This window comes from Mauremys mutica, chromosome 14 (genome assembly GCF_020497125.1).
Source record: "Mauremys mutica isolate MM-2020 ecotype Southern chromosome 14, ASM2049712v1, whole genome shotgun sequence".
NCBI classification, from domain to species: domain Eukaryota; kingdom Metazoa; phylum Chordata; order Testudines; family Geoemydidae; genus Mauremys; species Mauremys mutica.
This window is the reverse complement of record NC_059085.1, coordinates 3,410,337-3,525,479: the sequence shown is the minus strand read 5'-3', so window position 1 is coordinate 3,525,479 and position 115,143 is coordinate 3,410,337. Positions and strand designations below refer to the sequence as shown.

At 48.0% G+C, this 115,143-nt stretch overlaps 2 protein-coding genes across 9 annotated transcripts; both read right to left on the bottom strand.

Annotated features, from left to right (window-relative positions):
* Positions 1-3,219: 3,219 nt before the first annotated feature.
* On the bottom strand, positions 3,220-56,694 carry RFWD3 (ring finger and WD repeat domain 3). 8 transcript variants are annotated; one of them, XM_044987492.1, is made up of 16 exons: positions 56,468-56,692; positions 51,273-51,407; positions 50,952-51,098; positions 49,913-49,979; positions 48,990-49,380; positions 47,294-47,514; positions 44,732-44,829; positions 44,455-44,652; positions 41,240-41,331; positions 33,963-34,077; positions 27,004-27,232; positions 19,889-20,039; positions 17,348-17,524; positions 9,665-9,879; positions 8,955-9,172; positions 3,220-4,887 (listed from the first exon to the last, which is right to left on the bottom strand). In XM_044987492.1, exons 5-16 carry the CDS (start codon positions 49,376-49,378, stop codon positions 4,744-4,746), a joined length of 2,247 nt encoding a protein of 748 aa, XP_044843427.1. In that variant the 5' UTR covers positions 49,379-49,380; positions 49,913-49,979; positions 50,952-51,098; positions 51,273-51,407; positions 56,468-56,692; the 3' UTR covers positions 3,220-4,743. The 8 variants fall into 8 exon arrangements, with proteins under 8 accessions (XP_044843427.1, XP_044843430.1, XP_044843428.1 ...); XM_044987495.1 differs by lacking the exon at positions 50,952-51,098; XM_044987493.1 differs by lacking the exon at positions 51,273-51,407.
* A 4,635-nt stretch (positions 56,695-61,329) lies between these two features.
* Positions 61,330-97,117, bottom strand: MLKL (mixed lineage kinase domain like pseudokinase). The gene is made up of 11 exons (XM_044987773.1): positions 97,001-97,117; positions 94,516-94,974; positions 92,434-92,550; positions 89,106-89,298; positions 86,343-86,440; positions 73,726-73,861; positions 72,466-72,550; positions 66,083-66,231; positions 65,346-65,395; positions 64,617-64,757; positions 61,330-61,414 (listed from the first exon to the last, which is right to left on the bottom strand). The coding sequence occupies exons 2-11, from the start codon at positions 94,970-94,972 to the stop codon at positions 61,362-61,364; spliced, it is 1,479 nt and encodes a 492-aa protein (XP_044843708.1). The 5' UTR covers positions 94,973-94,974; positions 97,001-97,117; the 3' UTR covers positions 61,330-61,361.
* Positions 97,118-115,143: the final 18,026 nt, after the last annotated feature.

The window sequence follows — 115,143 nt, the reverse complement described above, 5'->3', positions numbered from 1 at the left end:
AATGTTGAGAGTGTATTTGGCTAATAGTGCAGAGTAGTTAGCGATGCATAACTGAAGAGTCGCTGAGGAATAGGCCTTTCTACCAAACAGGTCAAGGCATTTCCAGTCTTTGTCATAAGGGGTGGTATGAGCCAGGTGTTGTTTTCCCCTTTGATTAACAGCTTCCACAACCAGTGAATTTGGGCTAGGGTGAGTGAAGATGAACTCAGCCCCTTTTGCTAGCACGTAATACTTCGGTCTGAACAAGAAGGTGGGGCCGTGGCCGGTGTTTGCCAGGTCCATAATGGCAGAATGAATAGGCATGAATCTTTACCGTAGAAGAGGCATGGAGAATGTCAGTGAGCTTATGCTGTGTTTCTGGCAGCTCTTCTGAGAAGATGCCTAGGGAATCAGCCACACGCTTGAATAGATCTTGGAAAGATTTAAAGTTGTCCCGCAGTGGGGGGTGGGGGAGAGGCATGATTGTGTCCTCCAGGGACGATGAAGAAATATGGGTAGGAGGTAGGATGTCACCCTCTATTAAGTCCTTGTTGCCCTCTTTCTCCTCCCTGGTGACTTCAGGGAAGCTGGGGTAACCAGCGAAGTAGATCTACCTGATCTCGGTGTTTTGGACCTGGATTGGTTAGAGGGCTGAATATAGTGAGCCCTATACAGTGCCTGTGACGAAGTGGGAATGTTCATAATGTTTTCTCTGAATACTGTGTGGGTGCCTCAGTTTCCCCTATGCAATTCAAGTATCTAGGTGGTGGGATAAGGGTATGTGATTGTTGCAGAGCTCTAGAGGGCCAGGGTGATGCTGTCTGCACAGCGAATGGCCGAAACCCTGTCTCCTGGCAACTGATGGCCTGGGCCCCTCCCCGGCAAGGTGCCAACTGAATGTGTTGAAGAACAGAGAGATCAGGTGACCTCCTGGCCCAGGAAAGAGACAAAGGCCAGAGGAGGGGCTGGAGGGGGTTTCAGTTTGGAGCTGGCTGGGGAAAAAGAGGGAGGCCCAGACCCGGGGTCTGGCCTCCCTGGCCCCAAGATGGACCTGACTTAGGGGATCCAGTTTCTGTACCTACAAACTCTGTTTTGGACTGTGTTCCTGTCGTCTAATAAACCTTTTGTTTTACTGGCTGGCTGAGAGTCACATCTGACTGTGGAGTTGGGGTTCAGGGCCCTCTGGCTTCCCCAGGAACCCCACCTGTGTGGACTTGCTGTGGGAAGCGCACAACGTGAGAAGGGGATCCTGAATGCTCTGAGGTCAGACCCAGGAAGGTTGAAGCTGTGTAAGCTTCTTGCCCTGGAGACAGTATGCTCCCAGGGAGGAGGTATGCTCCCCCTGAGTCCTGACTGGCTTCATATGGAGTAGTTCCAGAGCATCGTCCGGTGACTCCGTGGCAGTGCACATAGGTCCCAGTATGGCCAGTTTTGTGGGAGGGCCATTGGGGGGCATCCGTTGAGGGGGTTACCATGCTGTGGGTTGTAGCCCTGAGGTTCCAGGTTTGGGTGATGAATGGCATGGGGTCCCCATCCCTACAGCCACTTCATCGCTTGAGAGAGGAGGGGCTGAGCCAGCAGGTGTAGCCATGAGACTCATGGCTGGTCTGGCTGGGGTGCCGTCTGTGCCGAAGAGGTGTGCCCAGGGCGGAGGCAGCGAAAAGGTCTGCCTGGCTAACGAAATGTTGCGGCACTGGGAAGTTAGGTGCAGGCATAGGAGGCACACAGAGATTAGTCAGCATCTGTGCTGCCGGTACTGTGGGCTTGCTGTAATATATAGGAACTGCTCGGTGCCGAGGGCTTCAGCTCTCTAGGCTCTGAGGGAACAGGTAAAGGCAAAACGAAGCCTGTCTTAGAGCTAGACTGCACCGCTAGGGTCTTTCGCTCCTCAGGTTGCCTCTGCACTGGACGAACCCGGTGCCACGTGGTCTGAGGCTCTGTGTGCCGACGGTACTGGGGCGGATTTAGCGGTCGGAGATCGCTTTTTATATGGCGATTCTCCCGGGGGAGGAGTGAGACCGCTTCTTTGTTTTCATGGGGGCTGAATCCCCCTTTAAGTCTGTTACTGAGTGACCAGGGAGTCACTCCCGTTGTGTAGTTTTGGGGGTAACCTGCTCTCTAAGAGGGGGCGGAGGTGCCTTTGGCAGGCTAGTGTGGAAAGAAGAAAGGGCTGTCCCATTACGCTACCACTACTACCCCGCCTCTGTCTGGGTGTGCAAAGTGACTAGCCTCTAGCCCCCCGCTGTGTCTCCAGGGGATGTTAGCTACAGATGAGCTCCCCGAAGCACACCCGCTGGAGGGATCAGGTGGGAGAACGCCCCTCAGTACTGCAGCGCGAGGGAGGAGTGACTGTCCTGAAGGTCTCACATACCTCGTCAATGCCCATGCCTTAGCACCTGTTCCTCTCCAGCTGAGCACTGCCACAAAGGCAATCGGCTAATGGAGACTAGGCAGCAGCACAGTGTAACAGGGCAAGTGGACTTCCTTCCCCAGCATTAACCGAGGGGGCCTCTTCCCTCCAGGAGCTGCACGGTGCAGCCTCTCCGCTGAGCTACCCTTAAGGTGGCAATTTTGCAACAGAAAAGCTTCAAAAAAAAAGACTCCAACGAGAAACTGCTGAACTTGAATTAATATACAAACTAGATACTATTAATTTGGGCTTGAATAGAGACTGGGAGTGGCTGGATCATTACACAAATTGAATCCATTTCCCCACGTTAAGGCTCCTCACACCTTTTTGTCAACTGTCTGAAATGGGCCATCTTGAGTCTCACTACAAAAGTTTTTCTTCTCCTGCTGAGAATAGCTCATCTTATTTAATTAGCCTCTTAGAATTGGTTGGGCAACTCTCACCTTTTCATGTTCTCTGTATGTATATATATCTTCTTACTCTATGTTCCATTCTATGCATCCGATGAAGTGGGCTGTAGCCCACGAAAGCTTATGCCCAAATAAATGTGTTAGTCTCTAAGGTGCCACAAGTACTCCTCTTGATATTGATATGGAAGCCACCACAGGGGATTCAATTTTCACATTACATTCACTAGAAGCCTCTATTAGTAAATATACCTGAAACTCCCACATCCAATCTAGAAGTCCTATCAAATGTAGGGATCCTTGCCAGAGTACACGGAGCCTTGTTTATATTCATCTAGATGGAAGCACATCTCTGAAGCACACATTTCACAGGGTCAGACAGTTACATCAGCAGAAGCAGGTTCTATAATGATAAATGCTTTATTTTTCACATCACAAAAATAGAGGAAAAAATATCACACAGAAAAATAGATACAATTAAATGGAGAGGTATATTTTTACATAATCTTACTTTTAAAGAGGAGACGCACAAAGGAAATTCATATCCTTGCAAGTTTTAGAAAGGAAAGTTGTTCTGTGGATTTAAATAGTGACACACTGGATCTGGTAACATGAAAGATGCCGTTTACACAGACTGCATGCAAGGAACAGTGCCTGGGGACAGGTTCCCCATACAGAGAAACTGTCTTGCAACTTGTGTAACATTCTTGATAGTTTGCCTTTGGCAAATACAAATACGAAATGTAAATCCTGTTCATCCCCAAGTCAGAAAATGAAATGTCCTTACTCACAGGAACTGAGAATCAGTCTGCACACTTGGCACTCAAACCCCTTGGCTCACCCCCCACCCCACCAACTCTTTATGGGGAATTCTGGTTCAGACTCACATCTAGGATGTGCAGAATTGTGCCACAGTCAAGGATGACTGGGACCATTCTGTGACCCTCTGGTGAAAATCAAACCTCAAGAAATCCAACAGTTTTTGTTAAATTTGGAACAAAGCAGCCAACATTTTCTCTTTCTTGTTTTTCAATTCAAATGCTGTTCAGCCACCTGAGCCGTAGGCAAGGTTAACATGAATTGCAACTACCATCAAAAGGCACAAAAGTCTCCCCACCTCACCCTATTGCCAACTTTCCCCAGACAAAAGACAGTTCTATGACGTTTGGACTGGGCTGCGCCTAAAGAGGCGGCAAGGTTCATACTATATGCATATGAAAATGCAGAAGAAAAGTGTTCTCACTCCAGTCCCACAGCTATCTTCTCCGTGGCAAAGACTAATGACACAGAGTTGGCTTTACTTGATTGATGGAAAAGCCCCACCAAGCTTGCTTTGCCCAGAAGCCTCAAAAAGAGCATAGGAACAGCTGAGTAAGTCCTTTACAGGACATGTCCACAACATTCCTGGGGAAATGCCCATCCAAGTACAAGGTAGCAGCCAAACTGCTACTTAAAGCCCCTTTCTTCATGCAGCAAGGGCGGTAGGACTGCAAAGTACAGGGGGAGTCTCAGATGTTCCTTTCCTTTGGGTCATTCTCTAAAGGGGTTTGCAAGTCCCAGCACTGTGTTAATGCTTGCGGGGGGGGGGGGGGAGGGGGGAAGGGGGAAGAAGGAGTTTTAACACTGTGCAGCTGGAGACAGGCCAAGAGTGAGCACTACATTGAGGCAGGCTGCCAGTTTGCCTGAGAATAGAGAAAACTGACCTTGGGATCAACTGAAGGAATGACAGATAAAAATTAGGGTAGGGGAGAAGGGCTCCAGGCACCAGTGTGTCCCAGTTCCTGAATGCACCAACATGAGAGGTGCCGTGGCAGTTCCTGTCCTGTGAGCAACACATGCAGGAAGGCCGAGCCTGGGGCCATACTGTTGTGGTGGGACAGCAGGGAATTTGTAGTTTAGCAGCACATTTTGGAAGCTCCTCTCTGTGGAAGATTTATAGAGCCTTTTTCACTCCCACTTGTAGAGCTTCACCATCTTCTCAGTGAGAGTGGCCAGGAAGTTATTGCGGTTCACTGTGAAGGGGCAGATGTCCAGCACAGGTAAGTCAGTTTGTAGCTTCTGCAGTAAGGAGCCACTTCCAGCATCCCACACCTGTGAAGTACAAAGGGTCAGTCACCACAGTTCTCACCTCCCACTCAGCCTTATTTCTAATGTTGCTGGTGGGAAGCAGCCCCCTCTTCAGAGAAACATCCCAGATAGCTTAGCCATTTCCAACACCTTCCCCAGCCTGCCGAGACTCACTTTTGAACCAATAAGCCTGCCGTGAGCCTCCCCTCTGGAAGGTCAGATAATCAGGGACATGAGTTTAGAGGTGCCACCTAAATGTGGCTGTGCAAGGTGCTGCTATTCAAAACAATTCTCATAAAAACCAATCCATCCAGAAGTGGTTTCAAGATGCCATGAACAGAAAGTGCAAGGTTTAGGAATACACGAACAACTTGATACAGGAAACACTTCATTGTAAAAATGGGCTGGTGCAGAAGCAGCAGGGCCAGCAATGCCAAGTGTGATCAAAGATGAGAAATAAAAATGAAAACAAGTTCCTTCACTGTCACACTGACAATGTTAAGACAACCCTAAGACAATTCATCTGTAAGGCAAGAGCTGGATGACTCAAGGAAGGGCAGGCTAGTGGAAGAAATTAACGCAAATTGCTGGAAGCAACATGTATCTCCTGCTTAGGTAAGCAACAAGAATGTGGGGGTAGGTTGAACTAAATTAATAACCCAAGTGAGGTAAGACTGTGCTGCTTGTGGGCTAAAGCTAGTCTCTGACATCCTAGAGCTGCTAGGGTAACTTCCAGGCCATAATCCTGTGTACTTTTTGTAAGGGGAAATTAATTTGTGCTGGAGACAAGTTAGAACTGTTAGCAGGACAGCTGAAGGCTGACTGCACCAGAGAAGGATGCTCTTTGAGCCAAAGGCACAACCAAGTACTGAAGTGGGAAATTTACGATGCCTGAGTGACAGCACATATATGGGAGAGCTGGTCTGATCAGGGTGCACTGGCTAAGCAACACGACTGATTGAAAGAGAAGGCAAACCCTGTCCTCCCACTCTCTGCTTCTCTAAGCACTCCACTTCAGTCTTCCCCTTGTATTCTTGGGAAACCACATGCATACAAAGCCACATGCACTCTCCCTGATGTGCTATCTAGGCAGCAAGTAGCTGGACAAAGACAGAAGAGAAACAGAGTAGCGGTCTGGGCTGACTAGACTATTTGAAAAAGCTTGCACGTTTTCTTCTCCAGTCTTAGGTTGGACGTGCAGGTCAGGCAGTGTAAGCAGGATGTAAAAGCAGGTCGGGAGTTAGTCTGGTGGGCATTAATGCCCTGATCCTGCAAGCTACTTTGCACTAGGGGCTATAGGTCTCAGACAGAGCCCCAGGGAAGTTAACATACAAAGCAGAAGGTAGACATAATCACTCACTTCTGTGTTCTTAGTAGCCGGTGCTAACTCAGGGAAAATGGAAAGTGGGCAAGGCTGGTCATTTGTGATGAGGCAGTCTGATTTCTGCTTTTTAAAGTTTTTCTTAAAATATGTCCCATGGCTCAGTAATCCTGTACAAAATTCCTTTAGCTTGCATTTCCCACAAAAATTATATAAATTCAACACTTACTTCTGCAAAAGTCATCTTCCAGACATGAACCAAATGTAGCCAGTACTGCCTAAATCAGGAGTGGGCAAACTTTTTGGCCCAAGGGCCACATCTGGGAGGGGAAATTGCAAGCAGGGTCACGAATGTAGGGCTGGGGCAAGGGGTTGGGGTGTGGGAGGGAGTGCAGGATGTGAGAGGGGGTGCGGTGTGCAGGAAGGGGCTCAGGGCAAGGGGTTGGGGCAGAGGAGGAGTGTGGGGTGTACAAAGGGGCTAAGGGAAGGGGGTTAGAGTCCAGGAGGGGGTGTGGAGTGCAGGAAAGGGGCTCAGGGCAGGAGTGCACAGTGCAGGAGGAGTTCGGGGTGCGGGCTCTGGCCTGGCGCCGCTTACATGGAGCAGCTCCAGGGTGGCAGTGGCGCTCAGTGGGGTTCAGGCAGGCTCCCTGCCTGCCCTCGCCCTGCACCGCTCCCAGAAGCGGCCAGCACCATGTCCCTATGGCCCCTGGGGGAGGAGAGGGGAGCAGAGGGCTCCGCATGCTGCCCTTGCCTGTGGGTACCTCACCTAGGGTGACCATATGTCCCGATTTTATAGGGACAGTCCTGATTTTTGGGTCTTTCTTACATAGGCTCCTATTACCTCCACCTCCTGTCCCGATTTTTACACTTGCTGTCTGGTCACCCTAACCTCACCCGAAGCTCCCATTGGCTGAGGTTTCCTGTTCAGGAAGGTGGGAGGTGGTACCTGCAGGCGAGAGCAGCACACAGAGCCCTCTGCCCCCACTCCTCCAGGGACCAAAGGAACATGGTGCTGACTGCTTCTGGGAGCAGTGCGGGGGCCGTGCCGCCACGGGGGTGGTAATCCCGCAGGCCAGATCCAAAGTCCTGATGGGCTGGACCTGGCCTGTCGTTTGCTCACCCTTGGCCTAAGTCCTACCCAAAAAATTGTGCTTCCGCAGAGTATTCCTGTTCCTTGATATGTGGTTATGTGTACCGTTAACAGAAGATCTATAAACCCACGTAATTTAGGAATATTACATGCTTCATAAGACCTCTATTTATCAATTGTGTGTGTGTGTGTTCTGATTACTCTTACTGGAAAGAATTTTAGTAATACTATTTAATGCATTAAAAAAAAATCTTGTGCACAGATTTTGCAAGGGGAGGGGATTTCAATTAAAACTGATTTTTTCCTAACCCCCCCCCCCGCCCGCTTTAATAATAGGATATGGAGCCTCTCACTTCTGTGACTAGTTCAATTCCAGCCTGGGATTACTGTGACTATGAGCTACCAACTAGCAGCTCTTCAGCCTATGGGAGATAATGGATTGAGACATAATTTCCCACCTGGTCAGGATCTACAAGAACCCTTGTTGTTTGTTTCAGAGAAGACATGGAGAATGAACCATCTTCACTCCTAGAGATGATCCCTGCAAGTCAGTGTTTAGTCACATTGACAGGGCAATGTGGATGAAGCAGTATAGCTTCTTGTGCTTTTCTCTAACCACAGAACAGTTACATTAGTCTCCAACAGCTGTTACACCTCTACCCTGTTATAATGCCACCCAATATAACACACATTCAGATATAACGCGGTAAAGCAGCGCTCCGGGGGGGGGGGGGGCACCTGCATCCTCAGGTGGATCAAATCAAGTTCGATATAACGCGGTAAGATTTTTTGGCTCCCGCGGACAGCATTATATCACGGTTGAGGTGTATTTTATTGCTCCCAAGGAAGGCTGGATGGACCAATTCTCTATCAGACCCCTTATGTAAGCAAGAGGTCTGCTCTGAGGCTGTAGCCATAGCATTTTAAACATATCTAAATGCCAAGGTACGCTCTTACCTTGGAGGCTGAAGTCCTCCTTCAACCTCAGAACAGACACCACACAGATGGCAGCAGTACAAGTCTTCCTCCCCATCCCCTGCCAACCTGTCTCAACCCTAACCTGATGGGACCATCTCTAGGAGGGATGTTCATCGCTGGGCTGCCATAGACCATATCGTAAGAAGTGATGTTGCAACTCAGCAGGCTTGAACTCTTCCCTGTGAGCTGGTACTGAGCTAGTGTGCCAGCATGCTGCTACTGTAAGTGGCACTGTACCGGCAGGGTACCATTTGTACAACATGACGTTCTCTTTGGAAGAAGGTGTTAATTCCTAGGCCATTGCCAGAGTCTATCATGGCTAATTACATTCGGCCTACCTACATTCCTTCAGTAGGAAGCAGGGACAAAAGTTTACTACAGGAGCAACCTGCCTATATTTAAATTAATTAATTAATTAATTATTATTATTATTATTATTTTTTAAGGACACAGCATTTAGTTTTGTGCATTGCTGGTTTTTGGTCTAAAGCAGTATCTCCAAATTGCCAGGGAGTTAGCCAGTCCCACAAGCAAAGTATGGAAAGTTAATGTACACACACACACACACACACACACCCCTCCCTGCCCACGCACCTGTTACCCACAATGCAAGTTCCATCACACTGGATTTAACAACATTGGGACAGATAAGGTTTCCTTCCTAAGCACTGCCTGGTGAAAATGAAAGGAAAAAGGAAATACCATGGCAGAGTTTGAGGCCTCATCGCCAGCGCACACCAGGATGCTGCCATCCTCCTCTGGACTCCGAAAGATGGCATTTTTGGTCAGCAGTTTGCAGGTGGGCCCAGCATTGAATGTCTGAACTGGGTGACAGGAGCAGATTACGTCCACAGATGCATCCATCAGTTGGCTACAGGACAGTTCCATCACCACACAATGCAGGCAATTGTTGCTCTTATCTGTGGGATGTAGACAAAGGGTAGCTCCACTGACAAGCTGAGTCACTTGCCAAATACAATTTTCCCCAATGTACAGTAGCCTCTCCAGGAAAGAGACAAAGAGACGAGAATCCTAATACAAACCCACTCAGGGTCACCACAGGGATGGAAGCCCTAGGCAAGAGGTGTTGTTGGGCAAAAGAAACAATCCATTTGCAGCCAGGCATACCAGGCTTCTCCTCCCAACCCCATTCTCAGCAGCCTCTCTTCTGTACATGTGCAGCCGCACAAAAAGCTTTACTGCGTCCAAGGGGAGACATGGTACTAGTGTGCTATCCAGGCCTTCGCCTTTGAAAAGTAAAAGCATCATTTCTGCTATGTTCTCAGCTCTCAGGCTTCCAAAGCTGCCACCAAATCCTGGCACCTCGCAGGGGCTTAGGTGGCAGGGCAGAATTACGGCAAACTGATAAAAGCGCTGCATAGAAGGTGCTGTACTTGCACACAATTACTTACTAGGCCTGTAAGTTGCAAGGCAGTGCCGAGTGCTGATTTCAGTCTGAATATCGATGCAGCCTCCAGGCTCTAGAGGTAGATGGTGAGGTCGGTAGGAGTTGCTGGCCTTCTGTTCCCAAAAGCAGCCTCCTTCTAAGCTCCCAGCTACTACTCCACCATATGGCAGTGTGGTGGAGGCCATTCGGGGCAGGTAGGACAGGGACACCACAGGACACCTGAAAGGAGAATTTTCGAGAGCCTGTAACATGAGCATTCAGCTTTAACACTTCCGAGCCCCTTCCCAGAGTCTTGATTTCTCCCAGTTTCACTTTTCAAGGGGGGTTCACAGTCAAGTTTCTGATAATTAGCTCTCTTCATCCTTGAGTAGTTAACATAAGTGATCAGAAGCTTTTGGACAAAAATTAAGCAACAACTATTGCTATAAAATGCTCCCTTGAAAGACACACCCAATTGGATTTAGAATCATAGAATTCAAGATCAGAAGGGACCATTATGATCATCTAGTCTGACCTCCTGCAAGATGCAGGCCACATAAGCCGATCCACCCACTCCTGAACTAATTCTCTCCCTTGACTCTGCTGTTGAATGCTCCAAATCATGACTTAAAGACTTCAAGTAGCAGATAATCCACCAGCAAGCGACCCCTGCCCCATGCTTCGGAGGAAGGCGAAAAACCTCCAGGGCCACTGCCAATCTACCCTGGAGGAAAATTCCTTCCCGACCCCAAATATGGCGATCAGCTGAACCCCGAGCATGCGGGCAAGACTCTCCAGCCAGACCCTCTGGAAAAAGGCTAACAATATCCCAACATTGACCCTTTGTACTAATTACCAGTGTGGCACGTTATTGACCTATTGACTAAACCCGTTATCCTATCATACCATCCCCTCCATAAACTTATCCAGCTTAATCTTAAAGTCATGGAGGTCCTTCGCCCCCACTGTTTCCCTCGGTAGGCTGTTCCAGAATTGCACTCCTCTGATGGTTAGAAACCTTCGTCTAATTTCAAGCCTAAATTTCCTGACTGACAATTTATATCCGTTTGTCCTCGTGTCCACATTAGCACTGAGCTGAAATAATTCCTCTCCTTCCCTGGTATTTATCCCTCTGATATATTTAAAGAGTGCAATCATATCTCCTCTTATCCTTCTTTTGGTTAAGGAAAACAAACCGAGCTCAAGTCTCCTTTCATACGACAGGCTTTCCATTCCTCGGATCATTCTAGTGGCCCTTCTTTGTACCCGTTCCAGTTTGAATTCATCCTTCTTAAACATGGGAGACCAAAACTGCACACAATACTCCAAATGAGGTCTCACCAACGCCTTATATAACGGGACTAGCACCTCCTTATCTCTACTAGAAATACCTCGCCTAATGCATCCCAAGACCGCATTAGCTTTTTTAACGGCCACATCACATTGCCTACTCATAGTCATCCTACGATCAACCAGGACTCCTAGGTCCTTCTCCTCCTCTGTTACTTCCAACTGGTGCGTCCCCAGCTTATAATTAAAGTTCTTGTTAGTCATCCCTAAAGGCATAACCTTACACTTCTCATTATTGAATTTCATCCTGTTACTAATACTCCAGTTTACAAGGTCATCCAAATCTCCCTGGAGGATATCCCGATCCTTTTCCGAATTGGCAATACCTCCCAACTTGGTGTCATCCGCAAACTTTATCAGCCCACTCCTACTTTTGGTTCCGAGGTCAGCGATAAATAGATTAAATAAAATCGGACCCAAAACCGAACCTTGAGGAACTCCACTGGTAACCCCCCTCCAACCCGACAGATCACCCTTCAATACGACCCTCTGCAGTCTCCCCTTTAACCAGCTCCTTATCCACCTCTGGATTTTCATTTTGATCCCCATCTTTTCCAATTTAACCAGTAATTCCTCATGCGGTACCGTATCAAACGCCTTACTGAAATCAAGATATATTAGATCCACCGCATTTCCCTTGTCTAAAAAATCTGTTACTTTCTCAAAGCAAGCATGTGAGGATGATAGCATGAAATTAAACACAGAATCATAGAATCGTAGGTCTGGAAGGGACCTCATGAGGTCATCTAGTCCACTCATGGCAGGACTAAGTATTATCTCGACCAGTGGTTTTCAAACTTTTTGTATTGGTGACTCCTTTCACACAGCAAGCCTCTGAGTGTGACCCCTCCCTTATAAATTAAACAGGGTGGAGGGGAGGAATTGTAATTTAATGGGGGCTTAGGGCTATCAGCCCCACAGACCTGACAGCTCACAACCCCCATGTAACCACCTTGTTATCCCCTGAGGAATCATGACCCCGTCTGAGAACCCCTGATCTAGACCATCCCTGACAGGTGTTTGTCTAATCTGCTCTTAAAAATCTCCAATAATGGAGATTCCACTACTTCCCTAGGCAATTTATTAGGGCGTCAATTAATCACAGTTAACTCACACAATTAATTCAAAACAATTAATCACGATTAATCGCACTTATAACAATAGAATACCAATTGAAATTTATTAAATATTTTTGGATGTGTTTCTACTTTTTCAATATTGATTTCAATTACAACACAAAATACAAAGTGCACAGTGCTCACTTTATATTATTTTTATTACAAATATAATATGCATGTAAAAATGATAAAAGAAATAGTATTTTTCAATTCACCTCATACAAGTACTGAATTGCAATCTCTTTATTGTGAAAGTGTAACTTACAAATGCAGATTTATTTTTGGTTACATACCTGCACTCAAAAACAAAACAGTGTAAAATGTTAGAGCCTACAAGTCCACTCAGTCCTACTTCTTATTCTGCCAATCGCCAAGACAAACAAGTTTGTTTACATTGACAGGAGATACTGCTGCCTGCTTCTTATTTACAGTGGCACCTGAAAGTGAAAACAGGCGTTTCCATGGCACTTTTGTAGCCGGCACTGCAAGGTATTTGCATGCCAGATATGCTAAATATTCATATGCCCCTTCATTCTTTGGCCATCATTCCAGAGGACCCGCTTCCATGCTGAGGATGCTCATTAAAAAAATAATGCATTCATTAAATGTGACTGTACTCCTTGGGGGCGAGAATTGTACATCTCCTGCTCTGTTTTACCTGCATTCTGCATATATTTCATATTATAGCAGTCTTGGATGATGACCCAGCACGTTTGTTTTAAGAACACTTTCACAGCAGATTTGACAAAACGCAAAGAAGGTACCGATGTGAGATTTCTAAAAATAGCTACAGCAGTCGACCCAAGGTTTAAGAATCAGAAGTGTGGTCCAAAATCTGAGAGGGATGAGGTGTGGAGCATGCTTTTAGAAATCTTAAAAGAGCAATACTCCAATGCGGAAAGCTACAGAACCCGAATCACCAAAAAAGAAAATCAATCTTCTGCTGGTGGCATCTGACTCAGATGATGAAAATGAACATGTGTCAGTCCGCTCTGCTTTGGATCATTATCAAGCAAAATCCATCATCAGCATGGAAGCATGGCCTCTGGAATGGTGGTTGAAGCATAAAGGGACATATGAATCTTTAGCGCATCTGGCACGTAAATATCTTGCAATGCCAGCTACAACAGTGCCATATGAACGCCTATTCTCACTTTCATGTGACATTGTAAACAAGAAACAGGCAGCATTATCTCCTGCAAATTGTAATCGACTTTGTCTGAGTGATTGGTGACCAACGAGGAGGACTGAGTGGACTTGTGGGCTCTAAAGTTTTACATTGTTTTATTTTTGAATGCAGTTTTTTTTTTTAAAACCACATAATTCTACATTTGTACGTTCAACTTTCATGGTAAAGAGATTGCACTACAGTACTTGTACGAGGTGAACTGAAAAATACAATTTTGTTTTTTACAGTGCAAATATTTGTAATAAAAAATAAATATAGAGTGAGTACTGTCCACTTTGTATTCTGTGTTGTAACTGAAATTAATATATTTGAAAATGTAGTAAACATCCAAAAATATTTAAAATAAATGGTATTCTATTGTTGTTTAACATCATGATTAATTTTTAATCGCTTGACAACCCTACAATTTATTTCAGGGATTAACTACCCTGACAGTTAAGAAAATTTTCCTAATGTCCAACCTGAACCTCGCCTGCTGCAATTTAAGCTTCTTGTCCTAACCTCAGAGATTGAGAACAATTTTTCTCCCTCCGCCTTGTAACATCCTTTGTACTTGAAAACTTACGTCCCCTCTCAGTTCTCTCTTTTCCAGAGTAAACAAACCCAATTTTTTCAATCTTCCCTCGTAGATTATGTTTTCTAGACCTATAACAATTTTTGTTGCTCTTCTCTGGATTTTCTCCAACTGGTCCACATCTTACCTGAAATGTGGTGCCCAGAACTGGACACAGTACTTCAGTTGAGGCCTAATCAGTGCAGAGTAGAGCAGAAGAATTACTTCTTGTGTCTTGCTCATAACAGTCAATACATCCCAGAATGATGTTTGCTTTTTTTGTAACAGAGTTATACTGATGACTCATATCTAGCTTGTGGTCCACTATGACCCCCAGATCTCTTTTTGCAGTACTCCTTCCTAGGCAGTAATTTCCTGTTTCGTTCATGTGCAACTGATTGTTCCTTCCTAAGTGGAGTACTTTGCATTTGTCCTTATTGAATTTCATCCTATTTACTTCAGACCATTTCTCCAGTTTGTCCAGATCATTTTGAATTTTTATCCTATCCTCCAAATCACTTGCAACCCTCACAGCTTGGTATCGTCCACTATCTTTAGAAGTGTACTGTCTGCAACATCTAAATCACCAATGCAGATATTGAACAGAACCAGACCCAGAACTGATCCCTGTGGGACCCCACTTGATATGCCCTACCAGCTTGACTGAACCACTGGTAACTACTCTCTGGGAACAGTTTTCAAACAAGTTATGCACCCACCTTATAGTAGCTCCATTTAAGTTGTATTTCCCTAGTTTATTTATGAGAAGGTTATGTGAGACAGTATCAAAATCCTTGCTAGAGGCAAGATATACCACACAGAATATCAGGGTTGGAAGGGACCTCAGGAGGTCATCTAGTCCAACCCCCTGCCCAAAGCAGGCCCAATCCCCAGATTTTTGCCCCAGATCCCTAAATGGTCCCCTCAAGGACTGAACAAATAACCCTGGGTTTAGCAGGCCAATGCTCAAACCACTGAGCTCCATTATCTTTCCAGGTACTGAAGTTAAGCTGAGTGGTTTGTAATTCCCTGAGTTGTCCTTATTCCCCTTTCTATAGATGGGTACTATTTTGCCCTTTTCCAGTCCTCTGGAATCTCTCCTGTCTTCACGACTTTTCAAAGATAAGATAATCACTAACGGCTCAGATATCTCCTCATGTACTTCCCCATATCTGAACTAGCAAGGGTGAAATAAAATCCAGAGAGGTAATGATCTTAGTGTTTCAGGGGCTTATGCCCCAACTTTCTTCTATCAAAACAAAAAAATGTAGTCCCATAATCAGGGCCCTACCAATTTTATAGCTGTGAAAAACATGTCACTGACCATGAAATAAGCCCTTCCCCGTGAAATCTGATCTCCCCAAAATCAGATGGATTGGGTAGGGACAGGACTTGTCCTTCCCCTGCAAATTATCAGAGGGAGATTAGACGCACCTCCATAGGCAGCGTAAAAGTGAAGGTGGGCTCCAGGCTTCTACCCCCCATGGCTCTGGTCAGGGCTAGGGACTGCTCAGGCTCCAGCAGGGACTCGGGGCTTCCACCCCTGTGGCTCCTGCCTGGGCTCAGAGACCTGGGCTGGGGGCTGCCACCCCCCACAGCTCCAGCCCCCACAGCTCCTGCCTGGGCTCTGGGTGCTTGAGCTCCAGGGCTTCTGCTCCCTCTCCCCCGTGTCTCCTGCCCAGGGTCAGGGACCTAGGCTGGGGGCTACCATCCCCTGCAGATCCAGTCAAGCTCGGGGCTCCCCCACACCCCGACTCCTGTCCGAGCTCCAGGGCTGCTGCTGCCGTCTGTCCCCATCCCCCTCTCCCACAGCTCCTGCTCAGGCTCTTGGTGCTCAAGCTCCGGGCTCCTGCCCAGGCTCAGGGCTGCCCACCCCTGCGTAGCTCCCCCCCGGGCTCAGGGACCTGAACTGGGGGCTGCCACCCAAGACTTGGGGCTTTTGCCCCCCACAGCTCCTGCCCTGACTCCGGGCCACCCAGGTTCAGGGCTTCTGTCCTCACTCCTGGCTCCTGCTCGGGCTTGGGGCTTCAGCACCTGCTGGGGTTCGGGGCTTCCATCCTGTGGCTCCTGCCAGGGCTGTGGCACCCATTTTTCAAACTGTCCGAGGCCCCAGTACTGGCCCCAACTAGCAGCTAGGAGCCCCTAGTTGGGGCGATCCCCAGTGCTGCTGGGAGATCTGACCTACCTCCACCTCTGGGAGCCTCTCCAGCTGCAGGAAACTCTGCAGCTACTGCCTTCAGAACTGAGCTCCGAAGGCAGTATAGAAATGAGTATAGCAATCCTGTAATCCCCCTACAACAGCTTTGGGACCCCCCACACAATCCCCTTTTAGATCAGGACCCCACAGTTATAACACCCTGAAATTTCAGATGTAAACATCTGAAATTGTGAAACTGACCAATTTTAAGACCCTGAGGCTGTGAAATTGACCAAACTGAACCGTGAATTTGGTAGGGCCCTATCCATAATGATGGACATGTAGACATGCCATGTTCCAGGACTGTGGGTAACAATTTACTAATCCTGTAAGAGGTGACCGTATGTCAAAAGGCTGCAATGCCCAAAGAAGCACTTGCAAACACTTTAAAGGACCTGCTCCACCTTGCAACATTACAGGAGCATCAGAGCCAAAACACTAAGGGAACCCTGAAGAAAACTATTTGTATCTTATAGCAGAGGGGTAGCCGTGTTAGTCTGGTTCTGTAAAAGCAGCAAAGAATCCTGTGGCACCTTATAGACTAACAGACGTTTTGCAGCATGAGCTTTCGTGGGTGAATACCCACTTGCATCCGAAGAACTGGGTATTCACCCACGAAAGCTCATGCTGCAAAATGTCTGTTAGTCTATAAGGTGCCACAGGATTCTTTGCTGCTTTATTTGTATCTTGGCACTATTCCTGTGTGCTGGGCACTGTCTCTCCCTGGGAAAACCTTTTGTACGCCACAACACATAGATACTCAGAACATGTCTCTTAACATGTTTAAAAACCAATCATCAAACAACTTGTCCCTGCTACCTATGAAAGAGGACAGTAGGGAGGCAGAACATAATTAGTCACATTAACCCTATGCCCTTCCCAGAGTCTAATACCGTATACCAATAGAAGTGCCAAGTTGTGAAGAGAATCCAATAGTACTCAGAGGCTCAAACTCAAGTTGACTGGTATAAGACTTCTCAGCATGCTCCAGACATTGGCAAGCATAACCCGTTTTAGTGTCCAAACTATACCACACAGCTCCCAGGGAATCCTGACCAGACTTTTGTACTAATGTTTAACTCTCAGGTGCAGAACTGCAGAGGTGACAGTATCTCAGATTGTTGCATCCCTGCTCCTGGTTCTGAATCTGCCCTGAGCTATGAGCCAATATTTTTACAGCTTACCGTCAACATGCACAAAAGATGCTGTTTAATCAGGCGATTATACTCACCTGTGTAAGATGCTACATTTAACTTGCAGTGCACTTGTGAAATTCTGGGATAGGGAGCGTGAAACCATACCTGGACTTCTGAGGGGCTAGTTCCTGGACATGAGAGCTTGTGTCTCTTAGGTCATACACCAGGATAGAGCCATTGACAAGCCCAGCATAGATATAATTGGTATCATCAAGGCACCAGCAGCAGCTCCACACAGGGCGGCCAGCATTGTATGACTGGACCACAGTATTTGTTGTCAAACTGTGGAGGCAAAGGAATATGTTGACAATGCAAACGTATACTGTGGGATGAGAAGACTCCGTGTAACACACCAAGCCAACAAATCTAGAATAAAACTCTGCTAAGGAACTGAATAGTAGGCTGTTCCCCACTACAGATTTTAATCCCCGTACTCCAGAAAAGAGTCTGAAGAATATAGATAGTATATCACCGTGAAACTGTCAAAAAGCATAAACATTTAGCATTCCACCAAAGCATACACAAAGCTGAAACAGGTAAAATACCTCCTTCTCTTTGACTTTTTGGGTTGATTCTAGGGAATAAAAATCACTTTATATTGGCTGCAGGGATAGAGGTTTCAGACTGAGATCTTAACTGCTTTGTTGGGAGAGCAGCGTTAAATTAACTTGTCTGGAAATAGGAGGAGAAGGCATTGCACTGTGGTCCCAGAATACTGTATATCCCAGAAACTGGGAGCCTCATTCTTTAGGATTCCTCACCCTGCTTAGTTATTCTCTTCTGCCTGTTCATTTGGAGAGGGCTCAAATTCTGAGAAACAGCATTTAACACATAAAGGAACTGTTTTAAGCAAGTGTTAGAGAGTGAATAGGGTAAACAAAACAATATAAGTACACACACACACGCAAATATGAATGTCAAAAAATTCTTAATAGTTTGCAGAACACTGCCAGTGGGGGAGTGTATGCTGTCTTTGGGAGAAGGCAGAGGAGCTGAAACAACAGCTGAGGCTGGCGTCACTGAAGAAACTGGAAATTAAAGTGGATTTTGCATGGAGGGATGTATCAGAGACATGTGGCAAATTGAGATCTAGTAGGGGTGAAATATAAAGATGATATCAAAAAAGGGAATCTGTAGAGTCATTCACCCAAGATACCCACAACAGATATTCTGCACAGAAGGAACCACCAGGGGCAGGGGGGAAGTCAGGTGACCCTGATGAAGATTCCAATAGTTGGGAACCAGACAGCAGTGACTTATGTAGAGAACAATGTGTTATGTTTTCTTCCACATACCAGAACAGGAGATGTAACAAAAAGGACAAAGTACATCCTGGAGATTTCTTATTAGGTGTATGCAAATGGCAACAAGTGATTAGAGAAGGGAGGTTGACATAGTCAAGCAACCTGAGGGACCAATGCAGGGAAGGCGAAGAGTAGGTTGACGCAGGCAATCTTCTGAGAGAACATTCTGGTATCAAGCAAAAGAGAAGACTGGATACAACTTGTTCGAGACCAACTGATGGACGTATCAGTAGTGTAAAGAGGAAGGTTTGGGTATCAAGCATTGGTATAAATTCTGTGATGAGTGGCAACTACTTGCATTAAACTGTCTCCAATTATGCAAGAGTACCACCTTACAGGCTCAGAACTTACACACTAGCTTTGAAGTAGGCAGGAAGGGGGAACTTGTTTAACTCAAAAGTATCTGACATATTCCACCATATAGACAACAGGAATCGGAAAATTAGAATTAAATTAATCTCTTATTGCAAAACAACCTTACTTTCTTAACTATGTATACATGTATGCCAAGAGCATGAAGAACTGGAAGAGACATCGACCTCACACCCTAGAGGGCATAACGGTAGCCTGTCCTAACTGAAAAGAGAAATGTTAAGTCAAGTAGCACTGGATCTCAAGAGGTTTAGTCAGCCAGTGAGAAATACTGATATAGGTAGTAAGGAGACAAAATACCCCAACATCACAACACCCAATGGGCATCTGCTACAGACCACCAGGACTGGAGGAATACATCCCACCTATCCTGTGGGATTCCTCTACCCCAACATGTTCTTTTAAGTCTCCCAGCCAAGCTGTAGAGATGTATTGTTCCTACATTACTGGGACAGAAGTTCTCAGAAGGGTTGTTTGGTGGTCTGTCCATGTGCTTCAGGTGTGTGCAGCTCAGCCTTGATTAGAAATTTCAAATCAGAGCAACCTTCGGAGGAATAAGGAACAGACCGAGGAAAATAGTAAAAACCCTGATCCTAGATCAAAGAGAATCAAGCAGGAAGTAAAAGTCACACTAGCAGATACTGTTACACCTGTACCACAAGATACAGCTGATCTGTGCTGGCTTACTTTCAAAGCTGTACCCAACAGAGATCCCACTGGGAGGAGGCACCAGGAAAAGGTAGGGCCATAGTCCCTTCCTCATTCAAGGGACTAGGAAGTGAGAACAAGTCATTAGGTTAATGCCCACATTCCAGAGGATGAAGCTCAAACTGAGATCTGTTCTCAACTCCCTGCAAGAAAGAAAAAAATAGATGCTCCAAAGCGCACACAGGTGAGCTAGAGATAAAGCCAAATCCTGGAAAATGTGAAGGGCAGATGGGGTGGACTGCCCCTGTTCAGCAGCACACACCTGGTAAGTTTGAGCGTGTGGTCCAAAGCAGCAGACAGCAGCAAGCCATCTGTTCGATTACTGAAGGCCAGTCCCCGGATCTGCTTACTGTGGATAGGAATGTACTGACTGCTCTTCAGGTTGGCAGCACTCATCATCTTAACGCCACAACCTGTCATGAAGAAAGAACAAAGCTCATCAGTCAGATACTGTGTATGCTGGTGACTACATCTAATTATTGGGGTGTCTGGCTTTAACCCATAGTCTCACTTCAGAGCTACAGTATCTATGCTGAACTTGTGGGGAGAAATGTGCACAGGAAGGGTAAGTATCTTGTTCTGGAGATCAGTCACTACAGAACTCCTTATTCTGCTCCTCCAGGCGTTCTGGTCAGTGTGACAGAACTCATGAGAATTTCAGCATTAGTATCATGATCTGTCAGTTGCTCTCGACCCAGGTCCTAGATATTCTAGCCAAATTAAACAAATCCCAATGTTCAGTGTGGCTGGAGCTCTATACAGGATGATAATGTACTTTCAAAGAATAATTACCAGTAAACTGTTCACCTGTACTCTAGAAATGTCACTATACAGAGCTGCATTCAGATATTACTGAGCCAGAGAGCTGTCACTATATTGAAGCTAAGATGACTAAGGTGAATTGAGAAGCTGTTCAGAAAGAAGAGGAAGTTACTCACTTCATGCAGTAACTGACGTTCTTCGAGATGAGTGTCCCTGTGGGTGCTCCACTCCAGGTCAAGGTGCATTCCTGTGCCTTCAATCAGAGATTTTTGCAGCAGTTCCCATATGGGCCTCGCGCGCTGTCAGTGCTTGAACAGCATGTGCACAGCCCTGACTCCTCAGTTCCTTCTCTACAACGGAGCCTGCTCCAAACTCCAAAGTAGAGGGGAAGAGGATGAGTAGTGGAGCACACACAGGGACACTCATCTCGAAGAGCATCAATTACTGCACAAGGTGAGCAACCACCTCTTCTCTTTCGAGAGATGTCCCTGTGGGTGCTCCACTCCAGGTGACTGAAAAGCAGTATCTCTTAGGATGGTCAGGATTTCGGATCTGGTAAGAAAGCTGTTGATAAGGCAGCTCGACCCAGTTGGGTGTCCAATGAAGGACCTTGCATGAGAGCGTAATGTTTAGAAAACACACGGTCCGATGCCCAAGTGGCCGCCTTGCATATGTCGGAAAGCGGGACGTTGTGAAGAAATGCTACGGAAGTGGACACGGATCTAGTAGAGCAGTAGTTTTCAAACTTTTTTTCTGGTGACCCAGTTGAAGAAAACTGTTGATGTCCATGACCCAATGGATTTGGGGATGAGGGGTTTGGGAGGGGCTCAGGGCTGGGGAAGAGGTGCAGGGGTGGGTCTGGGATTGAAGGGTTTGGGGGGGCTCAGGGCTGCAGGTTGGAGTGCAGGAGGGGGTCAGGGCTCTGGACTGGGGATGCAGGCTCTGGGGTGGGGCCGGGGATGAGGGGTTTGGGATGCAGGAAGGGGCTTTGGATTTAAGGGGGGCTCAGGGCTGGGGATTGGGGTGCAGGCATCTCCCGGTCAGCAGGGGTGCTAAGGCATAGCCTGTCCTGGCACCGTGCAGCACACTGTGCCCCGGAAGTGGCCAGCAACAGGTCCAGCTCCTAGGCAGAGGCACACAAGCAGCTCCACCCAGCTCTCGCCTCCAGGCACAGCCACCCCCCACCCAGCTCCCATTGGCCAGGAGCCAGTGCTTGGGGTGGGGGTAGCGCGTGGAGCCCTATGCCCGCCCCCCCAGGAGCCAGACCTGCTGCTGGCCACTTCCGGGGCGCAGTGCACTGTCAGAACAGTTAGGGACTAGCCTGCCTTAGCTGGGCAGCACTGCTAATGGGAATTTTAATGGCCCAGTTGGCAGTGCTGACTACAGCCGCTGTGACCCAGTGCCTTACATTCCGCGACCCAGTACTGGGTTGCAACCCACAGTTTGAAAACCACTGTAGTAAAGCGCGCCTTGATTGCCACGGGAGGTTGGACTTGTTTCAACTGGTAACAGACGTATGCAGTCTGATATCCATTTGGATAGTCTCTGGGTGGAGATCGCTTTGCCCTGAGATCATTGAGCGATAGATACTAAAGCTTAGGGGTCTGTCTAAATGGCTTCGTTCTATCACAATAGAAGGATAATGCTCTACAAACGTCAAGCATGTGCACTGCTACCTCAAATGCATTAGCATGTGGTTTTGGGAAGAATGTTGGTATGTGAATAGGTTCATATAGGTGAAAGGACGAATGCACCTTAGGAAGGAATTGATGATGTGTACAAAGTGTAACTTTGTCTCTGAAGAAGGTAGTATACGGAGGTTTGGCCATCAGCGCAGAGAGTTCCCCCACGCATCTGGCAGATGTAATTGCTACTAAGAAAGCAGTTTTCATGGATAGGTGTAGAAGGGAGCAGGTAGCCAAGGGTTCAAAGGGTTTGTACATCAAAGCTCTGAGGACCAGGTGTACATCCCATGGCTCAGCCGATAGTCTTATGTCCGGGTAGAGCGTTTGGATACCTTTGAGAAATCTTTTGGTGACAGGATGGGCAAAAACAGCAGCGTTATCTACCTTGTGGTGGAATGTTGCGATAGCTTGGTAAAGGTTCACCTGGTGGCAAAGAGAAAGCCCAGCTATTTTGAGTCCTAGAAGGTAGTCTAGTATCAGTGGAAGAGGGGCGGAACCCAGAGGGGTGTGTCTGGCAGAACACCAAGTGGTGAACCATTTCAATTTCTGCAGATAGGTAGTGAGTGTGGAGTGTGTCCTGCCATATATTAAAACTGCCTGGACTTGTTCTAAGCATGCTTGTTTCTCATTAGAGAACCATTGAGTAGCCATGCTTTGAGGTGATCCGCACCCAACACAAATCTGAGAAAGCATCTGTGGGCAGTGTGTATAGTGACATGAAAATACACATCCTGTAGGTTGAGGACTGAAAACCAATCTCCCTGCTCCAACGCCGGAATGACTGTTGACAGGGTAACCATCCTGAATTTTTGTTTCTTGACAAACCTGTTTAGTTGTCAAAAATCGAGAATAGGTCGCCATCCACCACTTTTCTTTTTGGTCAAGAAACAGTGGGAATAAAATCCCTTTCCTGGGTATGGAGTGGATACCTGCTCCACTGCTCCTGGTTGTAGAAAATGGTGCACCTCTTGACGGAGCTAGTGTTCGTGAAAGGGGTCCCTGAAGAGTGACAGGGAGGGAGTGGAGGGGTGAGAGGCATGGAGAGGAAGGGGATGGTATAACCCGATCAGATGATTTCCAGGACCCATTTGTCTATAATGATAGCTTCCCAGTTGGAAAGGAATGGGAGCAGACGGTGTCTAAAAGGTAGTTGCAGTAGGTGCTGGAGTGGGTGGGAGGTCTTCTATACCCTCGACCAAAGCTTCAAATCTGCTTGTTTGGTGGAGGGGGTTGAGGCGCTGCAGATGGTGGGAGGCGGCGTCATTGGGTTCTAGGTCTATGGTGTTGCTGTTGTTGTGGATTGTAATGTCTTTGCTGTTGTTGTTGGGTGTAGGAGGGATATTGTGGGTGTTGGTAAGGTTGATATCTGTCTTCTCTCATCCTTGTCCCTCGACATTCATACACCTGCCACCTTAGTGTGGCATGCGAATTCTTCATGGTATGGAAGACCTCATTTGTTTTTGCTGAAAATAGCTTCTCACCATCAAAAGGGAGATCTTCGACAGTGTTTTGCATCTCCTGTGGGAAGGAGGCTTGCTGCATGACGACGGCCGTGGCAGTGGATCTGGCGGCCGTGTCAGCAGCATCAAGGGCAGCCTGAAGAGCCGTACGGGATATCATCTGTCCTTCAGAGATCCCAGCTTTAAATTGTTGTCACTTGTCCTCAGGAATGTCATTAATAAATTCCATGAATTTAATGTAGTTCCTGTGCCCATACTTTGCTAATAGAGCCACATAGTTCGCCACCCTAAATTGTAAAGTAATACACTTTGTGGCTAAATAAGTCCATCCTCTTGCTATCCTTATCAGATGGGATAGACCGGAAATGTTGCTGTTTATTTTTCTGGTTGGCCACCTCAACCACCAATGAATTGGGTGACGGGTGTGTAAAGAGAAACTCAGAACCTTTGGACGGGACGTAATATTTGCAGTCTGCTCTCCAGCAGGTTGGGGGTATAGTGGCTGGGGTCTGCCATATGGTTTTAGCTGGTTCCACAACAGCTCCATTTTGGAAGAGGTGGCGGGTTATAAATGTCAGTAAGCTCATGCTGGTGTTCAGACACTTCCCCAAGAGTAATCTCAAGCAACTCTTTTAAACAAATCCTGGAAATGTGTGAAATCGTTAGCTGTTGGTGGTGGTGGTGGAGGCATAATAGCCTCTTTGGGCGAGACAGATGAGCGTTTATTAGCTGGAGAGGTGTCAGGTGCGACATCCTCTGCTGGCTGAGTTGTTGGTTCATCTTGTAGCTTCGCATCATTGTTTATGGTTGGGGGAGGAGATCTAAGATCCTCTCTGAATGAGATAGGATTAATGCTGTAATGTCTCTTATAAGATTCCCAGGGATTCCAGTATGGCCATTGGCCGGGGAAAGGTATGAGTGGTCCCATCCAAGGGTGCCCATACCAGGGTGGGAATTCCCTGGAATATGAGGAACGGCATCTAAGATGTCCCCCAGTCACAGGTGTCTTAACAGGGGAAGAATAGCATGGAGAAAGGTCAATGGCATCATCGTCCTCACTCGAGAGGTGTGAAAGAGCAGGGGATAGTTGTAAGTAAGGTGCTGACGGTCCCGGTGAGAGGTCAGTGCCTAGTAGAGGAGATTCTGGGGTGGGAGAGAGAGCCAGGTCTCTATGGTGGAGAAACTTAGACGGTGCGGCAGCTGACAGTGCTAAATGGTGAGGCACTATAGGCATGTGAGGCGCTGTGTATTGAGACAGTGCTGATGCAGGAGGCGCAGTCTGTACTGGTGGCGCTGTGTGCTGAGCTGATGTAGGTGCCTGAGGCAGCATCTGCACCATAGGCTGGTGCCGATGATGTAGGTGCTATAGACCAAGGGGGTGTCGTGCGCGAAGTCAGTGTCAAGAAGTATGACATGGGGAGCACGGGCAGCACAGCTTGTGGCGTTGGTGCCAAATTCAGATGCATTGGCATTGCAGCAGTAGTTTGTGACATTAGTGCTGTCTCACTAGTCGGTACCAGGTTCTTGTCGGTGACCGACTGTGCCACATTGGAGGCAGGCAACTCAAAGCCTTGAGCCTCGGCACCGAAGTGTGCGGCCGCTGACACGCAGACAGTTCCGGAGATGCCTGGAGAAGTGTATGTGCTGAGCCATGGAGTGGCCAGCACTGATGGAGCCGAAGTTATAAGCGATCGCTTGGAAGATGTGTGCCCCCTTGAGAAGGGAGGAAGCCAGTCATTTCTTTGCCATTTTTTATTCTGTGAGGATTTCAGTGGTGAATTCTGTCGGGAGAAGACTGCTGGCCCGGATCCAATGCGGGTCTGAGGGACTTTTCCAGGAGGATGAGCTTCAGTCTGAGGTCTCTGTCCTTGTGGGTCCAGACTTTAAGTTTACTACAGTGTATGCATTTTGGGGGGGTACATGGGATTCCCCCAAACATTGTATGCACTGAGAATAGCCATCAGAGATGGGGATGGAGTCTCTGCAGGTTATGCATCAGGAATCACTAACTTTGAGGTAAGGAATTTTTTTATTTGTTTTTATAGGGGTAATAACTAAAACTTATCTAAATAAGTAACAAAAACTAATTAAATACTAGAACTGTATCTAAATCATGGCTATGAAGAGTGAAACTATATATATAGATATACCTATCTCCTAGAACTGGAAGGGATCCTGAAAGGTCATCAAGTCCAGCCCCCTGCCTTCACTAGCAGGACAAAGTACTGATTTTGCCCCAGATCCCTAAGTGGCCCCCTCAAGGGTTGAACTCACAACCCTGGGTTTGGCAGGCCAATACTCAAACCACTGAGATATCCCTCTCCCCTGCTAAACTCTCTCTCTGGCTGGGGATGGTAGAGAAGGAACTGAGGCGCCTGGGCAATGCACACACTGTTTAAGCATTGACAGCGTGCAAGGCAGGCACCGCAGGTGTGCAGCCCGTACAGGAACTGCTGCGAACATCTCTGATCGAAGGTGCAGGGACGCACCTTGGCCTGGAGTGGAGCACCCACAAGGACATCTCTCGAAGGAGAAGTCTAAGATCCCAAATCATTAACCACATAAAATAATTTATCAGAGGGGTAGCCGTGTTAGTCTGGATCTGTAAAAAGCGACAAAGAGTCTTGTGGCACCTTACAGAGAAACAGACATATTGGAGCATAAGCTTTCGTGGGTGAATACCCACTTCGTCAGAGGAATATACATTCATCTATAAGGTGCCACAGGACACTCTGTCGCTTTATAAAATAATTTGTATTTCAAGTGTCATTCAGAGAATGTCAAAGCTCTTTGCAATGAAAGCCGGCATGACTGCGTACCTATTTTATAGACAGGAAATTGCTCACAGAAGACAAGCAACTTGCCCAAGGTCACACAGCAAGTCAGAAGCAGAGTTCTGCTTCAACGCAAAGGGGTTCCCAGTCCTCTTCACCCACAGGGTAATGCTGCCTCTGTACATATACGCACTTAGATACAAATGTATTCAAAAAACAATATTTGAACATCTGTTCCCACATTTACTGGCCAATCCACGCTTCTGAATCTGATGTTTTCTGGATGAGAGACTGCATTTAAAGCTTTTTCCTGATTCCCTTAGGTGCATGTCTCCAGCTCTTGCAAGGGAATCCTCTCTGTGAGGATCACACAGATCTTTCTGCACCCCCAAGGAGGTGGGGTTTCAGAACAAAAAGAGGCAGAGCTGTAAAGATCAATTACTGGGAGAGTACAGTTACCAGCTGCCAGCCGGGAGGTAAATTACACTACTGGGAAAAAGCTGAGTTGGGGTCAGGTGGAATGTGGCAGTTGTATTAGTGAGGGAATGTCCCCAATCCACAAGGTGGTTGTATGGGTGGGGTTGAGGAAGAGGAAGAAAGAGCAGAGAACATATTTAACTTTTGTAAGCCTGCAGATAAAAATTCTTTGATTCTATCTATAAAACCCAGAGAGTCTTTAGTTACTTTCTGACTTACCAGGAATAAGTGTAGTCTGTGGAGAGGGCTGTGAAACCACAAGACAGCTCAGTGAGTCACAGTAAGCCATAACCCGGCAGCTCCCTGACTGAGAAACCAGGAAGGCCTTCTCAAAGTGGTATTTGTGCTGACTCTGACTGGAGGAGAGACAGCCTGGGAAACAGGAACGGGAGCTGCCAGGTTGCTGAGAGGCGCTAGTGGTGTGCTGGGCCATCAGTGCTTTCAGCTCCTGAAAAGAAAGAGGACAGAGCTCTACTACTCCATTGCAGTTGTAACTCAGTGTGCTGTGTATTAGGGATAGTCTACACGAGAAGTGCTGCAGCTGTGCCGCTGTAGCGTGTCCAGTGAAGAAGCTCTATGCTGACAGGAGAGAGCTCTCTCATTGGCATAATAAATCCACCTCCACGAGAGGCAATAGCTATGTCAGTGGGAGAAGGTCTCCCACCGACATAGAGCTGTCCACACTGGTACCTAAGTTGGTGTAATTTACTTCACTCAAGGGGGTGGCTTATTCACACTCAAGCGACACAAGTTATTAGTAGCGTACACCTGGCCTTCGTTTCTGCTTGCACATACAGGAGTCTGATACGCCTCACAGGCAGGGATATGGGAACATAGGCTGTTCCATAACAATGAAAACTACTGTACTCCATTTCCGTGCTATTACTGGAGTGCTAGATTTCCAGTTTACTCTGACTGTAAGTACAATAGAAACCTGCAGACTACTCCAGCAAGCTCTGTTGAAATCTTTAGCCAAAATCTCTTAATATTATGTGTATTAGAACCCAATAAGAAAAGGAGACCCATGGGCAACACATAAAATCCAATCACCACCAGGTCAACAATGGTACTAAACTCAGAGCAGAATTACAATTAAAAACCACAACCAATTAGAACCATTTTAAAGAGTTTCTAGAACATCCCAAAAGGAATGAAAATCTTTGGTTTCAATGTTAGAAGTGTCCAGGAATTCCCCACCATGAAGATAGGTCAGTTCCTTTAATCTGCACTACACGCTGGTCTTTATGATCCTAGCCAGCAGAGATTCCAGGAATGACTGAATTTTGTAAGAACCCAAGACTTGTTCACTTTTTCCAAAACCAAAGAACTATGCTTCAAAATGTTCAGTACAGTAGCTCTCAAAAGAGTGACCTTTAATCCAACAAAGGAACAGCCACTTTCACACTACTGAAATGCAAAGCCTCAGACAGGGTGTTAATATAATAGACATTCACTGGATAATTTTCTGCCTCACAAAGATCATCCACAGGAAGTGTAAGGGTATGGCAATTTTGAACATTATAACTGTGACAAGAATTCTGCCCAAATGATTATAACCCAACCCAAGGTCATGACCACCAGCACTAATCCCATGATGCTATACTATTACACAGATATTTACAAATACCTAAAGCAATCAGATAAAGAGAGATGGGGCCTGTTTCCACAGCTTGGATAATTTAAGATATACTCCAAATACTGTCTGCAAAACAATTAAAGCACCATAGAAATGAAATTATAGATTTAAAATCTCTAAGATCCTAACGTATGCATAAACTAGCTTTAATAATTGCACCAAGTAATCTCGCTCAAACCAGAACTAGTCAACAGCAAACAATTCTAAAAAGACAAACATTAAAAGAAAAATAGGAGTTTCAAGGTCAAACTAATTTATAATTATCTCAATACAAAAAAAAACTTTCCTAGAAGTGTTTGAGAGCTTAAAAATAGCTTTCACTTCACATCTTCCAGGAGCCTTCTCTGATTTGCCTCAAAAACTTTCCAGATTCTACCCCAGCATAAGACCAAACGTGATGTTTCAGGGCTATTGGAGTAGCAACAGGCAAAGACAGGAGGATTTGGGGAGGGGAAGGAGGCCACAATGATGTTAATGGAAAGCTTAATTTCATCTTTAACTAGAGAGAGCAGTGTCTTTCAGAGAAAGATGCAGGTAATTAAAAAACAAAAAACAGAAGTGATAAGTTTTCACCACATTAAAGATTTTATTCAAAAGCCTCACCAGTTAAAGACAGGAAGATAAGGCAACTAGAGAAGAGAGGGGATTAACCAGATTTCCCACAACAACAAGACACCTAACCCTTCCTTCACCTGAGTTTAGCCATTCAGGAGAAGTGTGCTATCACAGAGAGAGAAACTTTAGTTGAGCGGAAACAATAAAGTGACTGGGAAATGTTCCATCAAATAGTTGATATGTTAAAGCAGTGGTCACCAACCAGCTGATCATGATCCACTGGTTGATCCTGGAGACTCTCCCAGTCAATTGCGATCTCCAGTGGTGTAATGGGGCTGCCCGCTGCCACTAAGGCAGGGTCCCTGCCTATCCCAGCCCAGGCTGCTCCCAGAAGCAGCCCAGGGGAGGGAGGGGTTTCCATGTGTTGCTCCTGGCTGCAAGCACTGCCCCCGCAGCTCCCATTGGCCGGGAATGGGGAACTGTGGCCAATGGGAGCTGTGGGGGTGGTGCCTGTGCCTGTAGAGGTGGGCAGCGCGCAGAGCCATGTGCCCCCGCAGGGGCATGTTGGCCCCTCCGGGAGCAGCATGGGGCCGGGGCTGCCCGAGGTAAGTGTCGCCCCCTTCAATGGGCAGGTTCTGAATGGCTCTGCAGCATTAAGACCAGGAGTAGCATGAATACAACAGGCCCAGCTGTGCTGGACCAGCATTTCTCTTCTACCACCCAACCTGCAGCCTCCCAGAGCCAGGCCCCATAACTTCTTCTGCACCCCAACCCCCTACCCCAGGTTCAGCCCGGAGCCCCCTTCCACACTGCAAACCTCTCGGCCCCAGCCCAGAGCCTGCACTTCCTCCCAAACTCCAACCCCCTGCCCAAGCCCGGTAAAAGCAAGTGAGGGTGGAGGACAGCGAGCGACGGGGGGGTGAGGGGGGATATGGAGTGAGTGAGGCAGGGCTTCAGGGAAGGGGCGGGGACTTGGGGAAAGGGTGGGGTACATCCTGAGTTGCCCTTAAATTCATAAAAAGGCTGGAGGCTACTGTGTTAAAGTGCTTAGCATTAACAGACCAATGTGATAAACAGGGGACAGAATTCACACCTCTTAAGAGCTATTGCTGCAGTCTCTGTTTTCAGACTCAGGAAGACAGCACTGCATCAGTTCATATTTGGTTCACTGCTGGAAAGTTCTTTCTCCTCCCCACCATCAGGATGTCTAGAAACTTTCAGCAGAATATTTAAAAAACTCAAATCTCAATCTGTCATGTGGGGCACAACATATATACCCAGAGGGTTGGCATTTGACACCACAGTTTTAGATGTACATAAGCAAGGTGCTGTATACTCTGTGTCTTGTGCATTGTTTGTAGGATCTACTCCTGGCTACAGAACTGTACTCCACAATTTAAAATTTTCATTAAAAACCTCCACACATTTTTAGCCCTTAAAGTTATGACAGTAACTGTAAATGAAGCAAGGTCATTGTTTTGAGTTTGAAACAATAGCTTGGGAAGTGTGAGCTGCCCCATTCATCTCAAAGGACTGAAAGCGCTGAAATCTTGTGATGACAATTTAAAGTGTTAACACTAATTATTTAAGTGCTCATATTTTAGCACAAATATCCAGATGGCATGCTTAATTCTACACTCCCACATACATATTTTCTCATTTACAAATGAAACTGCTGCACAATTTTCAGTCTGCCACAGAATCCAGGACCCTTGCTAAAGAATTAAGTTTCAGCTTACCACAGCAAACAATTTATCCTTATTTGCTGTGGCAAGCTGAAACTTAAGGTAGCCTTTTCTTACTGTAAATGCACAAGCAGCTAATTAATATGCTTTTAATGAGAACTTCACAAAATGTTATTATATACAGTGGTTAAACTACAATAAAAGCCAAGCTGAGTGCACATATGCACTAAGGAGCTCCATTTTAACACCAGAAGTATGAATTTATAAAAACTGAAATGCTTAAGAATTTCTATTTAAATAGTACTCTCACTTTAATCTTAGAAAATTCTAATACCAAATGTACATCTATTACTGTATAGGGTTTCAACACTGATTTTGATAATGCAGTTTAAAATTATGGATATTAGCAACAAAAAACTAGCTTACACAGTAACTTTAAAAAGGGGAAATTTACATTAGTTTCCACTAAGATTCCTATAAGTATATGACATTGTACTATATCTACTGGTTTTGTACCAACTATATTTCCCCAAGAAACTTCCATGCAGTTAGAGAATTTTCTATTATTGAATATATTTTTCATTTTTTTAATAGATTCATAATAAGAGCTTCTGTGTTTACATTATACTTAATTTTATAAGCTTAATTACATCATAGCTTTTTATGCCATTTAAATATGTCTAAGTGTTCAGTAACACTATTATTAAAATACAAATTGCATAGTTCACTACATAATCTCAATTTAAACATACAGCACTCTTCACAGAATCATAGAATATCAGGGTTGGAAGGGACCTCAGGAGGTCTAGTCCAACCCCCTGCTCAAAGCAGGGCCAATCCCCAGAAAGATTTTTGCCCGAAATCCCTAAGTGGCCACACAACCCTGGGTTTAGCAGGCCAATGCTCAAGCCACTGAGCTACCCCTACCCCCTCTTATTCCATATACTCATAGTATAAGGCTACACAAATTAAATAGGATTCCCATTCTGAACTTTCCGCCAAATGTTAATTGGTTAGTGATGTTATCCTTCACTTCATTCAGAATGTAAAGTTATTTACTGCACTTTAATGTTGGTGTGTAATTTTAGGCACTTTGATGCCACAGTGAGGAATGTAGTATAAATACTAAGATATGCTTGAGTATGTGTGGTAATTAATCTGTATAGTATTTCTGACATTTATCCTATTGGCACTGTTAGTCTGTATGCTTCATCAATGTAAAAACTCACAGAACTGCAGAAAGACATTGCACTGTGGAATCTAGAGATTTATTGCATCCATGATTTTCCTTGATCAATGTCCATGGTGAACCAGATCTTCTCATTAGCTCATATGTGACATGCAATCTGACATAGGAATTCAGCCAATTAATCTGTGAAGCCTTGTGTCATGGTCATGTTGGCAGATTGTAGCACAGCAGGTGCCACCTAACCCCACAGTCAAGGAGAGCAGAAAACAGGAGAAATTCAAAAAGCAAAGAACAAAAGCAAAAAGTGAAACTAAGTGGAAGGCTGAATAAAATATTTGTATCTTTTGATACAGCAAGAAATGGGTTGACAATGGAACAGGTTATAAGCAGGCTTAGAAGGATTCAATTTTTAAGATGATACGTGTTAGTAAATGTTGATTTCACTGTACACAATGACAAAATATTTCCATCGATAATCAAAATATACAGATAAGCAAACTAAGAAAAATGCTGCTTGAGAACTTATTGATTTAAGAATATTTACTATATATTATGACATGTGGTGTAGACAATCTGGATTTTAGAAGTTTTTGAATCTCAATGTCTGTCCCACAACTGTGAAAATTTAAACAGATAAAAATAAAAAACAATGCTTTATAATTTCAGCTGATATCAATGTTTATTTTAAACAAAATAAAAATGAAATTCTGCCAAGCCTAGTAACAAGGATACAGCACTGGTGAAAGGTGCCAGATAGTACAACAGCTGAAAGTCTCAATGAACCTTCGCATTCTCTACAGCAGAGGTGGGCAAACTTTTTGGCCTGAGGGCCACATCTGGGTATCAAAATTGTATGGTGGGCTATGAATGCTCACAAAATAGGGGGCTGGGGTACAGGAGGGCATGAGGGCTCTGGTTGGGGGTGCAGGCTCTGGGGTGAGGCTGGGGATGAGGAGTTGGGGGTGCAGGAAGGTGCTCCGGGCTGGGACCAAGGGGTTCGGAGGGTGGGAGGGGGATCAGGGCTCAGGCAGAGGGTTTGGGCATGGGAGGGGGCCGGGGGACAGGCTCCGGGTGGTGCTTATCTCAAGCAGCTCCCAGAAACAGCGGCATGTCCCGCCTCCAGCTCCTATGCAGAGGTGTGGCCAGGAAGCTCTGCACGCTGCCCTGTGTGTAGGCGCCACCCTAGCAGCTCCTATTGTCTGCGGTTCCCAGCCAATGGGATCTGCGAGGGCAGCGCTTGGGGTGGGGGCAGCGTGTGGCGCCCCCTGGCTGCCCCTACGTGTAGGAGCTGGAGTGGGGACATGTCACTGCTTCCGGGATCCATGCGGAGCGGGGCAAGCCCCAGACCCCGCTCCCCAGCTGGAGCGGGGCAAGCCCCAGACCCCGTTTCCTGGTGGGAGCTCAAGAGAGGGATTAAAATATCTGGAGGGCCGAATATGGCCCACCTCTGCTCTACAGGAAACCAGCACAGCCTTTTCTGCAGATGATAAGATATCAGAATGTTATATAACTTCAGACTAAACCTGGAAAGGAACAGATCACCAGGCATCTCTGCAGCCAAGAGTTTGTTCTCACTAATTCTGCAATCTGTAAGTACGAGGAGACAGTGATGTCTCTAAACAGCTCTTCCCACAGCAAGCAGCCTGCAGTTATAAACTGGTCATATTGTGATACCACCAGAAGAGACAGTGCTGACTCCTGACCTGGTTTCAGCAAAGATGGAAGAACCTATAGGATACAGTCCAAAAGAAATCTGATCTATTAAAATCCATTACCAAAAATCACACTAGAAAGTTATGTCAGAAAAGTAAAATGTTCACTATAAGCATTCACTTTAATGGTTATCTGAGTAATAGCATGCGAGTTCAGAATTAAATGCTCAACTATAATTAGTGAGAAATTATACTTGCAGAAAACCTTAAAACATTACTGAATTATGAACTGTGATGAAACTGGAAGCTGTGTTTGTGTTGACAAGATATTTTATCTTGCTTGGAAGAACACACACAAGCTCGCTCAGACTAAACATGGAAGGAAAGCACATCATGAGACAGCAGCTGAAGAGAAGGAGGCAATGAAGAGCCCATCATCAATGTGCAGGAGCTGAACTTACCTGAACTTGCTTGCGAAGTTTACTGCATTCATCTGTCAAGACCTGCAGCTGGAGACGGCTCTGTGCAGATTCCAATTCCGCCTGTCTCCGCAACATCTGCTCCTTTTCTAAAGAGCTAAGTAGAGAAGAAAAAAAGAAATGATCATGACTGGACACAACTTAGGATGTTCCTCTGGGCTGCAGCTCTATTACCAGTGTAGGTTAAAACACAGCCACGCTCAGGTAAGCTTAACAACACTTTCAGTAAATCCCACTGAATCTTGTACTCTATCTCCTTGCTCTGCCTCCCGGCCATTAGCAGTTAGCCAGTTATTGTGGGTTTTTTTTTTGTTTTTTTTTTTGCATAAACAACTTTCCCATCTGAGTTCCCCTCCTAATGATTTATTGGAGGTGAATAATGGAGGGGCCTTAGTTATGCATAACAGTAACTGTGACCTTTTATCTAGTGGCTCACAAGGACTATTCTATTACTTTTCTAAAGACAGACAAGCCCTTTCCATCAATCACAAAATAAAAAAGTGAATACGGAGGAAAAACACATTCTGTACATTTCCTATGTAAGAATTCGACAGGTACTGAATATTAACAAGCCTACAATACAGCCAGACACTGACCTGTAATAATACCATGAGCCTCAGGTCCTTTTTTTTTTTAAATTACAAGTGACCCTAATACGACACAGCAGGAAGATGTTACTAATACAGCTACATCAGAAAAAACAGATACTGTTGTGATGCCTAAGACATTCTCCAGAGAAGTCATAAACCAGCTCTCAGACTAATCTATGCCATGTTGTATATTGAGTGATAGAAATTTTGACAGTAACACATTTGTAACTTTTCTTTTAAGTGTCCTTTACATAAAGGGGGAGCAAGGACACAGCATATAGGAATAGAGTAAATAATTTGGGAGTTTTTAGTGCTGCTGTGTTCTGTTTCAGAAACTGCTACAAACCAGTCAGAGCAGCAGTATATGCATACATAGGCTTGCATGTTTGCATCTGTTTAGTAAACACAATTATGTGGGACCTAACTGCACCCTGTGGTTTTGTCATATGATTTTTGTTGTGTAAAAAGCAAAATACAACTGCGTTTGTTTTAGTATCAGGGGTTGATATTAAGGAAGTTTCCATTACAAACATCCGTAGCGAATATCTATATTGATGATATTATGAGTTACATATCACAGAAGATTTGGAAGAGACCTCAGGAGGTCATCTAGTCCCACCCCCTTCTCAAAGCAGGATCAACCCCAACTAATTAATCCCAGCCAGGGCTTTGTCAAGCTGGGCCTTAAAAATCTCTAAGGATGAAGATTCCACCACCTCCCTAGGTAACTCATTCCGGTGCTTCACCACCCTCCTAGTGAAATAGTGTTTCCTCATATCCAACCTAAACCTCCCCCACTGCAACTTGAGACCATTACTCCTTGTTCTGTCATCTGCTACCACTGAGAACAGTCTAGGTCCATCCTCTTTGGAGCCCCCTTTCAGGTAGTTGAAGGCGGCTATCAAATCCCCCTTCACTCTTCTCTTCTGCAGACTAAATAACCCGTTCCCTGAGCCTCTCCTCGTAAGTCATGTGCCCCAGTCCCCTAATCATTTTCTTTGCCCTCCGCTGGACTCTCTCCGATTTGTCCACATCCTTTCTCTAGTGGGGGGCCCAAATACTTCAGATGTGGCCTCACCAGTGCTGAATAGAAGGGAATAATCACTTGCCTTGATCTGCTGGCAACACTTCTAATAATGCAGCCCAATGTGCTACTATAGGCTTCTTGGCAACAAGGGCACACTGTTGACTCATATCCAGCTTATCGTCTACTGTAATCCCCAGGTCCTTTTCTGCAGAACTGCTGCCTAGCCACTCGGTCCCTAGTCTGTAGCAGTGCATGGGATTCTTCCGTCCTAAGTGCAGGACTCTGCACTTGTCTTTGTTCAACCCTCATTAGATTTCTTTTGGCCCAATCCTCCAATTTGTCTACGTCCCTCTGGACCCTATACTAGCCTCCAGCGTATCTACCACTCCCCACAGTTTAGTGTAATCTGCGAACTTGCTGAGGGTGTAATCCATCCCATCCTCCAGATCATTAATAAAGATGTTGAACAAAACTGGCCCCAGGACCGACCTCTGGGGCACTCCACTTGATACCGGCTGCCAACTAGACATCGAGCCGTTGATCGCTACCCATTGCGCCTGAAGATCTAGCCTGCTTTCTAGCCACTTTATAGTCCATTCATCCAATCCATATTTTTTTTAACTTGCTGGCAAGAATACTGTGGGAGACCGTATCAAAAGCTTTGCTAAAGTCAAGGTATATCATGTTCACCACTTTCCCCATATCCACAGAGCCAGTTAGCTCATCATAGAAGGCAATCAGGTTGGTCAGGCATGACTTGCCCTTGGTGAATCCATGTTGACCGTTCCTGATCACCTTCCTTTCCTTCAAGTGCTTCAAAATGGATTCTTTGAGGACCTGCTCCATTTTTCCAGGGACTGAGGTGAGGCTGACCTGTCTGTAGTTCCCTGGATTCTCCTTCTTCCCTTTTTTAAAGATAGGCACTATGTTTGCCTTTTCCAATCGTCTGGGACCTTCCCAGATCACCACGAGTTTTCAAAGATAATGGCCTTTGGAGACATGGATATGTATCTAGAGGTCCAAGAACAGCTTTACTGAATTTGAGAAATCAAATATGAACATAAACGTAAGACTAACAGCACATATCTGCAAGGGGGCAGAGTTAAGGATGTGTATTCTAGCTTAACTTCTATATTCCTATCCTGGCACTCTGAGCCTAACGAAAGAGAGGAATTCAGATATCTTGGATGGATTGCAATTACACTGGAGGGAAGGCAGCAGTGAAGTACAGGGGAAGAGGAGATGTGAATGGTCAGTGGGAGAGGGTGGCAGAAGCAGGAAAGGTACAGCCTGTAGGGAAGATTTTCAAAGACACAGTTAGTTTTTCAGTGGGAGTTAGAAGCCTGATAGTCATTTGTTTTATTTAACATCTCCCCACTACCGTGTTTTGCAACATCACATCCAGTGTTCGCAATGAATTATAACATTACAGAGATCAAAAACACAGCATCATGCAACGGCACGTGTGACACATGGCCAGAAAGGGATAAGTATCCTGCAGGATAAATGACCTAAATTCAACTTTTAGAGACATATTGGTAGATAATATTTGTGTTTTTACATACTATATTGTTAGAGGTTAACAAAGTAACCCAAGGGTTCCTGTCTATGCAATATCACTGTATTGATCTCTCTTTGAAATGTATAGCAAATCACCTGCAAATGGTGGAAAAAAGGCAATTGCTTTATGTTAATTCATGTAAGCTAATTACCAGTGATGCTTAGGAAATATGTCTACTTCAAAATCTCGATGATTGCTTATTGTTTGCCCAAGGACTCTGCGCTCTCAAGAGAAGGCCTGGAACTGTATAAAGGTCTCCTGGGTCCTGATTCTTTTTATCTCAGATTTGCTTGATGCTTTATGCAGGGGAAGCTTGAGTTATAAGACTAAGATCTCCAGTCCCACCTGGATCACCCTGAATATGAACACTGGACTATAATCTATTGACTAATTCTGAAAGAACTCATTGCAACTACAAAATTCACCATCTCCACTATGAAACTAATCTCAGAACTGTACTCATGTCTGTATGTATACTGATCTTGTAACCAATACTCATTTCTTTTTTAATAAATTTTAGTTTAGTTAATAAGAATTGGCTGTAGCGTGCATTTGGATAAGATTGAAATATTCATTAACTTGGGAAGTAATGTGTCCAATCCTTTGGGATTGGTAGAACTTTGAGCAGGGGGTTGGACTAGATGACCTCCTGAGGTCCCTTCCAACCCTGAGATTCTATGATTCTATGAACTTTCTTATATGATGAATAAGATTTTCAGTAATCCTCATCTTCATCGATTTGGGTGTCTGGGTGGAAGCCCAAGGCTGGTTGCTATAAGGGAACTGTGTTTTGGCTTCTGTGAAACAAGTCAGGTATTGTAGAAGCTGTTTTGTGTTGGCTTGGTAAACCTAAATATTGGAATATCTACCAGCTTTGGAGATTGGCTGCCCCATTCTTTGCCGTTTGCCCTAATTGATTAGCCTCAGTATGGCCCTCCCGGGACCCTGGTCACAGAATGCCAGTTAAAATATCTATTTTCACTGCTGAAAATTCCTTCCTCACCCATTTCTGATTAGCAGTTAGGGTAACACAGGACAGCTATATTAGGAGATGATGAGGTCACTTGGAAGTTTCACCATGGTAGCAGTATTTTAAATAAGTACTGATTTGAAAAGAGAGTTTGAAAGAGTTTCCTGAAAGTGGAAACGATCTAAGGAAGCTGAAATGATGTTTTTCTCAGCAATACTAAGATTTAGGAAGGACCTGGGATTCTGCAACCTTTAGCCTTTATTGGATTTTATTATACTATTTGTAATTGCGTATAACAGAAAATTTTCCACTGTACATGAAATTATACCATAGAAATTACAATGGCTAATTTCATCCTGGTTTTTGGTTTATAATGAATTCTAAATGTTCATCTTAGATGTAGTCAGACTGGCTACAAAATAGTTTCCATATCATATTACATTTTTGACAATAAGATGAGACCACTTTTTAACGCATATGTAAAGAGATAGCAAAGTTAAAGTCTACTGTTCACCCTCACTGCATTTCTGGACAAGGTGTTTCATTTCTCATGTAAAGATGAATTAGCAGTTAGTTTGTTTGGGATTTTTTTTGGAAGGACTTAGCACATTCTTCAGCTGTGGAGTTTTAACATATACCACCTAAGCTTTCTTTAGTCAGCTCTCAGTTCCATGTGCAAGGACACAAAACCCAAGAATCCAATTCTAATAGGGATCCTTTGTTCCAGAGAACACATGCTGAATACAGCATGATCTCCATATTTAAGGCAATCATAATACTGGCACTCGAAGTTAAGACAGTGCATAGCCAGTTTCAGGGAGCATAGCTAAAAAAAGGCCTAGGTAAGAGTCAGGCTGCATGAAATCAGTTTTCTTTCTTAGGGTACGTCTACACTACGGGATTATTCCGAATTTACATAAACTGGTTTAGTAAAACAGACTGTATAAAATCGAGTGCACGCGGCCACACTAAGCACATTAAATCAGTGGTGTGCGTCCACGGTCCGAGGCTAGCGTCGATTTCTGGAGCGTTGCACTGTGGGTAGCTATTCTGTAGCTATCCCATAGTTCCCGCAGTCTCCCCCGCCCCTTGGAATTCTGGGTTGAGATCCCAGTGCCTGACAGGGCAAAAATCATTGTCGCGGGTGGTTCTGGGTAAATGTTGTCAGTCATTTCTTCCTCCAGGGAAGCAACGGCAGACAATCATTTTGCGCCCTTTTTGCCTGGATTGCCCTGGCAGACGCCATATCATGGCAACCATGGAGCCTGTTTTGCCTCTTGTCACTATCACCGTATGTGTACTAGATGCCGCTGACAGAGGCGATTCAGCAGCGCTACACAGCAGCATTCATTTGCTTTTGCATGATAGCAGAGATGGTTATCAGCCGTACTGTACCATCTACCATGCCATTGTAAATTGGCAATGAGATGACGGTTACCAGTCCTTTTGTGCTGCACCATCTGCTGCTGTCATAGGTGCCCCTGGCTGAGATCGGCTGGGGGCGCAAAAGACAAAAATGGGAATGACTCCCCGAGTCAATCCCTCCTTTACGGTATCTAAAAATAGAATCAGTCCTGCCTAGAATATGGGGCAAGTGTACTAGAGAACCAGTGTATCAGAGAACCAGAGAGCACAGCCGCTCCGTGTCTGATCCCGCAGAAATGATGAGCTGTATGCCATTCACAGGGGGTGCCCCTGCAACAACCCCACCTGTTGATTCCCTCCTCCCCTAGCCTTCCTGGGCTACCGTTGCAGTGTCCCCCCATTTGTGTGATGAAGTAATAAAGAATGCAGGAATAAGAAACAGTGACCTGTTAGTGAGATATGAGGGGAAGGCAGCCTCCAGCTGCTATGATAGTCCAGACAGGACATTAAGCAGTGTGGGGGAGAGGAGCCCAGCATCCCGCTGCTATGATAGTCCAGGCAGAACAGAATCTTTTCTTTACACATGAAGGGCAGGGGCTGATGGAGCTCAGCCCCCTGTTGCTATGATGAAGACGGTTACCAGTTATACTGCACCATCTACCAGGAATGATCAGGAGTTTTTTACCCAGGCGCCCCCGGCTGACCTCACCGGAGGCCAGCCAGGAGCACTCACGGGCTGATGACAGATACCAGTCCTTTTGCACTGCACCATCTGCCACAAGGCTGATGATGAGGATGGATATCAGTCATATTGTACCATCAGCCACCCATGGGGGGGGGGCGGGGCGAGGATGCTGCCGTTGACTGCTGCAGCATCGCGTCTATCAGCAGCATTCAGTAAACATAGGGTGACATTTAAAAGAGTCAAGAGAGGATTTTTTTCCCCTTTTACTTCTGGGGGTGGGTGAGGGAGGTAAATTGACGAGCCTGAACCACCACGGACAATGTGTTTGACACTACAGCCATTTGGAGCTCAGCCAAGAATGCAAATGCTTTTCGGAGACTGCAGGAACTGTGGGATAGCTTGAGTCCTCAGTCCCCCCTCCCTCCCTCCATGAGTGTCCATTTGATTCTTTGGCTTTCCGTTACGCTTGTCACGCAGCAGTGTGCTGAGTCCCTGCTGTGGCCTCTGTCTGGAGATTTTTTAAAAATGCTTTGGAATTTCATCTTCTGTAACGGAGCGCTGATAAAACAGATTTGCCTGCCCATACAGCGATCACATCCGTACGGTCCATGCTGGAGCTCTTTTTGCATTTGGATTTCGGACTGCATCACCACCCGTGCTGATCGGAGCTCCACGCTGGACAAACAGGAAATGATATTCAAAAGTTCGCGGGGCTTTTCCTGTCTACCTGGCCACTGCATCCGAGTTCTGATTGCTGTCCAGAGCGGTCAGTGGTGCACTGTGGGATACCGCCCGGAGGCCAATACCGTCGATTTGCGGCCACACTAGCCCTAATCTGATATGGCAATACCGATATTAGCGCTACTCCTATCGTTGGGGAGGAGTACAGAAACCGGTTTAAAGAGCCCTTTATATCGATATAAAGGGCCTCTTAGTGTGGACGGGTGTGGCGTTGAATCGGTTTAACACTCCTAAAACCGGTTTAAACGCGTAGTGTAGACCAGGCCTTAGGCATGTACATGTGGGACAGAGATGGTACATCTGAGGTGTATGCTCCATACCTTTTCATGCGCTCCTGTTCACTGGTGTCCAGTGCTTTCAAAGTACGGGCATACAGGACCACTACGTCAGAACGCTTTGCCTTCTTATTGCACTAAAATAAAAAGTAGGTTCAGTTTATCCCTAGGAAATTAACATTCAATTCGAACCCAAATTAAATATTCCTACTCTGTTAAATATTTTGAAATTCCTCTTCAAACGTTGCTATCCATGTGGTCATTACAACCTTAATCAGGACTGCTATTTTGAAATTTTAGATCTGATTTTCTAGTGCTGCATTCACCTTTCAGAAAACATCCCTCTGCTGCCCCTGGTCTTGTGTTTCAAAACCACCAAGTACCCAGGACAGCCAGATAAATCCTGTGAGCAATTCAAATGCTCATGCAAACATACAGTCCCTACCTCTACTTTGAGAGCAGCAAGAATCAGGTACTACTTGAGTCTATTCATAACTCTATCATGTACGTGCTATGTGGTGTTAGCAAAGTCACTTAATCTCTCTGTACTTCAGTTTCCCCATCTGTAAAACTGGACTGGGGGGACTGCAAGGCTTAGTGTTCAGAAAATGCTTTGTAGGCATCAGATAAAAGAGACTACAGACGGACCATATCAAGCAGCCTTTGGGGAATCCCACATTACTTCATATCTTTTAAATGCAGGAATATCTACTGTTTAGTAGTATAAAGACATACATCATTGTCACCGTTTCCATGTCCGGCAAAAGATTGTGTGTGTAGAGTAGTAAATGCTTACGATTGCTTCCCTAGCACCCAACAGCAGTCACTAGTAGGATCTAGAATGTGAAACTATAATAGTAACTTGCACTCAAACCACCTTTTCTACAAAGCCACGTGCACAACAACAATGTGCAAATCAGTTCAAGAATAAGCAACTGTAAATGGAGAGAAAAAAACCTAGGGCTAGCTCGTCTTTTCTTTAGAGCGACAAGCCCATACGTCTGTTAGTCTATAAGATGCCACAGGACTCCTTGTCGCTTTCTATAAGCCCATCTCAGACACTTCTCAGGTTGCTATGTCATTAGAAGACACTCATCAACCAGCCATAGGCATCCTTAAGATCATCACACAAAAATACATAATGCACTACTAGAATGTTTAGCAGGAAGATGTAATAAGACACCAAAAGTCTAATCACTCAGGATATCAACTACTGTGTTTCCTGGAGCATCTCCCCTCCACCCTTTGAAAGAGAAGTAAATGATAGCAAGAATGAGAAATCACAGAAGTTTAAGAACAGAATTTCAAGTCTGAGGAATGCCCGCTGAGGATTTTGTTCTGAAAAAAGTTACACAGATATGACAAGGATGAGAAGCCAGAGGCAGATCTGAAAAATGAATTCTTTTGTTTAACTACAGCGTAAAACACCAGACTCTGTTTCAGCAGGAATCCCACTCAAAAGCAAGCAAAACTGGCAAAACTATACAATGGCTTTTTTGAGAGCTACTGAAACCTTGGGCCCTCAGGTAAGAAGGCTAGGAAGTGACGGTTGGCTCTTTGCGTTGTAAATTGAACACTATTCTTGATCTAAAAAAACAGTTTTATCAAAAAGTTAGGCGTGAAACTATGTTTCAGAAGAGTGCAGCTAACACTGAGGCAACATTACACTCTGCAAAAACATAAAAAGCTATAAAATTGGTTGGTTTTTTTTTGTTAAAACCTCAAAACATTAGGAGGACTAGAAATGAACAGTTAAATGACAAAGCCCGTTTCCCAATGCCACATACTCTAAGTGAGTGAAGTTATGTCTACAGTGCAACTAAAAACCTGCTGCTGGACCACGCTAGCCGACTCAGGCTAAGGGGCTGTTTAATTGTGGTGTAGATGTTGGTGCTTGGGCTGCAGCCTGGGCTCCAGGACCATGCGAGGCAGGAGGGTTCCAAAGCTCAGACTGCAATCCAACCCTGAATTTTTACACCACAATTAGACAGCCCCTCAGCCTGAACCCTACAAGCCCAAATCAGCTGGCATGGGCCAGCCGCAGGTTTTTTTTATTGCAGCACAGAAACACCCTTAGGTTATGCCTGCACTTAAAACACTATAGCAGTGCAGCTGCACTGAAGGGAGGGGTGGTGAAGATAATCCACCTCCCAAACAGGCAGTAGGTAGGTCGATGGAAAAATCTGTCTACTAATGTCTACACCGGGGATTAGGTCAGTATAGTTACATCTCACAGGGTGTACATTTTTCACACCCCTGAGATATAGCTATACCAATGTAAATTTCTAGTGTAGACCAGGTCTAAATCCCACCCTACTTATTCCTGCCCAAACTTAATACTGCCCTATTAAAATCTGGAAAAATATATGCTATGGTCAAAATAAATTAACAGATATTGGAAATGATCTCTCAAATAGGTGGGGAGACAGTATTAGGAATGAATGAGTGAAAGGCTATGTGAATAGTAGGGAACAGGCTGAATCCCTTAATTGTTAACATACAAGCATCCAGTCACAAGACATTAATGGTTTAAGAAGTTGATTATGTTTTAACCTCTCTCTGGTATCTGATAGCCTCATATATTTGATAACATTTGACACACTCCATTTCTAAGGAAACAAAAGCTGAAGTGGTTTGTTTTTTTACTTACAATTAGGTTGACTAAAGTACTTTTCACCCTTTGAAGCAGTGACAGATATTGGAGTGCAGCAACGGAAGACAAATGCAGCAGCAATCCTGAACTTAGTAGTGGTTCTCACACAGCCTTGAACCTTAGAACCTCCTTTAGATGCCTAACCAGGAAACCAGAGCTTTCAGCCATTAATTTAAAATACTGCCAGACACTTCCATTAAAGGTCATTAATCATCTTATCTGACAAACGGCACCAAACTGCAGTCCCCTCCAGTACTGCACTGGTCATGACACCAAGTCATGGAACACTTCCTTTTGCCCCACATGTGACGTTACTACCCACTGAGCAACACTAATACTCTAATTAATTTCAGCAAAACTGTGCTGAATTAGGTGAAGAATTTAAGTTCTTCTTCAGATGAACAGTGTGAGCTGATCCTGGTGAAAATCACTTCAAAACAGTGAGGATTTTGTTACTTTTGACAGGCTGAAATGGTGGACTTTTTGTACAGTATTTAAAACCCTGACTTCATTCCCTTCTGAATAATAACCCTCTTAATGATGGTCACATTTGGACCAGAGGCTGCCTGAGAGCAAATCTGTTCCAACACAAAAGGGTGCATTTTACCTGAGGGCATTTCCCTGCCTGTCCCTTGAGCCACCTTATGATGCAAGTGTATCCAAACAGGTGTCCACACCGCAATGCTGAGAGCCGGTGCTCCCCAGCATTAGTCCATTGCTCAAAGCAGATGGCACAGGTGTCCCCTTCTTCCTCATCCAACGGTACAGTGGGAACGGTCACATTGGGTTTCTTTAGTGGAGTTCTCTGAAACAACAACAAAGATCAGACAAACACAACATTTGCCATCTTTATTCTCTGTCCAAGGACTGTTTGTTCACTTTACCTGTTTGTGCTGGACTTCTGCTTCTTCAGCATCACGACCTTCATGCTCTGCAGAGGAAGGCAAAGGCTGAGGGGGCTCTGGTTGGACCTGATCAGAAACTTCAGAGCAGACAGGAAAAAAAGGAAGACTAATTTATTTGAACTGGCGCAAGGACTCTCTTCCTTGGGTTGTAGTCTGAATTTTCTTTTGTAACTTTAGTATTCTAGAACATCAGAACAAGCACTGGTGCAGTAACTAATGAGGATTGCAAACAAAAACTTTACTCAACATACTAGAATCCGGGCCGGCTTTAGGCCAATTCGCCCGATTCCCGAATCGAGCCCCGCGCCAGGCGCTTTTTTAATTTTTACTCACCCAGAGGCACTCTGGGGGGTCTTCGGCGGCATTTCAGCGGCAGGCCCTTCACTCACTCCGGGTCTTCGGCGACAGGTCCTTGAGTGAAGGACCCGCTGCTTAAGTGCCGCCGAAGACCCGGAGTGCCACCGGGTGAGTACAAATCAGGCCCCGCACTTGCTAAAGCCGGCCCTGACTAGAATAAATAATATTATGTACTGAAGCAAAAAGATAACTAATTAGCACAATTAACAAAGTGATTTTGTAACACCTTCATAAATCATTGAAATTTAAGGCTGGAAAGGACATTGAGAGGTCATCTAGTCCAGCCCTCTGTACTGAGGCAAGACCAAGTAAACCTAGAACATCCCTGAAAGGTGTTTTCCAACCTGTCTTTAAACTTCCAATGATGTGGATTCCATAACCAAACACTGGAAGCCTATTCCAGAATTTAACTACCCTTAGAATTAGAAAGTTTTTCTTGATATCTAACCTACCTCTCCCTTGCTACACATTAAGTCCATTACTTCTTGTCCTACCTTCAGTGGACATGGAGAGCAATTGATCACCATCCTCTTTATAACAGTTCTTAACATATCTGAGGAGGTATCAGTCCCCCGCACCCCCCCACCCCAATCAGTCTTCTCTCAAGTCTAAATGTGCCCAGATTTTTAAATCTTTTCCCACTGACCAGGTTTTCTAAACCTTTCATCATTTTTCTTGCCCTTTTCTGGACTTTCTCCAATTTATCCACATATTTCCTAAAGTGTGGCACCCACAACTGGAAACAGCACTCCAGCTGAGGCCTCATCAGACCTGCGTAGAGTGGAACAATTACATTCCTGTGTCTTATCTACCCTCCAGAATGATATTAACCTTTTTCACAATTGCAACACACTGTTGACTCGTTCAATTTGTGATCCACTGAAGCCCCCAGATCCTTTTCAGCAGTACTATCACCTCAGTTACTCCCCATTTTGTAGTTGTGGATTTTATTTTTACTTTTAAGAGTAGTACTTTGCACTTGGATTTATTGAATTTAATCTTGCTGATTTTAGACTTCTTTAATTCGTTGAGGTCATTTTGAATTCTAATCCTGTCCTCCAAAGGGCTTACAACTCCAGTGTAGTGTCACCCAAAAGTCTTATAAGCACACTCTCCACTCCACTATCCAAATCATTAGTGAAAATGTTGACTAGTACCAGACTCAAGACTGACTCCTGCAGGACCTCTCAACATTCCACACACACCCCCACCCCAGTTTGACAGCCAACCACTGATCTTATTTTTACTGATTCTAAGTGTTCATTCTGGAATTTGGAGGTATAGTAGGGACATTTTGTGGGTACCTGAAGATTAAATAAGAGGATAGCACACACAAAAAAAAGGGGGCTCAGGAAGGGAGAACAATAGGGAGCAAAAGAGGGGGGAGGGGCAAAATGATGCCGCTATCCCTTGATAATGAGATGGGTGGGTTAAGATTGATACCTTGCAATCAGCTGTCTCCTGGGAGATTTTACAGGGTGTTTGCTTTATAATGTAATGAAATTTAAGAATCTCATTCCCCTACTGCCCACATCCACTTCCCTTTCAAGATCAAGTATTTTTATTATAAAAAGTAAGAAAAAAAACCTAAGGGGTTCATGAACATTTTTTACTTTGAGTAAGGAACACCAGCCTGAAAAGGTTGAAAAACACTGAGTGATCCACTAAGTGAGCCACTATCCCCTAAGGAGCTAAGGGGAAGGAAGTTGCATTAAGCAAAGAATAACCCTTGAAGCAGATGAATTCCTCAGCAATAAAAAATCCTGGGCCAGATCCTCCACTGTAAATTGACCTAACTGGTTTACATTGATTTACAATAATTAATTGAGGCCCTCTGATTTGGAAATGATCCTTGATAATAATGATCAGGGGAGGAAGAAGAACTGCAGAAAGTAGAAAACAGAATAATCTCTGAATTACTTATTTTGAAGATTTCCAGGAGGCATCAGTGGGTATGTAAACAGCTAAAAAAAATTGCTCAGGATTATTTTAATATTCATCCACTGTTGCATTATGGCAGCAACCCATCCACGTCAGCTATGAGTATTGATGCCAGACCTTTGAAGCTCTGTTGTAAAGCTTGAAAAGATTCTCTATGAAGCGATGTCCTGTCTGACAGTGGAAATGAAGTGAGAGGAATTACTGGCATTTCAGAACTCACAGTGATGTGAAACCAGCACAAACCTCCCAAACTGGCAGTTATGGGTGCCTCCTCTTGGGGTACTGCCACATCCTCCTCCTCAGTGGAGCTGCTGCTGTCAGAGTCACTCAGCTCCAAGGTTTCATCTGAGCTGTGACCACTGTTGCCAACTGGAAGATGCAAAGTCTCCAGTGGTGGAAATGCTGCTGTTGTTGACCCTTGAGTCCTGCTGACCATGAAATAACTATCCAGTGGTGTCCTGGGCCTGAAAAGCAAGGAGTAAAAGCTGCAGTATTTCTTCATATTAATTATTGCAGGTAAAACGTACAAGAGAAAATTAGATCCTCATTTGTTTGCCACAACACCGAGCCTCTGTTTGCGGACATAAGGGATACAACCAAACTGACCACAAAATGTCTCACCCAGAACAGCACCAATCCCCAGGCAAGGCAGTGAATTAACAACTCTAAGAAGCATACTCAACATGCAGCTGTGATAGCGCTTCACTGCTTAGGTCTAGAAAATGCAGATGCCTGATCTGCCTCTGCGTAGAAGGAAGATTGTTTTTCCAGGGATGGAAAGGGGAAAACAAGATGTGGTGCACTTGACCCTGCTTGTGTCATCATCTAGCTCTTATTAGCAGATCTTAGAGTGATTTACAAAGGAGGTCAGTATCATTTCCCCCATTTTACAAATGGGGAAAACAAGGCACCGAGGGATGAAGTGATGCTAAAGGTGGGAAGTATGGTACACAAGTTATTACCCAGCAGAGCCACCGCATCTGATTTCTCACCACTAGACTTCGCTTTTTTTGATTTATCAAATGAACTCATCATCTGGTCCCCAGATGCAGTCACAGTATTTAGAAACAAATTGGTTGCTTATATCAGACTCCTATCCCTTAAATTAATTTATGCTCCTCACAAAAACCCGTTTTTTCTTTAATCAGCTTTGCAAGATTGTGCCATGGCACAAATATGTACCAAACTACTTTACAATAATGATTAGACTGAAGAAAGCTTGTGCTATTTTACTTGCCAATCCAACAACAACATTGTTCTTCAGTTGCAAGTAGAATTTTACAAGACTGCTTAATGGCCCAATGGCCTGTGTATGTGGAAGTGAATTACACCTACAGGAGATCCCAGGGCAGACTGTCCAGCTGTATTTAGTTACTTGGGGTGAGATCAATGGCCCAACTTCCACTGACTTGAATAGAGCCAGGATTTAACCCACAGTGTTTAGAGTGGATCTGCACAGCCAAAATGTGAAGAGAGTTAAACATGAAGGTCTCTGCTGATGGGTCCCCCCTGAAGCTAAGGCACAGGTGGCACTCAGCATAGAATTAAGCTTTAAACTTTTTCAAATTTGTTTTTTTGCTCACAAATCTTCCTGTTTGCTGAAGGGGACACTGAATACTGTGGAAAACTGTGCTTTACAAGCATGAAGTTATGTCTGTAAGCATTTCTGGAACACTTATCACAGTATCTAAGCAATGAGTGACGAGTCTTGCCAAAAAGCATGATTCCCAGAAGAGATTCTAAAGAGCAGATGAGAAGAATCATACTACTACCTACTAGGGTTACTGAAAACTTGGGACGCACAGAATTTGGCCTAGCTCATGCAGGTGGGCTGGGCTGGGCTTTCTAGAGTTCAGCATAACATAGGAAGTACGACAGATTATAAAGTGAAATCATTAGGTTGGGGGAAAGTTCCGACTTGACTCCTTTTCAGTTTTACCTGGTACTGATTGTCCTCTGGGATCCACCACCTCTTTGTCGCCGGCGAGTTCTCCTCGTTGGTGGCTGTCGTGTAATCTGTTGTGCAGCCTGTAATCGAAACAGCTCCAATACCCCATGCAGCCTTTGCAGCCCATCCAGGCTAGGGGCAGCATGCAACTGGGAGTCAGACTCAGCAACTGTCACTGCTTCATCAGCACCAGAGACCACAATGACTTCTTCGTCAGCAAGAGGAACCACAATGCCTTCTGCCTCTTCACTAGGCACTGGAGAGTTGGATGGCAGTGACAGTAGAGCATGACCAGAGGCCTCTGAGGTAAATGCCTCATGGTGCTCCACAGAATAAGTAACTGCTGGCTGGAGATCCACTTCCATTTCTTCCTGTGCCATTTCTGAGAAAGGAATGGGATGGAGCAAACAAAGATGTGGGATTAGTGCAAACACTTGTACACAAGTCCACACTTCAAGTAAATTACAGACACGTCAGCATAAAGACACCTGCTGACTGCAATATCCTTTAGGATTAAGATCCAGTGCTTCTTAGAGACCATTTCTCTGGCAGCTGAGATGATTTGAGAATTCCAGTTTAACAGTCCTTGGATTTATATATCAGTTGGCTGAGGGCTTGATAAAAGCATTTTCAAAGTCCCCAACTCTGGAAGTCTCTAACCCACCCGAGCCTGAGTTTTCTAGCCTCACGGACACATTGTAAGACCTGTCTATTCAAGTTAGCCTTTTGATGGGAGTAGGTGAGTTGGGGAGTTCTTCTTTGATAGTTAATATGTATTCACAGATTATTTTTGTATTTTGGGGTAGAGATTTTGGCAGATGCTATGTATTTAAATTCATCCTCCACCCCCAAAAAAGAGAGAGCTACATCAGTCTACAGTGCTTAACTAACAAATAATATATGGCACTTCATACCTTTAATCTATGATCTCAAAGGATCTTGTATCTGAGCATCTCAAAGTGAACATCATCACAGAAATGCCTGTAAATAAATATTAATAGAGCACTACACACGTGGCAGAGGACTCAATGGTTTATTTAAAAACAAAAAAACCCAAACCTATCCCAAAAATGGAGTTTCCTAGAAAATGAATGAAATTCAGTTAAGACAACAAGTTCACCATTAATCTTACCTGGCTGCGCCATCTATTGTGCATACACCTCCTCATGTTCACTAGTATTGTATAAGCCTAAGTAGTATACTCTAACAATACCCCCAGACATGACACTGTTGATATGATCAGCCCTTTATATGTCATATGTAGGTACATACTCAGACTGAGAGTGAATTTCATTGCAAAATTTCATATAAATCAATGTAGGGTTTTTGGAAGACAGGAATGTTAGTTAAAAACAATCATATATTAGAAACTCAAGAAATGCAGATTTCTGACTGCCTCTCAAGAACGAGCACACAGACTACTTTAACTCTGTTCCCATAGCTATGGTTTAAAAAAAAATAATAATAAAGGAACTCAAGATGGGTGAGGGAATATCTTTCATTAGACCAACTTCCGATGGTGAGAGAGACAAGTTTTTGAGCTTACACAGAGGGTTAGGGTTTTGATTTAGTTGGGCTTGGTCCTGCTTTGAGCAGGGGGTTGGACTAGATGACCTCCTGAGGTCCTTTCCAACCCTAATCTTCATGCCCACAAAAACTAGAATGCCTTAGTCACAATGTGGTAATGTTAATTATGGATTTCTTCATGATCAGAGAGAGCACAAACAAAAATTTTACAAATTCCTGGTTAGACAAATAACATACTTTAGACAATTTATTAAGGGCCTCAATTCTGCAGGATACTGAGGGCACTCTGCACCTTTCTGGAGGTACTCAGAACCTCTCTGATCATGCTCAGTGATCCCAGATGTCAGCCAATTACCCAAATATCATTAGACAGCTCTTTACACACTACATACATGCTACCCAGGATCATGAAATTAAAGTACTTACAGGGAGAAAGCAAAGATTAGCACCGGGACAGCATAGCATGCTTTGTTTTACACAAACATCTCTCATATGAACTAGAAGATCAATGCTCTATGTTGCACATTTGAGATACTCTCCATGCAAAGAAGAGAAGATGGGAGGCTGGTATTTCTACAAAGGATAGAAAGATATGGCAGTCTGGGTCTTTGTTTGAGAAATGCAACATTGCATGTCCTGTGTTTCTTATGGCTTGTTTGTTTTAATACTAAGGTTCTTGAAAGGTAATATGCATTAAATCTACATATACATGCCTGCAACCTTAACTTATCCAACAAAAAACGTTACCTTTAAAGTTAATTCAACTGAATTAAACAGTCTCAATTCATAAAAGTGTATGTAGATGAATAGGCTGGAATCCTCTTCTCTATGATATAATTTCATCTATATAATACCGATGATCCCATTTTAGAATAAAGGAATCTATAGTGAAATTCAAACAATATTTTAAACAAGTTGTCTTAATTACAGGGAAAATATAAAACTTTTTGTTAGATCAGGCATATCCTTTATGATGTTTATTATTTTCTTTAAAGCTATCCAAACACTGCCTCAATAGAATTTTGAAACACTCAGTGTTGTAAATATTTTAAAGTCCTCTTCAATAAGAGGAAGTTACCATCTTGACCAATGGAGAAGAGTTACTGTGTTAAAATACAAATTCCGTGGCCTTTGCTGTATCCTACAAAACATGACTAGATTAGACCACCAACCTAGAAATGAATTTCATCTCAAAGTTAAGACTACCAACCTGTTGTGAAGAGCCTGTACAATGTAAACACAGAAGGCCTGGCAGAGCTAATGCCGTGTCACTTCAAAAGTCATTACTATCACAGAAGCTGATGGTAGCTAAGTAACTGCATGTAAGAACAGGCAGATGGAATACAAAATAGGGAAAATTCCCTGTATCTTCCACTGACCATGATATGTAATTTTAGCTACCTTTAGAAAGGGATAATGGAGCACCACACATCAGTTGTTTATCATCTGTCCAATGGATATTTCAGTGCAACCAGCTAGCATTGAAATAGTTCAAAGTTACTTTGGCACTGTGACCTTGCACTCCAAGTTTTACGGAAATATGCTAATGAGCATGAATATAATGTAACTGGAATAGGCTTCATGCAAAAGGTCTCTTGTAATGTATCATTACAAAGCTTATAATCTACTGAGTGCGTTCATCCTATTTGTATGTATGTATCATTCTTGTATCTAAAGCTAGAAATATGAAGTATTACTCTAAAGTCCTATTGTAACTATGCAAAGTGTAAGCCATTAATAATGGTTTGGAATCTTGATGGCTCCCATTAACCAGGACGGTCAAACCTTCCTGACAGGCTAACCCTGAAAGAATGGAGAATGAGGTCTTACAGTGACATGTGACCATGTCACCTGGTACTGAAATCCATCTTAAACCTGGTGCTTTTCCATTTAGAAGGAGGGGTGGGAACCCAGAGAGGGACAAAGGATTCCTGTCTTGTGGAAAAGATATATAAGGAGGTGGAACAGGACAAAGGGGGCTGCAGTCATGAGAAATCCCCTAGTTACCACCTGAGCTGGAACTAACAAGAACTGAACCAGGGGAAAGGATTGGGCCCAGACTAAGGAGGAGTCTAGTCCATGAAAAAAGCATATTGGAACATCTCTGAGAGTGAGATTTACCTGTATTCAGTTTCTTAATGTATTAGGCTTAGACTTGCATGTTTTTGCTTTATTTTACACGGTGACTTACTTTATTCTGTCTGTTATTACTTGAAACCACTTAAATCCTACTTTTTATTCTTAATAAAATCACTTTTATTATTGAACCCAGAGTAAGTGATTAATACCTGGGGGAGCAAAGAAGCTGTGCATCTTTATCAGTGTTATAGAGGGTAGACAATTTATGAGTTTACTCTGTATAAGCTTTATACAGAGTAAAATGGATTTATTTGGGGTTTGGATCCTGTTGGGAGCTGGGTGTCTAGGTGCTGGAGACATGAATACTTGCTGAATGGTTTTCAGTTAAAGACTGCAGCTTTGGGGATGTGGTTCAGACCCTGGGTCTGTGTTGCAGCAGGCTAGTGTGTCTGGCTCAACAAGACAGGGAAAATGGGCTCAAAGGTAGTTTCAGCACATCAGGTTACAGTCCCAAGCGGGGGGTCTCTGTGACCAACCCCATCACAGGCACCTCAACAATTACCTTAAAAATCTGATTTGATGCAATAGCAAAACTAGTTTCTACACTCACTTTCAGCTCTAGAGTGAATACAGTCTTATCTACACAATTTTGTACGGCTTTACCTATACCCTTCTTTAAACCGCAATAATTAAAGCAGTACAAACACTGTCTGTAGACAAGCCCCAAGTTCCACATCATATAGGCATACCAATAGTTGCGACAGGGTGTTCCCTCAAAGTGGGAAATTAGCCAACAGTGGCTACTTAAATGAGTAACCGATGGGTTCTAAACAACCCTAAGGGGGATAGATAAACTGAATGCTTTCTTACAAGTTAGGTTTTTATTATTTATTCACACATAATTAAAAGGCAGTCCCTGCCCCAAAGAGTTTATAGTCTGAACATATTACAAGGGACAAGTAGAGAAAAAGGGTTGAGTTCAATCCTTGAGGGGGCCATTTAGGGATGTGGGGCAAAAATCTGTCTGGGTATTGGTCCTGCTTTGAGCAGGGGGTTGGACTAGATGACCTCCTAAGGTCCCTTCCAACCCTGATATTCTATGATTCTAAGATATGGGAATGGATAAGGCAGGCCTGCACAACTCGTAAAGCGGCAAGGGCCACATTCCTCCAAAGAAAACAGCTGAGGGCCGAAACCTCCCGGCCCTGCGGAAACACCCCGCCCCAGAGCCGCCCAGCCCTGCGGAAACAAACCCTCCTTCCCCAGCGCCGCCCCACCAAAACAGCTGTGGGCCAAAAAGGAAGGTTGGGGGTGGGGAGGTGATACTTTATTTTAAATCAACCAGGGGCTCCCAGCTAAAGAGGTGGCTGGGAGCCCTCAGGGTCAAATTAAAGGGCCCGGGGCTCCGGCAGCTGGGGAAACCCAGCAGGGCCGGCTCTAGGTTTTTTGCTGCCCCAAGCAAAAAAAAAAAAAATGGCTGTTTCCCTTCCCAGCCCTGGGCTCCCCCCTGTACCCTCCTGCTGCCCCAGTCCTGGGCTCTCCCCCCACCCACCCACCCACCTTGCCGCCCCAGCGCTGGGCTTCCCCCTTTCCTCCCCACCAGTGCCCTCCCTCCACCCTGCTGCTGCCCCAGCCCTGGGCTCCCCCCCATCAGTGCCCCCCCCTCACCTCCTGCCGCCCCAGCCCTGGGTCACTGGTAACTCGCTCCCAGGGCGGGTCATTCAGCAGGAATTTTGGATGTGCACAAAACACAGACAGGATTGGTTCCCATATGGTTACAGAGCTGCAGTAAAGTGGAACAATTTTCAGCTTGTGTGATTGGAGGATATCTGGATGCATATTATAAGACTGTCCTCCATAAATGAGGAAAAGTTGAGGTGCCTTTATTATTCTTTTGTTCCACTCTTTCTTTCTATGGGGAATTTGCCAATGCAATATCACTGTCTTCCTTTCAAACAAACAAAAAGGCAATGGCTGTTGAAAATAGCAATTCCAGTCCTAATAAGCATTTCTTGCTCAATTTTATCCTACTCTTTCTACAGCAAATTACAGTGGATCAGTATATTTGATTTGGGAGAAATGAAGTAAAAGCTGCCCAAACTGAGCTTGAGCACTCCTGAATTTTGGTGTTTTCAAATCTGGAAGGCAGGTGCTGGGGGGGGGGGGGAGGGCTGGGGGCTCCACGGGGGAGCATGGCAGCAACTGTCTGGAGCTGCACGGAGCCAGACACGGTGGTCTGAGTGGCATGGTAAGGGGGCTGGGGGTTGGAGAAGGGGTAGGGGGTTCCGGGGGGCAGTCAAGGGACAGGGAGGGTTGGATGGGGCAGAGGTTCGGAGGGGCACTCAGGGGACAGGCAGCAGTAGGATAGGCATGGGAGTCCCAGAGGTTTATCAGGGGACAGGTAGGGGGTGGGGTCCTGGGGGGAAGTTGGGAGGGTCTCAGGAGGGGGCAGTTGGGGACAAGGAGAAGAGAGGCTTAGATAGGGGCTGGGATCCCAAGGGGCAGTTAGGGGCAGGGGTCTTGGGAGGGGGCAATCGGGGGACAAGGAGCAGCGGCATTTAGATAGGGGTTGGGGTCCTGCGGGGGGCAGTTGGGGCAGGGGTCCAGGGAGGGGGCAATCAGCGGCCGCGGGCTGGGATTCAAAGGGCTCTGGGCTGCCGGCAGTCAGGGGAGCCCTGAGCCCTTTAAATCCCAGCCGCGGCTGGGAATCTCTGCGGGCAGCCCAGAGCCCTCTGATTCCCGGCCGCGGCTGAGATTTAAAGGGCTCTGGGCTGCCTGCAGAGCGCCGTGTGCGGGGGATTTAGAACCCCCCCGCGGGCCGCACACAGACCGTATGTTGTGCAGGCCTGGGATAAGGTATAATAAGCATCAGTATCAGCCTAACTGCTGTCCAGCCATTGTTAATGGTTTTGCAGGCATCTCAGCAGAGATGAAGTTTAAGGAGGGATCTGAAGGAAGATAACATTATGGTTATTTATACTGCAGTAGTGTTTAGAGGCCGCTGCTGAGATTACAGCTCCATTGTGCAAGACACAATAGAGACACATTACAGCAGTCTCACCTCAAGAGCCTGATGTCTAAACAGGCAAGAGAGACAAATGGTGGGAGAGTTGATCATCATTATATTAACCTTTCTACAGAAGGGAACTGAGACTTGCCCAAGATCATAAAGGGAGCCTGCAGAAGAAGGATTTGAACCACCTGAGTCCCAGTCCAACACTACAGTCAAACCAGCACCCTTGGCTTCGGAGGGAGCTCCTCCCCCCACACAAAGGGTAGCATGGGAGAAAGCACCAGGCAATGAAGGCTGGCAAGGGTGGCAGAGCAGGAGGCAGGGGCGGCGCTAGGCATTTTGCTGCCCCAAGCAGGCGCTTGGCGTGCTGGGGCCTGGAGCCGCCCCTGGCAGGAGGAGAGGGCTATCGCATTGGGGTCAGCAGGAAGGGTGGTGCCACACTGGAGGGCTTTGCTCCAGCCCACAGAGCAGGATTGCTGGTTATAGTGATTTGTGCTGCAGCAGCGCCTCGGAGCCCCCGCCAGGCCGGGACCCCAGGGCGCAGGACAGACACCGGCAGCTCCTGCTAAAACCCCAGCGGCCAGCAGAGGGGAGCAGCCGCGGCACCGCCGGGTCACACCCGGGATCTGGGGGCCGGCTCCAGTGCAAGCCGCAGGGCCCCCAGGGCCCGCTGTCCGAGGCGCCCGTTCCGCCCGCAGGTGCCTCGCACAGCCCACTGCTCGGCGACGGGCCGGCCCGCGGGCGTTACGGGCCGGCCCGGAGTCCAGGAAAGAACCCAGGTGTCCGGGGAACCCACGGGACATACTGCTTCGGCTCAGGGCCGGGCCCCGGGGAGGGGGGGCGCACTCACCTCCGGCCGCGGGAGGGGGAGGGGTCGAGTTACCAACCGCCCCTAGAGAGGCGCCATGGCCTCCCGCTCTGCTCAATCTCCCCGCCGGCGCCGGATACCCAGCCCCGGGGCCTCATTGGGTGGCCACCTTCCTCACTGAGGAAAACCCTACTTCTATTGGGCGGTGCGATGTTACGTTGCCGGCTGTTACTGGACACGTTGGCTGCCAGTTTAGCCAGAGGGGGACGAGAAGACTCAGGCGCTCCATTTTTATTGGCCGGTTGTCTGTCAATCAGCTGGAGGGGGAGAACTCCGCCTGTGCCCCTTTGTGACTAGATGATCGGCCTGTCGATCAGAGGAAAAGCATCACGAAGCACCTTTTGACTGGAGGAACGAACTGCCTGTCAATCAAAAAGGGCGGGGAACGGAGCACGTTCGAATGTTGTTGGAGGTAGAAAAGGCGCCGGGGAGGAGAAGCTAAACCCCTACCCTAGTCCCGCCCCCAGGCCAAGAGGAGGTAGCGATTGGCTGCTAGCCACGAACGTACGACGTTACACTGCCTAGAGAGAGCGTCTCCCAGCATGCAGCGCGCCGCCCCGCCCCGCCCCCCAACGGCCCGGAGGGGGGCGGTAACTCCCAGCATGCACTGCTCGGGCGCGGCCGGTGGCTTGTCCGCAGAAAGCGGCCGAGGACCGAGTTGCCACCGTCTAGCAGCGCTGCCCCGCCCGAGCAGCCCCTGGGACAGCGGGGTGCTGGGCCCGTGGCTTGAGGCGGCCGTAACCCGTCCGCACCAGCCGCTCCTGGCGGTTCGGGGGGTGGGACAGTGAATCCGGCCGCCGCCCCCTCACGGCCCTGGGGCGGGGGGCAGTGAATCCGGCCGCCGCCCCCTCACGGCCCTGGGGGGGGACAGTGAATCCGGCCGCCGCCCCCTCACGGCCCCGGGGGAGGGGGGGGGCCGTGGTGGTGGTGGTAGGAAAGGGTTAAACGCGTTTGTGCGCGGGGCTCAGTGGCGCGGAGCTGCTCGCGCGTGGCCTAACGGCCGGGCCCGGTCTCTGCGCCTGAGCAGCGGGAGCCGGGTCCCGCGCTAGCTGGGTCATACGCTGATCGCCTCTGTTTCGCGCCGATGAGCTGCAGCGGTCAGATTCCCGGCGGGGGCCGCGGTGCTGATGACGATGGTGAAGGGGGTTTGCTGTGTTTGTTTCGATCAGACGTTAAACATGTCACGTGTTCTAAACTCACCTCAATTGTTACAACTTGGGGATGACCCCTTACTTTCTAAAGCGGTTTGAGCCCTATGGATATAAAGCTGTATGTAGAAGCTAATTATTTTTGTTATTTATTGAGAGCCCTGGAACACACTATTGTGGCTTTTCCAAATATAAAAAAGTGCCAACTTTTCTTACTTAAAATTGAGGCACAACTCTTTCTTTGTTGGAGCCATCCTATTGCAAGGTCAGCCTCATCAGGGAGAGTCGGTAAGGTGGTATTTGGCAAGGGACTCCCAAGTTGAGAGAAACAACCAGGAGTCCAGTGGCACCTTAAAGACTAACAGATTTATTTGGGCATAAGCTTTCATGGGTAAAAAAAAATCTCACCTCTTCAGCTGCATGTTAGTCTTTAAGGTGCCACCGGACTCCTTGTTTTTGTGGCTACAGACTAACATGTGTTGTGGAAAAATTCACCCACCCATCATTTTGATCAGAGACTCAGCCTGAGGCCCGTTTATTGACAAACACACCAGTGCGTGGGGGGGGGGGGGTAGCAGTTGTCAGAACTGCTCCCCTGATATTAAGCACACAACAGCTTTTAAAGCTTCAAACCACAAACAAATTACACACCGTTAAGTAATAAGTGACCACATTAGGAATCAAATTACACACACTTGAGTAATGGTGACCTTATTAGGAAAAATAGAGTTAGGGTCTTTTGGTACTTTCCAGCCATCTGTTGCAACCTTGCCTAGGATGGGTGCAATGTGAGTAGAGGGCTTTTTGGTGGTTTTCAATGCTGTTACAATCTTGCCTTTTATAAGGAGCTTATTACACAACTGTCCTTTTACTGGGTCCATTTACACAATGGGGTAGTTACACAAATGGGGTAAGGGGAGGTATGGTCTATGATTGATTCACACTTATAGGTTACCTCATTGCTTCACGCAAGCAGCTAGGCACATATCTTAGCAGTAGGCACATATTGCAAATTGTTCCTGTTTTGGGGGCTTTCCATTGCCTGCCCTCTGGCCCTGCCTTCCTGACCGCCTTTGTCAGGGAGCATAATACTTAGCTTAGCTCACGTTTTGGGCCTGCTAGCTGCAAGGCAGGCCCAGACTAAGTAAGCAAAAGCCTAGATCATCAGGGCTACCCCCTGATATTTGACAAGTTGAGAGAATTTGTTTGGGAGGGCCCACAAATATATTTGATGCCAAGCTTTGAGGAAAACATTTTCGGGACTCTACAGGAGCTGAATTTAGATTCCCAAATGATGGGCACCTTATAAATAAATACTGTCAGTCCCCACCAAGTGCTTGTGACATCAACTCCTTTGCACAGTCAGCCAGAGCCAGAATCATTTTTTTTCCCCATGGGTCACAGCAGGAGTAATTATTGGTTTTAGCTTGGAACTATTTTTAGTTGGGCTGAAACAACACTAACTGAGGAAGAACAGAGGGGAGAGCAAAAGTAATTTAAAATAGATTTATTTGCTAATTACTAAACCTCCTCAAGGCTTCCTGTACTGTGGATAACCCTGCACAGGAAATTAAATTTGCGTATTCCTTAAATGACTAGTGTTACTGACATGCTGCCTCCACCAAGTGGTTGCTGCTCTGGCCTGCGTGTCCATGCTGCACTACGCTGAGTTACCAGAAAACTGTTGGCACTGTTTGGGGATGGCCAGAGAAGGAAATAATACTATAAAGAGCTGGCTGGCTGTGTGAAGTTAGAACGTCTCTGTGTCCTAGGCCGTATAATGTTAACAGAGATTCTCCTATAGCTCAGTTGTTATGAGATGGTGCTTTTGGATCAAGTCCATCAGAGTTTTAACCCTGTTGCCACCATGAAGTTCTGGGTGATCATGACTAGCAGTATAAGTGACAACAAAAGAGTCCCAGGAGTGCCACCAATGTGTAAAAACCTCTTTTTTATGCTCTGTTCTGTTTCAAATTCTACAGACAGTCTTGGCTAGCACTGACAGTTAGTGTTGCCAGACAAGTGTCTCAGATAAAGAACATTTATTATTTAAAACCCACATTTCAATAGCAGTGTTAACATACACAGTGCTTTGCAAATGCCTAGATCACCTCCTGCATTTGGAATAGAGTAACTGGACAGCCTGTGTCTTGATTTTTCAAGAATGACCTGATTTCTCAGCTCATATTCACATGGGTATTTTGTCCCAAACTCTACTGCCACTAACCTTCCTACCATCCAGGGGTTATAATTCCCAAAGGCAGATTGACCTAGGCTACCTGGTGTGCTGACAGTATAACTATTAAATGTTTTGTTTTCTTGCCTGGGCTCAAATATTTAGTTGTGTCTAACCAGGCAAAGAGAGAGATAATTAGCTAAACACTCCTCCACCCCTTTGGAGCAGAGGTGTCTGTTGCAGTGGATCTAGCAAAGGCCAACTTTTAACATGGGGCAATGAGGGTCTCATCTCTCTGCAGGGGGGAGAGGAAGATGATTGCCTGCCTGCACTAGGGAGATAGATAGTTGAGTTTGGGGTGGGGGAATACTACTAGAGAAGGGATCATTATAGAATCTTCCTCAGATCTACACTAGTAGTAAGGATGCCTAGTCTGACGTGTGATCCACTGTGCCTCTGGTCATGCAGGTTTCTGCTGTATTCCTCTTTCTCTTGTAGTGCTGCCCCTCTTTGGCTCAGAGGTGGACTTGGGTCCCAGATACCCACTTTGCCATTGAACTGTGCATGCTTCGAGTGACGGCGGAATATGGGGCATGCCAAGATCTGATGCTGGAGTCACCTTACAAGTCTATAATTTGGAATGTTCCAGGCTCTACGGCGTGCCAGGCCTCACAAGGGGGAAGCATTATGCTGGAGCTTAGCACAGAAGTAGCTGGGCCCCACGTTAATTTTCACCACTTAGGAAACTAGCTGGGGCTGACAACTGCCTAAGCTTTGGGGAAGGTTGCTGGGATACTGTGCCTCACTTTGTTTGGGGGAGGAGAGGTACTGCAGGACACTGAGGATGAGTATACTAAAGGTTAATGTAGGGAGGGGGCAGTGCAGGGGAAGGGAGGGAGGTCAGGAGTCCTTGTAGGGAGAGAGGCTAGAAAGTCATGTGGGTGTCAGGGGAAGGGTATGAGAAGATCACATGTGATAACTCCTTCCAGTAACAAATGCCTTTAAACTGACTCCCCTACCTAGCCTGCTCCCTACCCCAGCTACAAAGCCCCCCTGCAGTGCTAGGGACAAGCGCCCGCACCTTGATGCCTACCACCATTTGCCAAACTCAAATTTCCACATAAATATTAGCTCCCCACCTAAAGCCAGCACCCAAGCTGTCACAGCCTCACCTTGACCCTCTCCCCCCCCTGTTGACAGTACTAAGGGAGCTTCCCTTCAGGATGCTAGGCTGGTCCCCCTACATGAAATAGAAATGGCTTTCTACTCTTGGCAACATGCTCAGGAAGGGAGATGTCTAAGTGCCATAAACCACGTCCACAGTAAATTGCAGGTACAAAATTGCAGGCACGACTTTAAAGGCTCAGAGTTGCACCGTTGAAGTTGGAGGGCAGGTCAAGATGTTGTTTTAAAAAAGAGTCTACAGAGCTGGAAAAGTGTAACAAACTTCATGCTAGAGAGTCGTGGTAGACAGGGATGGAGTAGCGCATGCTTTACTCTAACCACACTTGGCTGTTTTCCTCAAGGGGCTCCTTGTGTGTGTGTCTTGCAGCTAGCTTGCTGTATTTATCTTGCCATAGATGGCTATCAGTGAGTCCACAATCTCTGCAGAAGGCAAACAGAATTTGTTTTCAGATTAGAATACTCAGATTTTTTTTTCCTAGCAAGATGACTGATACGTAAACAGTAATAGTATATAGGACACAATCATTTCATTACAGGCTCAACAGAACAGAAGGTTATTGGAGAAAATTAAAACTGACTGCTTTATAGTGTGCAGAAGCAGCAAAAGAGGAACAAGCATTTACAGCAGAGACAGATCCACATGAACAAGTGATTGGGAGAGGCTGCAGAAAGTTGTTTTTTTTTTTTTTTTAAATGTAAGCCAGCATGGGGATGGGTAATGTAGAATACTAAGTACCTAGGGCAAAATGCCAGAAGGGGCTGACAAATTTGATCTTTGAGTGCCCTCTAGTGGCAGCTCGTTATAGTTCTCAGCACAGGAAATTCCCTGGTCGATTATGCTACCGAAAATCTTTGTGCCTTTGGAGAGCATGATGGATTGCTAATGGCAAACCTCAAGATCTCACTCTTTCCTTACAAAAAAGACTATTGAAATTGCTAGTGTCTATGCCCCATATGGTGGGATGGGAGTGATTTAAAGAAAGTTGCCTCCTGCCTGATACACCAAGCGGGAAGAGGGGACAACCTCTCCATCACACAAGCCCCTTCATGGACAACAGCAGGTCTCCACTCCCTTTTGTGCTGCTGCTGTCAAGTATAAGAAGGATCAGTCATTTATTTTTGTATGTGCTAAAAGCAACAGCAGTAAGACATTCCCAAAGACAGAACAGCTCCTGATAGTAGGTACCACCACATGAAATTAGTAGGCAGCAGGTTTAAAACAAAAGAAAGTATTTCTTCACATACTGTACAGTCAACCTGTGGACCTCTTTACCAGAGGATGTTGTGAAGACAAAGACTAACAAGGTTCAAACAAGAACTAGATAAGTTCATGGAGGCTATTAGCCAGGATGGGCAGGGATGGTGTCCCTAGCTTCTGTTTGCCAGAAGCTGTGAATGGGTGATGGGATGGATCACTTGATGATTACCTGTTCTGTTCATTCCTTCTGGGGCACCTGGCATTGGCCACTGTCGGTAGACAGGATACGGGGCTAGATGGACCTTTGGTCTGGCCCAATATGGCTGTTCTGATGTTCTCATATACAGCAATTTATTGCTCAGAGTGAAAGGCCAAGCCCCAGATTCCACAGCACCCAGGAGCTACTCTAATCAGAGCACAGTATTTTTGATGCTGTTGATCTCAGAAAGCCAGTGTGTTAAGCTGTGGTTTTCCCCCAGCTCTGAGTATGGCAGTGACTATGCAAATGAACAGATTTAATGGGAGGGTAGATGTGACTGTGCTAACACTCATGTTAAGACTTTGAGCAAGCCCTGTGTGATCTTGATGTGAGCTGAGGCTTGTGTAGTTAACAGAAGTGCTGTGTCCTCTCTCCTGAAAAGCAAGCTTGCTTCCTGGCTGATTATTACACATTGCGAAAACTGCAGGAGAAGGGAAAGGCAGGTGCATTGTCTAGTCCTTCCAAGGCTGTGGCCCCCTCTCCACTTCACCTGGGGCAGCGGGACTCCGGCTGCGCCTCCCTCCCAGGATCATGTAACAATTTTGTTTTCAGAAGGAGCTCACAATGCATTGAAGTTTGAGGACCCCTGTTCTAGCTCCTTTTCTCTCCCTGTACCTTCTGTGGCAAGGCACCTTCTTGGTCTCCCCAGCCTCTGCTGCTTTTAGCCCTGGTGAGACAGGCTTGGGTAATATGGTCCCCCTTGGGACACAGGGGAAGTCTGTTCCTTCTCTCTACCAGTCCTTTTTAGTGTATTTTACTGCCTCTCCTCCTGGTGAGGCTCGCTGTCTTGCTGCTCCTGGCAGTAGGGCTCCTTCTCTCTCGCCTCTTCCCCCCCCCCAGGGGAGGGTTTAAAAAGGTCTCAGGCAGCCCTTAGTTGGAATCAGCTGATCCTAATTAACCTCCCTCTCAGCTGATTCTAACTGATACTTTGGTAACCCTTCTCACCTGAAGGTGATTGACCTGTAGTTACCCCCCAGTTGCTAGGGAGGAGGGCCTTTTAACCCTCTGAGACTGATTTCTACCCCTCCCTTGCAGCTGTCTGTCCTGAGTTATCACACTTCACTCTCCCAGAGGATGAAGCTTGACAGTTTCAAACTGGAAACAAGGTGCACATTTGTAACAGTGGGGGTCATTACTAAGGCTGTGAGTTTGTCACTGAGGCTATGGGTTCCATAACTTTCTGTGACCTCCATGACATCTGCAGTGGCTGGTGCACCTGGCTCAGGGGCAACTCAGGCAGCTCCTGCACCAGTTGCACAGGCCACTGCTTCAGAGGCATAGCCAGGCAGCTCTGCGTACTGCCTCCATCCAGAGCGCTGGCTTCACACAGTCAATGGGAGCTGCAGGGGCAGAGCTGCCTGGCTGTGCTTCTGCCTAGCAACTGAGTGAGGGGGATGTCGCTGCTTCTGGAGAATCCACCAGGAAAGCACCACCCATAGTCTGTCTCACCCCATCCCATGCCTCAACCCCATGCTACCTCTCACACCCAAACTCTGCTGCTGCTGGGGGAGGGGCAACATGGAGCCAGGTAGGGATCCTGCTGGCCCCACCAACACCCACTGCCCCAGCACCAGTGGGGGTCCTGGTCTGCATACCACCTCCTGTCCCCCCAGTACCTGGGCTGCCCTCCCAAATTTTCATCAGGGGTATAAAGTGAAAGTCATGGACAGGTCACAGGCTGTGAATTTTTCTTTACTGCCTGTGACTTTTACTAAAACATAGCCCTAGTCATTACCCACTGGAACAATTTACCAGGGGTGTGAGGGATTTGCCATTACTTGAAATCCATCAAGCAAAACTGTCTTGCAAAAAGATCAACCACTAGTAGTTATGCCTGATGCAGGAATTACTGGGTGAAGTTCTCTGGCCTTTGTTATGCAGGAGGTCAGATTGGATCATCACTGGCAGTTTCAGGGTTAAACTGCACTTGACCCCCCCTCCTGGTTTTTCTCAAGGGCACCAGCTTAAAGGTTTCAGTTTTCCTAGCCATCTCCTCTCTCAGATAGAGACCCCCCATCCCTCTCCTTCCAGACTGGGGGTTTGGGCTTGCAGTCCCTCGGCTCCTCGGGATTTCCCCAGCAGGTATAACCGGGGTTCAGCAGCCACCACCTGGTAGCTAGTATTACTGTAGAGTAAAGGGAAGCAAACATGGGACTCCATCCTACCTTCTGCAGAAGGACGTTGTGAAGGTTCAAAGGCCCGGCACTGATTGATGACATCCCGCAGGTGGGAGGGGCAATCTTCCCCAACAGGAGCCTGGTAACGTTGCTCATAAACTTTCTGATAGATCTCTTGGGAACTGCAGCCTAACACAACACACACAAATTGGGACATCAGGAGGCACTGACTTGTTTCAGCTTCCACAAGAAGGTACGGGAGAGGGAACCTAATGCAAGCATTTAAATAGAGCCTCATGCAGCCTGCCAAGCCACAGCGGGGAAGAGCCAGGATTGAAATCCTCATTACACTGCATCCTTGAAAAACTCATCTGCTATGAACCCTGCCTCAAGGCCCCAATTCAGCAGAGCACTTAATTTCAATAGTAGCGAAGCACATGCCTAAGAGGTTTGTTGAATACAGATGGGATTACTTATGTGCTTACAATTAAATATGTGTCTAAGTGCTTAGTTGGAGCCTAAATTCCAGGAAAGATTTTAGAGTTAAAGCTACTTTTCTGCCTGATCGAAGTGGATACAGGCATGTTGGACAGTCAGTTGTTTCATAGCCCCTCTGGATCTGAAGCTCCTGAGCACTAGGTAGCAATAGGGAACATTTGCCAAGTGGTGCATTTGATCCCAAATATCACCCTGCATCAGCAGAACACATCTGGATTGGCCCCCAGGCCTTTACCCAGGTGCTTGCAGTACAACAGAAAACAAGCCCTTGTTGCCCACCTTCAAATGGAATTTTGCTGGTCGCAATCTCCCACAGGACGATCCCGAAGCTGAAAGGACACAAATAGGCCTGCTGAGCATCAATAAAGCCTCCTCAGCCTCCCTCTGATCCCTCCTCCTATGCTCATCAGCTGTGCTGCTTGCTGGATAAACTGTTGGAGAGAAGGAGGGTGAACCACACCCTCACCCACCTAACAAGCATGTCGTCTGAGCACTCCCTCCTTCCTGGTTTAGAAATACCAGGCTGATTCGTGAGCTGCTCTCCCACACAGCAGACTCATCTTCCACTCCATCCCCACCAGGCTGGCTCCTATGATTATTCTGTAGAGTCCATCTATGTTAATATTGACTTCTCCCTTCCCATGTGCCCAATCCCTTGGGGAGGGGAACTTAGCAAGTGAAATGTCAAAAGCTCTTCCATTTCCTATGTGGTATTAATTTGTACTTTGGTAGCAGCCTCCATCTTCAAAGCCCTATAGAAACGTTAATCAAGCTCTGCCCTCCATGTAGGGTGTCTGAGTAACACTGTTCCCTTTTAACAGAAAGGAAAGCTAATGGAGAGAGAGGTTAAGTTAGCAGTAGAGTCAGGAATAGAACTCAAGACTCTTGGCTCCCATCATCTCATGCCAAGCACGTCACCTACAGAACCTGCCTAATAATCTGGCTTCTGTAGGAAACTCTGCAGTAGAGCATCCATCCCTTATGTATTATAGTCCAGCATCCCCATGGAGATGTACCTGTATATTTCACTGGGCACGTCATACTTATGGCACAGGGAAGCTAGGCCCATGGGAGAGATGTACGCCGAAGCAGGGACATCCGTCAATTTCTTCTTGCAGCTCCTCTTAATGGATGACTCAGTTTTACTTAGTTCAAATCCTGACAGCTGATTGAGGGAAGGAGAGAAAGACAAAGGGAGGAGGAGCAGCATGAGCTCCATGCAATCAGGGACATGCAGCAATGATTGCATAACTGGTCCCTAGCTCAAGGTTAATGAGCTGATTTCCTTTGGGTTATATGGTGGCCTTTTCAGTGCCATGAGATCAAGCAGACCACTGCAAGAACATGTTGCAGGGTCTGCCTGGTCTGCTGAGTGCTCTTGCTTTGCCATGCAGGAGGTCATGGGTTTGATTCACACTCCTGGGTCTTATAAATGTAAGGATGATGTGCTTGGCCCCATACTGAGAAGGGAAGAAACAAGGGAGAGGGTGTGTTTCTTGGTGCACCACCATGATCCCCTCTGGCCAACTGATGGAAAGAAGTGGTCTCATCTAAGCCTTGTATGGAGATATAATGGCCACAATAGGGGTAAGATTAAAAAGGGGCTAGAAGCAGAGATCCTCAAGGATGCAGATAAATCATAGAAATGTAAGACTGGAAGAGACCTTGACAGATCATCTAGTCCAGTGGTTTTCAAAGTGGGTTACTCATACTCTTGTCAGGGGCTACATGAGAAAAATCCTGTAATGGCAGACAGCTCACTTTATTTAGAAAGAATTGGCAATCTCAGTTGGGGGTATGCAGCAGATTACATTATTTGGAAAGCAGTTTGCAGCCTAAGAAGTTTGAAAACCACTGATCTCATCCAATCCCCTGCACTGAGGTAGGACTATCTAGACCATCCCTGACAGGTCTCTGTCCAACCTGTTATGAAGGAGATTCTGTGATTTCCGTAGGTAATTTATTCCCATGCTTAGCTACCCTGACAGGACATTTTTACTAATGTTTATCTTAAATCTCCCTTACTGCAGTTTAACTTCTCCTGTCCTCAGTGGTTGAGGTGAACAATTTATCACCCTCCTTTTTATAACAGCCTTTTATGTACTTGAAGACTATTGTAATCCCACCTCAGTCCTCTCTCTTCTCCAGACTAAACAAACCCATTTCTCCCCCATCTTTCCTCATAGATCATGTTTTCATAGAATATCAGGGTTGGAAGGGACCTCAAGAGTTCATCTAGTCCAACCCCCTGCTCAAAGCAGGACCAGTCCCAAGACAGATTTTTGCCCCAGATCCCTAAATGGCCCCCTCAAGGGTTGAACTCACAACCCTGGGTTTAGCAGGCCAATGCTCAAACCACTGAACTATCCGTCCTCCCTTTCTAGACCTTTAATCATTTTTGTTGCTCTCCTCTGGACCATCTCCACATTTTTCCCAAAGTGTGATACCGAAAACTGGACACAATACTCCAGTTGAAGCCTTATCACTGCTGAGTACAGTGGAAGAATTACTTCTTGTGTCATGCTTACATGTCCTACTGATATATTCCAGAATGAGGTTTGCTTTGTTTGCAACAGTATCTCATTAGTTTGTGATCAACTATAACCCCCAGATCCTTTTCTGTAGCACTCCTTCCTAGGCGGTCATTTCCCACTTTGTATTAGTCGGACTGATTATTCCTTCCTTACTGTAGTACTTTGCATTTGTCCTTATTTTAAATCATAATATTTATTTCAGACCTATTCTTTAGTTTGTTGAGATCATTTTGAATTCAAATCCTGCCCTTCACAGCACTTACAACCCCTCCCAGCTTGATATCAGCCGCAAACTTTGTACTTTCTATGCTATTGTCCAAATTGTTTCTGAAGATACTGAATAGAACCAGACCCAGGATAGATCCCGACAACACCCCACTTGATATGTCCTTCCCGAACCACGAAGAGGGTACATGCTGCTAACAGGGATGGGGCTCTTGGGGTACTTCTGCATTGAAAAAACAAAAACATCCCATGGCAGCAAGTCCCAGAGCAAGGCCTACAGATTCAGGCTCTTGCTACAGCGCTAATGATAGCCATGTAAACAGTCAGGTTCAGGCTGGAGCTTAGACTCTGAAGCTCATCTCCCTCCCGAAGCTTCTGAGCCTGAGCTCCAGCTGGATCCGGAATGACTACACACCTATGTGTTGTGCCATAGTGCAAGCCCGAGTCTGCAGACCTGGGCTCAGAAACTCACTGCTGGGGGGGGGGGGGTTTGAAGTGAAGATGTACCCTGAGGTGGGTATTGTGTGTTTTAAGATCTAATTTTGTTATTACAATCAGGGCCGGCTCTAGGTTTTTTGCCGCCCCAAGCAAAAAAAAAAATTTTTGGCTGACCCCAACCCAGCCCTGGGCGCTCTCCCATCCCCAACCCGCACCCCCCTGCCACCACAGTCCTGGGTTCTCCCCCCCAACCCGCACCCCCCTGCCGCCACAGCCCTGGGCTCTCCCCCCCCAACCCGCACCCCCCTGCCGCCACAGCCCTGGGCTCTCCCCCCCAACCCGCACCCCCCTGCCACCACAGCCCTGGGCTCTCCCCCCCAACCCGCACCCCCCTGCCGCCCCAGCCCTGGGCTCTCCCTCCCCAACCCGCACCCCCTGCCGCCACAGCCCTGGGCTCTCCCTCCCCCACCCGCCCCCCCCTGCCGCCCCAGCCCTGGGCGCTCTCCCCACCCCAACCCGCACCCCCCTGCCGCCCCAGCCCTGGGCGCTCTCCCCACCCCAACCCGCACCCCCCTGCCGCCCCAGCCCTGGGGGCTCTCCCCACCCCAACCCGCACCCCCCTGCCGCCCCAGCCCTGGGCGCTCTCCCCCCCAACCCGCACCGCCCTGCCGCCCCAGCCCTGGGCGCTCTCCCCCCCCCAACCCGCACCCCCCTGCCGCCCCAGCCCTGGGCGCTCTCCCCCCCCCAACCCGCACCCCCCTGCCGCCCAGCCCTGGGCGCTCTCCCCCCACCAACCCGCACCCCCCTGCCACCACAGCCCTGGGCGCTCTCCCCCCCCCAACCCGCACCCCCCTGCCGCCCCAGCCCTGGGCGCTCTCCCCACCCCAACCCGCACCCCCCTGCCGCCCCAGCCCTGGGCGCCCTCGCCCCCCAACCCGCACCCCCCTGCCCCCCCAGCCCTTGGCTCTCCACCCCCCATCCGCACCCCCCTTCCGCACCAGCCCGGGGCTCTCCAAAACAACCCGCACCCCCCTGCCGCCCCAGCCCTGGGCTCTCCCCCCCAACCCGCACCCCCCTGGCCCCCCCGCCCTGGGCTCTCCCCCCCCAACCCGCACCCCCCTGCCGCCCCAGCCCTGGGCTCTCCCCCCCCATCCCGCTCCCCCCTGCCGCCCCAGCCCTGGGCTCTCCCCCCCCAACCCGCACCCCCCTGCCGCCCCAGCCCTGGGCTCTCCCCCCCAACCCACACCCCCCTGCCGCCCCAGCCCTGGGCTCTCCCCCACACACACCTGCACCCTCCTTCCGCCCCAGCCCTGGGTCACTGGTAACTTGTTCCCAGGGTGGGTCATTCAGCAGGAATTTTGGATGTGCACAGAACACAGACAGGATTGGTTCCCATATGGTTACAGAACTGCAGTAAAGTGGAACAATTTTCAGCTTGTGTGATTGGAGGATATCTGGATGCATATTATAAGACTGTCCTCCATAAATGAGGAAAAGTTGAGGTGCCTTTATTATTATTTTGTTCCACTCTTTCTTTCTATGGGGAATTTACCAATGCAATACCAGTGTCTTCCTTTTAAACAAATAAAACTTAAAAAAAAAAAAGGCAATGGCTGTTGAAAATAGCAATTCCAGTCCTAAAAATCACTGGGAAGCATTTCTTGCTCAATTTTATCCTATGTTTTCTACCGCAAGTTACAGGGGATCAGTTTATTTGATTTGGGAGAAATGAAGTAAGAGCTGCCCAAATTGAGCTTGAGCACTCCTGAATTTTGAGGTGATCAAATCTGGAAGGCAGGTGCTAGATTCCCTTTCTGAATATTAGCTAAATCTGGAAAGGAAAAGTCAATTTCTGCTTCCATGGCTCAGAAGTGGAAATCCTCCTATGTGCCTGGTACTGTATCTAAAGCTGCCCAGGTCCAGAGCCTCCCGTCCCTTACTTTTCATTTTAAATTCTAGTGGGATCCACGTACCTCCCTTGCTAGGCTTCAGATAGAGAGGGGCACTGTCCATTTAGTCCACCCAATTCCTTCTTTGGGGGTTGCAAAGTGAGGTCACACCAATATCCCTAAGCCAGTCTGGGGATGTCTTCTGAGGGGGATATCTGGGGCAAAGCCTTCTACTCCTTGGGCACACTTGTTCCCCATTCACAGTGCCACCCCGCTCTACCAGTGAGCTCTCCATTCACAGCAAGCTGCAGCATGAGGTTTCAGCTACCATACTTCCTCCCCCTCCCTTTCCTGTTGATAATGGCCAAGGGAATGCTGGGAAATGTAGTTCTTTCCCTGCTCCAGGGCTGGCTCTATAGGCAAGGAGCTAACCAAGGAACTACAGCTCCCAGGGCCCGCTGTTGGTTCTCAGCTCCCAGGCTGGATCCCTGTGGGCTGCAGCCCCTGCAAATGGGCTGCCCCAAGCAGCTGCTTGCTTTGCTGGTGCCTAGAGTCACCCCTGATTACAATACTCTGTCATTCCTCAATTCTGCTTCTCCTCTACCTCATGCCATGCCTCCTCACCTTGCTTGTGGCAGCTTGTCTTTAATCAGCCGCTATCCCTGCATGAAGAGCTGATGGAAATGTTTTCACTGAGGCTTATATTTGCAAACCTGGGGGCTTAAAGCTAGGCACCCGCATCCAGTGGTGAGCTCCAGCCGGTTCGCAGCAGTTCGCGCGAACCGGTTGTTAAATTTAGAAGCCTTTTTAGAACTGGTTGTTCCAGGACAACCGATTCTAAAAAGCTTTTAAATTTAACAAAGGCTCGGGCAGCTGTCTGCCCGGCCCCGGCCCCAGCTCACCTCCCCCTCTGAACGCTCCACCCTCCTTCTCCTCCCCTTGTCCTGCTTCCCGCGAATCAAATGTTCACAGGAAGCCTGAAAAAAGGAGCAGGCAGGTAAGCCAGGCGTGTGGGGGAGGGGGCGGGACGGCTCCTCCTGGCCCTGGCCGAGCGCCCCAGCCCAGTCCCAGCCAAGCACCCCTGGCTCGGGCTGGTCCCGCCTGCGCGGCTCGGACCCGGCCCAGCTCGGGCACCGCGGCTGCGGCTCCGGCCCGGGGAGTCGGGCCCCACGGCTCCGGCTCCGGTCCCGGTGCCGGCCTGGGGCCGGAGAGTCGGGCCCTGCGGCTGCGGCTCCGGTCCCGGTGTCGGCCAGCCCGGGGAGTCGGGCCACGCGGCTGCGGCTCCGACCCTGGCCCCGACCCCGGCAGGGGTAAGAGGCCAGGGCCAGGGATGGGACTGGGGCGGGGGAGGAGGGGTTGGATCGGGCAGAGGTTCTGGGGGGGCAGACAGGGGATGGGGAAGGGGGGGTTGGGTAGGCGCCGCGTGGGAGTTCCTGGGGTCTGTTGGGATGGTGGTGGATGGAGTCGGGGCAGTCAGGGGACAGGGAGCGGGGCAAGTTTGGCGGGGGGGCGTCCTGGGGGGGAGTTAGGGTTGGGGGTCTTGGGAAGGAGTGGTCAGGGGACAAGGAGCAGGGCAGGGGGTTTATGGGTTGTGGTTTCTGAGGGAGGGCAGGATGTGGGTGGGGGGTGTACTCACTGGGTGGTTCCCTACCGGGTCTTCGGTGGTGGGTCCTTCAGCCGCCGGAGCCGTGCCGCCGAAGACCCAGTAGGGAACCGGTTCCTAAGATTTTGGCAGCTCATCACTGCCCGCATCCATATTAGGTAGCTAAATAAGCATGGAGATGAGGCCATCCTTTTGTTCTGTGTTTGTACAGCACTTGGCACAAGGGGTCCTGATCCACAAGGAGGGCTCCTGTGCACTACAGTAATACCAATAATAAATAAATAACAACATTGCCTGCTTTTCAGAGATGATGTTCATCCAATATTCGCATTAAAGTCAAGAGGGAATTCCCCATCAGGGTCTGCAGTGCAGCAGTGCATTTCAATATAAAAACCAGCCGCATGTTAAAAATCTGGGGACTGTGTAGAACAGCCTGAAGTTAACATCTAAATAAACAAACTCCTGTGCTGCTCATACTGTCTTGGGAGGAGAGCTGGAAAGGGGAAGAGGGTTTTGGGGAGGGAGGGGGAGAGAAGACTGCATAATGGTAGGGGGTTTGGCCATATAATTCAGGTGTCCTATCTGCATAGTAAATTAGCACTGAAACTATAGATGCTTGAGGAGTTGGGAGGGAGGGAAGGAGAGATGGAATAGATAGCCACAAAAACTTTCAAACCTCTCAAAAAGTCTTCTCACAAGACAGCTCTTACCTTCACACAGTAACCTTTAGCAACCAGGAACTTGGTACTATTGATGCATCCATGCAATTTAGACTTCTCCCCCGTCTGGTGCAACCTACGGTCAGTCAGAACCAAGAGCAGAAAGCATTAGCAATGGATCCATTGCCACCTTCCCTCCCTCTGCTCCCACCCAGAACAGCCACAAGGATGGACCTTTGAACACTACTGAGCATTTAGAAGCCACCCCTAGTTATTCTGGGACAACAGCCACAAATCCAACCTTTCCAATGGCTACAAGACAATAATTTTTTGCCTGTAAAGTGGCAAGCCAGCGAATGCCATTGTCAGAGCAGCCTAGGACCAGTGGGTAGTAACCAGTCTGTTACTGGGCAGTAGTCCTAATGATGCTCTATAAGGTACTTCTGGAAGCAGCAGCACCAGGTATCTCAGGAGAAAGGCTTTTCCTACCAGGCTTCAGGGCAGATTCACAAGCCAAGGGCATCTGAGAATCTGGGCACTTTCTTATCTAAACCCAGCCTCCCATCACTTCTCCCACTGCCTGTTTCGAAGTAATGGGCTATGTGGATGGTGAGGGTGAATTTAACCACAGTACCCATACCCCATCCACCTTTGCTCTCCTATAGATGAAACCAATTCAGGCATATAGCGAGACATCAGAAAATGAATTCACTTGTCTTCAGTCATGCTTGGTACTTTGTCACAGACCCAGATGCCATCCCATGCCTCAGTTTCCACTTTTTATCATATAAATATATCTTGACTCAGTCTTTGCCTCTCCCTTATTCAGGGGAATCTTCATTTACCCACAACCACTAAGCCAACATCAGAGAATAGTCCAAAGCTTTGTTTCTTCCTTACCAGAGTCTCCTGATTCTTCTGACCAGTCATTTGCCAAAAAGCCCCTCTTGTCTCTCAGACTCCATTGCTCTGGTCCTGCCCCTGCTGGGGTTTAGTCTCTGGTTTAGCTACCATTCCTCAGAGCACTAACTTCTCAGTGACTAGCTTCACTTCATTTCCTTTTACAGGATCCCTTTCAGCCTTCCCACTCCCTTCCCAGAGCCAGGCACAGCCTGTCAGGGATAGCTTCCTTTCCCGCAGGCAACTTCCTTTTTATACTCTCATAGCCCCCTGCTAATTCAGCTGCTTCCATTCTAATTAACTAAAGGGCACTCCCAGGAGCACCTGATTGCTCCCAGGTGCAGCCCACAGGGTCATCATGGGCCAGTTGGGCTCTAATTCTCCTGAAGGGCCACTGGCCCCATGACATACCTGTATAGGCCTCTGGCCGCATCTAGCGCCATCCGAATGCGTGTCTCCCAGGGGAGCTGGGGTTTCCTTGTCAGCACGTCCCGCAGGGTTCCCTTTTCACAGTACTCCATGACAATGGAGAAACAAGGGCTAGAACCTGATCAGAACAGAAACCGAGTGAATGGTGCCCTGAGCTGAGACAACTCATGTGTTTACTTCATTCTGCATTAGAAATGCAGAATCCTGGGTTAATGCAACTTTAACTCTGCACAGTTCAAATCAAGCATTGTCAGGAAATTCAAGAGTGACAGTTCTTATGGCCTTTTGACATGCCCATATTGTGGGAAATAAATATAAGAATGGCCATGCTGTCTTCCAACAGTCGCCAACACCAGATGCTTCAGAGGGAATGAGCAGAAAAGGCAATCACCAGTACTACTACTACTAATAATTAATAATCAATACTAGTGGGGGATTTCAATTATCCCCATATTGACTGGGAATATGTCACCTAATGAGGAAATGCAGAGATAAAATTTCTCGATACTTTGAATGACTGCTTCTTGGGGCAACTGGTACAGGAACCCACAAGGGGAGAGGCAACTCTAGATTTAGTCCTGAGTGGAGCGCAGGAGCTGGTCCAAGAGGTAATAACAGGACGGCTTGGAAATAGTGACCATAATATAATAACATTTACCATCCCTGTGGTGGGAAGAACATCTCAACAGCCCAACACTGTGGCATTTAATTTAAAAAAGGGGAACTATGCAAAAATGATGGGGTTAGTTAAACAGAAATTAAAAGGTACAATGACTAAAGTGAAATCCCTGCAAGCTGCACGGGTGCTTTTTAAAGACACCATAATAGAGGCCCAACTTAAATGTATACCCCAAATTAAGAAACACAGTAAAAGAACTAAAAAAGAAGCAGTGAGAGATAAAAAGACTTCCTTTAAAAAGTGGAAGTCAAATCCTAGTGAGGCAAATAGAAAGGAGCATAAACACTGCCAAATTAATTGTAAAAATGTAATAAGAAAAGCCAAAGAGGAGTTTGAAGAATGGCTAGCCAAAAACTCCAAAGGTAATAACAAAATGTTTTTTAAGTACATCAGAAGCAGAAAGCCTGCTAAACAACCAGTGGGGCCCCTCGATGATCGAGATACAAAAGGAGCGCTTAAAGACTATAAAGCCATTGCAGAGAAACTAAATGGATTCTTTGCTTCAGTCTTCATGGCTGAGGATGTTAGGGAGATTCCCAAACCTGAGCCGGCTTTTGTAGGTGACAAATCTGAGGAACTGTCACAGACTGAAGTGTCACTAGATGAGGTTTTGGAATTAATTGATAAACTCAACATTAACAAGTCACCGGGACCAGATGGCATTCACCCAAGAGTTCTGAAAGAACTCAAATGTGAAGTTGCAGAACTATTAACTAGGGTTTGTAACCTGTCCTTTAAATCAGCTTCGGTACCCAATGACTGGAAGTTAGCTAATGTAACGCCAACATTTAAAAAGGGCTCTAGAGGTGATCCCGGCAATTACAGACAGGTAAATCTAACGTCGGTACCGGGCAAATTAGTGGAAACAATAGTTAAGAATAAAATTGTCAGACACATAGAAAAACATAAACTGTTGAGCAATAGTCAATATGGTTTCTGTAAAGGGAAATCGTGTCTTACTAATCTATTAGAGTTCTTTGAAGGGGTCAACAAACATGTGGACAAGGGGGATCCAGTGGACATAGTGTACTTAGATTTCCAGAAAGCCTTTGACAAGGTCCCTCACCAAAGGCTCTTATGTAAATTAAGTTGTCATGGGATAAGAGAGAAGATCCTTTCATGGATTGAGAACTGGTTAAAAGACAGGGAACAAAGGGTAGGAATGAACGGTAAATTTTCAGAATGGAGAGAGGTAACTAGTGGTGTTCCCCAAGGGTCAGTCCTATGACCAATCCTATTCAACTTATTCATAAATGATCTGGAGAAAGGGGTAAAAAGTGAGGTGGCAAAGTTTGCAGATGATACTAAACTGCTCAAGATAGTTAAGACCAAAGCAGACTGTGAAGAACTTCAAAAAGATCTCTCAAAACTTAGTGACTGGGCAACAAAATGGCAAATGAAATTTAATGTGGATAAATGTAAAGTAATGCACATTGGAAAAAATAACCCCAACTATACAACAAATCAGGAAAAAGATCTTGGAGTAATCGTGGATAGTTCTCTGAAGATGTCCACGCAGTGTGCAGAGGCGGTCAAAAAAGCAAACAGGATGTTAGGAATCATTAAAAAGGGATAGAGAATAAGACTGAGAATATATTATTGCCCTTATATAAATCGATGGGACACCCACATCTTGAATACTGTGTACAGATGCAGTCTCCTCATCTCAAAAAAGATATACTGGCACTAGAAAAGGTTCAGAGAAGGGCAACTAAAATGATTAGGGGTTTGGAACGGGTCCCATATGGGGAGAGATTAAAGAAGCTAGGACTCTTCAGCTTGGAAAAGAGGAGACTAAGGGGGGATATGATAGAGGTATATAAAATCATGAGTGATGTGGAGAAAGTGGATAAGGAAAAGTTATTTACTTATTCCCATAATACAAGAACTAGGGGTCACCAAATTAAATCAATGGGCAGCAGGTTTAAAACAAATAAAAGAAAGTTATTATTCACATAGCACACTGTCAACTTGTGGAACTTCTTGCCTGAGGAGGTTGTGAAGGCTAGGACTATAACAGCTAGAACTGGATAAATTCATGGTGGTTAAGTCCATAAATGGCTATTAGCCAGGATGGGTAAGGAATGGTGTCCCTAGCCTTTGTTTGTCAGAGGATGGGGATGGATGGCAGGAAGAGAGATCACTTGATCATTACCATTGTATAAGTAGGGGCATTTCCAGCAGATCGAGGGAAGTGATCATTCCCCTCTATTCAGCACTGGTGAGGCCTCATCTGGAGTACTGTGTCCAGTTTTGGGCCCCACACTACAGAAAGGATGTGAACAAATTGGAGAGTGTCCAGCGGAGGGCAACAAAAATGATTAGGGGGCTGGAACACATGACTTATGAGGAGAGGCTGAGGGAACTGGGATTGTTTAGCCTGCAGAAGAGAAGAATGAGGGGGGATTTGATAGCTGCTTTCAACTACCTGAAAGGGGGTTCCAAAGAGGATGGATCTAGACTGTTCTCAGTGGTAGAAGATGACAGAACAAGGAGTAATGGTCTCAAGTTGCAGAGGGGGAGGTTTAGGTTGGACATTAGGAAAAACTTTTTCACTAGGAGGGTGGTGAAGAACTGGAATGGGTTACCTAGGGAGGTGGTGGAATCTCCTTCCTTAGAGGTTTTTAAGGTCAGGCTTGACAAAGCCCTGGCTGGGATGATTTAGTTGGGTTTGGTCCTGCTTTGAGCAGGGGGTTGGACTATATGGCCTCCTGAGGTCCCTTCCAACCCTGAGATTCTATGATTCTATGATTCTACCTGTTAGGTTCACTCCCTCTGGGGCACCTGGCATTGGCCACTGTCGGTAGACAGATACTGGGCTAGATGGACCTTTGGTCTGACCCAGTACAACCGTTCTTATGTTCTTATGTTCACCAAGTGATCCATCCCCTGTTGTCTACTCCCAAGAGACCAGACCTGACCTCTGTACCCATGCAACCCCAGTCACTTCCCTGGAGTTGCTCAGATGTAACTGGGGAGAATTTTTTGTAAGGTTTACACATGACCACCTGACAAGCAGTCAGAAGTGCCCCAGGCAGTCAGTGAAGGGAGTCAATATTGCTATCACTAAAAAGCCTCCACAAATTATTGATTGCACAGGCCGGGCTGACAGGACGGGGGGAAAGGGGGCACAAGTGTATTGGAAACCCGAGCTTGTGGGGCTCCCAAAACATTTGTAACATCTGTGTAAAAATAAAGTGAAATGGGAGAGGGTGGGACCCCAGTAAACATGATGTGCCAGGGCCTCGGGACTGAGCACAGGTGTAAAAACCAGAAAACACACCTTTTTAATCTCTTCTGCTGCCATTTAATTCCCTGTCCCCAACTTAAGAAGGGCCTGATTCTGCCACCTCCATTCACACTGCACAGTCCACACGGGCTGAGCTGTCCACTTAATTTATCTATTTACCTGGGGCTAGACTGTGCCTTATAGCTGTGAGTAGGGGCGGTAGGGTGCTGCACTGCCCCAGTGGGAGCACAAGGAGGCAGTGTGCTCAGGGAAGCAGTGCCTCCTGAACTTTCCACCAGGCAGGGCAAGGATACCCATTGTGCCACTCCTTGGGAGGGTACAGCACACGATCCCGTCCATGGCTAGCCAGCTTCATGGGCTGGGGCAGGGGGCTAAGAGTGAAACTATTGCGCTACCTCCTCCCTGCCCCTTGTGGGGTGGCTTGAGCCCCAGAGGGAGCTGTCAGGGAGCAGCCTCTCTGCTCAGTAGAGCTCAGAGACTGCAGCTGTGGCTGGCCTGAGAGGAGAGAGCACTGGGGTGAAGGAGCGTAGTGACCATGGACCAGAACTGAGTTCACTACTTGGCTATTGGAGTAAGCGTCACCGCCATGGCTGCCACTCCCACTGGGCCCTGGAGCCTTTGTCATCCTGATCCTAAGCGATGTCCTGCCCAGATGGGCCAGAGAGAGGGGCCCAGACAAAATCGCCAACCCACAGCTCCAGCTGAATCCCAGCCACTAGCCAGGATGACACAGATCAGACTGTAACAACAACAGCTCCAGCCCATCACAGCTAACTGCTTCTCTTCTCCCCAGCTGGACAGTTATTACCACCTTTGATACCTTCTAAGAGATAGTCAGACACGGGGCTTTTCCTTCTCTCTCCAGCTAAAGGGAAAGGGAACAAGGGATGTTGTTAAAACAACCCTTATTTAATGCTTTTCAAAGGCTTTAACTGTTCCTCCTTCTTTTCATTTAATGAAAGGCTCAGGTCCCTGTATTCCAAACCTTGTCTAACCCTGTTTAATGCTGGACAATGACTGGGTTATGTTTGGCCCATATATTCCATCTATATTCATACAACTTTATTGGGTCAAATGCTAAATGACGTTTAGTCTAAAGAATGCTAAAGCAGCTTTTATTTAAGGTGAAAGGGCACTGCTATGGGTCATGCACTCACTCTGAACTTGGTCCCCAGCGTCCCTTTTCCCTTGGCTTCCTTATGGTCACAAGGAATGAGTGGAGATGCATGAAAGAGTACTTGATGATGAACCTTTAATTGTATTTAGCAAAGTGCTGTATTATATATAATTTTACGTAGCCTTATTCCGTTAAATGGAGTCTGTTTCCAACTCCTCCTCACATTGGCCTCTCACATGTCCTGCTTACAAAGGGGACATCTGCTTGTGAACACCAACAGGTTTTGCCAGAAAATGTCCATCTCAGACTGGAATCTTCTACTATGACCTCAGATCAAGATACTGAATTATTGGTCCATGATGAGCTACAGCTGACATACTAGAATCTCTGACTGGACACAAGTGTCCCCTGCAGCAGAGTAGGCGATTCAGTGATCCCCACAAAACCTAATGCTAACCATGCAGAGAGAAGTGTGTGTGGGGGCGGGGTGGTATGTCTCTTGTACCACTAATGACATTTGGAGTTGTATCCTGCTCTCTTCCTGGCATTGGCCATCTAGAGAAGGGGAAGTGAAAGATTCCAAGCCTGAAGTACAACTCAGAGGGAGAAGACCAAACTTGCTCCACTGCATGTGAAAAAGCTCCAAGTTACATTTTATCATCGATAAAGCCACTGGTAAAAATCAGCTTTGTTCCAAACGAAGACCAATCACATGAGCTAAAGAGATTGATAAGTAGAAGATGCGAAAATCATTGTGGAGCAATTCAGGGAGCCTTGAATCACTTCAACACTTAGTGCCTATCTCTTTGCAGATCACTTAAATTCCTAAGGCTGTTATTTAAACAGTAAGAGATCTCCAATCCCGGGATGTTCTAAAGCCGCTACAAGTGTGGGACTCTATCAATCATCCTGTGTCTGTGCCAGGGTGACAGAAAGATGCAGGCAATCGTGTTAAAAGGGGGAGGGGAAATAGACTAGATCAGGGGTTCATTGCACCGCAATCCCATTCTGACAACAAAGTTACTACATGACCCTGGGGGGCAGAGGGGAGTGGAGCCCGAGCCCCACCTCCCTGGGTTGGTGGGGAGATGGTGTGACGCAGTAGGGAGCGGGGTGGATTGACCTGGGAATGTCGTCTAGTTTTACTGGGGCTGTCAGCATGGGAGATGGGAGAGCAGAGGATGACTTTAGGTGAGGGACAGGACCTGAGCCTGTAACCTGAGCCAGGAGGGGAGTGGGGCAAGTGGACTCCTTTGCCCTGGAAACTGGACAAAGGGAGAGAGCCTGCTAGAGGGGTTTTTGGTTTCAGTTTTGGGCTGGCTGGGAAGAGACAAGGAACCCCAAGTCTGGGGTCTAAGATCCTGGCCCCCCAGAGGGACCTGGCTGAGGGGTCCTGGTTGTACCTACAAGCCCTGCTTGGGACTGTGTTCCTGTCGTCTAATAAACCTTCTGTGTTACTGGCTGGCTGAGAGACATGGTGAATCACAGGAAGTGGGGGGTGCAGGGCCTGACTCCCCCACACTCCCTGACAGATGGGCCCACAGCCCGAGCCTCACGCCCAGGTCAGGGTGGAGTCTGGGCTTCAGCTTCTGTCCTGGGTCCCAGCAAGTCTAACGAAGCCCTGGTGACCCCATTAAAATGGGGTCACAACCCACTTTGGGGTCCTGACCCACAGTTTGAGAACCGCTGGACTAGGTAAACCAAAGTTTGATGTGATTTCTGTGAAGAGTGAAGTTAAGGGAAGAAAGCAGCTCGAGAAGGAAGTGACCAGCAAATCTGTGTAAGAGCAGCACTTCCTTACAAGGCAAGTAACAGGCTCTGAGCTAACTGGCTGAAATAAAAGGGAACGGCTCCTCCCCATAACTTTCCTCGAAAACCCTAAGAATCGTTTTCTAAACTTGTTCACTAGGAATTCGTTACTAATCGTAGTAACTGGCGAGCCAGATAAATTGAACCAGTGCGTTATTTCAATTACAACCTTAATTTGACCATAGTAAATTAGGTTAGGACAATTATAAGTTAAATTAACCAGTGACATATGTTGCTTAAACTGATATTTGTTCACCAACTACTTGCTTAATCTCTTAGTGCATTCATAAGAGATACACTGAACTGGTTTGTGTCTCGACACTTCAATGCAGACAAAGTAACCTACATAGGGAGAAAAGGTAAAATCATTAAAGATAATTCATTAGCCCATTCTATAGTTTAGTTACTTAAAATAACATTGCATTGTTCCTGCAGGAGAGAGCTCCCAGTGCCTTCCTTCTTGTGGAATCTGAGCAAAGTTCAACCACAGGCTGGCCCCATGTCACTTAGGGAAATGAAAAGCAGACACAGCTCAGCTCCAAGTAGCCCACTTTGCTGGATATGTACTATTGGAGTCATGAATTCCTGCAGAGTGGAGAGGGGTGGCCTATTCCTTCAGGTATTTTCTTGGCCATGCCAGCTGTGGTATTACATCATGGGTCTTCCATCCCTGTTGGCTGGCTTTGGCCATATCTCATCACACCCATCCGGACCATGGCTGTGTCACGTTTGATGTGACAAGTGTGGCCTGATGTCTGGACTCATAAATTCAGGCTGTCATGGAGTCACCGGGCAATGCTCTTGAACTACTCCATACGAAGCCAGTCAGTACTCGGGGAGCCTAAGTCAGGTCCATCTTGGAGGCAGGGATACCCAGACCCTGGGGGTCTGGCCTCCTTCTTTTTCCCCGGCCAGCTCCAAACTGAAACTCTCCAGCCCCTCCTCTGGCCTTTGTCTCTTTCCCAGGCCAGGAGGCCACCTGATCTCTTTGTTCTCCAACACCTTCAGTTGGCTCGTTTGCAGGGATGGGGCCCAGGCCAACAGTTGCCAGGAGACAGGGTTTCGGCCATTCTCTGTGCAGACAGCATCACACTGGCCCTCTAGGGCTCTGCAACAATCACACCCCCTTATCCCACCACCTAGATACTTAAGACACGCATAGGGGAAACTGAAGCACCCACACAGTATTCAGAGAAAACATTAAGAACATTCTCACGTTGTCACTTCTCTCCCCCTTCGAGACTGAACTGAGCAGGGTCACTTTACCCAGTGACCTGGGGCAGTTCAAACCACCAACGTTCCCATGGATGCCCCAGCACCTCTCACATTCCTTGGTGGGAGTTACACCAGGCCCTTCCAGTTTCACACCCTCCCTGAGGTCAAGTGTGCTTGATGGAACTCACAGGCTGTATTTGGGAAGGTTTATGTGGCCTGGGCCCTTTTGTCACCCCAATACCCCTGGAGTTCAAACTGAGACCGGGTCTTCTCCCAGCACTCAGGTCTGGAGGGCTGTGATTCGGGCTCTCTTGGTTAAGAGCCCCCATCTTGACCTTGGCCACCCTCTGACCAGGTGTCTCTGTCCCCAGCAGCTCGGCATCAGCCCCTTTCATTTGATGCAGCCACGTCAGAGGAGAGTGGTCAGTATACACAGTAAAGCGCCGCTCAAATAGGTACAGCTGCAGCTTGCTCTGGTACCCAGAGGGGTGTCTCCCCTCCTCAGCACTGGCTTGTGTCAGCACCGTGCCCAGCCCTGCGTCTGAGGCGTCGGTGAACACTGTAAAGGGCTTGGCAAAGTCTGGGTTTACCAAATTTACCGGGCCTTGGATTAGAGCCTCCTTCAGTGCACAGAGAGCCCTCTGGCCCTGCTCGGTCCAGACCACCTCATCTGGCTTCCCCCTCTCACACAGCTCAGTGATGGGGGCAGCTAGGGAGCTCAAGTGGAGTACAAACCCCCGGTAGGACCCTGCCATCCCGATAAAGGCCTGGACTTGTTTCTTGGTCTGGGGAATGGGCCAATATCTGATCGCCTCCACCTTGGCTGGCTCTGGGCTTGGGCAGCCGCTCCCCACCTTGTGGCCCAGGTACGATGCCTCTGCCAAAGGGGAGGTGCAGGCAGATTTCAATCTGGCATCTGGGTCCAAAGGCACCTGCCAGTCACCTTTGGGGCGATACACAGTAGAGAGGTAATGAGCCCCTCCAGCTTGTCTAGAATCTCACCAGGCCTAGGCATGGGGTAGGCATCGGACACGGTGATGGCATTAAGCTTCCAATAGTCCACATGGAATTGGATTGACCCATCTTTCTTGGGAACCAGCCCCACAGGTGAGGCCCATGGACTGTTGAACGGCGGGATCACCTCCAAAGCCAGGATGTCCTTGACGTCTCGCTCCAGGTCCTGGGCTGTTTTCCCAGTGACTCTGAATGGGGGACACCTGATGGGAGGATTGGCTCCCCTTTCTCCCAACCATCCCTTACCAGGTCCAGGGGTCCCCTCACTCTCCTCCCATACAGCAGCTCGAAAGGGAAGAACCCTGTGGATTCCTGGGGCACTTCCCTGTACTGCAGGTGGGGCAGGTACTTGTCCCAGCCCGCCGGATGCTGATTCATAAAAGTCCTCAGCATCATCCCCAGGGTCCCATAAAATCTCTCCACCAGCCCGTTGGACTGAGAGTGATATCCAGAGGCACAGGTGGGCTGGACCCCACATTTCTCCCACAAGCCCCAGAGCAGGGCTGACATGACATTGGCCCTTGGTCTGTAAGGACCTCACTAGGGACCCCCACTCTGCTGAAGATGGTCAGCAGCATGTCTGCCATGGTGTCTGCCTCAGTGGAGGACAAAGCCACCACCTCTGGGCAGTGGGTGGCAAAATCCGTCCCACCAGAATGTATTTCTTCCCTGACCGGGTCGCCTTGCTGAGGGGCCCCACTATGTCCATAGCCACCTTCTGGAAAGGCTCCTCTAGGATGGGCAGGGGTCTCAAGGGGGCTTTACCCTTATCCTGGGCCTTCCCCACCCTCTGGCAGGGGTCGCAGGACCTGCAGTACTGCTGGACACATCACAGACTCTGGGCCAGTAAAAGTTCTGCAGTAGCTGCTGCCTGGGGGGCTGGATCCCTTGGTGTCCCGAGAGAGACATTGTGGGCCAGGTACAGTAGCCTGCGGCGATACTTCTGGGGCACCAGCAGTTGTCTCCTGATTCCCCCAGTTCTACTTCCCCTTGGGGAGCCCATTCCCGGCACAGGAATCCCTTCTCCCACAGGACTCTGTCCCTGCAGCCTTCCCCAAGGGGGTTTGCAGCACTGTGGCCAGCAAGTTCCCTCAGCTTCTCCAAGGAGGGATCCTTGCGCAGCTCGGTCTGGGATTCAGTGGCTGGGGAAGGGAGTGGGACCTGCTCCCTCTCGCTGGCTGGGTCTGGGGTCACAGCCCCCCTGAGCCCTGTCCCTGGTAGCTCCCTCCCTGCTGTGTAATCACTTCCCAGGAGCACGTCTGGACCAGGCAAACCTGGTTGGCAGCCGACCTGCCCTGCCTGGGTGTCCCCCCACTCAGCTGGGGTCTCAGCTCCCCACCGTGCTCAGCGCTGCCCTGGCTGTCCCCGTGGGGGCAGGTAGCGAGCTCTCTGCTCTGGTTACAGCATCAGAGCCAGCCTGAGCCCCCTCTCCAGTGTGCAGGGGGGCAGGGAGCATCTCTCCCTCCCACTCAGCCCCAGGGGACTGGTTACAGGTAGGCAGGTATCCTGAGCCCAGCAGCCCCTCCCCCCTGCCAGCCAGGTCATTCACATTTTCACTGACCATTTCCATCCTAGCCAATTGGTTCCCTGGATTCAAATTCAAATCCTCAGCCATTACAGGAGCAGGGCCTGGATCCTGTCCCAAAGAGATACAGTCACCCCCCAACAGGACCGCACAGCTGATATCCTGGAGATCCCCAACTACCAGCCAGCCCAACCAGTCCTGTGTCTGTACAGGGATCTGGGCCATAGGCAGGGTGAGGGGCTTCATCCCTGGGACCTTCACCCATATCACACAACCCTTCAGCATCTGGTGGGGCTGCACCACCTGGGGCCTGACAACAATTCTCTCTGTCCCAGGATCTCGTCACCCCAGGCAGGTCTCCCCATTGACCATCACCTTCCGCTCCCACTGGGGGTCTGAGGGGCCTGAGCCCAGGAGACTCCATGGAGACATATAGTCCCAGGCCAGGAGTGGGAGCCTGTCCACCACCCCACCCATCTGGCTGACAGCGTCTATGGCCTTGGGACCCAGCAAGGGAGCTAGATACCAGGGCTTTTCTGCAGGGTCCCCCTGGTTCAAATCGCCCGCCTGCTCGAAGGCAGCACGAGGAGCATCCACATCCCACCCCTCCTTAACCAGGGGCAGCAATTTAGTATCGAGGTTCCCTGCAGAACTAGCAGCCCAGGGTCTATCCCCACTCACCCTTGGGAAGTCCCCATGCCTATCGGCCCCACCATCGCCAGTCCATGCTGCGGCTGCTTCTCCTGCAGCTCTTTCTCGGGCTCTCACTGTCTCATGGTCCTCTCACTCTCTCGGACTCAGCTCCAGTCCCATCTGTCTCCGAGCCCCTGAGGGGGAACCTGATCGTAAAGATCCCCGTCTGGTCAGGGACAACAGTCTTGGGGATGCCTGGCTATCCCTCCAGCTGCCCCCAGATCCTCTTGTAGTCCCATTTGGGTCAGGAATCTGCTCCTCAGAGTGGTCCTCCTCCTCCAGCTGCACGATTAACTGTGCCTTGGTGAACTTCCCCATGCGTAACCTCTCTTTGTGCACAGGATCACAATGTCCATCTTAAGGAGATGATGATAGGCCACCACTTCGCTCTTCCCAAGTTGTTATGGACTCGCAGGCCTGTGTGCTCTCAGCTCCCCACAGTTTCCAGGAAGAATCCCTAGTGTGCCAGCCCTTCTCGTGGTGACCACCTCTCTCTCAGGGTTGAGTCGCAGACTCCGCCCCTGAGACTGCTCGCTGCAGTTCCCAGGGGGACCCCGTTACTGCAACGGTCCTTCTCGCTGGTCACACACTCATAGAGGTTAATCACCCCCTGAAACCGTCCTTCTCTGAGCCTTCAGCACACCTGGTCCTCGTTAATCCCTCTTCGTTTTACTGCTCCCCAGTCACTTACTGCAAGAAGCGTCATTCACGGAGTGCACTCCATCCCACCACTGCCGCCAGTTGTCACGGAGTAACCGGGCGATGCTCTGGAACTACTCCATACAAAGCCAGTCAGGACTCTGGGGGAGCCGCCTCTCTCTGAGCAGAGGGTCTGGCCTCCCTGTCTTTCCCCAGCCAGCTCCAAACTGAAACTCTCCAGCCCCTCCTTTGGCCTTTGTCTCTTTCCCAGGCCAGGAGGCCACCTGATCTCTTTATTCTCCAACACCTTCAGTTGGCACCTTTACAGGGGAGGGGCCCCGGCCATCAGTTGCCAGGAGACAGGGTTTCGGCCATTCTCTGTGCAGACAGCATCACGCTGGTCCTCTAAGACTCTGCAACAATCACACCCCCTTATTCCACCACCTAGATACTTGAGAAATGCATAGGGGAAACTGAGGCACCCACACAGTATTCAGAGAAAACATTAAGAACATTCCCACTTCGTCACACAAGCCCCTCCACTTGTGCAGCAGCAGGGGTGACAAACGCTGTGCTAGGAGATGGGTGCAAAGAGGTGAAATGGGAGCATGCTGTGGAGAGTCAGTGACTGAGATCCCACCACCCCGGGGTCCCTTACCTCTCTCGTCGATGCAGATCCCGTACATGCGAAGGATGTTCGGAGACTCAAATTTCTTCATGGTTTCAATCTCCTTCCTGAAAATCTCCCTCACCTTCCTGCAACAGGCAGTAGAGCAATCAGGTCCCTGGGCAGAGCAGGTCTGTGGGAGCTGGTGAGGCAGGAACAACCCCCTCCTCCAATACAGTCCGACGGTGGAGCTAATCCCAGTGACATGGCCTCCAACCCCACACCAGGCTTCCTCCCCAAGCCTGAAGTATAGCAGAGAGCAAGCACACATATCCCACTTTAACTGCATTTTGCTATCTTTCTAGTTCTCTAAAGAGTAGCCACCTAAGGAGATTACTGGTTTCCTGCTCAGTGAGACTTCCCAGCATGCACCTTGCTAGCGATGTGGCAGCCATCACTCATTGACACTGGAGCCCAGTGTCCGTGCTTGTGAGGAGTAATGCACGTCCATTCCCCTGGCATTTTCTTTTCAATACCCTTCACCCACCAGGGTTCCTTGAAAACTGCAGAGAACCTCTGAATATTGGGAGGAAGAAAGCAAACAACTCTCTCCCACAGCCCCCACCATAGCAAGACGCCATGTCCGAAGATGAATGGCAGATGTGATGGCACCAGCAGAAGGAATGCTGGGATGTGTCAGCTGGTGAGTACTTGGGGGCCTGATCTTTGGGGAAGGAAAACTAAGTTAAAAGGAGTAATGGGCTTAAATTCTCCCACAGCCTATCAACTTGTGCCTTCTGCATCCAACAAGGATGTCCTGTTTGTGTGTAAACTCCAATTAAGTCCCTTGTGTCCATCTCCTGGAGCTGCACTTTTGGAAATCAGATCCCATTGCATTTTCCAGGCAGACTAGGAGACAACCTCAGGATTCTGCCCGACATGGAGGGTAGGGATAGGGTACAGAGGGACCTAGACAAATTAGAGGACAGGGCCAAAAGAAACCTGATGAGGTTCAACAAGGATAAGTGCAGAGTCCTGCACTTAGGACGGAAGAATCCCCTGCACTGCTACAGACTAGGGACCGAGTGGCTAGGCAGCAGTTCTGCAGAAAAGGATTTAGGGGTTACAATGGACGAGAAGCTGGATATGAGTCAACAGTGTGCCCTTGTTGCCAACAAGGCTAATGGCATTTTGGGCTATATAAGTAGGGGCATTGCCAGCAGATCAAGGAACGTGATCATTCCCCTCTGTACGACATTGGTGAGGCCTCATCTGGAGTACTGTGTCCAGTTTCGAGCCCCACACTACAAGAAGGATGTGGAAAAATTGGAAAGAGTCCAGCGGAGGGCAACAAAAATGATTAGGGGGCTGGAGCACATGACTTCTGAGAAGGGGCTGAGGGAACTGGGATTGTTTAGCCTGCAGAAGAGAAGAATGAGGGGGGATTTGATAGCTGCTTTCAACTATCTGAAGGAGGGTTCCAAAGAGGATGGATCTAGACTGTTCTCAGTGGTAGCAGATGACAGAACAAGGAGTAATGGTCTCAAGTTGCAGTGGGGGAGGTTTAGGTTGGATATGAGGAAAAACTTTTTCACTAGGAGGGCGGTGAAGCACTGGAATGAGTTACCTAGGGAGGTGGTGGAATCTCCTTCCTTAGAGCTTTTTAAGGTCAGGCTTGACAAAGCCCTGGCTGGGATGATTTAGTTGGGTTTGGTCCTGCTTTGAGCAGGGGGTTGGACTAGATGACTTCCTGAGGTCCCTTCCAACCCTGATATTCTATGAGTCTATGATTCTATGCCCTCTCCCCACAGGACAAGTTCTAGTGTTTGAGTCAGGGGTGGACAAACTTTTTGGCCCAAAGGCCACATCTGGGTATGGAAATTGTATGGCAGGCCATGAATGCTCATGGAATTGGGGGTTGGGGTGCAGGAGAGGGTCAGAACTCCAGCTAGGGGTGTGGGCTCTGGGGAGGGGCTGGGATGAGGGGTTGTGGGTGCAGAAGGGGGAATCAGGGCTGGGGCAGGGGGTTGGGGCATGGAAAGGGGTTGGGGTGCAGGCACTGGGCAGTGCTTACCTCAATCAGCTCCTGGAAGCAGCGGCATGTCCCCTCTCTGGCTCCTATGCAGAGGCACAGCCAGGCAGCTCTGCACCCTGCCGCGTCCACAAGCGCCACCCCTGCAGTTCCCATTGACCATGGTTCCCAGCCAATGGGAGCTGTGGGGGTGGTGCTTGGGGTGGGGGCAGCATGTGGAGTGAAACCCCCTGGCTGCCCCTATGCATAGGAGCCAGAGACAGGACATGCTGCTGCTTCCAGGAGCTGTGCGGATCCACAGAATGCACGGAGCGGGGCAAGCCCCCAACCCTGCTCCCTGGCTGGAGCACCAGAGCAGAGCAAGTCCCGGACCCCGCCCCCCGGTGGGAGCTGGAGGGCTAGATTAAAACATCTGAAGGGCCAGATGCGGCCCCTGGGCCGTAGTTTGCCCTCCCCTGGTTTGAGTTATTATAGTTAGATTGCTGCTTTTGGCTTCCCTCATCTTTGTGGTTCTTACTCTGCCCTCCCTGCTATATAAAGGGCTCTGGGATATGTGCAGTGCTGCATAACACCAGACAGGCCCACACAGAGAGCAGCAGTGTTTTGCTATCAACTTTAGCAGGGAGAAAGCAAAGCTACTTTGTCAGTGGCCAGGTTGTCTCCCAGCTGAAGAACCCCCTTTCTTCAGAGTCAAGGCATTTCTCAATGATTGAGGGAGAGGATGACAGCAGCCCCCTCCTCAGTAGTTACATTCTTGTTGGGACCTTCACTGAATAACTCACTCGGTGGAGGTGATCACAGGGCTTTTGAAGACTTTGATGGCAACAGGGTACTTGTAGAATTCTCCTTTGTAGAGTGTGTGGCTTTTGGATTCCATCAGGAAGGTCCATGAGGTCTTAGTGAGATCCTCCATCCTAATCTCAGTGATTTCCTCTCTTGGAACAGCATTGTCCTTTTTCATGACTGCATCCTGCACTGGGACAAAGGGAAACAAAGAGAGGGGGTGTTAGATGATGTTCTTGATAAGAAATCTCTTCCTCTGTCTGTCTACGGCTACACTATGGAGTCCATGCCAGCACAGTGCCCTTTTGCTGGTACAGTGTATGATGACAGAAGGAGTTTTTCTGCTGGTGTAGAAATACCATCTCCCCAAATGACATTAACTCTGTCAACAGCTTTCATCAGCATAGCTGTGTCTATACTGGGGTTTGTGTCAGCATAGCTGTGTCAGTCAGGCTGAGGTTCCCCCCGCACACCCCTGACTGATGGAGCTACACTGATAGAACTCCTAAGTGCAGACCAAACCCCTCTCTGCCTTCCCAGCCTGCAGGAGAAATAACTTGCTTAGTTCATAACACGTTGTATGGATGAAGGTACTTGACCTAATCTAGCCAACAAGGTTTTTGTACCATGCTCATCACCACAACACCCAGACGTAATGATTCAATGGCCTCTTCCCACATATCTTCCTAGTGTGGAGACACACTGGCCTGTCATGATTTGTCTCTGGATAAACAAATGTGGGGTGGAGAGAGCTCCACTTGTCCTATACAGCTGCTATATGCAGTTGCAACTGTGCCATAATGGAGAACAAGGCCTACACAGTGAAATTTCAGGGCTTTTTCTCATAGACTGAGACTTTAAGGCCAGAAAGGACCATCATGAGTCATTATGAGTCAGCAGTGTGCCCTTGTTGCCAAGAAGGCTAACGGCATATTAGGCTGTATTAGTAGGAGCATTGCCAGCAGATCAAGGGAAGTGATTATTCCCCTCTATTCGGCACTGGTGAGGCCACATCTGGAGTATTGCATCCAGTTTTGGGCCCCACACTACAGAAAGGATGTGAACAAACTGGAGAGTGTCCAGCGGAGGGCAACAAAAATGATTAGGGGGCTGGAGCACATGACTTATGAGGAGAGGCTGAGGGAACTGGGCTTGTTTAGTCTGCAGAAGAGAAGAATGAGGGGGGATTTGATAGCTTTCAACTACCTGAAGGGGGGTTCCAAAAAGGATGGAGCTTGGCTGTTCTCAGTGGTGGCAGATGACAGAACAAGGAGTAATGGTCTCAAGTTGGAGTGGGGGAGGTCTAGTTTGGCTATTAGGAAACACTATTTCACTAGGAGGGTGATGAAGCACTGGAATGGGTTGCCTAGGGAGGTGGTGGAATCTCCATCCTTAGAGGTTTTTAAGGCCCCGCTTGACAAAGCCCTGTCTGGGATGATTTAGTTGGGGTTGGTCCTGCTTTGAGCAGGGGGTTGGACTAGATGACCTCCTGAGGTCTCTTCCAATCCTAATCTTCCATGATTCTGTGATCATCTAGCCTGACCTCCTGCACATCGCAGGCCCATAACCTCTGGCTGAGTGACTGAAGTCCACAAATCTTGTTTTAAAGACTTCATGTTACAGAGAATCCACCATTTATTCTAGTTCAAACCAGCAAGTCAACCGTGCCCCATGCTGCAGAGGAAAGTGAAAACACTCCAGGGTCCCTGCCAATCTGACCACAGGGAAAATACCTTCTCAACCTCACTTATAGCAATCAGTTAGATCCTGAGCATGTTGACGAGACCCACCAGCCAGACACCTGGGAAAAAATTCGCTGTAGTAACTCAGAGCCCTCCCCATCTAGTGTCCCATCTCCTACCATTGGAGATATTTGCTAACATCAGTAGTGAATGGGCCATATGCCACATTGTAGGCAATCTCATCATACTATCCTCTCTATAAACTTATCACACTCAGTCTTTAAACAAGCTACGTTCTTTGCCCCCACTGTTCCCTTGGGAGGCTGTTCCAGAACCTCACTCCTCTGATGGTAACAAATCTTTGTCTAATTTCAAGCCTAAACTCGTTGATGTCCAGTTTATATCCATTTGTTCTTGTGCCAACATTGACCCGTAAGTTAAATAACTCCTCTCCCTCCCTGGTATTTATCAATCTGATGTATTTATAGACAGCAATTATATTTCCTCTCTGCATTTGTTTTGTTAGGCTAAAGAAGCCAAGCTCCTTGAGTCTCCTTCCTTAAGGTAGGTTTTCCATTCCTCAGATCATCCTAGTAGCCCTTCTCTGCTCCTCTTCCAGTTTGAATTCATCTTTCTGAAGCCTGGGAGCCCAGAACTGCACACAGTATTCCAGGTGAGGTCTCACCAGTGCCTTGTATAATGGCAATAACACTTCCCTGTCTCTACTGGAAATATCTTGCCTGCTGCATCCTAGGATTGACTTAGCCTTTTTCACGGTGCATCACATTGGCAGCTTATAGTCACCCTGTGATCAACCCATACACCCAGGTCTTTCTCCTCCTCTGTCACTTCCAACTGATATGTCCCCAGCTTATAGCAATAATTCAAGTAGTTAGTCCGTAAGTGCACGAGCTTGCACTTTGGACTATCAAATTTTATCCCATTTCTATTACTCCTGCTATCATTAAAAGCACATCTATTTCCACTTTCTCTCCTATCATGAGTCACTAATGCCCAATATCAAGAAGAAGGTACCAGAACTATAGTGCAGGAGCTGGGTCTCAGGAGCTAGCCTAGTAGCCTGGGGGTGATGCTTTGCCCTGCCAGGTGGGAACTGCTGAGTCTGCTTGTGTCTGGCTCTTAGCGCTGACAAGACATAAAGGAGCAGACTGAAGCCACATCACTGACGACTCAGAGTGGCCAGCACGGAGCAGTACTGAAACTCCTTGAATGTGGTTCAGCCCTGCCCTCCTGGAAGGGGTGGGGGGAGGGATGCAAAGGCAGCACAGAGATGCTTTGTCGCAGTGGAGAGATCTAGCCTTTAATGATATGGTAACCACACTGGGGAAGGCTTCTGCTGTGGGGAGGATGAGGACCTTGGATGGATGTTGTGTGGGGTTTTGCAGGCTTGACAAGGTAAATAAGGAGCCATCCAGCATGGGGAGCAGAGCTGAGGTTGGAAGGTGTCCACGGAGGCACCAAGTACTCCACCTATTCTTAAGCCGATCCACCAGGACTGCAAATCCCTCCAGTGAACTTGCTGCCCCTGAGCCTGGAGGATGAATATTCATTGTCAGCAGTTCACAGCCCACCCTTTCCCTGGGAGGGGTATGCCCAAGGGGAGAGAGGCCTGATGGTAACTCACACTTTTGTATCATTTGGCGAACTTCTTCCACCCTGCTTCCCACATCCTCCACCTTTGTTCCCACATGTCTGACATCATTATGGACGTTATCCACTGCATCTTTGGTCTCCGTACTTCCTAGGGGAAAGGAAGAAGCAGAAAGTCAAGGTCATTAAAGGAACTTGTGGGACAGATGCTTGTTGAGCACGTTGGGGTTTGTTGCCTGGCATATGACCCTTCCACATGGTCTGGGCACCAGGGCACTGACTAGGTGTGCCCTGAGACTGGGCTGTGTGGGCTGCCAGAGAGGCTTAGTGGGACTGGCCTTTCACGCTGTTACATTTTCACCTGGCTTAAAGTGCAGTTCTGCTCTGAAAAGTGACTCCATGAGAATGGCCCGGCTGGGCTCCTTGTTTATTTTCTCTTAGCAACTCCAGAGCCAGTGTGAAATATCTGCCCTGCAACCTTGGATCTGAGAATCACGCTAGGCTCTTCCCTTCCTCCGTGTCAACACTGAGACTGAGTCCTGCCAGCCAAATTAGGATCTCAGCAACACCTGTCCCAGCCCAATTGTCTTCAGTGTAACTGACTGGAACACAGTAAATAATGCCGCAGATCTATCCATTTTCTCAGACACCTATCACCATGGTACCTAAGCACTGATGCAGAAGAAGGAATCAACTCCAGCTCCCTCCCCCATAGATGTGTTGATTCAACAGGGCCAACGCAGGAGTAAAAAGCAGAAGAACGTTCATTGTCAGCATAATAATCTGGCTGCGGTACACAGAGGCAGCAGATCTGCTGAGCGTGAAGGGGCCATTTTTTCATCATTGCTTTTCAGAGTAGAACTGTGCTATACAAGGCAGCTATCGCCCCCTCCATCACTGTGCCAGGTTTTAGAAAGCTACTAGCCCCCAATATCTTTTGGAAGGTTTGAGAGTGGCATTTTTAGTAGCACTTTTGTAACTTTGGAGCCCACTGAAAGTCAATGGGACTTGGATCTCCTAGGTTACATAGACATTTGTGAAAATCCTCCCTCCAGCACCAGTCATTTCCTGGCTCACATCTGACAAACACCTCCTCCTTGTGGGCCATTATTTTGCTACTTTAAAACAGGAATCTGCAGCTGCAAGGTTACAGCTCTAGCGCAGTGCTTCCCACCACCCCCGTCCAACCACAGCCCCTTCTGGACCTGGAGTGTATCACTTCAGAGAAGCCAGAGTCCTGAGGTTTCTCTTAGATTCAGAGATTCCAAAGCCAGGAGGGACCATTGTGATCATCTAGTCTGATCCCCTGTAGAGCACAGGCCAGAGACCTGCCCCACAATAATCCCTAGGGCAGATCTTTTAAGGAAATATGCCATCTTGGGTTTAAAATGGTCTGATGGAGAATCCACCACGACCCCAGGTAAATTGTTCCAGTGGTTAATTAGTCTTGCTTAATTAACTCCTTATTTCCAGTTTGAATTTGTCTGGCTTCAACTCCCAAGGGATCGTGTTAGAGCTTTCTCTGCTAGACTGAAGAGCCCGTTATTAAAGATTTGTTCCCCGTATAGGTACTTATAGATGGTAATCAAGTCATCCCTTAACTTTCTCTTTGATAAAGTACACAGATTGAGCTCCCTGAGTCTATCACTATCAGGCAGGTTTTCTAATCCTTTAATTTTTCTTGTGGCTCTTCTCTGACCCCTCTGCAATTTATCAACATCCTTCTTCAGTTGTTTGGCACTAGAACTGGACACAGGATTCCAGCAGTGGTCACACCAGTGCCCTATGTAGTAGGTGCCGGTGGCCTCTAGCCTGCCAATAGATCTGCTGGTACAGTTGGATCAAGGATAGAGGAATAGCTCTGGGTCCTGTGCTCTTGAAGGGCTCACAGAAGTGGTAGAACTGCATTAAAACATCACAACATTGTGACACAAATGGCACATCATTGATCTGGGTCCCTTATAGACTTAGTCTGTTCCTGTTTGAATGTGCAACCCTCAGGCCAAAGCTGAAACTTGCAGCAGCCAGGGGACGTGGAGCCGGACATGCTGGCTCCAGCCATCCCAGCTAATTCCCAACTGTAAGGTATGAGAGAGTCTTAAAAATGCCTATTCACTTGTGAGCAGCTCCTCCCAGAGGGCTTTGTCATCCTTGGTGTCCTGGCTGTCCTCCCTACTGCAGGTGTCTCGCTGAAAGGTCTCGAGGAAGGACTGTTTATGCTCAGCCTGCAGCAGGAGCGAGAGCCCTTGAGCAGCATCCCCAAGGCGCTCGTTCACCCGTGCAAACCCTTCCGTGACATCGCTGGCTTTCAGGAACTTCTGCAGCCAGTTCGTCTGGCTGTACTTCTTCACCAGCTCCTGGGCCTTCTCCAAGGTCTCTAGCAGCTGCTGCAGCGTCTCTTCTACCTGGGAGGAGATTTGTTTTGGAGGCTGTGCCCTGAGGACCTCCACAGGCCTCAGCAGGATGTGAACGCGGTACACAAGACGGCGGCACTGGTGCTTACAGCACTTCACTTGTTCGCACTGGGCGTAGATGATGCGGGCCACACTCAGGACCTTCTCCACTACCTCCATATCTGAAAGGAATGGGATTCATCCATCAGTAACATGGCACTCCCTGGCCTGGGGGATTCCTAGCTCCCAAAACCAGAAGGGACCATTATGACCACCCCCTAATAACTGCTGTTTGAGCTAGAGCATCCATCCAACTTTCATTTTAAAATGGCCAGTGATGGCGAATCCCCCACCCCTTTGGCATGGGAAGAGGATGTTACTTTCCTTAATGCTTTTATTTTGAAGTGATAGGATTTATATTAGATGAATCCCCTCTCAGTCCCTTCCTACCTTTAGGTGCAAGAGCCTTCTTCTCTGCAATCCCTGCCATGTGAGACAGCCTCCCTGTATCTGTGCCTCACTGACTAGTGACAGATGAACCTCTCAGGGAGCTGAAATTCAGGCCTATGCAGAGGACTAGCATGAGCCCCAGTGTTCTGCTTAAGTCCAACTTAAGTCCTAAGGGTGCCATGGGCTTGCGCAGGCTTTCACCCCAGGTTTGCAGTTGGGGTTCATTTTGGATGAGCACTTAAGCAGTCAGCTTCTTCTGCCGATTTAGTCTGAGCCACCCAACCCTTCTGAAGCTGGTAGTGGAAGCCCTGTGCACCAACCAAGGCAGGAACTGCAAGGGCCAAAGATGTGTCCAAATATTTTAAAACCTTAGCTGAAGAACTGGACAAGGGCCAAGATTGGGCATACTGTTCAGTTACCACATTAGCACATCTACATTTCTCTCTCTCACACACTTTTTGCCAGCAATTCTAAAAATCAGGCCCCAGAGATAAGATGAGGTAAAAGGGATTCTGATATTTATGTTTTCCCAGACCAATCTGCCCATCCCTCATAGACTTTTCCAGACAGACTCTGAAAAACCTTTGCCTAGCATATGTGTTTTATATCTCTCTCTCCCTCCCTTATTCTTATAACAGAGCACTTTACTCTATTTACCATACGTCTTCACACAGTTGCGTTTTAGATATCATGTGCTATATTCTATCATGTCTCACCATGGTTTGCGCTGCTGCTAGGAAATATGCTCTGCAGAGGAAGGCTATTAATTGACACATGAATTTATTGTACTCTGTAGCTGACGCTATGCTACACCAATGCAGTGTCAAGGTTACTGAGTTACAGTCTCAAGACAAACACGTTTGCTGTGCCTTGGACATTCCCTCCATGAGGCTGCACACCCTGCTTACGGTGTGACTTGCTACAGGATGACTTTATCTTTCATTGTTCAAAGCAGTAATAGTCTCCAGGGGCCAGATCCTCAGCTGGTGTAAATCATCATTGTTTTCAATGAAATTACACTGATTTACACTAGCTGAAAGTCTGGTCTGATTTGCCCCACTCTAAGCTCCCCACTCATTTTTGTAATTCAGCCCTTACTCAGGTGAAACTCACCGTGGAGTCAGTGGGTGTTTAGCCCGAGTCAGTAGAGAATAAGGACCTCAGGGACTGGCCCATCATCAAAACGAATAGACCACATGTGTCCTTTTATCGGAGCCTGCTTTGCTGCCACCTGGCCCACCCTTCCTCCCAGACACTGGGTGAGGAGAATTCCCTGTGAAGCCTGTCACGAGCAGGCCATACGGTCACAACTGAGTAATGCCTTGCTCCCCGCTGGCCCTCTGAGGGCACAGTATGCCTCTGCTTAGCCACGCCTTTTCTGAGCCAGTATTTGCATGTTAGGAGCCCACCCACAGGGACTGGCTCACCAGAATCCCAGGCAGCCTTTCTGGCTGCTTTCCCTTCTGTTGCCCATCTGCCTTCTCTTTCACTTTTGATGTTAGCAAAGGGGTTACAGCCAGAAGACGACTCCTCCAAAGCAGTGCAGGAAAGAGAGAGCTGGCTGGAAGCAGCCGTAGCCCATCCCAGGAGCCAGCCTGGCTCTCATAACTCCATGCTTTGTGTCTCAGTCAGGGCAGAGGTTCAACAGAAGCATTTTAAAATTGTAACCAGTTTCTCTTCCCCTCAGAAATCAGCCTGGCACTTCCCAGCTCAAAGCTCCTTCCTCTCTTTAGCAAGCAAACAACCAGCCAAACTTACCTGATCTCCTGCCAAGCTATTTCTGTCCTTGATCCCTTCTCTTGTCCGAGAGACCTACCGAGTATCATAGTAAACTTTCGAGAAAGTCCCTCTGCTTGTCTCTCTCCCAGTTTGGCCCCTCCTCCCTGACGAAAGTTTAGGCTTATGCAATTCTGCAAATCTATTTCCTCTTTTACAGCCATCTATGCATTGGGCGGAATCTAGTGGCTTTTCTTTTCATGCAGGAAACTGTCTGTGGCTCTTCTCGCTCTGGCCCTCAAGAGAAAAGGGACAGGGCAGATCACATCACTCATTTGTTGTTGTTTTTTTTAAATAAAAGAGTGTGGTAAGAAATAATGCAGGAGGAAAAGCTAATTTAACAAACTCTCTAGAGAGATCAGCCCCTCTCTATGAGCTATAGCACCTTCTGATGTAGCTTAATGTCATTTTAAACTTCTTTAAACACTATGGGGCAGGATTCATCAGATGAGTCAAGGAGCAGCAGGTGCAAGTCCTGGGGGGTTGGGCAAAGATTGGTTTTAAGTCACGTCAGTGCCGCTCCAGTTTCGGAGCTTCTGGACACTGGGTCAGTTTCCAGTATAAATTGGAGCAGACTTTGGGCTGCTCTGTTGTATGCCAGTTCATGGGCGGCAAGTTCTATGGGCCTGTGGTGCCTGGGCACCAGGAATATTACTGGCTCGGGGCCCAGCTCCAGCACTGTTTGAGGCCTGGTCTCTCCCTCGGCCCCACCTTCTGCTCCCAGGCACTCCCCCCACGCATCCTCCAGGTGATTTAAAACGGCCCGGGGCCCCCACCCACCACTGGCAGTGCAGCTTCCTGCCTGCTCGCTCCACGTGGCTGCCAGCCCCTCCCTGCAGCCTCTGGGCGGGGTGGGTCTGTGTCCTGCTGCAAGCGCCCCTGCAGCCAATAGGAAGCTGCGGGGGCAGTGCCTGGGGGTAGAAGCAGACGGAGCCCCCCCAGCCCGCCCTGCCTAGGAGCCCTAGGTAAGCGCTGCACCTGCCCACCCCCTCCCAGAGCCTGCACCCCCACCCCTTTCCCACGCACCCACCCCCAAACTCCCTCCTAGAGCCTGCACCCCTCACCCTCTCCTGCACCCCCGCCCCTTGCTCCAGCTCAGACCCTGCACCCAAACTCTGTCCCAGAGCCTGCACCCCTCACCCCCTCCTACACCCCCACCCCAGCCCCAGAGCCTGCACCCCAGACCCTCCCCATCCAAACTCCCTCCCAGATCCCAACCTCTCACCCCTTCTGCACCCAAACTCCCTCTCAGATCCTGCACCCTGCACCCATCCTGCACCCCAATCTCCTGTCCCCTTGCAGGGCCTGCACCCCAGACCTCCTCCCCCCATCCAAACTCCCTCTCAGAGTCTTAGGCAGGTGGGGGGTGAAGTTTGGGGGGCACAGGCTCTGGGTGTTCTGGGCACCACCAAAATTTCTACAAACCTGCCACCCCTGCGCCAGTTACCAATGGCCCCTGAGGACAGATCCAGTAGCAGCAGATAATCAACGAGACACACGGATGCCCTGTGCCAGGAGAGAGGGTGGCAGAGGGCGGCTGCTGCAAAGATTCTCCTGCACCGCTGAACAGACCCTTGCTAGTGGGTAGTGAGGGGTGAAAGACGTGGGCAAGGCTTGAAGTGGGCTGGTTCAAATGCGCTCTCAGGCCAGGCCAAAAACATAGGGCCAGATTCTGATCCCTTTACTCATGTTGGGTAGCACCTTAATGCACAGGTAACACCGCTGACTTCAGTAGCCTATTTGTGGGTGAAGAGACAACACTATACAAGCACAGGTATCAACTTCTGACCTCCAGAGCGCACTGGATCTGGAGTGGCTTGGCAGCTGTCAAAGGGCATTGAAGAAGTTGTCCCAGTCCTGCAGGTTTGTTCTTAACAAATGAAATTTCAGCCTGTCAATAGCGGTCCCTGCACATCTCTAGATCCACACTGAGCACTGGCCAGCTGGTAGCATGTCTGGACTGACTGCTTGGAAAGCAAGTGAGCGAACAGCCCAAAAGGACCCCACTCCTGACATGAGAGATGGTAATGGGAAAGTTCCATCCACAAACAGTGGATGAGATTTTCCAAAGCTCCCACCTCACTTAGGAGCACGGACAGGCAACCTCAAATTAATCATTTCCAAAAATCTCAGGGGTTTGTAAACCAATCCTGTTAGTTTGGGGGTGGGACTCGTGATTTTGAACACTTGGCACTGGCAACACTGTAATCCCAGGCCCAAGGGGTCGAACTTGGAAGCCTTAGAGTTCACGCAACTACGTCCATGTTTGGGCGCCCAGCTACAAGCATCTTTCGGAAGTGCCGCGTTGCCCACAGCTCTGTTGCTTAGCCCTGCTGAGAAGTAGGCTGAATACCAGGCAGCTCTCCAGTCAGTGAAAATACAGCAGAAAGGAAACTTGCTAGACCCGGCTCTTGTGCTTGTTGTAGCTAGTGCATAAGAAAGAGATTGCTCCTACAGACCCAATAAACGTGCCTTACTGGTTGCACCAGGAACCTAGTTCCCAGCAGGGAGCAATGCTGCCTTCCTGACCCGAGCTCATCCCTTTTAAAGGGACCACGGCTGAGAGTGCAGAAGTTCATGTTCAGTGGTCAAAGCACATAGCCAGGAACCGGAGCCAAGGGTCAGAGCCAAAGCTGGAAGTGAGGAATCAAAGCTGAGGCTCAGGCCTGGGTTACCTGGAGTGAGGCGAGGCAGGGCTAAGGCTGAGGCAGAAGCAAGGCCGGGAACACGCAAGCTCAGGCACCCTCACAGCCATGAGTAAATGCTTGGAACAGCCACTGAATTGCTGCTGCTGCCGGCATAAGAGCCAGTCTGCTGACTCACCCAGAGGCCCCAGTTGCTACAGGTGAGTGCAAAAGTGAATCCCAGCTACAGTAGCAGCTTCCATAGGTGACCGAGCACTGAGCTGCCTCGGCCTTGTTTGCATGTGCCGTACGATACAGCCACACAAAGATGTAATGAGCAAATTATTACAAACAAAGAAACAAAACCCAGTCATTCTCTGTGCAACACACACACTGCTGCTGTCTGCTGAGATCCTGTCCATTACCCAGCCTGGGGAACTGTGGTTCCCAGCTGAGGGAACCACCCCTTTTCAGGACACTCTTTAAGCACTTATGGGCTATGAGCTTGTGCTTAGTTGCTGTCCTGAAAAGGGGTGGACTTGAGCACGTTTCAGGGCTTTCCAGGAGCAGGCCTATATACGGGCTGGCAGAGCCCAGGACAAGTCTGAGATAGGTAGTTAATCATTCCCGGTAGGAGGCCAGATGTTGGATTCTGAGGCCCTGCTAGGTTATAAATGTTGTGTATTTGGTTGTCATGGGTTTTGTTACTATGGCAACTGAGTTAGACTATTAAGGGATAGCTCAGCCGGTTTCAACCGGCTGAGTGAGCTCTCTGTATATCTGTAAATAAAATGGAGGTTTTGGTTAGCTGCCTGCTCTCTGGCCTCAAGTGATTGCTTCCTACACCGGCTGCCCCAAGGATATAACACTGGCGACGAGGGTGAGACTCCGGTGCTGCTCCAGTAACAGAAGGAAGTAGAAGTTAAGGTAAAGAACAAACAAACAAAAAAAGCTGCTTGTTTGCACTGACTGTGAAAGTGAAACTAAAAATCATGGCTACTCTGACCAGGCCCCTGGAGCCTTTTGATGAGAATACAGAGCAGTGGCATGTGTATACTGAGCGTTTTGAGCTTTTTGGTATTGCAAATGACATTACAGAAGCGAAGAAGGTGCCAATATTCTTAACTGTTGTAGGGGCTAAAACCTACTCTCTGCTACGCAGCTTACTACACCCTGTTAAGCCTGAGACTAAATCTTACAGTGACATTGTGGAAATCCTGGGGTCTCATTTCTCCCCAAAACCACTGGTAATTGCTGAAAGATATAGGTTCCACAAAAGAGACCAAAAGGAAGATGAAACAGTTGTACAATTTGTAGCCATTTTAAAAAAGCTAGCAGAACACTGTGAATTTAAAGAGATGTTAAATGATGCCCTGCGTGACAGGTTAGTGTGTGGCCTCTGCAGTGAAGCTATACGGAAGCGCCTACTGACAGAGGCTCAGCTTACATTACAGAAGGCTGTTGATATTGCTGTCTCCATGGAACTGGCTACAAGGGAGGCACAATACATCGGTGTATCCCCTAGGGTGCAAAAAGTGTCACAAGAACTGACCCACAAAACGGTGCAGAGTCAAGAATGTTACCGCTGTGGTAAGCTGGGTCACCAGGCATCAGAATGCTGGTGTAAGGACCTGGTGTGTCGACACTGTGGCAAAAAGGGACACATTGAGTATGCCTGTAAACAAAAGAAAAAGAGGCCTGTGGTCTGGCCGACAAAAAGAGGAACCTTGCATACCCTAGAGCAGACCCAGGATGATCAAGGTGACACCTCCTCACAAGAGGAAGTGCCACTGCATGTTTTGTCTTTGGCAGCGGGCTCACATGAATACTGGGTAACCCCCTTATTGGAGGGCAAACCTATACGCATGGAACTAGACACCGGTGCAGCTGTCTCGCTGGTTCCTGAGACTGTGTATAAGGAAAAGCTACAGCATCTTCCGCTTAAGGCAACAAAAACTGTTCTGAAGACGTATACAGGTGAAGCTGTGCCCATGTTGGGCACTATTGATGTTAAGGTGGAGCTCAATGGACAGGCGGCTAAATTGCCACTGTTTGTGGTGAGAGGTGACTACCCAGCCTTAATGGGTAGGTCTTGGCTTGGGAAGATTCAGCTGAACTGGGCAGAAGTGCACCGGATGACTAAAGAAGAAACCAGTCTAACCACTATACTAAGGAAACATGCTGCTGTTTTTGGAGATGATTTGGGAAGTATGAAGGGAATCACTGTGACATTGAACATTAAACCTGGCAGTCCACCAAAATATCTGAAATCCCGAACTGTGCCATATGCCATCAGGCCAAAAGTTGAAGCAGACCTGGAGCGCCTGGTCACCAATGGAGTCCTAATACCAGTTACCCATAGCTCATGGGCCACTCCTATCGTTCCAATAGTGAAGAAAGATGGCTCTCTCCGGATTTGCGGTGATTTTAAAGTCACTGTCAACCCAGTGTTGTGTGCAGAGCAATACCCGCTTCCCCGCATCGATGACCTCTTCGCAGGCCTGGCTGGGGGACAAAAGTTCAGTAAGATTGATCTGAGTCAAGCATATTTACAGATGCACGTCGATGAAAAGTCCCAAGAGCTGTTGACTATTGTGACTCATAAGGGGCTTTATCGATACTGTCGCCTACCCTTCGGAATCACATCGGCTCCCGCCCTGTTCCAGAGGGCTATGGACCAGATCTTGTGTGGCTTGTCAGGAGTTCAGTGCTATCTGGATGATATCCTGGTCACTGGAAGAAATGAAGAGGATCACTTAAAGAATTTAGAGGCTACCCTACAAAGACTGGAAGAGTATAGCCTACGAGTTCGCAAAGACAAGTGTGAATTCTTCAAGCCCTCTGTTGAATATTTGGGACACATCATCGATTCTGCAGGTCTTCATAAGGCCCATGCAAAAGTTAAAGCTATTGTGGAGGCTCCCCCACCTCGAAATGTAAGCCAGCTGCGCTCATTTCTAGGACTACTGAACTATTACGGGAAGTTCATCTCACAGTTAGCCACACTGCTAAAACCACTTCATGAGCTCCTTGGGCAGAACAAGGCCTGGAAGTGGACTGAAGCCTGTGATGTTGCATTTAACAAAGCTAAGGATGCATTGTTAAATTCTGAAGTTCTAATGCACTTTGATCCATCCTTACCCCTGCAATTGGCCTGCGATGCTTCCCCTTATGGAGTGGGAGCGGTCGTGTCACACATTATGCCTTCGGGAGAAGAAAGACCTATTGCTTTTGCTTCACGCACTCTAAGCAAAGCAGAAACTAACTACGCCCAAATCGAACGTGAGGCATTAGGAATTGTTTTTGGAATTAGGAAGTTTCATCAGTACCTGTTTGGGCGAAAGTTTACTCTTCTTACAGACCATCGACCTCTGACATCAATTTTTGGACCCTACACAGGCATTCCCCCATTAGCTGCTAGTCGTATGCAACCTTGGGCATTGATACTTTCTGCACACACATATGAAATCAAATATCGGAAATCCACTCTGCACGGCAATGCAGATGGCCTCTCAAGGTTGCCTTTACCGGTCAAACATCAAGATAGTGCCCAAAAGGAAATCTTCTACTTTGAACAGGTAGAGAATATACCCATCACTGCTACTCAGATAAAGAAGGCAACCCGCGTTGACCCAGTATTATCCCAAGTTATGGACCTGGTGATGCATGGAAAATCTCGACAAACCTCTCCGGTCTCACCCGACCTTGTTCCCTACATGTCCAGGCGGACGGAGTTATCGGTCCAATCTGGTTGTTTGTTGTGGGGGAGGCGTGTCATTATTCCACCACCCCGAGATCACAGATGTTAGAACAGCTACATTCCGGTCACTGTGGAATAGTGCGCATGAAGGAAATTGCACAAAGCTATTTTTGGTGGCCTAGATTGGACAGTGCTATTGAAGAGAAGGCAAAAGCTTGTATGTCATGTCAGGGTGTAAGAAATGCACCCCAGTGGGCACCCCTACACCCATGGGACTGGCCTGAAAACCCGTGGCAACGTATTCACGTTGACTTTGCTGGCCCCCTTGAAGGAAGCATGTTCTTGGTGGCAGTAGATGCCCATTCTAAATGGCCAGAAGTCTCTATAATGCAGTCCACTACTGCAGAGAGTACTATCCAAAAACTACGAGGACTCTTTAGTCGTTTTGGTCTGCCAGAACAACTTGTGAGCGACAACGGACCGCAGTTCGTCTCTCAGGAGTTTCAAAATTTTATGAAGGCAAATGGGATACACCACATCACGTCAGCACCATATCATCCGTCCACCAACGGATTAGCTGAAAGATTTGTGCAGACAATGAAAAACGCTTTGAAATCAGCAAAGGGACAACACTCCATTCAAAAGCGTCTGGATACCTTCTTACTTTCCTATAGAAACACACCTCATGCTACGACCCAGGCTTCCCCAGCCTTTCTAATAATGGGACGACAGCTGCGCACTTGCTTTGATCTGCTGAAACCTTCTGAACCCAGACAAACTGTGCAACGTCAGCAGCAATATCAAGTCATCAGACGGGCACCCAGAGCAAAAGACCGAACCTTTAGCCCAGGACAGCCAGTTTTGGCTCGGAATTATACTTCCAGAGCTAAATGGGTCCCGGCCACAGTCATCACTCAAACAGGACCTGTTTCCTACACAGTGCGGACTGCAGAGAATCTTACCTGGCGGCGACATGTAGATCAGCTGTTGCCAGGTCATGCCAGTCTTCAGGACCCATCTGCAGTTGAGGGGTCTGACTTCACCCCTCCTGGTGAGACACCGAATCATGAGTCACCTGTTCCTGACTGTTCTCCTCCATTACTGCCGGCAGCTGAGATACCCCTTTGCCCAGCACGAGCTGATACCACCTCCTCACCTATTTGTGCTGCGGACCTTGAGCCCCTAGTACTTTCGGGTGCAACAACACCAGAAGTTCGCCGTAATCCACCTAGAGACAGAAGGCCTCCTCATCGGCTGGATCTTTAGTTAGGGCGAACCCACGGTTATGGGGCAAAATAATCCCCAGGGTTTAGCCGGAAATGGAGGCAGTCTACCCTCCTTCTCTAGTTTAGTGTGTGTTTTATTTAGGGGATGTTCTTATTAGGGGGGGAGGAATATGTTGTGTATTTGGTTGTCATGGGTTTTGTTACTATGGCAACTGAGTTAGACTATTAAGGGATAGCTCAGCCGGTTTCAACCGGCTGAGTGAGCTCTCTGTATATCTGTAAATAAAATGGAGGTTTTGGTTAGCTGCCTGCTCTCTGGCCTCAAGTGATTGCTTCCTACACCGGCTGCCCCAAGGATATAACAATAAACAGTATGGCTATTGGAGTGTATTGGAGAACAGCCTGAAAGTCAATACTCCTGTGGGCTAACTGGCCAGGTTCGGTGCAGTGGGGAGGGGGGGGCAGCTGTTGGAAGGCCATGCGGATAAGCATCATTAGGAGACAGACTCCACTAGCACTCAGGGATGGATCGAAGGGGTCCGACCTCATTACTGATATGTACTCCTGGAGATCCATTGCTCCATGGGACCGGCTGATTATTATTTAAAATGCTGATGTATGTACCCAGATATAGTATCAATAAGGCCGATTAATCCTCTGCAAGCCCAGCCTTCACCAGTGAAGTTGCTTCTTGTGTTAAAGGCAATGGCTGCACTACAACATTCAGTCAATCCATGTCATGTCACTTGGGTGCCTGCACACTTGGCTCCTTGCATCGATGCTGTGCATCCTCACCACGAGTCTTTGCATCAGCGTAAAACGCATTTCATCACAGATAGGCATCCCAGTGTAGCACAGGCTTCAGTCTGGCTCAGGGCCTTGTGGGATATTTTTGCAGTGCTTTGTGGGACACCACTCATTCACTCAGAGAGTTTTGTGAGGTAGGAGGTCAAGTTCTCACCAGGCCACTCTCTCCGTCCAATAATGCCTATTCTATCCCATAATTTTTGCACCATTTTTTAAAAACTCCCACCATCCTGCACACAGCTTTTCAGTCTCTGCCATCGCTCTGGCAAAAGCATGGACCCTATACAGCTCAGCGCAATTCACATGAGTAATGCTAACATAGGATTTACGATTCTATTGTATTTGTAGATCCTAAATGACTACTACACAACAGAGGAGGAAGATACAGTGATGTTAAAGCAAAATAACTGAAAGCTGATGGACATAGCAACAAAAAAATGCCAGGTTGTTGCAAGCATTCACAGAGCAGCTCCACACCGTGGATTGCTGCTTCTGACAAATGAGCACTGCTTGGTGCCATTGCATTATAATGCAGGTTAGAGATGCCTGTGGCTGCAGAACTTTTGGACGCAAAAGGGCATATTCCTGGATCTGCCAGCTCTCTGGCGCAGGGACACCAAAATCAGAGCTGCGTTGCCAGCAGAGAAGTGAGTAGCAATGACACTCTGGAAGCTTGGGATTCCGGATTGTTGCTGGTCAGTGGGCCATCAGTTTTGAATTGGAAAATCCGCAGTGAGGGATGTTGGAACAATTGGTCTGTAACGTTTGCCTGTTAAGGAATTTACCATGGAAAGTAGGTCAAGTTATTTTCAGTAAAGAATGTTATAAAGAGGTGCAAGAAAACCAGCCAGAGAAATGGGATTAGCCTAAACCAAACCGGACACGATGATATAATTCAAGGACTGTTGAAATGATGCATGTTAAAAACATGATGTGGAGCCATAAGTTCACAAGCCAAAATTGGTGTGTCAGATATTAGGTCTCATTGGTGGACAAAATAATGAGGGAATGGGCTATTCCAGCTGCAATTCCCTTTGTGGATCTTTAAAGACAGCCCTGGGGGGTGGGGGTGGGGCTGGAACAGAAAGAACAGATAGAGGCTATTGGAGTGAGTTTCGCCATTATGGCTGCCACCCCCCACTGTTTCTGGGACCCCAGACTCTCTTTGTCCTAATCTTGAGGGATGTCTTGACCAGATCAAGCCAGAGAGAGGAATCCAGATGACATTGACACCCCTACTGGCTCCCGCTGCATCCTAACCACCACCTGGGATGAAATGGGATGGCACTTTAACAGCAGCTCCAACTCATCGCAACTGACTTCTTTTCCCCAAGGAGACCATTATATACCATCTCAGAGCCTGTCAAACCGGGGGCAGGAGGTTCCTTCTAAAAACTCTACTCCTGGGGAGTTCTGCACTACTGCGCAATGCAGAATTGTGCAGAAATTAACATGCACGCAGAATTTCCTTTCCCCGCACAGAAGTGGGCTACAGGGCTGCTAGGGCGGCTGAGGTCTCTGTTTACTAAACCTCCTTTAATGTTGGACAGTGACTGGGTTGGACAGTGACTGCTGTGGCCCATATATTCCACCTAAATTAATACAACAGGGCCATCGTCAGCCAAATGTGTAAACCAACTAATTGCCTCTTGCTGCGCAGGTTTGTGACTCTCAGTAATGTGCAGGAAATAGTGGCTGGCTTTGCAGCAGTAGATTACTGAATTGCAGTGGGACAATAGATGGTACATATCTCCTTATTCTGGCACCATCCCACCTTGCCCCAGAGTACATCAACAGAAAGGGAGCCTTTTCCATGGTAGTCTAAGCGCTGGTGCTCACCAGGGATGCTTCATGGATATGGCTTGTGGCAGGTACATGATCCTTGCACCTTTTAGGGTGCGAGATTGTTCAGAAAGCTGCAAGCAGCAACATTCTTCCCCAGCTGGCACATTCAGACTAGCAATGATGAAATGCCATTGGTGGGGACCCAGACTAGCCCTTGTTCATGAAGCCCTGCACTGGCCCACTCAACAGTGCCAAGGAAAGATTCGCCTGTGGTCTCCTCAGGTACAGGCTGAATATGCTTGTGGTAGCTTGAAGGGTCACTGGTGATATTTGCTCAGTTAATAGGATCTCAGAAAGGCCTCTGTGTCGTGTCCTGCACAGTAGTTGTGAGGCAAAGGGGAGGGGCGGGGAGCTACCACCACAGTGGAGGAACAAGGTGGCCTGGCTGTCTGCTGGGTTATTGGAAGAGCTCACTGTGGAGCCAGGCACATTAGTTTATTTAACGCTTTGTGAAACAGTGTTCCAGGGTGTGTTACTGCCTCCTGCTTCAAAATGGGCAATGCTTGAGTTAGCTTTTGCAAGAGGTTGATTATTACCTCCTGTTATACAGTCTGTAATGTTTGCTGTACAGTCAAAAAGATTCTCAGTTTCCAACAATAAAACTTTATTATGTGCAAAGAAATAGCACAAGGGCAAAACACAAGGGTAAAGACAGTCTAGCGACAGTGTTAAAGGAGGACCATACTTTAAAATCCCCACCCACAGATGACTCGTGCCTCCCCCCACTGGGGTGGGAGAGGGGTTACAATCGAAAGGGAAGGACACATGAATGCCCTATGTGTCTCCTCTGCCCAGTGACCCCCCCCACTCTGGCCCTGCACCCGGCCTTGCACCCTGCCTGGGGCCACCGTACTCTCCCCGCCCTGTTACCTGGGGGCGGGGGGAGGGGAGGGTTGTCCTTCTCCCACTGTGCCTCCCATTCTCCCTGGCAGCTGGGCCCGGGCAGGGAGCCGACTGAAGCTGGCCACTCTGGGTTGATGCTCTGTGCAGCACAGCAGCTGCCTGGGAGATCCTGGCTGGAGGTGGTGGTGATGGGCCTGAGGACAGGGGCCGAGTGAGCCAGAAACATGTGTGTGTGTGCGGGGGGGCACTCTGGCTCACGTGGCCCCTGTCCCCAGCAGCCAGGCCCAGGCCGGGTGTGGGCTGTCATCGCCACCTCCCCAGCCAGGCTCCCCCAGGCAACCACTGCCCTGCACAGAGCAGCGATCTGGAGCAGCTGGCGTGAGAAGTGGCTGGCCCTGCCTGGGTGCCAGGAACAGGGGCCAAATGTGCCAGATGGCAGGTGAAGTGGGAGAAGGCCAGAGACCCTCTCCCTCCCCACTACCAGGCCAAGCAGAAATCTGGGGGTGGGGGGTGGGGGCACTTGACACCACATGCCCCCCCTACATCTCCAGCTACAAAATGGAATGAAACAAGTATTGGCTGATCTTGTGGTTTTCACGTCTATGTAGCTGTGGGTCTTATTTTCCCTCCGTCGTGGAGTGCTCTGGCGTACAGCTGTGCCTGTGATACCACCTGACGTGTTGGGGGTGTATGGAGGAGTGACCATGGAGTCTCTAAGACCTGGAAAGACTGTTGTGGCAGTGCTCTTTGGGCATGTAGGTCAATGCTCTGCAACGTTCATGTTTGATGGCTTGGTGCATTTCCCAATGAGCCTTTCAGTCCTTTTCCCTCTCCTGCAACAGCTGATTCCTCCATTCTCAGTCCTTCTCCATGGTCTCAGTCCTGTGGCCTCTCCAAGCCCTGTGTTCCCAGTCTGAAGCTGTAGAGGACTGGAGGAGTTGGCTGACCATATCCCTTCTGGTCTTCTTTCTCCATTCTGCAGGTAGGGAGGGATGCCTATCAGGGCCACCACACCAAAGGCTACTGATTGAGACAGATACAGCATTCATTTTACAGTCCCAGAGAGGGAAGTCAGGTCTCAAAGGCCTTTGCATGAGTCCTATAGACACCTTTTACTAGGCTAGGCTCACGGTCACTTTAGTTGGGAGTGCTTTGATACAGCACCACTCGCAGCTCAAGCCATAGCAATATGGCCTCCTCTACTGGGGGGGAGGAGGGGGTGTTCTCTTGCATGGAACCTTCAGAAGCTGGGTATAGGGCAAGTGCAGTGAATACTGACAATTGTCACACGTAGTGGTGATCTTGGCTGAGGGTGACAAAGGCAGAGAGAACCCAGCTGCCACTGGGGTCCTGAAGCTGCCCTAGCCCCTATGCTGCTAGCCCATTGCAGTGGTGCCAGCTGAATGCATTGCAGAATGGTGTGGGAAAGTCTATCGGGGGGGGGGGGACATTTCAGAGGGAGAGAATTTCAGAGTATTTCCATAAAAATTCCAGCAGTCTCCCTCAAAAAGACAAAAGGGATGTCCCTCTTCACGTGATCTGTGGACTCTACATGGCCTGTCAGTGCCCAGCCCAACAAGCCAAAGAACTGAGACGCGGACACTGACCATCTGTTTTTTCTATCTGTCCAAGCACAAGACACTAACCAATGTGGGTGTATAACTGGACTGCCTGCTATCTTTTGGAATGGATTCTAGGTTTCCTAGGGAAGTTCTGGAATCTCCATCACTGGAGATTTTTAAGAGCAGTGTAATCGATCGCGCCGGGGCTCAACCCTCCTCAGGGCAGGAGGGGAGCCACACCGACTCACTTCACGTCGTCTGTTGAGCAACAGTAAACCGCTTGAGCAACAGTAAACAGTGTTAGGGAGCTCAGGCCCTCTGTTGCTGGGGCTGAGCGGCAATACAGCACACGGGGCTCAGGCCCTTTGGGACAGGGCTGAGTAACAACACACAGTACAAAAGGCTTGGGCCCTTGATGGCAAGGGCTGAGCAGCAAACAATATACAAGGAGCTCAGGCCCTTTGGTGCAGAGGCTGAGCAGCAGACAAAGTCAGAGAGCTCAGGCCCTTTGTGGCAGGGGCTGAGCAGTAAACAGTACAGGAAGCTCAGGCCCTTGGTTGCAGGGGCTGAGCAGCAAACAATATATATAAGGAGCTCAGGCCCTTTGGTGCAGGGGCTGAGCAGCAGACAGAGTCAGAGAGCTCAGGCCCTTGGTGGCAGGGGCTGAGCAGCAGACAACACAATAAACTCAGGCCCCTTGGAGCAGGGGCTGAGCGAGGGGGAAAACTGCCACCCGTGAGTGGGGTGGCAGGGGGGACACAGGCCCACCGCTCCACTGTGTCCCAGCCCGGGGCCCTAGCAGCGGCTATCACCGCCGCTGGTCAGTGGGGTCCTGACCGCAACACACTGACATCGGGACCTCTGCGTCTGTAGCCTGACAGGGGTCGGCTACCCCCGGGCTACTTCCATTTTCCCCCTCAGGGCTTACCTCGTCCGGGGCACCAGCTCCAGGCCAGTCAACCTGCATAGGCTCCTCCAGACCAGGGCTTGGTGGCAGGTCTGGCAACTCCTCGGGGAAGTCCGGCCAGGCGTGCTCAGGCAGCTCCTCCAGGTAACAGCAGGGGCGGGGAAGCTCCGGCGGCTCCTCTTCATAGGGGGTGCGGGGGAGTTCCAGCGGCGGCCCCCAGTACCTGTCACGGGGATGCTCCGGCGGCTCCTCATCGTAGTGGGCGCGGGGAAGCTCCGGCCAGTCAGGACAGCTGCCTCGGGTCCTGGAGGGTTCCCAGTCAGGAGCTCCCGCCGGCACGTCTGCTCCCGGCGGTGGCTGGGCTCTGACTGAGCTCTGGCGGCTGGCTTTTCTACTTCCTGTCCCGCCCCTTGACTTCTGGGGGGCGGGGACTGGTGGTGGTGGCTCCGCCCACTTGGGTGTCTGTAAGGGAGCTCCCTCCTCAGGGCAGGAGGGGAGCCACACCGACTCACTACAAGCAGGTTAGACAAACACCTGTCAGGGATGGTTTAGATAAAACTTAGTCCTGCCAGGAGTGCAGGCGACTGGACTAGAGATCTCTCGAGGTCCCTTCTAGTCCTACAATTCTATGGTTGTCTAAAAATTTTAATTTCTAACACACTAGTAAGTGAGTCAGTCAAAAAGTGAGTGCCTTTGTTCTCTAAAGCTGCGGATAGGATGGTGAAGGGCAGTGCGGGGAGGCGGGGAGGAGTAGGGAAGTGAAATTTCAGGCAAACAAAAATGAGGGGAAGTATTATAAGGATTAATTCAGGCACAAGCTTACCCCAAGCTCCCTTTCCCTTCATCAGCTGGCTCATTTGCTTTCACCTGGTGGAGCAGGCTTGACTTCAGAGGAATTTCAAACAGCTCCCGGCTTGCATCATGGTTTGAATCTCCTGCCACATGCCTCCCTGCCCCCCCCGCCCCCATTCTAAGCCCAGTTGTACACGGGGTGCTAATGGAATCCCTGCCAAGTCTGGCATGCAGTTAGTCATAAAAGGACCAGCTCCGTAGGGATGATGGATGTTACAAGAGGACTAGCACACACAGCCAGGTTACAAAAAAGGGAACTTTACTGAACCCAATCTACTTGGAATGGCTGGGGAGTTTGCTACTATTTACAAGTTATACAGCAAACAAAATGCTGCAGCAGAAGACTTTTAATAATGGAGCTTCTGAAGAGCCTTAGATCTCCCAGCGATCTCAAAGGATCAAGCCTTGGCTTTGTTACAGTGAAGGAACTTGGTGAAGTAATTCATTCCCAGGAGGAGGATGACAGAGTACCAGGCCCAGGTCTCGAGATTGTTTGGCAAATTTTACTCCTGGGTGAATTCTGCATCACTGCACATGTGCAGAATTCATGTCCCCTGCAGATTTCTTTGTTTCCCTGCAGAAAAATGACACCTGATAGAAAAGCAAAGGGAAGCTGCAAGAGTGGTTATGCGCCCCTCCCCGGAAGCACAAGCAGGTTGGCTCGGGTGCCTGGAGCAGCCAGTAGAGACATAAATCACCGCCAGTGGTGGGCAGTCGTGCAAGTGAGAATGAGAGAGAGAGAGAGAGAGACTTCAGGGTGTTTCTGAGGAGGTAGGCATGGGCCAGGCTCTGTCCCCTCAGGCAGAGCAGAATGTAGCAGCCTGACTGCTTAGTGAATTGTTCCCATTGCCTTTGTGAAAGTTTTAACATTGCCAGAGGGGTATTAAGGACAGTATGGCCTTATAAATGCTTATGGAGTTTTCATTATTAGAACTGGTCTAAATTTTTGTACTGAAAAAAATTCCTATCAAAATGTACTCCATGTACTCCATGTTTGCTACTTACCTTTCTGGAGATGGTCAGTAGCCAATATAAATTGTTAGTTTGTGTCTCCAGCCCTCACTTGCTCTTTGGTTGCCTATGATGTAACACTGAGCGTATGGCTGCATATATTTGTTGACTAATAACTAGAAATAAAGGGTCAAAACTAGCTACATTACTATTAGGCAAAGGGGGTGGGGGAATTTCCTCCAATGCTCCCCCCTCCTATTCTACATCCACTGAATTATAGTTTAAATAAAATTACTAAAATAATTTAAACCAGAGTGATTATATTGCATTATTTTGACAAATAAAATATACAGAATTTTGCAGAATTTTAAAATGTGTGCAGAATTTTTAATTTTTGACACAGAATTCTCCCAGGAAGGGGAATTGGGGGCTGGGATAGCTCAGTGGTTTGAGCATTGGCCTGCTAAACCCAGGGTTGTGAATTCAGTCCTTGAGGGGACCATTTGGGGAACTGAGGTAAAAGTCTGGGGATTGGTCCTGCTTTGATCAGAGGGTTGGACTAGATACCTCCTGAGGTCCCTTCCAACCTTATGATTCTAGGAGTAAGTTTTACACCTTGCTGAGCACATACTGGAAAAAAACTGAGCTATCTGAATCTTGGCTTGTTAGCTCACTAAAGCCTTTCCCCCGTGTGGCTTGTGTTGCTCTTTTTGTGATATAAAGGATCATTCATCAGAATTGCTTGTAGCAATTTTGATCTCCTGGGATCAGCAGGATTTATTGTGGGCCGACAAGGCTCTGGTGCTATGAAAAGGAGGCTAAAGGTCTCTCTCCGCTTTCACAATGACAGCCTAGCTGACTGTCCAGTGCTGGCAGAAATCCATGATAAGGCAGCATTTGATGGAATTAACTGGGGCTATACATATTTAAGATAATGTCCTGCATCTCAGTGAGACGTTATGGCCCAGTCACAGTGGATACGGCACTGGATTGGGAGATAGGCAGCCTATATTCTATTTCAGGCTACCTGTGTGACCCTGAGCACGTCCCTTCCTCCCCTCTGTTCCTGCCCTTTTTTTTGGCATGTCTTGCAGTGGTTCTCAAACTTTTGTATTGGCCATCCCTTATCCACCCTGCCAGTAGCCAGCGCAGAACTGCTTTCAGAGCCTCACAGCTCTGACAGCAGCGCCGCTGCCGCCAGCCGCAGCGCAGAAGTAAGGTTAGCAATGGGATGCTAAGTCTGCTGTGAAAGGTGATATTGACAAAGTTTCTTCATACCCTGCACCCCCGGAGAACCTCTGGCATGCCTCCCAGTTTGCACACCACTGGCCCCACTTCAGCTCCCACACTGGGAAGAGTCTGGTGCTGTCCCAGACTCACAACCCCCCCGTGTAATAACCTCACAACCCCCTGAAGGGTCATGACCCCCAGTTTGAGAACCCCTGCTCTAGATGGGGAGCCAATTGAGGGCAGTCCTTTGACTACGCATTCGTGCCTAACAATCTCAGTACAGGCCTCTAGGTGCGGCTGTAACACTGCTAAGAAGAATAAGGCCTAACTAGGTTTCCCTACCTTATTTGTAAATCACATGATGAACTCAGCTTCACTGGCACTGCTTACAAAACTCTGCTTACTTCCTTTTCCCCTCAAGCCATAGCCAAAGCTGCGCCCTCCCACTGAGATGATTTGCTTTGAGCCACTTGCTGCTGCTGCTTTACAGCTGACATTTTGAATTATTCACTATTGTGCGGCAGACCAACACCATTTACTTGTGCTATGAGGATGTGCTGCTTGATCCTAGTGTGATGCTGGGGAGGGGAGGGAAGCACTGACTCTGCCAGGTCCTACCCACTTCAGTTGCTATGACGTCACTCCTAGTAGATAGTTAATGATTAATGTCCATGTGTCTTACGTATTCTGCCCAACAAGGAAATGATTAATGATTATATTGTCTTCATTAAACTTCAGAGTCAACATCTCATGGAGATGGGGGCAGTCGACCGCTCTCAGAGCTATTGTTTCGGGTCTGCTGGCTCAGGCAGATCTCTACATTGGTTTATGTTTGGTTCAACATTTTGAATGTTTTTTCCCCAACCTAAAGATTTTATTTCACAGAACACAGAAATTACATCAAAATAAAATGCTCTTGCTGGAAGATTTCAGCGTAATATTATTTTCTTATGTAACCCTTCTGCCAGGTGGAGCCAGCAGCAACAAGGGCCGGGTTCAGTATCTAGCGGTTCCTTTTCAACGATACAACACAAAACCTGCTCAAGCCCCCTCCCAGTGACCTGGGACAATTACACACCACCCCTGGGTGGATAGGGGTTGGGGCAGTCAGAGGTTGGGGGGCTGGATAGAGGGCAGGGGCATTCAGGGGAGTGGTTGGGGGTGGGGGGGGTGGATAGGGGTTGGGGCGGTCAGAGGTTGGGAGGCTGGATAGAGGGCAGGGGCATTCGGGGGAGTGGTGGGGGGCGGGGGGGTGGATAGGGCTTGGGGCGGTCAGAGGTTGGGGGGCTGGATAGAGGGCAGGGGCATTCGGGGGAGTGGTTGGGGGTGGGGGGGTGGATAGGGGTTGGGGCGGTCAGAGGTTGGGAGGCTGGATAGAGGGCAGGGGCGTTCGGGGGAGTGGTGGGGGGTGGGGAGGGGGTGGATAGGGGTTGGGGCGGTCAGAGGTTGGGGGGCTGGATAGAGGGCAGGGGCATTTGGGGGAGTAGTTGGGGTGGTGGGGTGGATAGGGGTTGGGGCGGTCAGAGGTTGGGGGGCTGGATAGAGGGTAGGGGCATTCGGGGGAGTGGTGGGGGGCGG

Bases quoted from the DNA above. Each gene is read 5' to 3' on its own strand.
- MLKL (XM_044987773.1), bottom strand. From the start codon at position 94,972: ATGGAGGTAGTGGAGAAGGTCCTGAGTGTGGCCCGCATCATCTACGCC. The intron at 65,396-66,082 runs GTACATCTCCAT...GTGTCCTTTCAG, and splicing joins GTGCCCAGTGAAATATACAG to CTTCGGGATCGTCCTGTGGG. The intron at 61,415-64,616 runs GTAGGATGGAGT...TGCCTTCTGCAG, and splicing joins ACAACGTCCTTCTGCAGAAG to AGATTGTGGACTCACTGATA.
- RFWD3 (XM_044987492.1), bottom strand. From the start codon at position 49,378: ATGGCACAGGAAGAAATGGAAGTGGATCTCCAGCCAGCAGTTACTTAT. The intron at 44,830-47,293 runs GTTTGTGCTGGT...TCTGCTCTGAAG, and splicing joins CATAACTGCCAGTTTGGGAG to TTTCTGATCAGGTCCAACCA. The intron at 34,078-41,239 runs GTATGGAGCATA...TTCTCTACTTAG, and splicing joins GAACAGGAGCGCATGAAAAG to CTCTTTAGAAAAGGAGCAGA.